Raw genomic sequence first — 144,179 nt, 5'->3', positions numbered from 1 at the left:
CGGCAGAAAGATCAGCAAGAGCCGTCATTGTGGGTTGCCTCCGTATGAAGTACCCCACACCAGTGTCTGCAGACAACGCCCGCAAGTAAACGAAGGTATGATCTTATCCCATTACGTCTGAGAGCCAAGCTACAAGTGATGAATGACACTTGAATGGCAAGTGAACAGACTCAGGTGTATTCCTCCCAGTTCACTTGCGCTCCACACAATTGCATGGAGCGCAAGTGGAGAGCAAGTGGAGAGCAAGAGAACAGGGAGGAATACATGTGAGAGCCAAGCTACAAGTGACGAATGACACTTGAATGGCCAAAGTGAACAGACTCAGGTGTATTCCTCCCTGTTCACTTGCCATTCACTTGTGCTCCACTTGATCATTATGTGGTCAAGTGGAGCACAAGTGAATGGCAAGTGAACAGGGAGGAATACACGTGAGTCTGTTCACTGGCCAGGCAAGTGTCATTCGTCACTTGTAGCTTGGCTCTCAGTGTGCTGGTAAATACTGCTTTAAGTAGCATGGCCTTTTGCCTGTCAAGACAGGATCTTCTGGGGTCCCATGGCAAGAGCTGCTCCAGATGCGAGTCAGACGATTCAACCTGCAGATTGCTCTTCTATCACAAAAGCAGTATGAAATGACATCCTGTCTTCCAGAAGCTCTGATGTGGAACAACCTTACTTGGAAAAAATATTGAATTACACAAACTGAAAGGGACCTAAAGAAGCCTTATAGAGATTCATCTCCAGCATAATCTGTTGTCTGACAATTCAAGCAGTAACATTTTCCAGCTTTTCTACTAGAAATCCTGGAAATGTCTGGGATTGAACCCGGGACTTTTGTATGTAATAATGATTGCTGTATCACTGAGCTATTGTGCATTCTAGCACCCTAAAAGCATGGAGCGGGGGTATGGAGTGGGGGTCTCTAGGAGAGTGGGGAGGTAACTGTGAATTTCTTGCATTGTGCGGGGGGATGGAGTGGGGGTCACTAGGGGAGTGGGGAGGTAACTGTGAATTTCTTGCATTGTGCGGGGGGATGGAGTGGGGTCACTAGGAGAGTGGGGAGGTAACTGTGAATTTCTTGCATTGTGCGGGGGGATGGAGTGGGGTCACTAGGAGAGTGGGGAGGTAACTGTGAATTTCTTGCATTGTGCGGGGGGATGGAGTGGGGTCACTAGGAGAGTGGGGAGGTAACTGTGAATTTCTTGCATTGTGCGGGGGGATGGAGTGGGGGTCACTAGGAGAGTGGGGAGGTAACTGTGAATTTCTTGCATTGTGCGGGGGGATGGAGTGGGGTCACTAGGAGAGTGGGGAGGTAACTGTGAATTCCTTGCACTGTGTGGGGGTATGGAGTGGGGGTCACTAGGAGAGTGGGGAGGTAATTGTGAATTTCCTGCATTGTACAGGGGGTTGGACTAGATGATCCTGGCGGCCCCTTCCAACTCTATGATTCTATGAACAGCCTTGAGCTTTTTCAAGCCCCTCAGGACCCGTGATCAGGGACTATGCCCCTTCCTAATCTGTCAGAAGTTGCACGAGATAATCAGTGGCTCAATTAAACAAATTCTCATGCATGCCGGTTGTCGACATTCAAAGCTGGAAAAGGTCAGGTTGGCACGAGAGGCTCCTTCTCGTCTCGTCTCTCTCGGCATGCTGCTTTCTTCCAGGGGATGCGTAAAAGGCTTGCAGTCCTATTATGGGTGGCAGCCGAACCTGTGATGCGTACATCTTCTGGGATCTCTGAACACGCCCTTGCTCAAGGAAAGGAAACTTTGAGGTAAGCATTCTCTTTTCATTCCATCCTGACTTACAATTTTATTTTGTTGATTGAAGAATTTCAACATTACAGCTTAGAAACAATAAATGTGCTATGGATCTTTAATTTAAAAAAAAGATCCCAGAAAACGTTTTAGAAATTGTTAATTATGGCCAATATTAGCAAAAGAGACATCAAATTCTTGGTTGTTTGAGCCACATATCCTTGTTCAGAAGTCCGAGTAACTCTACGATTGCCATTTATGCTGATTTCAGAACTTTCCCCACCTCTGCATGGCCAGAATATGCCGCGGAACATCTTAAGAGAATATATAGGTCTAAAGCCCTGGATTTTCCAGGATGGATTTTCTTTGCTTTCTAATTAATTGTGCCTCTGATTAGCCTCTAGATCATCTGAACAGCCTAAGAATTGCTTTCCTGGGTCAGATCCAAAACAACAAAAACAACAAAAATCTGTGTAAAACCTTTTTATTAGGACCAACCAAAATGACACAAAACTTTGTGCAAGCTTTAGAGTCCACCAGAACTATTTATCGGGTTATTAGGAAAATCTTCTTCAGGCTAAGAGTAACCCAGCAAAGGAATTGGCTGCCTAGGGATATAGTGGGTTCCCCCTCATTGGCAGGCGTCAAAGTGCAGCTGGATGAATACTTGTTGTGGATACATTAGGCTGTTCCTGCACTGGGCAGGGGGCTGGACTAGATGGTCTTTAAGGACACTTCCAACGCTATGATTCTATGATTCTAGGTCAGATATTATAACCTGTTCAAAAATATGGGGGGTGGGGGAACAGATTTTTCAGGTCATCTTCTTAAGTCCTCCGTGCTAGCTGTGGAGAAATGGCCTCCACTTAGGAATTCACTCCCTTCTTTCACTCATTGGGACTATACTATACCCATGTTCCAGAATCCAGCTACAAACTAGTAACTAAGAATCAAGTGACAAGAGACAAATTACATGAGGAGGAGCAAGCGAAGCGAGTCGCAATGTTAGCCGGGAAACTGAGTTTTAAAAGAGATCAGAAGGCTTTGTCCATTTCCCCTCTCTACAGAGCCAGCAAAGATGGCTGCTCAGAGGGTTTGTTAATTTCCTCTTTTCCTCTGGAAGGCTCTCAGTTTCACCTCCCCTTCTAGGAGGCGAAGAGGAAATAAACTTTCTGAGCAGCGATCTCCCTGGCTCTATAGAGAGGGGGAATCAACAAAGCCTTCCGATCTCTTTTAAAACTCAGCTTCCCGGCTAACACTGCGACTCCCTTCACGTGCTCCTCCTTGTGTAATTTGTCTCTTGTCTCTTAGCTCTTAGAGAAAGGAGGGAGGGGTGAAGGGAGGAGCCATCAAGGTCCAAGCACAGTGCTTAGTTATGGTAATAACTCTGGGCAAAGCAGGACAATGGCTTATTACCTCTCACCCAGCTAGGATGTAAGACCCAGGGACATAGAGTGAAACAGCCAAAGAAATAGTCTGAATTACCTGGGAGAGAAGCGAAGGTCTGGGGGAGGAGGTATAAATGACCTGGGGGAAGGAGGGATGGACCCTCTCCCTGATAAATTCTCAAGACACAAGGGAAAAAGTTCTTCCATTTTGTGCAGCACTTTGAATAGGCCCAAGCCGTGAACGACTAAGCTTTTACCTGGCGCTCCATCTTGCCAAGGGACAACAAAGAGAAGATCCAACCAAGAGAGCGAAGGTAATGCTGGACTTTAATCTACTGCAGCTTCAAGTAATGCTAACCTGTCCTGTTTTAAATACTGCTGATGACAAGTGTAGGGAAAGAGGATGGCGTGTTTTAGCCTTTTCTTTGTTCCCTTGCTGAGCCCCGAAGCTTGAACAGAACAGGTGTATTCTTTTATTCCTGTATTAAACTTTCTTATCTTTTGAATGCTTTAAGACTGACCTCTGGAAACTCACTACACCTGTTTGAAGTGTGGTAAAAGGGAGAGGTAGCAGGTTGGCTCACTGTCTCCGGATAGGGAGGTAGACTGCCTTTGGGCTTGCTTGTAGGACTATAGCAGGAGGTACGGCATCTAAGCAGAACCTCTGCATGGCAATGCAGTGACGGAGCACTAGATCTTCAACTCCGTTCAGCAGAAGATACTCTCAGAGTCGTTGGTGGCAGCATGGATTACTCAGTTTGTTTCGGGGGAGCGAGGGGAAGGGACAGCGTTGATGAGTGGTGATTTGGGACAACGGCAGAGGTTTTGTGACCTGCCAGGAGCCAACCAGAAGAAATTAGATGGGCTTGTGAGTCCGTTTCTTCACTCCAGCACTCGGTGTAGATGTTGATTTGAATTGTTGTCAGTGTTAGATGGCTGCCTTTGCAGTGTGAATGTATACATTTTTAATCCACTTTTCTTTCTTTTAACTTTCTTTTTTAGGTGGAGCTGTGAAGCCTTCCCCCTTCTTCACGGCTCCACCTAAAAAAAGAAAGAAAAGTGGATTACCAATTTATGCATTCACATTGAAGAATTACCTGCAACAGAAAGTGTCTCGTTGGTGAATCCATCCTCTATTCACTGACCAGAAAGAAAGAGAGACGTCACTGACTCCATTGGATCTTGCTTAGATTATATCTTTGGACTGAGTCCTAATATTTATAAGCAGCCGTTATTTATTTATACATATTTATTACTGAATGCACTTCTTGATAGAGTCTTGTCTTTCATGATTGGAATGTGGATAGATTTTTGTAATTATTTTTAAGTATTTATAAGTATTTAATCGAGCACTTAGTCACTTTGCACTTTCCATTGATGTTTATAAAAAATAAAATATACATTAAAACCATAATTGTGTTTGCTGTATAGAATTGATTGATCCTTATGGTGTGGCTAGCGCCCTGATTCTGTGAACCAGGGCAGATCATGAGAGGGAGGGCAAGAAGGGTTACATCAGTGCTTAGTTCTTGTGGGCCCTTCTTACATGCTCAGGGTAATGTCAATTGTCACTTCGGGGTCAGGAAGCAATTTTCTCCAGGCCAGTTTGGCTAGGGACCCTGACAGTGTTCTGCCATCTTCTGGGCACGGAGCAGGGGTCACCGCGAGTGTAGGGAGGTAGTTGTGAATTTCCTGCATTGTGCAGAGGGTTGGACTAGATGACCCTGGATGTACCTTCCAACCCTATGATTCTATACAGCAACAGCCGTATGAGCGATACACGGTCATATAGGCTGCAGTCCCTAAAAATTTACCTAAGTAACTTTCTAAACCGTTCTGTACAGCACAATTGTGTTACCTGTGTACAAAAGTCCATTTAAATAATTCAGTTTTGTGTAGTTTGCAAAAAACCAGAAGAGCCAGAGGGAGCCTTCCTGATCTTATCAGGGAAGCCGTTCCGTTCTCAGTCATGGAAACGGGATTTCCTTTCCTAATACCGTTGCACTTTCTCCTTCTTCTTTTATCAAGAATTCTTATCAAGAAGACCAAGGAGAAAATACTGATGAATTTGGGATGTTATTCTGGTCAGAATAACCTTGGCACAATGGCAGATTGTTAGATAGAAAAGGAGATCCGTTTCCAAGATTGCACAAAGGCGATTATTGAAATAGCAGGCATGTTCAAGAGTAACCCTCAGACAAGATCTTTTATTTCTGACCCAGAGGAGGACAAATTAATCCAGATTGACTGGCGCTTAAGGATACACACACCTGTTCTCATGATTACCTGCTTGAGCAATTTCCTTGAATTTATTCACTATACTATTGGCAAAAATCCTGATTAGTTACCAGAATAGTGAAATATTTTGTATTTCAGGGCACCAGTCGTACATTTGGGAACCTGAATCGCTAGGTTTTTCCAGACCTGAAAAATCCTCTCTCTCCTTGGTAAATCTGTGTTTGTGTAAAATGCCATCAAGTTGCAGCTGAATTATGGCAAACCGGTACGCTTTTCAAGACAAGAGGAGTTTCAGTGGTGGTTTGCTATTGCTTGCTTTTGCATAGCAACCCTGGTCTTCCTTGATAGTCTCCCATTGACATATTAACCGGGGCTGACCCTGCTTAACTTCCAAAATCTAATAAGATTGAGCTAGCCTGGGGCGATCTGACGTTAAAATTCTCCAAACCAATCAGCAAGTTCTACAGTTTACCATGGGATGTACAAATTACAGAAACTGGAGAATGGCACACATATTCTTTAGAGCTAAGCTACAAGAGACGAATTACATGAGGATGCTCACGGGAAGGGAGTTGCAATGTTATCCAGGAAGCTGAGTTTTAAAAGAGATCGGAAGGGTTTGTCAATTTCCCCTCTCTGCAGAGCCAGCAAAGATGGCTCCTCAGAGGGTTTACTAATTTCTTCTTCGCCTCCCGAAGGCTGTCAGTTTCATTGCCCCTTCTAGGAGGCAAAGAGGAAATAAACTAACCCTCTGAGAAGTGATCTTTGCCGGCTCTGTAGAGAGGGGAAATTGACCGAGCCTTCCGATCCATCTTTTAAAACTCAGCTTCCCGGCTAACACTGCGATTCCCTTCACGTGCACGTCCTCGTGTAATTCGTCTCTTGTAGCTTAGCTCTTAGTGTCGTACTCCAATCCATCCATCCAAGTGGATGGACTAGACCTGATATGACATTAATGGCAACCGTTTATCTGAGAAAGTTAAGCTGAGTGTTTTCATTGCAAAATAAGAAGGATGCAGCTTTAGAGATCCTGCCCAGAACCACTCAGCTCAACCTAATGTGATGCTTTCCTCTGGTCTAAGGAAGCTTAGTATGATGGAAAGCTCCTTGGACTGGAGGAAGACTGCAAACTTGGCTGAGTGGAGTGAGAGGACAGAAGCTAGTAGGCGAAACAAAGAACATCCACAGCCTTAAAGCGCATCTTCCGGCAGCTGAAACATTGGGGCACACGCTTTCATAACCAGAGCCCATTTTAGCAAATGCATGACGTCAGTTAAGCTGATCTTTGTAAGCAGGGTAGAGAGCGGAGAATGAAAGCTTTCAAAGGAAGCTTTAAAGCTCTTGTTCTTCTTAAAGGAATAGGGTAGTGGTAGGGTTGCCAACTCCCAGTCGGGAAATTCCAGGAGATTTGGGGGAGGAGCCTGGGAAGGGCTGGGTTTGGGAAGGAGCGGAAACCACCCTCCAAAACAGCCATCTTCGCCAGGGAGCTTGGTTGCTGTAGTCTGGAGGTCAGCTGTAATTCTGGGAGATGTCCAGGAAGCTCTAGGTGGTGTTTAGCTTGTTGGCGAGGGCATTGGAGGCCAGGTTCGAATTGCTACACAGCCATGAAGCTGACCTTGAGCCAGTCTCTTCCTTTTAGACTAACCTGCCTTCCAGATGCAAAGGGGAAGAGGGAAGTTCCCTGCACACCAGCTTGAATTCCTTGGGGGAAAGGCAGGATAAATGTGATGACTCTCTTTTCTCGTGAGGGATACAAAAAATGTACGGAGGAAAGAATTTACCCGAGAAATGAACTTTAATTAATTTAACCCAAGCTTGGACCGAGAAGCCAGGGGCTCAAGTTCCTATCAAGCTTCAGTTCTGGAACAGGTAAAGTAGTAGTGGAAAAGACCAAGAGTCCAGTAGCACCTATAAGACTAACATGTGGTAGGGTATGAGCTTTCGTGAACCACAGCTCACTTCTTCAGATACCTCTTTTTCCATTCTGTACAGCTAGATGTGGTGCCTTCCATGGAGATAGATCAAGATGGGTAGCCATGTTTGTCTGTCTGCAATGGTAGAAAAGAGCAAGAGTCCAGCAGAACCTATAAGGCTATCAAAATTTGTGGTAGGGTATGAGCTTTCATGAGCCACAGCTCACTTCTTCAGATACCACGAAAGTTCATACCATACCACAAATTTTGTTAGTCTTATAGGTGTTGCTGGACTCTTGCTTTTTTCCACTGCTACAGATAGACTAACATGACTACCAGCAGCGGCACCAGGGTTTTTGGCGCTTGTGGCCAGGCGGCAGGCTGGGCGCCCGCGCACACGTGCACGCACACATGCACCAGCCTGTGTGGTGATGTCATCATGGGGGCGTGCATGCCACCAGCCTGATTGCTGTGGCGGGCCGCTGGGACGGCGCGCGAGTGGCATCCGAGCTCTCCCGCTCAGTTTCCCTGCGCCGCCGCAGACACCTACCCACAGCTGCTGAGCCTGGCCAGGGAAGTGTTCTGGTGGCAGCGGCGGCTCAGGACGGGATGGCTCGGAGGCTGCAGGTCCGTGGCACATGCTCCTGCCCCCTGCGCCTCCTCCGGCCCCCCTTCCAGCACCCCGCACCCTGAGGCCACCGCCTACCTGGCCTCAATGGGCGCCCTGGCCCTGACGGCTACCCATCTTGATGTAAAGTAGTAATATAACGCAAGTCCGCCCTGAGCCTGTAAAAGCGGGGAAGGCGGAATACAAATACAATAAATTAAATTAAATTAAAGTGCCTCTGAGTGCACAGAACTGTCTAATCTCTTTTTAAAGGTCTCGCTGTTCATGGCCGTCACTGCCTCCTCAGCAGAGAATTCCACAATTTAATAACTGACCGAGTAAACAAGTATTTCCTTTTGTCTGTCCTGTATACCTTTTCCCCATCAGCTTTATTGGGTGTCCCCTCGAGTTCCGGTATTATGGGAGCGGGAGGAAAAAGTCCTCCATAAATAACCCTTCCACCCCATGTTTAATTTTATAATGCTCTATCATGCTCCTCCTTAGTCACCTTTTCTGTAAACTGAAAAGCTCTTACGCTACAGCTTTTCCTCGTAGGAAAGGTGCTCTCAATCTCTTGCGCTCTCTTTCATGACAGAACATTGAATACAGTCAGAAAACATGCCTCTAATGGACCCTGTATATCATCATCATTTGAATATAGATTCTATTTTGACAAGTTTTGATAATATGGTGCCTTGGATGCTTGCAGGCCTTCCACAAAGATTATTTTTGTGAAAGGCCTGCAATTATTTTGACAATCTCAGTTTTCCAAAGGGCTGTGACAAATATATTCACTATGCCTTATATTTCCACAAGTTTATATATCCTTATTAGATTTTTTTTTAAAAAAAGATGTATTTCTTGCTGCCCAAGACCCATTTCTTTTCTCAAAGACATCTTTCTGAACCTCTCGAAGCAAACCTGCTTGAAAATGCCCAATAACGCTGTCCTACTGTGAAAAGAATGATGAGCAAAACGTGTCAGTCCTAAATGTATGTTTTATTATGGACGAACGATCCATTTTTTAAAATGACCAGGTTAAAGATTTCTTTCCTTAGGGTTGCCGGGCAACCTTTTGAGAGAGTTACATTGCAATTGACTTCCATGGACTTAGAAGGATGCAACTCTCCTTAAGAAAACAGAAAAGAGTCCAGTAGCACCTTTAAGACTAACCAACTTTACTGAAGCATAAGCTTTCGAGAACCACAGCTCTCTTCATCAGATGCATGGAGGGTAAGAAGAAATTGGCCAGGTGGAGAGGGGAGGGGTAGTAGATGCAAATCAGTAGCTTCTGATAATGGGATCAGTTTGCTTCTCTTAATGAAATCAGTTACTTCTGATAATGAGATAACCATTCATAGTCTCTATTCAATCCAAGTCTGACTGAGGCAAATTTACATATGAATTCCAATTCAGCTGTAGCTTGTGCTACAGTAAAGTTGGTTAGTCTTAAAGGTGCTACTGGACTCTTTTCTTTGCTACTAACACAGCTAACTCCTCTGGAATTCTCCTTAGGATGTCTCTGTGACTGTCGGACTGAGCATCTAGGTCTAGTTTACATTGTTTCAGATAGGGTTGCCAATCTCCAGGCAGGGCCTAGAGGTCTCTCAAAATTACAAATTATCTCAATACTACAGAGATGAGTTCCCCTGGAGAAAACGGCTACCTTGGAGAGTTGGACTCTATGGCATTATACCCCTCTGAGGTTCTCCCCAAACTCTGACCTCCTCAGGCCCCACCCCTTAATCTCCAGGAATTTCACAACCTGGAGTTGGCAACCCTAGTGTCAAGACTGTACCGACTCCAGGTAAAAGATGACCGGACTGAATGTTCCTCCTTCCCAAAAAATGTCATATGCATAGAAAATTAGATGCCAAGGGGAAGCTTGGTAGTCTAGCTTTCTCCCTGACATGGTTGTTCAGTTTGTGGCGGGACTATTTTTTCTGATGTGGTACAACCGAGACTCAGGTTTACTGGGTTAGTGAGAATTAGGCCTCTAAGGAAGAAATAATCAGCTGGAGCCCAACAGAGAGAAAGATACTGGGCTAAAGTCTCCATGTTCTCTGTTTACAAAAATGCACATTGGTTAAGTGGTTGGGCTGTGAATCAGCGCTCTTCTGGTTCAAATCCCACTACTGCCACAAGCTCAGCAAGTGGTCTTGGGTGAGCCATTCCTCTCAGCCCCAGCTCCCCAGCCGTATTGTGGGGATAATAATAACACTAACTTGTTCACCGCTCTGGGTGGGACAGTAATCTGTCTAGAAGAGTGGTATGAACCTCATTTCACGTGTCCCCCTCCTATATTTTCATTCATGAAAGATGCAGAACAAAATGCACCACACAGTGCAATAAAAGTGGTTTATTATTTGCTGGATATTTACACGTTGCTCTCAAAGCATTATTTCTTTACATCATTTCAGGTTTCCTGCATCTCCTTCTTGGAGATCTTCTGAAAGCTAAGCCACACAGCTGACGTTTCCAAGCTGCCTGCCTCCTCGCTTCAGTAAAACTGGGGCTTGCCTGGCTGCTGCCTGTTGGCATTTGCTAAGTGCATCAGTTTGAGAAGGAGATCCCCTGTTGAGCCTTCCAACAACGTCAGGTTCCTTTCGGAGGGCGCTCGACTTTGGTCGCCACTGTCGTTCACACACCCGGCATCAGCAACGCAGCTCTCTTGAAAGGGAAGAAAGAAAAGTTTGAGCACATTCATTGCCAGAGCCAGTTTGGTGTAGTGGTTAAGAGCGGCAGGACTGCAATCTGGAGAGCCAGGTTTGATTCCCCACTCCTCCGCTTGAAGCCAGCTGGGTGACCTTGGGTCAGTCACTTAAGAGCGGCAGGACTCTAATCTGGAGAGCCAGGTTTGATTCCCCACTCCTCCGCTTGAAGCCAGCTGGGTGACCTTGGGCCAGTCACTTAAGAGCGGCAGGACTCTAATCTGGAGAGCCAGGTTTGATTCCCTACTCCTCCGCTTGAAGCCAGCTGGGTGACCTTGGGTCAGTCACTTAAGAGCGGCAGGACTCTAATCTGGAGAGCCAGGTTTGATTCCCTACTCCTCCACTTGAAGCCAGCTGGGTGACCTTGGGTCAGTCACTTAAGAGCGGCAGGACTCTAATCTGGAGAGCCAGGTTTGATTCCCCACTCCTCCACTTGAAGCCAGCTGGGTGACCTTGGGTCAGTCACTTAAGAGCGGCAGGACTCTAATCTGGAGAGCCAGGTTTGATTCCCCACTCCTCCACTTGAAGCCAGCTGGGTGACCTTGGGTCAGTCACTTAAGAGCAGCAGGACTCTAATCTGGAGAGCTGGGTTTGATTCCCCACTCCTCCACTTGAAGCCAGCTGGGTGACCTTGGGTCAGTCACTTAAGAGCAGCAGGACTCTAATCTGGAGAGCTGGGTTTGATTCCCCACTCCTCCACTTGAAGCCAGCTGGGTGACCTTGGGTCAGTCACTTAAGAGCGGCAGGACTCTAATCTGGTGAGCTGGGTTTGATTCCCCACTCCTCCACTTGAAGCCAGCTGGGTGACCTTGGGTCAGTTACTTAAGAGCAGCAGGAGTCTAATCTGGAGAGGCAGTTTGATTCCCCACTCCTCCACTTGAAGCCAGCTGGGTGACCTTGGCTCAGTCACTTAAGAGCGGCAGGACTCTATTCTGGTGAGCTGGGTTTGATTCCCCACTCCTCCACTTGAAGCCAGCTGGGCGGCCTTGGGTCAGTCACTTAAGGGCGGCAGGACTCTAATCTGGAGAGCCAGGTTTGATTCCCCACTCCTCCACTTCAAGCCAGCTGGGTGACCTTGCATCAGTCACAGCTTCTTGGAGCTCTCTCAGCCCCATGCACCTCGCAGAGGATAATAACAACACACTTTGTAAACTGCTCTGAGTGGGCATTAAGTTGTTCGGAAGGGCGGTATATAAATCAAATGTTATTATTATGTTATTATTATTATTATTGGCTGGTAAGAAGGCAGGGTGACTTAGTCCGATGGAAACCCCTTTGTTAAGTCGATGGGTAATCAATATTCCAACAACATCATCTTAGAATTGTAGAGTATCTCAAGCTAACCATCGCTGTATTCCTCAATAAAAAATGTGGTTAGGTTGCCAGCTTTCTTATTAGCCCTCGCTCTTGTGTCTTTAACAGCTGTAAGCAGCAAACTTTGGCAGACAATACAATGCTTTTCTCTGTGCTGCCAAAATGTTTCCCTTGTGGATTCCTGCAATTCAGAGACTTAGAAATGGACCAGCTGGCTTTCCCCCCCAATCAGTGAGCAACTTTAAGTTTCAGGCACTCGCTCAGAGAGACATTTTGGATACTTTGAGTGGGAACTTGGATGGCTTTTAATACAGAGATGCAAACAGACACATTCTGGCAGAATATGGTGGCCACAGCCTCTCATGTGGTTGCCCCCCCCCCCGGCCTACTGCTTAGGTAGGTTCTCTGTTGCTATACAAATGAGTTGCATTGCTTGTGTGGTATAGTAAACCTGGGCCGTTTCCACGTGTCTTTAAAAGAGCACCACACTCCCAGAACATTGGCACCTTCTTTGTGTTATGATTCTGTTCTCGTGGCACCACGAAAATGGAATCATAAATGTCTGCATCCATTTTGGAAACGGTGACGTCAGAAATCATGCAAAAAAGCTGCCAGCTTTCGGTGAGTGTGACAGTATTTTTAAGACGTGTGGAAATGGCCGTGGGGTCAGGGGGATTAAAAATGCCATCACATGTAACTGGACTGGACTGACAGCAACCAAGTAGGAGGTGGGCATTCAGCGCCTAAAGTATGCGCAAAGTGGGGGGAGGGTTGTGCCTCTTACTCCGGAGATCAATCACTCTACAGTTTATAGTCCCACCTGATGAATTCTTCCCAATACAGCTGTGAACATGAACGAAAGATGGATTCACACAAATCATAAAACAGCGGCTGAGTTCAGACATTACACAAAACCATGCTCACAGATGAGCAGTCACTAACCATACTTAGTGCAATTAAACCACAGTTTTGTGTGATGTCTGAGGGCCAAGCTACAAGTGAGGAATGACACTTGAACGGCAAGTGAACAGACTCACATGTATTCCTCCCTGTTCACTTGCCATCCACTCGATCACGTAGTAGAGGGCAAGTGAACAGGGAGGAATACATGTGAGTCTGTTCACTTGCCGTTCAAGTGTCATTCCTCACTTGTAGCTTGGCCCAATGTTGGAAATTGGATGGGTGTTGATACGGGGCTGCAGACACGATCCTGCAGTCATAGTATCCCGACACACCTGAATCTATGCGTTTGCAATGGGCCCAGTGCAAAGACACCACACTCAAGGAACCATTTCCTGATGGTGTGATACACACTGGATCCCCTTGCTTGAGCCACGGGGAGGGAAATAATACACAGCAATGCAGGATGGTGGGAATTGCACGCTAGGAATGAAAGCCAGGGTGATGCAGGGGTTAGAATTTTAGATGAGGGACTGGAAGTCCCAGGTGCGAATCTCTCCACTGTTATGGAAGCTTGCTGGGTGACCTTGGGCCCAGTCTCAGCCTAACCTACCTTACAGGGGTGTTGTGAAGAGAAGAGAGATGAAATGTAAGCTGCATTGGGTCCACATTGGGGAAGAAGGCAGGGTATAAGTGGAGTAAATAAGTAAACAAATAAACCAACCAGAAAGGGCTAAAAGGGCAAAACTTAGTGGGGTGAAAGGCACCGTGAAGGTCTATGTCTCAGGTGGGGCAGGGAGGAAAGAAGGGTCTCCTGGCTACATGAGAGGGCCTGCAGCGGTGCACCAGGTTGCAAGACCACTCTTCTCCCAGGGATCCATAAGCATCTTGCACCTACGCATTTATTACAGATGGGGAATAGAAACACAAGAGAAATTCTTCTGGCGTCTTTCTAAGAACCTTCCTAGTCAAAAGCACCATTCGTGAAAGCCAGAAGGGGATCGAAAGCAGATGGAAAGCAAAGGGAGAAACTGCAGAATTCAGTTGTGCATCAAAAGAATCATCCGTGAGCTGCGTTGTGGCTTTCCTAATTTGACATTTCTGATCATCACATGCCTCTTTTTCTCATCCCCCCTCCCCCTCCTTCTTGTGGTCTTTTCTTTCTCCATGATAGTTATACCGTCAGTGCAGCAAATGCCAGGCGCTGCGCATCTCCCGCCGGCACTGCAGGATTTCCCTCCAGCCTCGCATGGGGAAGGCAGGTAATTTTCTTCCAAGCAACGCAGGGTTTCAGAGGTGCCAAAGTAACAACCGAGCTCCTCTCCACAGCAGATGTTGGGGCCGAAGCAATTCCCTTTGTTCCCAGGACCGCAGGGGATACACTAGATGGACGAACAAACACCAAATAGCATGTTGTTTGGCAGAGGTAATGGGATACTCTGCATAGAAATTATTGATGGTCAGTCTGGTATAGCAGTTAGAATGTCAGGCTAGGATCTGCAGGATTTGAATCCATTGCCACCTTAGAGCCAACAAGATTTTCAGGGTGTAACCTTTCAAAAGTCAGAGCTCCCTTCGTCAGATACAAATTGTATCTGAAGAAGGGAGCTCTGACTCTCGAAAGCTTACACCCTGGAAATCTTGTTGGCTCTAAGGTGGCAATGGATTTAAATCCTGCTGTTCTACTGTAGACCAACACGGCTACCCACCTAAGACTAGGATCCAGGAGAGACAGGTTCGAATCCCTGCTCTGCTAAAAAAGCCTGCTGGGTGATCTTGTGCCAGTAGCACATTCGGTGCACAGGGTTCTTGCAAGGATAAAATGGAGGCCAAGAGAATTAAGGGAACTGCTTTGGGTCCCCATTAGGAAGAACGGTGGGGTATACAAGTAGTAGGAAGGGAAGGAAGGAAGGAAGGAAGGAAGGAAGGTGGGGTATAAAAAGAGTAGGTAGGTCAGAAGGAAGGAAGGAAGGAAGGAAGGAAGGAAGGAAGGAAGGAAGGTGGGGTATAAAAAGAGTAGACAGGTTGACAGGAAGAAAAGGGAAGGAAGGAAGGAAGGAAGGAAGGAAGGAAGGAAGGAAGGAAGGAAGGAAAGAAAGAAAGAAAGAAAGAAAGAAAGAAAGAAAGAAAGAAAGAAAGAAAGAAAGAAAGAAAGAAAGAAAGAAAGAAAGAAAGAAAGAAGTGGCCTACATGGTTCTGCGAAGTTGCAGCTCATACTTCTTTTGCTGTTTTCATGAAAGATGACAAGTCCAGTCCAGTAGATTCCAGTAATCAATAAAATACACATGAGCAGAAGGACAGAAGCGGTTCTGAACCGCATCACCCCTCAGCTTTCTAAATCCCAGTTCATGAACCCGAGCAAGACCCACCCACCCCAGGGCTGTATTAACTCATGGCTGAGCCCCAAGGCTTTCAGGTATTTCGGGCCCCCTCTGGCACTTCAATCTTTCCCCCCACTACAGATGACAGCCTGACCCTGGTACAATAGGTACTAGACCGCAGTACATAGCCCTGTATCCATTTTGAGGCTCTCTTGAAGAATTCTATTCACAATTTTAAAAATATTTTTATTGCACAAGTAGAACTCTTCAGGAAACCACATTTTGGGGGTATAATTGTTCGATACTGTAATATTTTGAAGTGAATACAATTTTCATTGTTTATTAAAATATATAATTTATGGACAATTGTTTTAATATAAGAGACAATTTGTTTCACTTCAATAAGGAGGCAGTTAATTATCTTATTAATAGAGGTTATATAAGAGAATCAATTAATTGTAATTTATGTGGGGTTGTGCTTCAGCAAAAAAAAAATTGATGGGCCCCTCGTTCCCTGCGGGGGCCCCTAGGCTTCCACCTAAGCCTTATGAATAATATGGCTCTGACCCACCCCTAATAATTTAGGAGATAATGCCTGCACATGCCCTTACTCTCTCTCCAACAGAGAGTTGTATTCACTCACTGTAATATACTAACCTCAGGGCTTTTTTTCAGCAGGAACGCGGTGGAACGGAGTTCCGGCACCTCTTGAAAATGGTCACATGGCCAGTGGCCCCGCCCCCTGATCTCCAGACAGAGGGGAGTTTAGATTGCCCTGTCTGGAGATCAGGGGGCGGGGCCACCAGCCATGTGACCATTTTCTCCGAGGGCAACCCACTGAGTTCCACCACCTCTTTTCCCAGGAAAAAAGCCCTGGTTAACCTAATAACCCTGCCACTTCTACTGAGCGGAGTAGTAAGGCTCTTTCTGAATTGCCATTTAAGCAAAAGGAATCCTACAATGCAATCCTAAACAGAGCTTACCCTTTTAATCCATTGAAGTCAAAGGGCTTTAAAGGGTCTAACCCTGTTGTATTGCACGGCTAATCTGTTACTGGTTTGGTCTAACAAGCTGACTCTCCAAGATGAGAGAATCATGCTGTTCTTGTTTACACTGGTGTAATTCCATGGAAGCTAGTAGGATTGCAGTGCTTTCAATTATTCCTTTCTTTCTTGCAGGTGCATGCATTGTCAGGAGTTAAGTAGCCACTGTTTCAACTGGCCACTGTTGCTCTGCCTTTAATGGCAGGTTAAAGTGCAGCTGTCTGAAAGGGAAGTGTTTCTCTTCATGTCGAGCAGTTTAACCTGCTGACCTCGGTAGATCAAACTGCTTTTAAAGGCACGAGAACAGTCAGACCATTTTCCCCCGGTCAGTTGGCAGCCTTATGGCAGATAAGCAGATGGTAAAGAAAAGCAGGAATGCAAGTTTTAATTGAGACAATGAATTAATCTGCTCATCAATGGCAGACTTTCTTTGCCTGGCACTTCATCACCTTTCTTTTCTACTAACACAAGAAGGAAATGCAACAGCTGAGGAATTCTCACATGGATCAAACAGCTCGAGGCAATGAACTCTTCCCGCCCCATCCAGCAAGGAGGTTTTTAAAGGGGGGAAATCTGCAGTCCCAAATTAGTTTCAAAATTTCCTTAACCTGCTCCTCCTTGCTACAACCCTGGAAGTAGGACTCCACCGGTCTCAGAGCCAAGCTGCAAGTGATGAATGACACTTACCGGGCAAGTGAACAGACTCACGTGTATTCCTCCCTGTTCACTTGCCATTCACTTGCGCTCCTCAAGTGGCGCTGGCAACCGGCAGCTGCTAGATTCACAGCCAACCACCACGTGGTAATGGAAAGAGAGCAAGGAACGTCACTGCGCACTCTTTCTGGGGGCCAACTTAGCTGTCATGGAATCCACAGGTCAGACCCATGGAGGCTGCCACATTTTAAAGGGATGAAAAATGCCATGAGAGTAGGGTTACCAGCTCCAGGTTAGGAAATTCCTGGAGATTTAGGAGGGGGGCTTGGAGAGGGCGGGGCGTGGGAAGGAGAAAGACCTCAGAAGGATATGCCATAGAGTTCACCATCCAAAGCTGTAAAGTTGGTTAGTCTTAAAGGTGCTACTGGACTCTTTTTGATTTTGCTACTACAGACTAACACGGCTAACTCCTCTGCATCTATTTTCTTCAGGGGAACTGATCTCTGTGGCCTGGAGACAAGATGTAATTCCAGGAGATCTCCAGCCACCACCTGGAGGCTGGCAACCCTACTCTCTGATCCAAACTGAGTCCAGCATTTGAAAAGGCACTGGGGTGGAGGGGGACGGCAAGAGCGCCCCAGCTCTTTGCATCAGGATCAGGCCCTTGTGGCATTTTTAAATCCCTTTAAAATGGCAGCTGTGTCCATGGGTCAGACCGGTGGATGCTAGCTCATCTACTTCGGCTCTGAAGCCGTGCAACACAGAAATATAGAAACACAGTGCTGGAAAGGAGGAACCCCCAAGGGTCATCTAGTCCAGCCCTCTGCACAAAGCAGGAAATGCATAGCCATCCCCCCTCTCACCTCCACGAGAGACCACTGCTCTATACCCAGCAGAAGACAAAAAATCTCCAGAATCCCTGGTCAATCCAGCCTGGAGGAAAATACCTTCCTGACCCCCAAGTGGCATTACCCTGGGCATATAAGAAAGGGCTATAGAAGCCTAACTTTGGCTCACCTGCAATCTCCCTCTGCTGATCTGTACACATTCATATTGAGTCATATCCTATCCTAGGCTGCGATAAGTTGACTTCTATACTTGCAACTGGTTGATGAATCAAGCCGGGAAAGTATAGCTGCTTACGTTCCTTTTAAAAGAAAAGACCCTTCCTGTACCAGTTTTGTCTCATCTTTTCTGGGACCAGGAACGGCTGAACCGAATCAATGCTTTCCTCCGCCAGCCACCCTCCGCTTTATACTCTGGCTGTAACTGGTCAACTCTCCCCACCTTGGAGTCTCTCCTAGGGAGAATCTAACAGGACTGAACAGCAGATGGGACTCGATAAAAGCAGTGAAAGAGAACTGAACAGGCCAAGTGTGGTGGAGCCTTAAAAGACACAGGTGCAGAAAAGTATCTCGTTCGCTCTCGCATTCCCACATCTACATACACATCCTCCAGTCAGTCTCCCCAGTACCTGTCTGATCTCCGAGTCCGAGAATGCCCTCTTTCCTCCTCGGGGACAATTCTGGATGTAGCAAGCTGAGGAGAAGGTGAGAAGGCAGAGGAAGTAAACTGGAAGAGATGCTTGGAGCATCTTGGAGGCCTTGTGCGTTCACTGTCTCCCCGGCTGTTCTCCTCTTCCTGCCTCCGGCGCTTTGCATCTGGCTCCTTTCTGGACCACCTGTCTTTTTATACCCTGAGCTGCTCCACCAGACATCTGAGGGCGACGTAATGCCTTGATCATCACATTCCTTCCCCTCCCACCCCGAGCTAGACTTCAATTGCATGCAATCATTAAGCCAATTCAGTGGAGAGACAAGTTCAGGTCCCCAGAGCCGCCTCTCCCTGTCGTAGGACTCGGTCTCAATACATTAATCATCATCCATTTGAATCGGATGGATTTTAACGAGGAGGGATAGGGTACGGAGTACTGAAAAGGACGAGGCTCTCTCTGTGCTCTGTCCGTGTGTGCAAAGACAGCTTCGCCAGCAACATTTCGGGCCGCAACTTCCATACAGCTCTGCTCCTTGTTTCCCCTGTTACGGATGTCACAACCTGCCTGCATCCGTTGTCCAGATTCCACAACCACCCTGGGTTTATTTTGCAGTCTTACGGGTAACATCTGCCACAATGCGCCCTTTACTTCTTTCTCACCTATGGATGTAGTGCGGGCTGCAACAGAAATTTGTCTGCTTTGATGTGGCTCAAAAACAATCATTCCCCACCTTGAGACATGCAGTTGCTTGGAAAAGGCAATACAATAAAGGGGGGGGGGAATCCCGCGAGGGGTTGAAACGAGCGATGCTCCAAGACAAGAAAGCTTATGAAATTAACTCACATGGAATGAACCTCAAGCTCTTGAACCAATATCAATAAAGTCTACAACTTTCAAAGCTCCAAAAATTTTTAAAGTAAGCAAAATAAACTTACAATAGGCAACGCCTTACTTTTCAATGCTCCAAAATTTTTTAAATAAGCATAAACTGGAAAAGGAGCTGGTCTGATACCCATACTTAACTGATTTGGTTCCTACCAATGACGGACAGGGTTAAGTAGAGTAGCCACCTTCCGGATGTGACACTGACAAAACCAAAGGGCACCGTGGAATGGTAGAACTAGGTAAAAAAGAGTGTGCCATCCCTTTGAATATATTGCATATTGTTTACATGAGTGATATGAAGAGCAGCTGTGAGGGAGTTAGATAGGATCCTTAAAGATAAAGATGTCTCCCTGGGAACCAAGATCAAGATAATCCAAACTGTGGTATTCCCCATTGCCATGTATGGATGTGAAAGTTGGATGGTAAAGAAAGCTGAAAGGAAGAAAATGGATTCATTTGAAATGTAGTGCTGGAGGAGAGTTTTGTGGATACCGTGGACGGCCCAAAAGACAAATAAGTGGGTACTAGATCAAATCAAGCCTGAATTCTCCTTAGAAGCCAAAATGACAAGACTAAAGCTATCGTACTCTGGTCACATCATGTGAAGACAAGACTCTCTGGAAAAGACAATAATGCTAGGAAAAGTGGAAGGCAGTAGGAAAAGAGAAAGAAGACCTAAAAGGAGATGGCTGGCCTCAATCAAAGAAGCCACCTCCTCCAGTATGAAGGATCTGAGCAAGTTGGTTAAAGACAGGACGTTTTGAAGGTCTTTCATTTATAGGGTCACCATAGGTTGGAGGCGACTTGATGGCATATAACAACAACAAATGAAATGATCTAGTAAAATACTGATTTGGATGTGAACTCTGTATAATGAATCATTGAATTGTAAAAGGTTGTTTATATTGTATGTATGTATATATATATATATATATATATATATATATATATATATATATATACTCTAGTACTGTATTTATCAATTAGATAGCACCTTGCAATTTGTGGATTAATGAATGAATATTGTGGTTAAAAATTTAATTGGCATGGTGCACTTTAATTTACATTAATTGTACTTTCTCCATGGAAGGTCTTTTGATCTTTTCTGGTTCTACCTTCCAGGTGTGGCTTAGTAGGCTTGCCAGCCTCCAGGTGGTGGCTGGAGACCTCCTGGAATTGCAATCGCTCTCCAGGCTGTAGAGATCAGTTCCCCTGGAGAAAGTGGCAACTTCAGAAGGCAGAGTCTATGACATTGTACCCTCCACCCCGAAATCTCCAGAAATTTCACAGCCTGGAGTTGGCAACCCTACCTGGAGATCTCCTGGAATTACAAGTTATCGCCAGACTACAGAGAAAATGGCTGCTTTGGAGGGTGGAGTCTATGGTACATACCTGATGAGGTTCCTCCCCTCCCCTCCCTAAACAATACTCTTCCTAGGCACACACACACACACCCAAACCACCAGGAATTTCTCCAACCAGAGTTGGCGACTCTGAGAGCCAGAGCTACAAGTGACACCTGACACAGGTTGGACACCGGGTTTTACAGCTTGGCTCTCCATTACAGCTGCAAGACCAGGATGCCTACATTTCCCATCAAAACTTGAGGGAAGCTGACAAGGGTCCAACCTGTGTCAGTCGTCCTTTGTAGCTTGGCTCTCTAACTAAGTGGCTGGAGATCCCCCCAAATTACAACTGGTCTCCAGGCCACAGAGATCAGTTCACCTGGGGAAAATGGCTACTTTTGAGGGTGGACTCTATGGAATTATGCCATGCCAAGGTCCTTTCCCTCCCCAAACCCCATTTTCTCCAGGTTTCACCCCACAGATCTCCAGGAATTTCCCAACTTGGAGCTGGCAACCCTCAAAGCCATTCATAAGGCTGGGCTGGGAAGAGCCTTTAGCCTCTGGACTTTGTGTTATGTTGGTTTTATCTAATGGTCACTGTATCTTCTTCGTGGGTCAGCACGAGGGCTGAAAACTTTAAGCATTTAATTGACAGACTAATCAAAGAAAGATTTCATGAATTTAGAGTGAGGCAATTTTAATGGGTGAGAATTAAGGACCCGTGGATTTAAACTGTAGGGCTATCTTTCAGTATTGGTGTGTTAATATAACAGGAAATAAAGAAAAATGTGAGAAATATTATGGTTTTCTTTGTGGCTGTGTTTTGAGGGTGGTATCTTCTGTTTATTGTGAGGTATGTTTAAAAAGTATCTAAAGATGTTGGTAATATGCATATTTATTTAAAAGCAAAAAGTTAGTGAATCAGTTAAAAGACAGATGATTAATCTACTAAACATTGTTTGATAGTCCTAGCAAGAAGACTCCATACTTCTTTTTCATATTTTACAAGTCACCTTTCCTTGGACAGTATTTGGGTCCCGTCCAGCTCCTTACATAAGATACAAGATAATGATATTTTTAAAAAATAGCTGCAAAGCTACCAAGAATGTGTCGAACGCCCTTCAGTGAAATGTCGCCTATACCACAGTTGCCAACAAATGATTCATGACAGAAACAGTTTGAACTGGGCGATCATCTGTGTTGCAAAATCTGAATATTGCTTTTTTGGTTCAAATGTCACCTTAATTTTATCTGGGAAAGTCTCTCAGGCATCTGTCCTGAGTCAGGGCTTGGCTACTGTGGTGAAATGGCTAAAAGCGAACAAGTTGAAACTAAATTTTGACAGTACTGTAGAGTTAAGATTTTTAATATTCCTTTTATTATAAGGGTTTATAATCTTTCATACTTTCATATACATATTCTTAGAATGAATGAATAGTGCTTGCAACCCCCCCCCCTTCTTGCTTTCATTGTTCCATCTTTGCAGAAAGTTGCTTCAGAACAAGATAATTAATAATAACATTCGATTTATATACCGCCCTTCAGGACAACTTAATGCCCACTCAAAGTGGTTTGCAAAGTATGTTATTATTATCCCCACAACAAACACCCTGTGAGGTGGGTGAGGCTGAGAGAGCTCCAGAGAGCCATGACTAGCCCAAGGTAACCCAGCTGGCTTCAAGCGGAGGAGTGGGGAATCAAACCTGGCTCTCCAGATTAGAGTCCTGCCGCTCTTAAGTGACTGACCCAAGGGCACCCAGCTGGCTTCAAGCGGAGGAGTGGGGAATCAAACCTGGCTCTCCAGAATAGAGTCCTGCTGCTCTTAAGTGACTGACCCAAGGGCACCCAGCTGGCTTTCAAGTGGAGCAGTGGGGAATCAAACCCAGCTCTCCAGATTAGAGTCCTGCGCTCTTAACCACTACACCAAACCACTACGCCAAATTGGCCAGAAATGTTTCTCTTTTCTCAGTTGCCTAGGGAACTTAGATAAGGCTACACATTCTTTAGGCTATTGTCTCATGAGAAGGGAGAAATAGATAAAAGAAGAGCACATTCACTCTCTATAACTTTGGATTCTAAAGTTTGGAAGTCAGCAAGAAGTGAGCAATTCAGAGTCAGCAATAGGTAGTGACCAAATAAGGGGGATGAAAAGGTTACATTGATCGCGAGACTAGTTAGAGAACTGAGAAGTAGCCAATTGAAAGAACTGTAGAGATCAGATATATGTAATGACCAATTGCAAATTAATCTGCAGGGAGTTCCTTTTGTACTGAAAAAAATGTCTTTAAAACTGCTTGTAAGCTTTATGTTCTTTGGTACTCATAGCTCCTTTGCAGGGCTTTTTTTCAGCTGGAACGCGATGGAACGGAGTTCCGGCACCTCTTGAAAAAAGTCACATGGCTGGTGGCCATTTTCGCCGAGCACGATTTAAACTTTAAAAAACTCCCCCCTTGTTCCAGCTGACCCAAAGTGACGTCATTGTGTGGTCCTGGGAGCGTGCGCGCACTTTGTGCACACGCATGCGGTACCAGGGGCACTACCTCCGCCAAGAGTTTCCCCCTGTGCTGGCAACCTGCTAAGTTCTACCACCTCTTTCCCCAGAAAAAAAAGCCCTACTCCTTTGAAAGTTGGGTACCCATATTGTAATATTCAATACAATCATTGAAAGAAACACTTGTCTGTCTCCTCGTTTTGCTCTGAAGAATCTGGGTAAGGGCAGAAGGGCACTTTTTGTGTAACAATATGAAAGTGGTGCAGGCTGGCAAGGCCGAAGTCTTGGAGAAAATTGTGCTGCCCATGGTCAGGCCAGAGACTTGGGGTTATAGCGGACCCAGCACTATTGCTGAAGAATAGTTGCCAACTTTCAGGTGATAGCTGGAGATCTCCTGGAATTATATCTGGTCTCCAGGCCATAGAGATGAGTTCCTCTGGAGTAAATGGCTGCTTCAGATGGTGGACTTGATAAATAAATCATTAAGTAGGCCCCAGAAACCTAATTAAAGGATTCAATGTTTAGGCCGTTAGCAGAGCCTATCGTGTGGCATAGGAAGTGTGATTGTAGGTGGTTATGAGCTCGTTCTGCTGGCTGGTGTGTGTGCAGGAATGAAAATAACAAAAGCATACACTTGGCTTATATTTAGAAAAGAAATAAGAGTTCTTTATTGCAGGAACTCCATACTCTGATAGGAAAGGAGGAGAGACAGATCCTAACTACCTATCTAGTCTAAGGATGGACAGGGATGCTCGGACAAGGCCTGCATCCATGTTGCCAAGATGGAGGGAGGAGAAGGAGAGAGGTGTTGCCTGGAACAAAACCAGGAAGAGAAGGACCCTCACAAGAAGGGCCCTCATTGTCTGTCCTTCACAACCTGGAGCTGGCAACCCTATGAAGAATCAAGTGGATTCGGCTACAACAAAATGCTTCCTAGCATCTTCACTGGGCCTAAAGAACACCTCCCTACCTTGACCCAGCCAATCTGGCCACATGGATCCATGCCATAGTAACTTCCATGACAGATTATTGTGATATGAGTCTGCCCTTGAAGTAAGGTTACCAGCCTCCAGGCGGTGGAATTCTCCTGGAATTAAAACTGATGTCCAGGCAACACAGATGAGTTCTCCTAGAGAAAATTATGGCTTTGGAGGGTGGAGTCTATGGAATCACAGCCCTGTTGATCTTCCTCCCCCGATTCCACTTTCCTCAGGACCCACCTCCGTATCTCTAGGAATTTCCCAACTTGGAGTTGGTAACCCTAAAGGCAACTAGGAACACAACAGCTCGTTTACTCTCTGGAGCAAAGCAGAGTATGCTTATTCGGCAGTCACTCCATTGATTACCAAATATTTTCCAGGTTTGGAGAGCAAGAGAAAAAGATGGGGGAATGGGGGGTGGGTGGGATCGATGGTGACACTCTAGGAATTTGTCTCGGTCTGTATGTTCTTTACTATAGAGATCATGGGGAATTCCTAGAACATCTCCCAGAAGTACTCCTGAACCTCCATCCTCCCCAGGTACCACCTCCAAAATCCCCCAGCATTAGCTAGCTCAGGGCTGGGAACCCTAACCTTTAGAGACACAAGTGGAAGGAAACCAGTCAAGACCAGATGCCCACCCCCATTGCTTCCTTTTATCCCAACCACAAACATTGTTTTCATATTTCCGTAGAGCTAAGTGGGACGAGGGCTAAATTAGCACTTCCTGGACGGATGTGAAGCGATCTTCCTCGTGGGCCTTGCCCGCACCATGCTGCAAACAATTCCTGGCAGGGCTCCTCTGCCAGAGTGCAGATGGCATCTCACACTGACTCAGTAGTACCATGACGGCGGTGTGACCAGTCAGCTCCAGTCCGACCAGCCAAAAAGTAATCCTCCACACAAATTCCCATCTGTGCAGGACTCACTGCTTCCACGGCAGCCTTGTCAAGAAGGCATTTCCACAGGATTACCAAGGAAATTGTTAGTGTCGTCCCAATTCCTATCCCAGTTGATGAAGAGGGAGACCTTTTCCTGTAGTCCTTCCCTTCCTTAGACAGCTGCTGATTCCTTCTTGCTCTGTTGTCCCCCTATTTCTTGAGGGAAGATCATATGGGCCCTCATTGCCATGTCCTTTCCCCTGCCCCCATCCATTACTCATAGGAAAGGTCCCTGGTTCTGACGATGCATCTGACAAAAAGAGTTGTGGTTCTCAAAAGCTTATGCTACAGATGCATCTGACGAAGAGAGCTGTGGTTCTCGAAAGCTTATGCCACAATGAAGTTGGTTAGTCTTAAAGGTGCTACTGGACTCTTTACTATTTTGTGACTACAGACTAACACGGCTAATTCCTCTGGATCTATGTATGTGTGTGTTTCCAAATCGTAGTATACACATTACCGGTCAATGAGAGGTAGGCTTTAGTTTGGTGTTTTTTAAAATTGGAAGGAATAAGCTATGCTTTTTTGTTTTTTTTAAAAAAGGTGCTGATATTCATATATAAGTTTGTTCCAATTTCCACCAATTTCTCTCCAGGTCCTGGAAGAAACTTCCCAAAAGATGCTGGTACTGAGTACCAGTAAGTACCACCACAAAAAAAGGATGAGTACAGCACAGCTGGAAAAATAATAACATAATAACAACATTTGATCTATTTACCGTCCTTCAGGACGACTTAACACCAACTCAGAACGTTTTAGAAAGTATGCTATTATTCTCCTTACAACGATCACCCTGTGAGGTGGGTGGGTCTGAGAGAGCTCCGAGAGAGCTGTGACTGACCCAAGGTCACCCAGCTGGCTTCAAATGGAGAAGTGGGGAAGCAAACCCGGCTCTCCAGATTAGAGTCCTGTCGCTCTTAAGTGACTGACCCAAGGTCACCCAGCTGGCTTGAAGTGGAGCAGTGGGGAATCAAACCTGGCTCTCCAGATTAGAGTCCTGCCGCTCTTAAGTGACTGAGCCAAGGTCACCCAGCTGGCTTCAAGTGGAGGAGTGGGGAATCAAACCCGGTTCTCCAGATTAGAGTCCTGCCGCTCTTAAGTGACTGACCCAAGGTCACCCAGCTGGCTTCTAGTGGAGCAGTGGGGAATCAAACCCGGCTCTCCAGATTAGAGTCCTGCCGCTCTTAAGTGACTGACCCAAGGTCACCCAGCTGATTTCAAGTGGAGGAGTGGGGAATCAAACCCGGCTCTCCAGAATAGAGTCCTGCCGCTCTTAAGCACTACACCAAACTGGCCGGTGGTATCTGTTGCATTTACTAAAACCCAAGTCCTACTTTTTTTGGTTCTGCCTCTTTTGCAGTGGAAGCATTACCAACGAAAAACAGGAAGGCAAGTGGCAGAGCGATGAGTTGAGTTGTTCCCTCCCCAAATGACTTTCTTCTGTTCTGGTTTTCTGCCTCACTTCCATTCCTTCCCCTCCCCGGCCCCTTTTGCGCAGCCGCCACAAACCATTCCCGCAGTGATTCCCAAAGGCAGAAGCATCCCAGGCCCGCTCCCAGCAGGAGTGACCCTCCAAACGTGAAATTAATATGCAGAATGGAATCTGGCTAATAACGAATACGTCACAATCCCCCCTCGGAGGGCTCACGGCTGCCTGGGTGGCAAACATTTTTCCTACTTTAGAAGCAATTATTAAAGGTTGTTTTCGTGGTTTAATTAGAGAGAAATTAGGAGAGGGGAAATACTAATGGATTTAGCAAAGAAAACAAGCAGAACAGCACATCCAAAATGCCTGTTGTATCCAGTTTGTCACAGGCGGAGCAAAGCAGTTACACACCGTCAGTTAAGAAAAAGAAGTTAATTTTGGTGCCGCTGCCCTCTGAAAAACACATTAGGTTGGATCCAGCCAGATTTTCCACTGGAGAAAAAGGAAAGAGGGGTCTTCTTTGACCCCCCCCCCCCAAAGAGGCCTTGCTGGGGTCTTGCATGTACAAAAGCCATGTGATATGCAGTCAGTAATAAGAACGGTAATTGAGTGAGACCGAGTGAAACAGAGCAAGATCCGGTAGCACCTTAAAGACCAACTAGATTTCCACTGTACAAACTTTTGAGAGTTAGCGCTCCCTTTGTCACATGATAGCTGGATCCACTCCATCAGAAGAGGAAATGTAACACATTAGTTTTTAATTTTTTTAAAAAAATCAAGCACAAAAATACATTAAAAGTATATGGCAAATCAAAATAGTAGGGCTTGCCAAGTCTTCATTCTAGTGGAAGACCTCCAGCCAGGCAGTGCATAGCAAACAGCAGGAGGGTTGGGGGCTGGAGACATGGGGGTGAGTGAGATCACCAATATAGCTCTAGGAATCTCTGGAAATTGTACGCTACAACTTGATGTTTTTACCATAGATTCTCCAGCGATTCCTACAGCTACCTATTGTTGCTTCTGGGTTGTACCCAGAAGTGATGTATCAGTGCAGAGGATTACATCATTTTTATTTTCCTTCCCCTATGGCCACGAGTGGTGGTAGGCAACAGAGACAATTGCCAGGAGGCCTTCTGCCATAGTCATAGATCCAGAGGAATTAGCCATGTTAGTCAGTAGTAGCAAAATAGAAGATTCCAGTAGCACCTTTAAGACTAACCAACTTTACTGTCACATAAGCTTTTGAGAACCACAACCCTCTTCGTCAGATGCATCTGACGAAGAGAATGGTGGTTCTCGAAAGCTTATGCGACAGTAAAGTTGGTTAGTCTTAAAGGAGCTACTGGACTGTTTTCTATTCTGCTATAGTGTAAGACATGGCAAGCATACCTGTCAGGTCTGACCTATGTTCCGTATGAAATCTAACCAGAGAGACTCCATTTTAATCCTGTCAGTGTCTTAAGCTCTTCTCTTGCAGGTGCCCAGCAGTCCAGCAACAGTTATCTCAGAGAAGAGGAATGTTTTGACTACAGCCCTTCCAGCCTTGGGAAAGTTTCATTCTCTCAGCTTCAAGCCGCGTGCTTTGAGAACTGTGGGGGGACGATGGGATTTGCTAGTCTATGCTATTCTGTACCTTAACCTTTACCTTCATTCGTAACAACGTCCGTGTACCAGCCAAGATATTGAATCTTGGCCAGTGGACTATAATGGTTGTTTATATTCAGTAAAGTCTTTTGAAACCAATGGACTCATGTCTAATTGCAAGAGATAGCCTGGATTGTAACTTTCAATAAGCCACAGTCTGACAATACCTTGGTCCCCCCCCCCACCTCTTAGTAGGGCAGTGGGGGAGAAATGGGGGGGGGGGCGGAATTGCCAATGGAGCAACATCACTTCTGAGTTCAGTTTACATGTCTTTGCCCTCTGCTGTCTCCAGTGCTGGGCTGGCAATCCTACAGGACAGAGACTTTCCAGTTGAAACGCTAATGAACCTTGATCAATCACAAACGTCCCTTCCCTGCTATTTGGATGGGGGGGGGGACGGCTAAAGGCGGGAGGGAGGAGCCCCTCCTCCCTCTGAAGAGGCATTCTGAGACCATTTAGCGTCTCCTTTATTTTTAACAGCTACTCCCCAAAGCTGCTGCATAGCTGCAGGGAACTCGTTGGGTCTGAGGAACTCTTTAAAAACTTGCACGTCTAGCTCGGTCCTTAGTTGAGAGGGGTTTTTGGCCACCTTTTAACTCAAAAGTCCCCAAGGCACTTAACACAATAAAAATCAACCTGAAAGCCAGTAAAATACAACCAATTTAAACAAGATACAGTCAGATTAATAAAAGTCAGTCTGTCTTGTGCCTAAAACACCACTAAAAAGGATCACACTCTCACTCCGAGAGCTGCAATTCCTCAACAATTCTGGACAGCTGGCCAATTCCATAGGCCATTGGTGAAGAAACTAAACCAGGATATGTGGCTAAAAGAAAGCTGTTGAGTTGAGACCATTTTGCTTCCCAGCGATGACCAATACAATAAAAAACAAGTGTATATTGGGCAGTTACAACAGATGGTTTGCTGTCAGATCCATTTATAGGGAGACAGGGAAATTAACAGAATTACTCCTTGAACCCCATTTTAAGCATACTTTATGCAATTTAAAGAATGGGGAATTTGTCCACAACATGCACACATCGCTGTAATATACACTGCATGCTTGTAGGAACTTAGCATCAGGAGGGAGGTTTCATTAAGTTTTACAGGAAATGAATCCAAGTCACAGTGACCCAGGATTCATTCAGCTCCATCTCCTACTTAACATCAGTCTCCTACTTAATTTCCTTCAAAATGATGCCATACTGAACTTTAAAAAGCAGAGTCTCTCAGTCAGCCAATGCAACATAGCATGCCACAAGAGAACTGCTGGAAAATACTGTGAAAATTATATAAAATAAACCATTCCATGCAGAGCCCAAAGTACCCACTCACAGAAGAACCAGCCTGTTGCCTCTCTGCATGACCTACTGTTCTGAGCATCTTGTATTCCAGTCAGGAGGCATGCTGTTCCAAAGATACAATGCTCCCAGGAGAAAGATGCAGGGATTGTTTTCAAAAGGGACACAAAAATTGGAAGGGCAGGAGGGAAAGGGAGTTTGGATAAAGGGAAACAGGGAGGGAATCCCATTCCCTAGCCGAGAACCAAGGGGCTGTAAAGCCTGCTGGCAGATCAGGGAGTAGATGTGCTAACAGGTAGGAAGGCCAGGAGGGATATGGATTTTGTTCTCTTGTTCATCTATTCTCACAACAACCCTGTGAGGTAGGTTAGTCTGAGCATGCGTGTGACTGGGCCAGAGCTTCCATATCAGGGTGGGGATTGGAAACCATGCCTTTAAGACTCTAGTCTGACCCTCTAACCACAACACAACGCTGATCCTCCTTCCGCTTGCCTTCTAGAAGGAGCGCTGGTCAGTAAGGTCTCATATCCTTTATGGGGCACCTGCAAAATGAAGCTACTGGCTAGCATCCTTGGCATCACAACCTTGCGGGGTTGTTGTGATGGAAGATCTGGATTTTCCTCTGCTTGACTTGTAGGCAGGTATTTGGCATTTGTCCTTACCATTTAGCTGCTATGGCACTGCTGTCAGGTCTGTTGCCCACTGTCCCTCCATACTGTTACCCAACCTAAGTTATGTTGCAATAGCCTCGTGCACCTGTTCCCTTGTTGCTTCCCAGACTCCAGGACAGTCGAGCCCTTATCTCGGATGGCTCGCCGCAGCGGCCTTGGGACAGCTCCTTCCGTCCCGCTACTGATTATGTTATGCTGGAAGAGCCGGGGGGTGGGGGACATGTGAACGGGTTGATATAATGTATCCTGTACTCAATGCATCAGTCTTAACAAGAGACCTGCGTACAGCCAGACGCCTTTAATTGCTTCCGTGTAACCTATGGACATATGTACCGAGAAGCCGTGATATCTCAATAAAGACCCATTTACTCAAGAGAGCTTGGAATTCTTGCTGCAAGGGTTGGGAGTCATCTTCAACATATCCTGTCTTCCATAGACTTGACAACCGCACTGCTTTTTGTTCAGCGAATCTACTGGTTCTAACTCTGGCCAGGCACACATCTGTCCGGAGTATCTTGCGGGGCATCAAGCTTTCAGCTTGCAACAAGAGCCCTGAACCTGGGAGCAACAGCCATTTGGCAGCGTATCTAAAGCCAATTGCCAGGAGCCGAGGCCTTAGGCTGCAGATAGTAGCTGCAAAGCGAGCAATTTGCATTCTCGCCGCTGCCCTTTCGGGCGTTCATTAGCCACATTAATATGCGGTGGGACAAAGTAAATGATGCTGCGTCTGGAATCTTCCCTGCTCTCTTGTGTCCGGCTGCTCTCTCATTATTATCCTATTAGTGCTCTTTGGTAACTCATTTGTTCTGAACTGTGAAAGGTTGAGAAGACAGACTCAGGCAGTCCTTTTGTAATGTATTCCTTGTAGCCCTATAATAATTTCAGGAAGTGCTTCACTTCATGATTGACAGCCCCTTGAGGGTTAATTCCCAGAGATTCTAATGGCCTGTTCACACATGCAGACACGCTGCGCTTTATTTCAAAGGTTGGTGGCTCGACAAGCGAATGTGTGAACTGACTTCACTGAAGAGCAGAGTGCTTGAGGGCTAAATTCCACAGCTATCATTCGTGAAATCTATAAGGAGGAGTTATTTATGGCTAAAAGCAGCCAGAGAAGGGACCGATTTGGATCAGCGCTGCATCACCCCTGATCCATTTTGCCAATTGGCCCTGTGGTACTGTTATTGTATGGGTTGTAACCTTTTAAATTTTTGAAGGGCATTCTAATCTTATCTAGTTTGGGCCTGGGGCAGTGAGAAGTAACTGGAAAGTTCTGTGTATTTCATTGGATGCTCGTGGACAGTTAGGGTTGCTAACCCCGGATTTGGAAATTTCTGGATATATAAGGATAGAACCTGAGGACAGTTTGGGGAGGAAGCTCAACAAGGATTGTAGCACCACCCTCCAATGCTACCATTTCCTCCAGGGAAACTGATATCGGCAGTCTAGGTAAAGAGTTGCAGTTCTAGAAGATCTCCAGGCCTTGCCTCGAAGTTGGCAACCCTACAATGGTTCAAATGCTGCCGTTGTCCAGTGATTCATGCTTCTGGGAAATAGCCCCCTTTATGATAATTGCAAATCCCATCTGGGAGAGATGTAGGGTGTCACACGAGGCCCGGGGAGTTCTGAGTTCAAATGCTCGTTCAGCTTTGAAACTCACTGGGTAACCTTGGGCCAATCACTTAGCCTAACCAGCCACACAGGGTTGTTGGGATAAAATGGAACGGAACCATGTATGCGACGGTCTTTGGAAGAAGAGAGGAAAATACAGTAAATAACTTTTGTGTGATCTTTAAGCTGTTAAATTTTTTTAACTGGAGGCAAAACTCAGAGCCAAGCTACAAGACATGAATTACACAAGGAGGAGCACTGAAGGGAGTCGCAATGCTAGCTGGGGAGGTGAAACTGACAGAGCCTTCTGGAGGCAAAATGGAAATTAACAAACCCTCTGAGGAGTGATCTTTGGGGGCTCTGTAGACAGGGGAAATTGACAAAGCCTTCTGTTTTAAAACTCAGCTTCCCGGCTAACATTGCGACTCTCTTCACGTGCTCCTCCTCCTGTAATTCGTCTCTTGTAGTTTGGCTCTCAGCTTCCAACTACATGGGGTTCAAATCTGACTGTAAAATGAATACCCTTGGGATGCCCAAAGTTGCTTCTTCTGCATTCGTTGTAACTAGATAAGACAATGGAGTAATTAAGGACAAGACTGGAGACTGCTGGTTCAAATCTCACCTTATTGTGCATGTGGCAAATCTTCATGACGGACCAGCTTACAGGAATGGTGTGCAGGTTACTGAGATAATGAATGTGAGGCTCTTCGAACCCTTGGGGGGAAATAATCTATGAATCTTAGTGGGGCATAACAAGACATATTACCACTGCCAGCTGACACGCTCCCATCCACTGGTGCTTGCACAGCAATCAGATCTGTCCAAGTAGCCAAGTAGTAATAGCTGGACTCTTGGGCCGTCCTGGGCCGTATCAACCTGTGTTACATTTTAGCCTCCTGCTTCCTCACCCCAAATGGTTGATGGGTAGGGCTACAGCCCTGCAACCTGGCTGCTGAACTGAGTTTGGGAAGCATGTGCGCATGGCACACGCGATCCCCCACCCGGTTGAGCATGCACACACAGACATCTGTGATTCCCAAGCAGTGTGCAAAGAGCGCACGAGAGTGTGTTGCTGAAGTTTACCGTAATAAAATAAAATAAACAGGACTATTGTAGTATCTTAACGTTTCAGGTGATACTTTAAGGTACTACAGCAGTGCCAGCCTGCACGAGAAGAGCAAGATTTGAGCACTTTGAAGACCAACAAGATTTCCAGGGTGTAAGCTTTTGAGAGCCAAAGCTCCTTATAAACTGGTTTAATTCTAGTGGAAACGAGGGCCTGGCTTATTATTTATTTATTTATATTTCAATTTATATACCGCCCATCCCCAGGGGCTCTGGGCGGTGAACAGTTAAAATCGATAAAAACAAGAACTAAAATCAATATACAAACAATATGACTTTAAATACTGGCTACGTTTACATTATAATTGTTACCCTAGGAGCTTTATGTATCAAATGCTTTCAGAGCCCAATGTGTCAAATTGGTCAGTGTATATCATGGAAAAAATGAAAGGCATGTGTATATCTGTGGCCTCACTGTCTATGTTAACATCAAATGCCGCATTTCAACAAATTAAGAACAGGATGCTAGACACTGAGCACCAGAAGTTATATAGCCTGGCTACTAAAACCTGCTCTCCTCTGAGCTTTGAAACTCCCCTCACTGTAGGGAGGATGGCTCGATATTTATCTTCTCTGCAGGTGCCACAACTTCATAGAACGTTCTCTCTGGCCAGGTGCAATGCTATGCCTTTGGCCATTCTGTATGGCAGATTTTTTTTTTCATCGTTAAGACTAACCAACTTTATTGTAGCATAAGCTTTCTTTTTTATAATTTTTTTAAAATTCAATTTTAGAATGTTAATATTTGTAAATGCAATGTATTATATTGGTTTGTTGTTGGATTATTGTTACAGTTATATGCAGGCCTTTTTTTCTGGGGAAAGAGGTGGTGGAACTCAGTGGGTTGCCCTCGGAGAAAATGGTCACGTGGCTGGTGGCCCCGCCCCTTGATCTCCAGACAGAGGGGAGTTGAGATGGCCCTCCGTCTAAACTCCCCTCTGTCTGGAGTTCAGGGGGCAGGGCCACCAGCCATGTGACCATTTTCAAGAGGTTCCGGAACTCCGTTCCCCTGCGTTCCCCCTGAAAAAAAGCCCTGGTTATATGGCAGATTTAACAGGATAGCCTATTCAGCTAGATGCTGTTTATGTGAACAAAAATGTGTCGAGTCAATTACACATGTTCTTTTGCATTGTCATTTGTACGCTGGTATACGTCAAACTTATTTAAAATCTGTTCTAGTTACTATGATGGATTGCTCTGACTCGGTCAAGGTCTATAGACTGTTGAACGATTCCGTTTCTGATGTCACCGAGAAGGTGGCCAAGTTTCTCCATTCCGCTTTGAAGTTGCGTCAAAGGATATCACAGAAATAAGTTACGATGGTCTTTATGTATTTGTAATGTTGTGTATTATGTAATTGTTGATATATGCCAATAAAGGCTAACTTGAACTTGAGAGCCAAAGCTCCCGTCATCAGATTATTTAAAAACGCTCTTATTTTAGTATAATCTTTCGCGGATCAGAATATAATTTCACCGGAAGCATGGTGAGGGTCCTTACTTAGCAGACACGAACGTCTATGGATTACGTCATCCTGTTGGGTGCCCTCAACATGAAGTCTTTTGGTTGTCGGTCATAGCCAATTATTTCCTGCCCCTTTCATTGCCAATATATGGGCAGTGACTTCATTGGAAGGGAAGAAGTAAAGGAGTGCTGAAATTCCTCGCCACGTGCCTCCTGGATTCTTACCATTTGCAGGAGAACCTAAGAAGCACCGCCGGCTGCACCCAGCGTTCACTCCCAAGCCCCGACTGGCTTTGGCCAAAAGAGACAGTGGGATTCCAGGAGACATTATGGATGAGGCTTCCAGCACCTCCGATAGGATGCTAGGCCTTTGTTTCAGGGAGTTGCAAGTTTGCATTTGGGAGCCGCGGCTCCCATTTTAGTTCTCAGACATATCCTATGCCTCAGTTACCCCAAATCTGGAAAATACTACTACTTTATCTGGTTCGGACCAACACTCGGAGAAGCTGGAAACCTACAATTGTGGGGGGTTTCCTCAGCAGACTCCATGGGCAATAAGTAGTGGTCAAGCCATCACTGGGGAATCTTCCTCCTAGCCGCCTTTTCGCCATCTTCTCAGCTGCGTTCTGCCCCTTCGGCTCCCGAGCCTTTCCGTTGGCTGATTTCATTAAGCGATTCCATGCTGGCTGTAAGAATCGTCCCCGGCTCGGAAAACATGTTATTAACCTCCATTGCCTTTAAAGAGCATAATTGCCTTTTAATCTGATATGCCCTCATTATCATTCCAGACACAGAGTCATTTGAGGGTGGCTAATTCCTACTAATGTAATTTTAAGATACAGTAATCTGGAGACAGGCCTGGCTTCGTAACGGTGCCATTCAATTTGGAGATGACACTTGGGTTAGCAGCAGGCTGTTTTTTTTAGAAAAATAAAAGTTCTCAGTTTTCCCATCATGATTTGAATGATTCCAGCAATGACCTTAGAAGGATGTAGCTTTGCTTAGCACGAAGCGGTGAGTGGGCAAAGCGCCAAGAGTTTAAACTCTTTTAGGCCTTTTAGGTCCAAGCAGGCAACGTGAATGGAAGTTGGTCAATGAAATGGCAGCTCGCAGAATCTGCCCAGCCAAAGCAGGAGCAAGATAACCAGTAAAGTGCAATGGAACCAAGGACTAGGACCGTGGGTGGATTTCTCCATTGCTGGAAGTCTCCAAGCAGAGGCTGCACAACTATCTATTTGGAATTCTTGAATTTGGTGAATAAAGGGAACCTCCATGTCTAGAGGCAGTCAATCTCTGAATCCCAGTGCCAGGAGGCATCATCAGGAGAAGGCCTCAGTCTGTACGCCCTGTAGTTGGGCCTCCAGACTAACCATTTAGCCACTGATCCAGAGGAATTAGCTGTGTTAGTCTGTAGTTGCAAAATAGTAGCGAGTCCAGTAGCACCTTTAGGACGAACCAACTTTATTGTAGCAGAAGCTTTCGAGAACCACAGCTCTCTTCGTCAGATGTACTGTCAGCTTTCGAGAGCCGCACCTCTCTTCGTCAGATGCATGATGCTACAATAAGGTTGGTTAGTCTTAAAGGTGCTACTGGACTCTTTACTGTTTGACCATTGTGTGACACCAAATGTTGAACTAGATGGACTCCTGGTCTGACCTAGAAGGGCTCTTCTCATGTTCGAAGCAATGTCTGCTAGGTTCCTGGTATATGACCTCTTACCCACGTTCTCCTCCTCTACCTCCGATCCAGGTCTCGTGTGAATTAACCCAGATGCCTGAAACAAAAATATCACAGTAGCCACAACCGACTTTGCCCTGCGCCAGAAGCAGAAATGAAAGAAATCCACTCCTTGGAAAGCCCACCAAGATCAGCAGCTTCTGAGCATAAATTTATTAAGGCTTAAATTTTTCATCAATTAGATGGGAGGCAAGCTAATCTACGCCCACCTCACACTCCCGAGTTGCACAACAGGAATCAAGAGTGACGACGTGTGTGTGCGTGTGCATACTTAATACATGGACTCCCCCACCACACACACACACATGTGCGCACATACACAGAGATTGCACAAGGAAGGAGAATCACCGTCAAGCGTCACCCCATTGCTCCCCAATCCCAGATAGTCCCTTGGTCTTCAGAAGTGATAATCTGTGTTCTTGACTCTGACAAATTTTCGCTCCGCTGGGGGGAAAAAACCTGCAGTAGACGAATAACCACTTCAGCTATATTCATCCTCGTACTTTCTTCCCTACAACTGACAACGATCTCTTTATCGTTTGACCATACGGAAGCCATCTGTGCCTGGACCCTTTCACAGACGGCTAAAGAATAGCGTGTAATTATATAGATGTCAGTTTTGTATACAAATGCTTTTTTTTTTAATTAAGGAAGCATATGGCTTTATTACCCTTGGCTCGCTTTAGCTCCAGCAAAACGCTACAGCCCCGTTGATGCATTTCAGTGCAACGTCCTCTTCGGAGCCGTTCCTTTTTGCAAGCCTTGACGCGGGAGCTCTTGCTTGCCCGATTCAGGGAGGGCAGCAGGGAGGGGAGAAAAGGCTGCTTCGTGGCTCTACTTTGGCAGCTTGCCCGGTTCCAAACTCCCGTCCCAAAGAGAGCAGTGCCAAAACGAGTTAGAAGTGGACCCTCACAACGTCGTGCGTGGCAACTGACCTTTTGCAGTTTGCACATAGTATTGAGAGAGATTTCTGCTTCTCAGCCAAGCAAGAGCGACAGACAAGGTGGCCACATGGGAGCTGGTAAATTGGCTCTGTTTTGAAGTACGAGGAAAAGGTCTTGGAGCAGGAAGAGCAGCCCTGGTGAGCCCCGCTTCTGTTGTGCTCTTGAGCTGGAGGAGAAAGAAAGAAACACACGTGAGAATCTACGGCAAGAAACAACCTGTGATAACGTTCTCAGAGGCGACTTGCTTAATTACGCAGCAACTCCCCCCCCCCCCCCCACACACACACTGCAGATTCGCCAAGGACTAAACTTGAAAACTTTTGGAAGGAACTGAAAATGTCTGGCTTGAGCTTTGTGGAATAACAGCTAAATATCAAGTTTGGCTTAAGATTTCACAAGGGAATAACCTGGTTTTACGGCCAGCTGAAGACGTTCTCGGCGTACGCAGCCTCTCCTGCGCCTACACTGTCACTGGCTGGCTTTGATGAGGACAGCAGTGGCCCAAGCCCTGGAAGGGAAACCAGTAATTTGGACCAAGCATCAGCCCTGCCTGTTTTCCCAGCTTCCATTACCTGTCTGGCAGATGGAGTGGGCTTTAAGTGTAACATAATCCAGAGTTCTGTGCCAAACACACATTAATTCCACATGAAGGAAATTCTAAGGTGAGCAACTGGGTTAAAATATCCAAACGCATCGGTGGGGTTTTGCTTTAGAGAAGTGAAAAACCCTTCGAAGAGCACCGTTTCTTCTTCCCCGATCTATAAAGACTTTCAAAAACACACCTTACTTAAGCCTACGCTTCTCAAATGAGCTGTACTTTCGGGGTGAGACAGTGCTGACCCATAGGTTCAGAACTACTGAATCGGAGTATAGCAAATGTACCAATTTCATTACAAAGGTTTGACAAATCTTCAGGAACTAGAAAGTTGAATGCTCGCCTTTGCAAACACTCAGTGATGCCCTTCTTTGGCGTAATCTTGGGCCTTCTCCGTAGGGGCACTGGTGACGTAGAATGCATGCGGGCACCCTCTTTGATCACCTATCATGGGTTAGGGTTACAGACTAACTGCTTTTGCTTTTTAACTGGTGAACAGAGGAACCTTTTTACTGCTGGGATAATTGCTTCTATTAGGTAAGCTTCCTTTAGAGGGCAGGGCAAGCCAGGTCAGAATTTCTTCAATCCTAGAATTCACGTATCTAGTCTGCAAATCACATTCCTACAGCCCAGCGTATTCCACAACATTGTCATCAGACCAGACAAACCTGAAAATTGTCTTACTTTGGGACGTGCCAACATTCTGTGGGATAACCATCCAACGAGCTATTTGTGACACATCTAGATTCAGTCCTATTGATCCATTTCACTAACTGGGGCACTTTAACTCTTAATAACATTATAACATAACACTTGATTTATATATAAATCGAATGTTATTATTATTTAAGTCTTATACCTGTTGCTGCTATAGATCTTAAGCTGTGACTAATTCAGCAAAAAATTATGTTTAGGGTACACTGGAAACCATAACGGCTCTTAAGTAAAGGATTAAGTAGTGTCCAATTGTTGGTGGTGTAATAACTTACATGATGCGTCTTTTCAACATTTGCTTTGGACATGTCCAGTTATTTGGGAGGAAGTTATTATTTTAAACTATTTGCCTGTCTCTTGGAAATTAACTGAGGGTAAACAGAAACAGACCCCCCATGCCCGTACAGTCGCTAAAAGACTTACACTACAACACTAGAAAGACAAAATCCAACTTCCCGTAACTTACTGGATCGAAGAATCTTATAAACTTATCAACATTTGATCATATCACATATAGACGGTGATTGCATTTGAACTTATTTTTAGATATTTGGAAATCTTTTATAGAAGCGTGGGTTTTTTGTTCCTTTTTTTCCCGTTCTGCACCAATAAATATTTTTTTTTTAAAAAACCCAAGTGGCACTTTCCTCCGTTACAAGGTGTCATCATCAGGTGCCTTGTCACAGAGGAAAATGCCACTTTTAGAAGAATGGATCTGTAGAACCCAATTCTCAGTCTTTGGGTAATGCCAAATGATGGGGAGGGAGGGAGGGAGGGAGGGAGGGGGAGAGAGAGAGAGAGAGAGAGAGAGAGAGAGAGAGAGAGAGAGAGAGAGAGAGAGAGAGAGCCAAGCGGCATGGAGGTCAATCTCAACTCCCCTCTGTCTGGAGATCAGGAGGCAGGGCCACCAGCCATGTGACCATTTTCAACGAGGGCAACCCACTGAGTTCCACCACCTCTTTTCCCAGAAAAAAAAGCCCTTGCCTTAACAAATGTGCAGCTTAAATACTCATGTGTGAAGACAGTGACATCACGTTGCCCTTATTCTGCGTGCAAAAGCCATGCTTTCCGATAGTCAAATGGATGAGGGGCTTCTCACTATCCACATGGCAAGAGGTCCATAATTCAGGGCTCCCAGACACTTTTGGAAGAAAGAAGCAACCACTGACACACAGAACAACCAGTCCCAAGCCCTAGTCAGGTGCTTGGCCTTACCATGGCCACTAGTCGGGTTCAATGGGCCAGTGTAGCTGCCCCCGCTCCATGGAGCCAGTTGGCTTTTTGTCAAGCTCGCTGTGAACAAGGGCATGGAACTCAAGGCGCTGTCCAAGCTGGCAGAAAGCCTCTGCTCGTGTGAAAGTGGATCTGCAAAGAAAAGCACACAGCCTAAAAAGGAGACAGTTCGGCTAAATCCAAGCAAGCAAATACCCTACAGGGCAGCCTCTCACATACTGCTGCAATGGACTGACATATTAATGAATTAATATTAATTCAGAAACACCCATCTTCTTTCCTTCCTGATTACGAATTTTCATAGCTTAGCTCTGATTGCAGATCTAAAATTCTGTGCAGTAACTGTTCCACTGTTTCAGACCAGGGGTCCTTCTAATATCACTGCCTGTTTCTAACAGGTAGCCACAGCCCCCTGATCAGCTCCCAAGGCAGGCAAGACGACAATGTCATCTCTTTAGTTTCTCCCCAGTACTCCATGATCAGAGGAAGTCTATCTAGTTTCTGATAGATCCTACCCTTCATTCACCAATCCTGCAAAATCAGCTGTGACAAGACACCCATATGGAGCCGTATCTTGGAGAATCAGCAAAGAAAACACATCTCGATCCAAGTACATAAGCATACAGCAAACATCTCGGGAAGCTGTACAACTATCATCTTTCAAAACAATCCTAAAAGCAAACCCAAGTAAAGAATTGATTTGAAATGCTTTTTTTCACTCAGAATTCTTACAATTTTGGCAAAGACTGGGGTGGAAAAAGAACAGACAAAAGGGTTGCCGGCATCAAAGGGCTGGCGCAGGGAGAGACAAGAGGTCAGGGAACAGGGGCTGCTGTAACAAAAGGTCAAACAGCTCAACAAATCAGGGCCACAGACTCCCTCTTCAATAAGGGCTTGTTTCAGAAGAGGCTTTTGGAAATCTGAGCCGAAATCCAGATTCTGCGCTGTTTGGTACAGAGCTGCCGTTGAATTAGCAATCAATTATTAAAAGCCCCCAATCAATGAAACAGATACCAAGAAAATAAAAGCCCTGATGAGCGAAACAGAGGCCAAATAAATAAAATAACACAAACGTAGCAGAATGAGGACAAGGGCAGAAGCAAATGGCAGCGAGTCCCATCAAACGACAACCTGACACACTGTCACTGCAGGACGGTTTCAATGCCAAGTCAAACCCATTCCCCGCTTCCGAACATGGACAGGCTCTACAAAGTGCCACACAGCTCTGGAGAGCCAAAAATCGAGACAAAATTTAAAGCGAGGGAAGGTGCACGCAAAGCAAACAGCATCAGCACGGGTTGGGGCTGTGGCTCCTGCTGTGGATTACGAGAACGGAGCAGCGAGGGTACCTGCTGAGCAGTCCATCTGGGAAGTGTTCGCCTCACACTCCATTTTCATTTTTTTAGCACGGGACTCCGAGGTAGAGGTGGCAACGAAGCTTGTTGCCGAGAAACGGGAAGGGTCCGCGTTGCAGTGGCGACCTGCATTCTGCTCCAGAAGGTCCATTTTCCTTTTGAGAGAAGACATGGCTATGGAAGAGGCAACGACTGTCCCCGACGCCTGAGCCCTCCCGAGCAAGTTGGTGCCCGGAATGTTGTGCTGGAGGAGGAAGTGGTCTATCCTGGCTTTCAGAGAGGGGTGGGGGAGGGGCTGAGAGTGCTGGCTGAAAGCCACTCCCGTGAACGGGTCGCTGGGCACTCGCCCCCAGGACGCCTCGCTCCTGTTGCACTTCTCCAGGGTCTCGTGGTCGATGACTTTGCCCGAGGGGAGGAGCATAGGGAGGGTCATTATATCCAGAGTGATTGGATCCAAGAACTCTTCAGGGACGTTCTGCATGGCTTCCATCAGCCTCTGCTCCTGGCCGTCTGGGTTGCCAAAGGGCACCACGTCGCTTTCCATGGGGGACGGAAGACTGGAGGCCTGCCCACCGAAACCCGGCGCCAGGGATTCCGAGGCAACCCGGAGTACATTGTATGCCACTTCGTGAGGACAAGATTTGGCCGGCTGGCCCCAAACCTCCAGTTTCTTAATGCAAGGCAGACCGCCCCCCGCCACATGGGTAATGCAGACTCTTAAGTGCGACACGCTACTCAGGGAGGTCGGGCCTTTGTTCCACAGTTCCAGAGACGCAGAGCCAGAGAAGGAGGGGAGCCCATCCATCTGATGATGGAATGGAGGCCTTGGCTTGAAGCCACGGTGGCTGAAAGTCACTTTGCTTTGATTCTTAAGCACAGCTTTGCCCACCAGGGTAAAAACCTCTTTGTCCAACACAGGCTGACCGGCCAGACCTGAGAATGAGGATTCGGGGCTGTTCCAAGAGGCTTTACCGGATGAGGTAGACGTGCAAATATCCAGCCCTGTGATGTTCTGACAGCCCCCTGAGGAAATGTCTACGTTAATCCGGCAAATTTCTACATGGAAGGGGAAAGAAAGTGTCACTTGGACAGGGGGCTTGATAAAATATTCACAGCGGAACCCACGATTTCTCTTGGCAAGGTCTTCCGAGATAAGATTTTCTACTTCATAACCATCGGCTGAGATCTATAAGAAAAAAGGGGTTGAAAAATCAATTCTGTTGCCAGTGTACAAAAACAGAGAGGCCCACACCTTCTATAACATGCAAACCTGGCACAGGGCCTGGACGCCATTAAGCATTTTAGGCAGCCACAGAAGAGCTGAGCACTGAAATAAACTGGACTTCATTACTCAGCTTTAGATGGCTCACACCCCAAATGTGTCTGACCAGAAATGAATGCTGGTTAAGAAGTCCCTCCCATGATACCAATGGGGGAGGGGGGTTGCCATGTGGGTTGGGCTTCTGGGGCACTTTGGGAAACAACAAGAGAAGAGTTTAAACTGAGGCCCATAAACACGACATACCATTGCTCCAAAATTAGCAGAAAGCATTACAAAGTCCTTTGGAGCCATACGCTCCAACATCAATACAGTTTTGGACATCCAGGGGATTGCACTTATTTAAGAATAAGGTTTGGGAGGACAGCACACACTGTGGCTGCAGTACACAGCTGTGCAATTCAGCCCCAGCAACAGAACAGAGGGGCGCACTGGCGCATCGCTGAACTTAACCTATTACCCTCCTGAATGATGAGAAAGCCCTCTCAAATTCTGCGGTTTCCGAGCCTCAGAAGAGACCAATGTCCGAACCTCAGAAGACGCCAATGTCCTTCACATTCCCCCTCTCTCTTTCGGTAAGAAAAAGGATCAGTATAGTTGACCACAATTCTGTAAGGTGCCACTGGAATTAATAGTCAAGCTCATAATCACAGCTCAGGATGCTTCTGCAGTATGACTGCAAAATACAGAAAGCTCCTAGTAAGTGCACATTTCAGTCCCTCCAAAACCCGAGATTTAAATTTTTAAAGAGGAAAAAATAAAGCAAGTTGCTAGTCCTTAAGGACACATGGGGCTGGTTTAGTCTCAAAAAAAGAGAAAAAGGGTTCAGTAAGATTTCAAATTACTAAGAGACGGGATTCTAATTCCCTACATCATTCGGTGCTCTGTTGTACAAAATATTTAAATTTAGTTTTCATAAATGTTACAGATTTTAATTGCCCTTTACACCAGATTCGGGTTAGCCTGGTAAGTAGACCTTACAGGCCACCACTAATAGGTAATTTCCTGTAGAATGCCAAAACTACGAGGGGAGTCCTTTTCCATTCTGCCCTCTGAAGAGACAATCAAGTTTGCAAAAGTGCTAGCAGAGTGAAAAGCTGAGGAATATAAGATGGTAATCTCTGGCTGAGCTCTTAACTCAGCTATGAACACACTGGGGGTAGCCTCGGGCAAGCTACTCTTTCAGCTTCAGCCTCTTGAGAAAAATAATACCACTGAATGAATGGGACAGTTATCCCTCTAACTGAATCATAACCTGCAAAGCAGAAGCTCCAACTTAGATAGTCTTAGTAGATACATCAGCCTGGCTTTCTCCAAAAGACTTGTCAGAAAAGACATTTCACAAGGGTAACCAGACGACCTGGTGGATAACCAAGGTGGTCTTGCTAATTAAGTTACAAAACTTACTAGTTCCCCTCCCAAATTTTCAACCGCAGTAGTACACATATTTACTTTAGCCATTTCTGGCTTGTTGACTGCTCAAAAGTTAAAGAGAGGGGAGGAAGACAGAGGGAATGAACCAGTTCTTTCGCGATTTGTAAAAGCTTCCCATCCAAAATTAGTAGCTGGCAATGCTTATTTGCCAAAGATGATCATTTAAGTGGTTAATTGATAGAGCAGAAATGCTTTATCACTTGACCCTCTTCCCCCCACCACCGCCCGATACACAATTTGAGGCTTTGACAAAGAAGCAGAACTTTTAAGGCCTGAAATAAAGCACACGTACAGCTAACCATCGCACCCCACAAGCCAGTCTTTGTGCTGGAAATCAATGCCCCCTCTTGAGGGTTACTCGAGTAGTTAAGTTCTGGAATTACTCAAGAAAAATATTGCATAATATTCCACCACATAAAAACGGTGGTGGGAGGAGGGGGGAAGAGAAAACCAAACAGTTATTCATTCAGCACTTCTCCTCGTCAAGACTTTTGAGCCATCAGGGCTTCTGGGCTTCATTATGACATCAGACCCCTGGCTGCTGACTGGCAACAGAAAGTGGGCGGCTGAACCAGCTCTTTTGGCCTCCCCAAGGACAATGGCCAACACGAGAGCCCCTTGACGTGGGCCTAATCCCCTTTAGCAGGTTGCTCATCTGCGAACGACTCAAAATAGCAAAACTGGTCAGACTTAGAGGCCACACATTGGACAAAGGCGGAGAATAGATTAAGGTCTAAACTGACCTGCTAGCGATTCCACCCCTCCCCAGTTATCTTACATGTCAGCAATGCAACAGAAGCAGGGGACCCCACACAAAGGATCTGCGAAGAAACCAGCAGGTGAAATTTGTCGAGTCGTATTTCTCATGGGGTTGGTTTTTACGCCTGACAAAATACCTTGTTGCAGTGAATTCTGGGCTTGAATTGTGGTAGGCAGACATTGATCACCATCTTGACCACTTGATTTGAAGAGCTGGATCTATCACCAAACGAAAATGCACACACAGAAAGATATTTTTTAGTAATTCTGTAGAAACAGATGGCAAGAAAATGACAAAGCATCCTCCTCATTTTAACCTCTTGAGGAGACCGCAGGGCTGTTATAGCGGTGGCAAAGCAATCTCTTCGGTTATGTTCAGTGTGGACTGCTCTAGAGAGAGAATGCTTTCTGTTCTGCGGGGGCAGGGGGGGGAAAGAGGAAAGCAATTCTGCCCAACCTCTTTTTAAAAGAAGAGTTCATACCCCCAACTCCTTTTTTTGGGTTGTGTGTTTAACTGAATATGACCAGAGAAGGCAGGGCGAGCTGCAGGTTTTTATGGCTTCTTGGGCATGGGCTGCCACGACCTTCCCACTGACAGGAGACGAACAAAACTCTATCACATTCCTTCAAGGTCCACCATCAGGGTCTAAAAAGGAGTTCAAGAGTTAGGGCTCCTGCAATGTCAGAAAGGGCCTGGAGGAGGCAGCAGAGTATGCGATTTTATTGCGCTGGGCTTCTTCCACCGCTGCCGGGCACTGGACTAGGCCCAGCCTCAGCTAGTACCTGAACACACTGGCCTACACTAGCCCTGAGGCAGGGTATATACTCCATGCTTTCCTTAAGAGTAATCTGCACACCACAGAAAGCAAGATTACAGCTTCACATGGCTTCCCTGAACTTGATCCTCCTTGCGGGACTGCACAAGGAACGCGCCCGTTGCAGAGGGTCATAAACGCAGCTGCCAGTGCATATAACTCTGGCAACCAGTTGCCCTTGGGTGTGCAGGACAAAGCCAGAGATTCCTCCCCAGCATTCTCCCTGAACGTCAGGAAGGAGAGAGACCAACTTACCCCTTCCCCAGAGCTTCCCACAAAACTTGACTGGCATTGGCAGTCCATAATTATTTCCAGCGGCCAGCGATACTACCCATACAGAGGATTCGGAAAGTGGCCAGTCTCTCTGGCAAGACCCAACTGCCCCTTCATGCAGTAGCAGAACATACCAGGCGATACAGGGGAGAGGGGGGTTCAGTGAAGACTGCAAATAATGGAAAGACCAGACAAATTCGTAAAGGTTTTGCACTCCTGCAGGTGGAAAGTATGTGCACAAAGCCGTCAAGTAACGTGCATCTTCCGTGCCAGCACCTGTATTACATGAATGGGCTAGAAACCTTTAACTGTGTTTGTTCATATGAATGCTGGTGGGAGACCAGATGCATCCACCAAAGAGATGTGAACCCACAGCTGGCAAGGACGAGACCGACAGCAGTAGCACGTTATTTCTTGGCCTCAGCACTGAACTTCAAGCATTCAAGATGAAATTTAGTAAAGGGAAAAGGGCCCATAGCTAAGTGTGTCATGTCTGCCCCCACCATGCCATTATTTCATGCTGCCCTGTATTTCTGAACCAGTGTTTCATGCTGTAACTTGATGTCATATTGCCATGCCATAACTGCTTTGCTTTCACAGACTTACGGAAGATGCAGGTGCCTTATCAAACGGCTGTGGAACTCTCAGAGCGTCTGACCTTGTACACTGCGCACTCCCATGAGTTGCTGTGTCTCAACTTTGATCTCCTACTTTCTCGTTGTCTAGACTTGATAATTGAAGTATGTGAGAAGTTCTCAGGAACGGTTCGCGCCAAAAGTATATTTACTGATGGGAGGGGGAGCGGAGTAATTGTCTTGAAGAGGAATGGTTTTCTCTCGTATTGTTATTCCTGTCAACCTGTTTCTTACTGCTTAAGTTGCTAACCTTGCTTCTGAGTAATCCTATGGACATATCTGTGGAAATGATCTGATTTCTGAATAAAACCATTTAACCAAGAGCCTGGATTCTTGCTGCAATAGTACAGGGATCTATCTGCCATAGCCTGTCATCCATAGCCTGACAAAATGCTTTACATGGAGTTCTCAGGTTCCATTCTTGGCTTTTTATGCTGGAAGGATCTGAAGATCCAGAACTGGGCAAGCTTCCTGCCCAAGACTTTGGACCAGAACACTGAACCCAGTGAAAGGCAGTTTCATCTCTCTGGTACCCCTGCCATTTGAGAAACTAAAGACGAGGGCTTATTCTTTAGGGGTCTGTGGTATGCCCTCCCCCACAAATATTTACCTGACATTTATGATCATTTTTTTTCAGACTTTAGCTTACTTTTATTTACCACTATTTGCTACTTAAGAGTGTCCCAATCATTTAGCAAAATAGCAAAGATGATGCATCTGACGAAGAGAGCAGTGGCTCTCGAAAGCTTACGCTACAATCAAGTTGGTTAGTCTTAAAAGTGCTGCTTTGCTACTGCAGACTAACACAGCTAACTCCTCTGGATCTAATCATTTAGAAGGCTTAATGTTTGTTCTACTAATTGCTGCTGCTCGTAAGGATGATTTAATCAATGCAATCTCATTTCCCTCTCCCAGGCACTAGATAGGAGACGCTTCCCAAAGGAAGACTGGCTCTGAGACTGACCCCAGAAGAATCTTGCAGGTTATTTTCCTCCTCAGACGGGAAGCGATTCTTCTCTGCAAATGAGTGTCTTGCCCACTGTGAAAGGGAAGGGCGACGGGGATCCAGAAGGGTGAGGGACGTTACAGCAGAAGTTGCAAGCTGTGCTCAGAAGGCCAACACTACTGGCTGCGAGTTCTCATCACGTTACATGGTTTGAGTGAGAGCTCAGGAACCTTATGAGACTGGACAGGAGGGGAAGCCTGTGGGCTTCGGAAGCCGTGATGGGTAGGGAAAGGGGTGAAAAGGTAAGGGGTTCGCAGCGTATGATCAGGCGTGCCACACAGAAGGAATCCCTCTGCCCCCCCATAATGCTTTCAGGGGAACGGGGTGCTGCACTGGTGCCCTCCTTATTTTGAGACTATGGGACAGAGCAACAGGCACAAAGGCCCAACAGGAGCTATGCCGGTATCTATTTCCATTTAGAGCAATAATTAAATGGGCAGCGGTTCATTCAATGCTTTACCAACACCACTTTCCTAAAGCAAGTTATCTTCTCCAGTCAGAGTTAATATTAAACCAGCATGACTTACAATCCCCATGGTAGTTTTCATGGGTGCAGGGAGAAGAGGAAGAGATATTACTCTGCAGTTATTCCACCAGCTACCTATCAGAGCCAAAACACACGTTAAGAAATACCCAGGTTCAGCACGTGTTCTCTTACCTCAAGGTTTGCCGGGATCTGTAGGCGTCCTGGAAGCTTAAAGTTTAGCATTTACAGAGCAGCAAAAAGGGGAAGGGAAATACAGGCGCCTGTATTTTAAGCTTTAAGCTTCCAGGACGCCTTTAAGCTTCCAGGACGCCTACAGATCTTTAAGCTTCCAGGACGCCTACAGATCCCGGCAAACCTTGAGGTAAGAGAACACGTGCTGAACCTAAGTATTTCTTAACGTGTGTTTTGGCTCTTAGTTACAAGGTTTTGGCCCTTAACGGCCACGGCCCCTCATATCTGCAAGACTGCCTCTCCTCATGTGCTCTGCCTCTCCTCATGTGCTCATCTGAACAGGGCGTTCTGCAGGTACCACTCTGCAAATGGGCAAAACTAACGACTGCCCACACACACGCATTCTCTGTGGCAGCTCATACCTTAGAGAATGGGCTGCCTGGGGAGATCTGGAAAAATTCCCCTTCTCCTGGCTTTCCACAAATTATGCAAAACTGAATTATTCAGCAGGGCTTTTTCACTCCAGCAACAGGACTGTTCTGTAAGGAAATGGTTGAGAAAGATGCTCTGGTAAAGGGACTATAAACTATACTACTTGGTACTGTCTGTTGATGTAGATATGCTCCTATGGGACTGTTTCCACGTCATATTACTTTGTTTTGTTTCAGCAATGTTTCACCAGTGTTCCTACATTTAAATGTATGCTTCTTTTCAAATTTCTGCAGTGCATACCCTATTGTATTGGTTATTGATTGTCTCAGATGTCGACTGTGTGAACTTAAACTGTGAAATCCGCTTTGAGTCTCAGTGAGAAAGGCAGACTTCAAGCTCCCACTCCCTCTCCAAGACAATTACTACTGTTATAACGTGGAAACTAACATCCCAATCCTGTACCAGTCCTACAAAGCTGATCCGGTAGTTCTAACGTTTTTACCATAGTTGAGTGATATGATGCTGTAAACCCGGGGAAGAAAACTCTTGATCAAACTTCAAAGAGCCATCTATCCAGTCCAGACCCTACATTCCAAGAAAAGGGTGAAAGGTGTGCATGTAGGATGGTGCTCAGCACCCAAAATTCAGCACCTTCAGTCTTCGCTGATGAAGAAACAGCCCTGCGTAAGTAGCAGTGGATCACTTCAGCCTTGCAAGGAAGCAAGCTTACAAAAGATTCTAGGCTTACGAGAAGTGCTCTGTTAACTTGCCTGGCCATATTGTCTCCAGAACAGATGCACACCCTTTCCAAATAAATAAATACTCTTGTGGCAGCAGTAGTGATCTTGAAGAAGTCTTCTTTTGGTTTAGAAACCCAAGTTTTGGAAAGTAACACTTGCCGAAGGAAAATACCTATTTACAAACATAATCCACGCTAGCAATGCAGCGGGGTGGATGCAGCCGCCTGGGAACTTTGTGAAGGACATTCCACCTTCCCGCTGCAATCAACTCAGCCCCCTGAAATTAGGTTCCTGGAAGACAGCAATGGCTGGGTGGGGGGAGGGGGGACAGAGGTCTGTAGTTGGAGGAGTGAATTGACAAAGGGAACCTGTTCCAAAGACTTGAGGGCCATTACGTCTTCAGAGCTGGACACATGCCTGAGGTATCCTTCTCAGTTATGAACACTCATTATCATTGGTAGTGATAGCTTTGGAACAGCATCTAGTCCAAAAAAGGGATTATTCCATAAAGACGTTTGGAAACTGGTTAGCTAGCCCCGTGGCGCAGAGTGGTAAGCTGCGCCTCAGGGCTCCTGACCTGCTTCCAACTTGAGTTCGATCCTGGCGGAAGCTGGGTTCAGGTAGCCGGCTCAAGGCTGACTCAGCCTTCCATCCTTCCGAGGTTGGTAAAATGAGTTCCCAGTTTCCTGGGGGTAAAGTGTAGATGACTGGGGAAGGCAATGGCAAACCACCCCGTAAAAAGTCTGCCAAGAAAACGTCGTGATGCGACGTCCCCCCATGGGCCAGTCATGACTCGGTGCTTGCACAGGGGACTACCTTTACCGTTACCTAGCTAGCTTAATACAGTGGTGTAAGGCTGTAGATTACATTTCATGAGGATCACATTGTTAAAGCAGAATGAGCTGAATTCTGTGCATTGTACACGGCGCTGGAAGAAACATGTTTTTTTGGCCTCTGCTGGTGCCCTGTGACTACCGAAAAAGGTGATGGTGTCGGGCTCTGTGTGAAGGAGGCTATTCACGTCCCCTTTCTCCATGTAACTGCCTGCATTGCTTTTTGTGTACATGGGTCCCCCACCTCCCACAAACACTTTCTTCTTGATTATTACTTTTAAAAACTAATCTACATGTTCAAAATCAATCCATTCTAATTTGGCATCCCATAATACATTTCAGTGTACCATATAGTACACTGTACGTTAACCTTTCTGAACAAAATGGAAAGCAGTCTGTAATAAGGGCCTGTAAAGCCTTCTTGGGGTCTGGTGAACAAACAGTATCACTCCAACAGCATTTTCCATGCAGAAATGGTTGAGTGGTATTATACTAATACAAATAATAGGATATTGTTTAAATTGCAATTTGCTTCATACGCTGTTGCTCGTTTCCTCAACTGTGCTGTTTACGTAGCTAAATTCTTTCCCCATTTCAAAGAATCATAGAGTTGGAAGGGACCTCTAGGGTCATCTAGTCCAACCCCCTGCACAATGCAGGAAATTCACAACTACCTCTCCCTCCCACACACACCCAGTGACCCCTGCTCCATGCCCAGAAGATGGCAAAACACCTTCAGGATCCCTAGCCAAACTGGCCTGGGGGAAATTGCTTTCTGCCCCCAAAGTGGTGATATGCATTTCCTAAATAGAGAATGCAATCCCAGAGATAAAGACCGTTACCCATATATTACAATTACACCAGCATCAGTGATACTTAAAATTGAATTTACAGCCTTTTCAGTGTTTTATTGGTTTTTTCAAATTGTGATATTAATAACTATTTAGCCTATTCATGTTAACTCTACTTATCATTTTGTTAAACATTAACAGCAGAATAGTCTTTTAATTGTTCTGGGTAATCTGGTTTGTCATTAAAGTTTCAGCTGTAATCTTTTGGGATTCCTTAATGGGGTTCTCTCTCTTCTCCTCTGACTTACTGGGATACCTCTGCTTTCTATAACCTTTTCTTAATCATCTAAAACTTTTGCAATAAAGAGTAAACAAACACTTGAAGTACATTACTGTACTGTTGGTTTTTTAAAAAAATATCAAATCAAGTGTTTCTTCTAATATAACTTTATTTACAAGATACCACAATAAGGTCCATTTAAATGCTCTGGGTGCATATAAATTCCAAAAATATTGGACAATGGGTTTGGTAAAGTGACGTTTAAGTTAATAAACTAGATGTTCAGAAACAGTCATTTATATTCCCCACCAAACTTGGATTAAGTCCCAAGAATTAGCTTTCAGAATTTGGGCTCTAAAACCACGACTCCTTACAGCACAGAGTTAAATACTTTATGGTGCAAATAGCTCAGTTTTTCTGAACGGCTACGCCGGAGCAAGGGAAACCATTCCCAGAAGGGCATTTCTACCACTGTGTATCCAATTTGACGGAGCTGCCTCCTTTTCAAATTGTGAAGTCCCAACAGGTGTTTTGAGTCGTAGCCATAGTGGTTCCTATTGGACACCTGAACAGCTAATTTCGTGCCTGCAAGATGTTGCCCGCTCGCTGGAGGGTCTGGAACTTCACAAGAGGTTTTTGGTTTGGTCAATGCCTTCAAGATGGCACCAGTAAGAGGAACTCCATCGGAAAATGCGAAATGGTCCCAAGTAGACAAAGACCGTCCTTGCTGTATTGGTCTTTTCTGAATACACGTTTCTTCCTTGCTTCCAGCGTCATCCACTGGGGACTGGTTACCAGAGCTCCCCTTCAACAGCCGATTCATTAAGTCATCTGTGAGAGATACTCCACTCTCTTTTAATTCGGATGTTACTGCTGCAGCTTCTGAATGAAAAGGCAATGGCTTTTGGTTTGGGTCTAAACGAATCTCCAAATCAATTGATCTAGTGTGAGGTAAGATCATGTGGCTTTTGACGTACTGGGGTCCGCCCAACATGTCTTCAAGAAGAGAGAGTGCTTCTGTGACTTCTGGCCTCAGGTAGGTCTCCTTCTTGGCAACGTTCCACAACATCTCAGTCACCTCTTGCTTCAGCTGCAGTGCAAGACGATTGCCTTTGTAATCCGGGCATTCAATCTCCACTGTGCCATCGAGGGTGAACAAGTCTTTGTGGAGGTCGAACTTACAACCACTGATTAGTTTGATAAACTTGGGACCTAGAGCACGATCTATCAAGTCTTTCGGGAAGCGCTTTGCAAATGCCAGTGCTAACAAGGAGGTGAGGAAATGCTCAGGGAATTTCTGAAATTCGTGCATCTTTGTGCGCAGCTGCTCCTCAAGGCACGCATAAAATTCCTCTGCGTTAGGCGGCTCGTAGTTCAGGCATCCAAACGACCACAAGAACTTGGCAACGTCTTTGCTCCGGCAATAAGTTGCCCGGGAAGGCATAGAATAGGCAACAGCATTCATAATCCTTTCATCGAGGTAATGCAAAGCTGAACAAGCAAGGGTGATGTGCATGACACCCTGAGCGCCTATAGTAGGTAACCGAGGAGGAACTACCGTCCCAAGCTGCTTCAGAAAGGCAGGGTGATCAACATGAGTGTAGCGGAACATCTTGAGTACGTTCACTAAGGCATAATTGCTCATCTCTGCCATATGGACAGAGACTTTATCGCCGATTTTTCGCATAGTGTGCTCTGAAAGACCATGACTGGACTTAAAGAATCCTAAGCAAATGGCACCCACTTCCTCGAGGCTCAAAGAGTTCAAGTACTTCAAGACCAAGTTGTCGAGGTTCTTCATTAAATCCTCAGGGGCTTTGCGGCCTTCGCCTATAATGTAGACTAACTGTACTAGCTGGGGTATACTGAGATCTTGCCAATGCAGACTAACGTAGCTTAACATGATCTCCAGATACTGAGGGACACCACGCCCCAAGCAACGCCAAAGGTCAGCCACCAGCAGAAGTTGATCCAGGCCCACGTCCCAGGCCCGACGGCAACATTCGGATTCATACACCTTCAGCATGGAGTGTGTGGGTAAAATGGCTAACCGAACAAATGCGTTTAAAACCGTAAGCAGCTCGGAAATATCAAAGAGCCGAATGTTTTCGACCGCGTAGCGACACAACATAGTGAACCTGTTGTTGGATTTCAGGCTTGCGTGTTGTTCCGCTGGCAAGCTGCTCAGCCTAAAGAAATTCCCTGCAATGGTTTGTGGTTTCAGGCTGCTTTTGAAGACAGCAACATCCTGAAGAATCTGACTGCTTTCCTCTATAGAAAGGGGCTGAAGGAGTTTGGCTCTATTGTAACTCAGAGATTCATATTCAGGCCTTTCCTTCTGAAATGCCCTCGGATCTTCCTTCGTATCGTAAGCTTCCACATCAGCAGCTCGGCCACCATCTTCTGCAAGATCCTGCCTTATTGACGGTGTCAAGCTGGCCTGGGTAGAGAGAGACTTGATGCTTTCCAAATCCAACAGGGTGTTCTTTGTGCTTGAAAGCCTCCGCGAGCAGGTAATGCTGTACGTGTTCTGGACCTGTTTGGCACCAATTCTTCTGTAATCATCTTCAATCAACCCATCATCTGAGCTACAAGATACTTCCTTATCAGATACGTATTTGGCCCCTGCGTAGGCTGATGGATGAAAAGATACCCTGTATTCTGAAGGTGTCCATAGTCTGAGTGTGACAACGGGCTTGGAACTCTTCTCTGCCTTTTGGAAACTCTGGTCCTCTTCTGCTTTTCCAAAGAACATCCTCTTGCCCGGCACTTTGGTTGTCGTAGAAAACGCAGCTGCGCTGCATGATCGTCCTGCAAATCTTCGGCATATTATCCTTGTAGGCATGCTCTCAACTACCGGGTCAGAATGGGTTCCAGATACTGAAAAAAGGGCAGACGAAGAATGAGTGGCTTTCACCTGTCATGAGGAGTTGTCTTTCTCTTAAAAATCATTTAACGTTATGGCAAGATATATTCTGAAATGCAACACTTCCTCAAAGCTTTAAGCAATCGCAGAATATGGGAAGTTCAAGGAGGGGCTGTGGCTCAGTGGTAGAGCACACACACTGAGTGCACGAGGTCTCAGGTTCAGTCCCCGGCACCTCCAGCTTTTTAAAAAAAGGACCATGAAGTAGGTGATGGGAAAGACTCTGCCTGAGATTCTGGAGTGCTGCTGCCAGTCAGGGTAGACGATACTGACCTTAAGAGACCAATGGTCTGACTCAGTTTAAAGCAGCTCCATCTGTGCATGTGTTAGGAAGCAGAAAGCTAAGTCCTTTCAATCTTTTGTACAAACCAGCCCTCACTCAGCCAAGCTGTACAGGAAAGCAAGGAGTACTACAACATGAGATTAGGTATGGGTAGCTCTTACAGGGCTAGAAACTCACTGAACAGATATCACACGTGCACAAAGCAGAGTCCATGACTCAATCATTCTTGGTCAAGGCTTGTGTAAATCTGTCACGTGACCTGGGAAAGGGGGGAGAGTGCAATTTCTCCTAATTGTACAAGGCCTACACAATTTTTTTTTTTTAAAAAAAATGCAATTTTATCAAGTGTTAATGTCTGCTGGAGGCAACCTTAGCCACAACGTGGAAGTCGCTGGCATGATCAGATCCACCATTTTCATTTTCAGACCCACTCATGCTATGATCAATTAAGCTGCAAATGGAATCCATTTCAAGCTGACATGCAATCCCAAGAGGTGCCAAAGGCTTTTTATCACTCTGAATCCCCCAAATCCCCCACCTCTGTCAAGTTCAATAGGTACATTTCAAATGTCCCAGTTTTTCCAAAAAACATCAACTGCACTCGAGCCTTCTCAGTCCCAGAGAACAGCAACAATAGAAATATATTAAATGGCCAGCTACTTAAACGCTGCAAGCTTTCAAATTCAACTGGGCCGCGCTTCAGATGCAGAAGGGCAAAGAAAAAATTACAACCATATAAGAAACTAACAAGTTGGGGGGTTTCCAGTGAACCACAGGAAAGGGAACAGCCTGGCAATACAACTCCCCCCCGCCACTTCCCCTTCAATATCCTCTAAACTTCAGGGGCATGAGCAAGCAGATTTCTCCCGCCCATACAACCCTTTCCCCACTTTTAACTAATCAGTTGCTCTCTATATCCATGTTCATGAATATGTTTGGTCCTCATTGGGGCATTTTTGTATCCCCCCCTCCACCCCGGTTTGGTTAATTTATGAAGTCCTATTTTCCTGCATACCTGGGGAACCCAGAGTATGAAGGGACACCTATCTTACCCAGAGATGGGCTGGTTTTGATGTGTTCGCAACAGGCACGGGAGCCAGCCCTTTTCCTACTCAATGTAAGCTCAGGCAGACTAAAAATACTATGGATGTTGGGCAGGCTGTCCTGTTGATTCAGCTATAGCCCATCTGGCCCTGGCAAAGGAATACTGCTTTGGACTCATAGTGCCTGAAGAACCACTTCATAGGGTTCAGAAATATACAACTTTAAAGCAATTAAGTCATTCCAGCAAATCTATTAATCTAGTCTATTTGCTATGCCTGTAGAAACAGCAGAGATGAGAACCTTTCGGCCCAACCGTGTTTGCGCTGTGACGTCTCTGGAGATCAGGCTTGCGAGCTTCTCTTCCCCCATTTCTCCTTCCTCTCCTGCGCAGATTCCTCCCTTCCATCCACACCTTTCGTGTTGTCCAAATCAGAGGCAACAATGGTTAGCACGAGCAAGGGCTGCCTGCAAACCGTGGACCTAAGAGTGTTTGCAAGCCACAGTTTGGAGCCATCCTTCCTAGGGCCAGCTCCGATCCGGACATAAAGCAAACATATTGCAAGCCATGGAAGGGAGGGGGAAGCGTGCAAGCTTGAGGTACGATCGCCACCTCCAAAGTATGTTTTAGGTGACAGGAAATGAAGGCATCTAAAAAGCCACTCTGGTAGAAGCAGCAGTCAAGCGCTTTCCAAATAGCCCCTTGGGAACAGCCTACAGTTCCCAGAAGGGAGTCTGCAAAGCTGTAACGTAAGAGAAAGCTGGAGAGCTCTCTCTTACACAGGCATCAGTACAATGGGAGAGCTGGGCAACTGGAGGTTTATTTAGAAGAACTAGCACCCTAAAGAACGAACAGAAGACAAAGGGCCAGAGATCCTAGTCGGCAAGGTTGGAATGCAAAGAGCAGAAACAAGCTGAGAGCCTTGCTACAAGTGACATTTTACACGTGAAGGATAATGGATCATTTTCTCAAGTCTTTCTGGGAACTGAAGTTCCTCTCCCCCACCCCTTTTCCTTTTGTTCCTTCCCCTCGCTGCCTGAAGAGACAGAGAGAGCCTACGGCAACATCAGCTTTTGCAAATCGTCTTGCTGGGTGGGGGGGAATGCTCCGGAGAAAGCTGCGAAAGTTGCAGCTGCCTGCCCCAAAGATCACTGAGAGCAGGCTTGTGACTGGAGAAACGATTTGCAAAAGTCGCTGTTGCCGCAGGCTTTCTCTGTCTCTTCAGGCAGCGAGGGGAAGGAACAAAAGGAAAAGGGGTGGGGGAGAGGAACTTCAGTTCCCAGAAAGACTTGCGAAAATGATCCTTTATCCTGGTGGAACTCTCTCTGTCTGAGGAAACTAGGGCCCGGCAGGATTTGTTATCTTTCCACCAGGCCTGCAAGACGGAGATGTTCCGCCAGGCATTTGGTGGGGGCTAGGCTGTCCTCTTGCCGGCCATACCACTGAAGACCTTCCACCACCCATGCAGGAAAATGCTGTATTTTAATATTTTATACCCGGCAATTTTAATTCTTTTGATATAATGTTTTCATGTTTTTACTGTTTTAAACTGTTGTTAAACCGCCCTGAGCCCGTCTGATGGGGAGAGTGGTCTAGAAATGTGATAAAATAATAAATAAACAGGGAAGAGATTTCTTTAAAGTAAGTTTCCCTGCAGTGTTCTATGCTCATGATAAAAGCTTTGCTTTCTGAAAGGGTCGAAGTTAGAAAGCCGCCCACCTTCACCGTCTTCTTGTCCCTAACGGCATCTTTATGAAACAATCTCCTTTGCCTCTGCAATGACAGACACCACGCGGCACAATCCTGTACTTCTTCCAGGCTCCCTTTTCAGAGCACCGTTTCCGACTGTTCCATTTTCGCTCGGCAAGGAGCCCAACGGATTCTAAAGACTGGCTGCTTCACACTTTCTTCAGCTGGCCTGTGATTCTCAGCTCGTTAGCAGCTATTATGGCCTCTAATTAGTATAATTACAAAATGACCACCAAAAATAGCTCAGGTCTTTAGAAACCGTAGCAGGTTTCCTGTCACTTTGCAGGCAATCACACTTCTTGAGCCTTGCCCAAATCGGCACTCAGTCTGCTGCTGCCACAGACACTCAGTGCGACAGTGATGGGGAGAAAAGGAGTAAAAAGTAAGCTTTGCCTGATGTCTAGGCATCATTCCCTCAACCACAAGAGTGGGCTCGGTAATAAGGATTTGAATTTTAAATATGTATTTATTTAGAAAATATATGTCACCTATCCAAAGACCTGCTTAATATGCATTTATTTGTAAAGTATATTTATCTGTCACATTTTACTTAATGCTTTATTTTATTAATTCGACTTAAACTCTGCCTTCTACCCCCGTCAGAAAGTCAAGGCACTTTTTGAGCCAATTTGGTGTAGCGGTTAAGAGTGCAGGACTGGGTTTGATTCCCCGCTCCTCCGCTTGAAGCCAGCTGGGTGACCTTGGGTCAGTCATAGCTCTCTCGGAGCTCTCTCAGCCCCACCCACCTCACAGGGTGATAACAACAGGATAACAACAACATATTTTGTATCTTATGTCTGAGTGAGCGTTAAGTTGTCCTGAAGGGCAGTATATAAATCGAATGTTGTTGTTGTTATTATGGGGTTCACAGGAAAATCACTAGCTGGGAACCAACCTGCTTTGCTTCATGTGCCTTCCAACCACCATACTCTGGGATTTTTGAATCCCACCGTTCCTCCAAGAAATCCAAGGTGATACTAAGCAGGGCTTTCCCATTTTTATGCTCCCAATAGCCGTGTGAGGTATGCTAGGCTGTGACACGGTGACTAGGGCAAGGTTACCCACAGGTCACATGGCTGAGTGGGGATAGAAACCTGACTTTCCCCGGTTCTAGTCCAACGCTCTGACCAGAATGTGAGACTAGATGGACCTTTGGTCTGGTCCTTTTTTTATTTTCTCCACAGGAAGATCCCTTCCTTGCCTGGAAAAAGCCAAGTGTAGGGAGGGACACAGCTGAGTGGTAGAGCATTTCCTTGGCAGGCAGAAGGCCCCAGGTTCAATCCCCCTGGTCTCCAGTTAAAAGGATCAGTTAGTACTTGGGATGAAAGATCTCTTCCTGAAACCGTGGACAGCTGCTGCCAGTCAGAGTAGATGATACCGACCTTGACAGACCAACGGGCTGACTCAGTATCACAAAGCTTCATATATGTGAACATTTCCACGCAAGGTTCAATGCTGGCATTTCCAGTGAGAGTCCTGTGGGCTGCATGGGCTGGGAAAGACCTTTCTTTGCCTGAGGCGCCGACATGTGGTGACTCTAGTCTACAGAATCAGCAACAGTGAGTGGAACTGACCAATGCAACTTTGTATGCGGCGCTGGTGAACCAAATAATGTAGATAACTGAATGGGCTCACCTACCCACGGTTCAGCTCAAGGAGCTCAAAGTGGTATAGAGAGTTCCCCCACAATTCCAACCTTAAGAAATCTCCTAAAAGATGGTAAGTGGTCTAGTGAGCTTTAATTCTATTTACTACAGTTACTGGCAACATATGAAGCAATGCACTTATATAGCGGTCCCGAAAGCCCAGTCTGTCCTGATTTTGCCAGAGCTTGGGAGCTAAACACTCAGTACTTGGATGGAAGACTGACAAGGAAGACTGGGGTCACTGTGAGGAGGAAGGCAATGGCAAACCACCTCTGCTCATCTCTTGCTCTGAACACCCTACGAATGGGATCGCCATGAGCCAGTGGGCACCATGATGCTGCAATATTTAACTAAATGGTCAGAAGACTCCATAATGTCAGCAAACAGCAGATCTGGGGAAGGAAGGAATATAGTTTTTTGGGGGGAAAAATTAAGACGGTGTTCTGCCTCGGGCGGGAAGCTTGCTTTATTACGGAGTTGTATAATCAGCTAATGGCAGCACTTTCCTCTGAAGCAAGTTGAAGGGGAAGGAGGGAAATAGCCACCTCTACCAGTGCCTTTCACAAACGGATCCAACCATTTGGATCTAAGCAAAAAAGGCAATACATTATTACTCCTAGCTTCTGATATATAAAAACAGCAAAACCCCCCAACAACAGCTGTAGCTTCTCTAACGTTTTATCTCATTTTAAGACATTTATTTCTTACAACCAGACAATCCATTCTTGTAAGTCACATCTTAAGGACGTGTAAGGTGGTCACAAAAGGATTCAAGATGGTGCGTGAGAGCATATATAATTGTCAATTCAGCTTGGGATAAGGTAGGTTAAGGATCCAAATGAATATCGCAAAACTCATCTTTGATCTGAGAGAGTCTGTTGCTGCCATCTAGTGTTAAGGGGAACCACCAAAGAGCTCCATGAATTAGGAAAACAGCTGTTTTCTAATTAAACACGAAGCAGGCAGTAGAAAAACGTATCAAGATTACAAGCATGTGCAGGCTTAAGTGCCAAGCTCCTTTCTTCTAGGTTTCTACATGTAATTGTTGAAATAAACTCTGTGAATATGGAGGCCCTTACTTTTAAGGCTGTCAGGCATAAGCAAAGGGGGAAACATACAGGAAAGCAGCACAGAAGAGAAAAACAGCAGAGATATTCTGGCTACAATTTTGTAGCAATTCAATGCATGTAGTATAGAGCTACGGTCAGCAGAGAGAAATGGCCCAGGTTCCGTCCTTTTCCTTGAAGTCCTGTTGTTACTCTCCAAATGGACAAAATATACATTTGGTCTGGCAATTTGCAGGACAGGAAAGGAATGGGCAGTTGGTGATATTTCCCCAATGGCCCTGGATTTGGTTTAGAGACCACAGTTTCTAGTGTAAGGAAAATGATTGCTTTATAGACACTGAGTATTGCAGAGTAAATTCACAGAACACTGATCTTCCTTCACTGTGGAAAATTCAAAGGGAATGCAGCAACTGCATCACATGTACACAGCTTGTGCATGACTATTATGAAGCCTGTATTCCTCTCCTCCTCTGAAAACTGAAACCGGAGCACCTCAGCTATGGCTCTCTGATGGGCAGATATCCAGAAAACAAGAGGACTCTAGACTTGCTACACTTCAGAAGCAGGACTGCGTGATGACCCCTCAAGCTACTATCAAGCTGAGGGTGCCCTGCTGCTACAAGCCACTACTGAAGGGCAGAAGCGGGTGCCCTGCACCAACTTCCACGGTGACTCAACTTACATCATCATGCAAGCATGGACAGGGCTGGTTCTGGAAGCAGAAGGGGGCTTACAGGTCTGGCCCAGGTTGCGCGACATGCTGATGTGATTGTACAATGCAGGCAAGACTCTTTAACCAAACAGGGAGAAGCTACGCCAGCCAGAATGGCCTGCAGTAGCAAGACTTGCCCACATTGCAGTAATGCAGCCTTTTCCATAGTCACACTGCAAAATCGCTCAGATGGATAAATCCTGATGTGTGGTACTGTGCGTGCTTGTGCACAGCCACCCTTTAATACAGCAGCACCATTCTAAAGTATTCCACTGTGTTTTGAAGCTCCAGCTCTGCTATTGGAAACGTCCCAGCACTTCCCTTTCACAAAACATTCCGAGGAAAACTCCAGAATGAGCTCTATTCTTCACAGGCAGCTGCGTGCTTTCTTCAATACAATCCTGCCACTTGCTTACAACAGGTCTCATGCCAGCGCCAGGGGAATGTGCAACACATATCTATCCTGAGCGTATGACAAGCACATCTAATTTATACACGGTATTAGGAAGGAGGGGATACGTCCTGGAGCAATGCATATAGTGAAAACAGCTGCACTTTACCATTTGTGAAACAGCTCTCGTGGCAGCCATCCTACTGTCTTAAACCTGGGGGAAGGGTTTGTATTTTTTCTCTTGTTTTATGTACAGTTTATATAGGATTTATTTAAACCTAAGGCTCCCCACCCATTAGGGGCATTAACTGGCTTTGCAACACTAGTAAACAGCCTGTATATCTTTCTGGATTAGATGTGAATTTCACATGAAATAAACTGCAACCTGTTTTCTCTGCATTTCACAGTCCCTTGACTCTGTTTTTCTTTTTATGCTTCCTATGTAAGAAGTCTGAGTAGAAAGGAGTCCCTGCATTGGATCTGAAGGAATGGCCTGTAGGGCGTGAAAGCCTATGCTGGAACAAAATTTTAACATGTGATAGAGCACTCAGAGTGTTCAACTAGGCCCTGGAAACCCAGGTTCGAATCGCCACCTTGCTGTGGAAGCTTGCTGGGTGATCTTGGGCCAGCCTCACACATTTAGCTTAGCCTACCTCACAGAGATGTTGTGAGGATAAAATGGAGGCAGTGACTATGCTGTTCAGCAGTAGTGTTACTAGTGTGCCTCTGAATTCACTGTGAGCCAGCATGATGTAGCGGTTCGAGCATCAGGCTGGGATCTGGGAGATGCAAGTTTAGAACCCCACTCTGCTACAGAGGCTTGCTGGGTGAGACCTTGGGCCAGTCTCACACATTCTGCCTAACTTACCTCACAAGGTCGTTGTGAAGATAAAATGGAGTAAGGGAGAACAATGTAAGCTGCTCTGGGTTCCCACTGGGCGGAAAGGTAAGGTATAAATGAACGTGAAGTAAATACTCCAAGATTCCTTTTATTATGTAAGGCACAGAGAACAACCAAGTGCCAAGAAAATTCCTGTGGGCACTTGCAGAGAGCAGATGCTTGAATTTGCTCTGCAAAGACCAGTGTTTTGACAGGAAGCCAGCTGTCCCAGCGACGCAGCGAGAAGAGCAGCCGGCTCCTGGTTTGAGCACTGAAACTCTTGGAACACATAGTCAGCATGGGTGGAGGGCCGTGGGGACCCACACCAGGCTGTAGTGGGAAAAGGCTCAGGGCAGGGTGGCCATGCAGGCACATGGCTGGCAAGCCTCCAAACCAGAAGCGCTTGTGCTAGGCTAGGGTGGCCTCGAGGCAAGCACGTTTGCACCGCAGCCGGAGCTGCCACCTTTGGGTTGGGAAATTCCAGGAGATCTGAGGGGGTGCAACCTTAGCAAGGGTGGGGTTCAGGGAGGAAAAGGAGCTCAGCAAGGATATGGTGCCATAGAGTCCACCCTCCAAAGCAGCCATTTTCTCCAGGGGAACTGCTTCCTGTAGCCTAGTGATCAGTGGTAAATTCCGGGAGATCTCCAGTCCGCTGCTGGAGGCCGACATCCCTGCCGCAGCTCACTTTCGCCTAGAGCTGCGCAGCCCACACTCTGCGCATGCGCAACTCACCTGTCGTCGCCCCCGGGCACGGCCTATGACGCAGGCGCCCAGGAGGCGTGGTGACACTCGCGAGGGCGGGGCTACCATCTGTCTCCGGAGAAGACTGGAGCGCGAGGCCCCTATGACGTAAACCTGGGGCGGGGCCAAAGGGAGCCGACTGCGCCGCTGCGGAGGGACGGCAGCTGGAGACCCCCCCACTCAAGCCGCTGAGCGACTTGCTGTGCTCCACCGCCCTCTTTATCCATTCTCTCCCAGTGAAAGTCCCCGCCACCCTCGCCCACTCACCAGAAGCCGCTCGCCTCGCCGCCGCCCTTCTCCCGCGCCGGCAGGTCTTGCCGTTCCCCAATGAGCCTTCTCTCGTTTTCGCCTCACAGAGCTGCTTCCGGTCCCGTAGCACCGCCCACTTCCGGGAGGGAGAAGGCGAGGGCGGGGTTATGGGAAGCGACGTGGCTCAAAACTTCTGAAAGCGCGAAAGGAAGCGGTTCGTGATCTGCGCAGCCGCAGGGGAGCCGGAACGATACAAGCCGGGAGCGCCAGGTGGCGCGCGCCTCGCTGGGCTTAGCGTTTCCTGTGCGCATGCGCTCCTGCTTGGCAGGTATTGCTTGTGCGGTTGCTAGAATAAGCACGCCGGTTCAGACGATACGTTGCAAGCTGGGCTGGGCTGGGCTGGGCTGCAGTGCGTGGGAAGTGCTTTTAATATAAAATTTATATGTACATTTTATATGAATGTTTTTATGCGAATATATATATAAATAACCCCTACACGTGGAAAGCTAGCATCTCATGGATGGGAAATTCTTGGCTATTTGGGGCCAAAGCCTGGGGAGGGCAGAATTTGGGGAGGAGGGGAGAGGGACCTCAGCAGGATGTAGTGCCACAGAGAACAGGCTCCAAAGCAGTCATTTTCTTTAGGGTAAATGACCTCTGTTGCCTAGAGATCAGTTGTAATTCCAGGAGCTCTCCAGGAGGTTGGTTAGCCTAATATGAATGGGGCAAGCACATGACCCAAGGGTAAAAATAGCACCCATGCATTGGCCCGATCTGGGAGACCTGGGTGCAAATCCTTATTCTGCCATGGAAGTTCACTGGGTGAGCTTGGACCACCCTCTGTCTCTCTTGGCCTCTCCAACCTCACAGAGTTGTTGTGCAGCTAAAATGAGCAAGAAGAACCATAGAGCTACCCTGAGCTCCTTAGAAGAAAGACAGGATAGAAATGTACCAGAGAGATGGTTAAGATAATGCTGCTGTAAGCTACGCCAACCCCTGATCATTGTGCAAATTTAATAGCAGGCGAGTGGCTAACATTTATTCTCCAAGCCTTCCTCTGTGCGGGTGTTCAGAAAGGACCGTGACTAAAGGCCATGGAAATGCCTTGGCAGCGCCGTTAATTAAACCAGTTGTTCAGCACCGGCCCTAATTGGGCTGTAATCATAACCAGAGCAATTCCTCTTGTGACATTAACTTCCATGTCCTCTTCGGAGGCAGGTCCCTGACATTGCAAACTGCATTTCTGTGCAAGGCGCACCACTTCATAAGAACCACCTTGCAGTATCAGGCCAAAGGGCCATCCAGTCCAGTGTCCTGTTTCTGGCCAGATGCTTCTGGGAAGCCGTCTCATACTTTCTTGTAGCACTGGAAAAAGTGCAGAAAAGGGCGACTAGAATGATTAAAGGGATGGAACTTCAGACGTGTGTGAGATGCACTCACCTGTTCATCCCAACAAGAAAGAAATGATTGAGCATTGGTGTAAGACACACTAGATAACATGCTCATAACATGAATTCTTCCAATTAATGAGAAACACCTGGGCTGTTTTTTCCCCAGGAGGTCTGCACCAAAACAGAGTTCCAGCACTACTTTACAAATTTCCAGTACCTTTGAGTGGCATTCCAACCACCTCCTAGGCATTTGGACTGTCAGAGATTGCCGTGGGCACCGCTGGGCGGGGCACCGGCATGCCAGGCTCTGACTTCAAAGGGGTGCCAGGGATACTGCAGGACCCTGCTCTGTGGAAGGAGGGGCAGTATACCTCACCCAGACTCCCTCTCAGTCCACTCGCTGGCCTGTTCAGCCTGTTCCCATCATCCCCCTTGATCTCCTCCTCCTCCTCCTCCACCGCCGCCGCCACTTGGAATTGATTTGAACTTACAATTCTTCTTTATAAGTGGATTCCAGGGAAGAACGAAGAGCCCCTTGGTCCTACAAGCTGCCGGCTAGATCGTTCAGCTTGTTTCATCCTACGCACACTTCCTCAGGGGCCAGCTTTACTTCCACTAATGCAGGATAAACTTCACAATCAAACAGGAAAAGATTCTCGCGTGCAATACGTTCAGCGCACACCAGGACGGTCGTAGTGATGGTTATAAATTTATATTAATTGCACGATTAATTTTCTTTCCCAAGTGGTGGGGGTGTTGAAGTCCAAGGCAGGGGCATCTGGGAAGTGCAAATGGTCCTGTGACGCCACAGTCCTCCATTGCAAGGGCCATTCAGCTCCACAACCGCAACAAGGGACGTTGCTTGGCCTATTAGTAGCTCCTGAAAACTGGCGGCAGTGTGGAAGGAGGTGTCTGGTGAACTGGCCTGGAAAGGTATAGAATTGCTGGATCTTGGGACTGCTTGCTCCTAACTACCAGTGGCTCTCTAAAGAAACGGCCAAGCGGGAAATTTCCCTGCAAGGTAAATGGCCAGTCAGCCCCTGATCCATCCAGGTCTTAGTAGCTCACAAATTGAATGGACCAAACAGATGTTTTCAAGCAGTCATCATAAAAGAATGTATTGTACAGTACAGTACAGCTGTTTTTCTAAGTTCCCACTTCTAAAAGCCCTCCTTCCTGCCTGTTGTTTTAATGCTTTTGTATGCATGTTTTTTATGTTTTGGTATGCATTTTAGCACTGGTTTTCATTGTTTTAATTGTGTGTGGTTTTTGGATGATTCTAATAATTTTGTACAGTTTTTATTCTGTATGTTTTAATGTTTCATATATATGTTTTTATTTATTTTAAACAAATACAAACAACACGCACACCAGAAAAGTACATATATACACCATAAATAATAACACAACTAATAATCCAGCCAGAATCAGAGAATCAAAATATATGTATATCTCTCATTTCAAATGAAGTAGAAATCTATAGATTTCTTTGAACGTGGGGAATTACATGAACCCATAATGCTTCCAATTCTAAACACTGATATTCCCCAACTTGACATGTGTCTCATGTAACATCAGGGAAGTAATGTTATAGGGCCAGATTTGGTTTGTAAGCATGGTATCAGATTGCCAGTCTGGTGTTTTAGTTAGAATGTCGGCCTAAATGCTGGGAGACCCAGGTTCGAATCCCCACTCTTGTCATGGGGCCAGTCACATTGTCTCAGCCTAACACACCTCACAGGGTTGTTTTGAGGATAAGTTGAAGAGGAGAATGTTGCAAACTGCTTTGTAGAGAACGGCATAGTATAAATGAAGTAAATAAATAAAAAATAAGATTGTGCTCTGGGGCTTCTGGGAAAAAGGAGAAAAGAATGGATGCCATTCAACTGAAAACACAAAGCCCAGCATTTAATCAAACGTCTCTCTGATGCCAAACAGAACACTTGAGTCCCTTAATGGGCGGAGAACAAAAGGAAAATGCAATAGCCATATTAACAATGCCGGTGGTTGATTTTAATAGTTGTTCTCAGTAAAGAGTCAATGCAAGCTAAACTGGGATCGTATTCACTAATTATGTGTCCTCAGGTTCAACTTTCTCCAGTTGAAAGCCCCCTTTGTCAGCTAAATTCAGGTGAGCTCAAAATAGACAAAAGACATAGGTTGGCCAAGAGTAAAATCCAAAAACAGACGCCGGTGGCCATGTTAGCACATCTCTACAAACCCACCAAGGGGTCTCCTAGATCCAGAGGAGTTAGCTATGTTAGTCTGTCGTAGCAAAATAGTAAAGAGTCCAGTAGCACCTTTAAGACTAACCAACCTCCGATGAAGAGAGCTGTGGCTCTCGAAAGCTTATGCTACAATAAAGTTGGTTAGTCTTAAAGGTGCTACTGGACTCTTTACTATTTTGCTGATTATCTTGAAGCTTAACAGAGTAAGTGGAAGGTAAGCTTCCATGGGCCACAGCCCTTTTCTGTCGGGCGCATCATGCAGGAACCTGCTACCCTCGAAGATGGTTACTTCGAGGACAAAACCTGCCCTCTGTCCCTGCCAATAGTGTAACAGAGATTTCACAGGGCACTTGTTTGTCACGGGTCTGCATGGAAAACACACAAAGATATGTTACGGATTTGGCAATACAGATGCTCAGGGTGTGTTGCAAAGTCATGATATCTTATTGCTACGTTTATTTTTATGGTTTCGCAGTTATAGTGTTTTAAATTTGACTTTCTCTTTTATTCAAAGAGTAATTAACTTGTGGAACTCACCACCACAAGTTTTAGTGTCGGTCGCTAACTTATTAGACTCCTCGAGCGGATTCGAGGAATTCTAAATGGCTGATAGCTAAATTGAACCTCCATGTTCAGAGGCAATAAACCTCTGGATACCTGTGCTGGGGGAGGCTTTGGTCTCCGTGCTGTGCTTTTGAGTATTCTGCAGGCATCAGGTTGGCTGCGATGTGAGACATGAAGATGGACTAAATATACCATTAATTTGATCCTGCATTCGTGCACATGTTCTTTCAGTGGACACTGTTTTTCAGCAGAAAGGTGGGATAAAAATACAACAATCAGATGTGTTCCAATTTGCATCAATACAAAGACCACTGACATACTAGGTTTTCAAAGGAATTCTTCCTCTATTTTTATTTTTTTGTTAATTGTTTGAATAAAACCCCATCACAGTCAGATGGAGATATAGACTGATAAACATATTATACTTCTATTTATATGTGTGTGTACATACACATACCTCTCTATACATGTACACTATTCAAAAAACACCCCAAAGCCTTGTTTTTTTTATAAACCAATTGAGATTTACAAGAGAGCTGTAGAATGCGTGCGCGGGTGTGAAAAATGTGCTATAGATTTAAACAGTTTTTAAAAAAATGTTTACATCTGTCCTGTGCATTTTTTAAAAAAAACCTCTTCAAAATGCAACTTCCAGTGAGGCAGAGCGGGTAGAACAATGGTGCTGAAATGGTGCATGCCCCAAAGGAATTATTTTGAAAAGCTATTTTTCTTTTTAATATTGTTGTATGATTTTATTTAGGACCACCACCACCACCACCACCCCAACAAATCCCAGACATAGTTAAAAGAACCTCTGACAGTTAATGCTGAACAGAAGATTTAAAAGTTTAGATTCAGTACACTTCCGGCTTGAATTCACAGTAAGAGCAGATTAATCAAGAGATTGGGGCTTTCAAAAAATGTTTTAAAAAATCAAGACAATCAAGGCAGTTTTATTACCAAAGGACGGACTCAAGGCCAGCATAGCTTTTTTTCTTTAAAGATTTAGCTTTCTTTCAATTTGAACAAGTAGACTGGCACAGTTATAGGAAACTAAACCATACACTGGATTACTCTACCAACAGATTCAAAAGCAATTCTAAAAAGAGTTACTCCCAGGGCTTTTTTTCAGCAGGAACGTGGTGGAACGGAGTTCCGGCACCTCTTGAAAATGGTCACATGGGCGGTGGCTCCACCCCCTGATCTCCAGACAGAGGGGAGTTGAGATTGCCCTCCGCGCCACTCCAGCACGGAGGGCAATCTAAACTCCCCTCTGTCTGGAGATCAGGGGGCGGGGCCACCAGCCATGTGACCATTTTCTCCAAGGGCAATTTAAACTTTAAAAAACTCTCGCCTTGCTCCAGCTGACCCAAAGTGACATCATTGTGCGTCCTGAGTTCCACCACCTCTTTACCCAGAAAGAAAGCCCTGGTTACTCCAATCTAAAGTCAGTGGGTTTAGACTGGAATTACTCTGCTCAGGATTGCACTTTAAAATGTTGCAAATTCATGTGTGTGCCCTCTTGTGTTTTCCTAGATTAATCCTGTCTCCGAGATGGATTTAAATAAGAGGCTGGTAAAATAAATGGTTCCCTCTGCAGCTTTGCATGGACTCAACATTTCTTTCCATCTGTGCTCCAACTTTTGTGGACGAGTTACCAGTGCTTAGTACAACATCCACAAGGGCTCCTACGGATGGCAGGCATGCAAACGAAGTCCACGTAAATACTTTGCACAGGTGGCAGCGTGCTTTCACTGAGTCCGTACAAAGTCACGGGGACTCTTTCCCCCATGCCAAGCCAGTGGCATCTTAAAGACTAGCCAAATTTATTCCTATATTATTTGTGAATCAGAACTCACTTTGTCAGGTGCATGGAGTGTGCATTCATTTGGCAGACAGAATTATACCCCACAAATACCAGAAGGGTAGGAGAAGGGGTGTTATTCCAAAGAGAGGCAAAAGTTCATCTTTCCACTCTTGTAGAACCTCTGATGGTCACAATCACCTGCATTTCCCATTGCTGTATCAGATTCCCCTTCCCTTTGGAAAGATTCTCCATTGTTTCTTGTAGCTGGCATCCACACCACCGTAAAGATGGAAGACTGAAGCTGTTCACTAATTACGGTGAACACACATACAATCTGTGTACAGTTAGAATTGATTTTCCTTTATATCTACATAGAGTAATTCTCACATTCAACATATGTACATATACCCCACATTTATCCAGTTACCAGTCCCAGGTTTCACTTATAAAGTGTGCGAGTGTTGCTTGTTTTTAAAAAGAGGTGTACGCATGTACATGCAAGATGTTACATGTACTTAATGTAATCTGTGAACAGGATGTGATGGAAGCCTTAAAAGAGGAGAAATGGCCAGGTCATTAACTATTTAGTCTCATGTTTTATTCTTTTATTTTTACTCACTAGCAATGCTTGCCACTTTGTGCCTCAGGTGCCAAAATGTTTGGGTCTGGCCAGGGCTTTTTTCAGCCGGAACACTGTGGAATGGCGTTCCGGCACCTGTCCGGTGGCCCTGCCCCTTTCCTCCTCAATCAGCCCAAATGTTGCTGCTTTCCAGGGCTTTTTTCTGGGAAAAGAGGTGGTGGAACTCAGTGGTGGAACTCAGGACTGCACAATGATGTCACTTTGGGTCAGCTGGAACAAGGGAGGAGTTTAAGTTTAAATCGCCCTTGGCGAAAATGGTCACATGGCTGGTGGCCCTGCCCCCTGATCACCAGAGAGAGGGGAGTTTAGATTGCCCTCTGCACCACTCCAGCGGCGCAGAAGGCAATCTAAACTCCTCTCTGTCAGGAGATCAGGGGGTGTGGCCACTGGCCATGTGCCCATTTTCAAGAGGTGCCGGAACTCCGTTCCACTGTGTTCCAGCTGAAAAAAAGCCCTGCTGCTGTCAAAGCTGGCAGTTCCCCCCCTTCCCATCAGCTGAAAAAAGCTGTTTTAAAATGCTGACTGCTTCTTTAGCTGAGGGGAAAGGGAGGAGGTGGTCCCTCCTCCTCCCCTCAGCTGAAAAAAGTAGGGGCATTAGAAAGCGGCAGTACTTTCCTTGCCTATTTTCAAAGCCTGCAGTTTTTTTCAGATGACAGGAGGGGGATTCCCCTCCCATCAGCTGAAAAGTGGCTGGCTTTTGAAAGCAACACTTTTGTTGCTGTTTGCAAATGGCAAGAAAAGTGCTGCTTTGAGCTTTGGTGTGCTCCGTAAAGATTCCTGAATCATTAAGGAGCATTCCTAAGTATTTAAATACCCGAATCGGCTTGCCACTTGCCACTTAAGAGTTCCACCACCTCTTTTCCCAGAAAAAAGCCCTGGGTCTGGCTCTGTTTGCAGAGAGGAAACTATTTTGAATGGGGAAGTTATAGGGATGGTGGTTATTGTTTTGATTTTCAGTCTCCATCACTGAAAGGTCTTCTTCTAGCCCCAAGTTCCCCAAGACCCCCCAACCCCATTTGTAGAGGAAGAGTCCAGTAGCACCTATAAGGCTAATGAAATTTGTGGTAGGGTATGTGCTGTCATGAGCCACATTTCACTTCTTCAGATACAGCTAGAATGTGAGTCTGTCCTATATCTGCCCTTCCACCCTCTACGTTGGACAAACTGGCCAGTCCGTTCAACAAAGAATTAATGGAAATAAGTCTAACATCAGAAACCACAAGATTCAAAAACCAATGGAGGAACACTTTAATCTTCCAGGACACGCAGTTGAGAACTTAGAAGTAGCAGTTATCCAGCAGAGAAATTTCCAAGGGAGATTAGAAAGAGAGACTGCTGAATTGCAACTGATAACGATGCTCAAGACAATGCTTCCCCCTGGATTGAATCAAGACCTAGGCTTCCTGTCTCACTACCAATGCGATTTCTCCACACCCGCCACGCCTCTGCATACCCCACCCTATCCAATCATGCCTGCTATTGTTATCCACCGGCTTTTGCCATTCAGCATCTGAAATCCACTCTCCAAGATATAAGGATGGATGGACTCACATGCTTGCTATTTCTTAAGAAGTGAGCTGTGGCTCATGAAACCTTATGCCCTATGACAAATGTGGTTAGTCTTACAGGTGCTACTGGACTCTTGCTCTTTTCTACTGCTACAGACAGACTAACACGGCTACCCATCTTGATCCATCTCTGTTTGCATAGGACAGACCCTATTTTTTGGTCCCTCTCTGGCCAGGCCAACCAAGCAGCTGCTATGGGCCGGCACAGTGAAGAAGCCATCAGCATTCTGCAGGGGCTCAGCTCACTCAGTCGCAGCCTCTTGCAGCACGGGAAGGGGGATGGCATCCCCTCCTGAGCCTGGGCCACCTCCAGACAGGAGCTGCAGGTCCAAGAAAGGATGAGTGTATCTTGCTTGGGGTATCAAACCCTCCCTGGCCTTTGTCCCTGGAAAATGATTCTCCTGTGTTTTGTTAGATGGCGGGTTGATCTTGAAATATTGCTAGTGTGAGTGATGGCAAAAGTAATTCTTGAAGTGCTTGTTGCCTCTTGAGCTGCTATAGCACAGTGGTTAAGTGGCTGGACTGCGAATCAGCACTCTACTGGTTTGAATCCCACTGCTGCCATGAGCTCAGTAGTTGGCCTTGGGTCAGCCACTCCTCTCGGCCCGGCTTCCCAGCTGTATTGTGGGGATAATAACAACACTGACTTTGTTTGCTCTGAGTGGGTACTAAGTGGTTGGGCTGCGAATCAGCACTCTGCTAGTTCGACTCCCAATCCTGCCATGAACTCAGCAGGTGGCTGTGGGTCAGCCACTCCTCTCAGTGCCAGCTCCCCAGCTGTATTGTGAGGATAATAACAACACTGACTTGTTCACTGCTCTGGAAGGGACACTAATCTGTCCAGAAGAGTGGTATATAAGCGCAGTTGTTATTATTCTCTAGAATTTAAATGTCTTGATATGCTGCATGGGCACATTTTGGGATCAATCCTGCCTGGATTTCTGTGGGTGATTTTGGCCAATTCTTTCCTCCTGCGGAGATCTCAACATAGCTATTCCTGGGAGTCCCTCACTCCTCAGGAGAAGCTTTTTGGCAGGTGTTTTGGGCTTTCACTCAGTGGAAGAATCAACAGAAAAACGCCTCCCTCCTTACACCTGTGGAAATCTAGCTGGGGTCCAAGGCGTTACCTCTGGCACACATCCGTGTACGCGAGTCGCTTGGACATCCTGAAAATCCCAAGGTATATTTTGAATGATCAATTGGGATCTAGGATAATTACATTTTTCTACTTCATCTTTACCAAAAGAACAGTTACTTTCTTGGCTTTTAAATTGGTGAGGGGGGCAGCAGGGCAGTTGTGGAGGAAATGGGCACAGCGTAGAGCCAAGCAGTGCAGAGAGGAAGGGGATCAGAACTGAAAAACAATCCATAGTGTCTGAACAGTTGTTCGGCGAGCATCTATTTTCGCCAAGGAAATGTTGAAAGATGTGCAGCACCCCTGCTTGGAACAGACGCAAGACATGTGTCAGAAATCAGCATGGTGCGGGCATTTATTGATTTCATTAAGGAAGTCTGAGCCCAGCTCAAACGAAAGAATCTTGTGGCAGGCCAACCTTTAGCGGCTGACAGCCTTGTTTCCACTGTTCCAACCACATAGGCATCAGCCAATCATTGCAAAGTTATTCCATATATCTCAGACTCCCCTGCGAATGACCGGACAGAAGAGATCTTGCAAGGCTTTGGTGATAACTTACTATGTAACTAGGGATGGAATGCCAGCATGCACTGTCTTATTTTCCTGGTAGTTGGCAACAGTATACAGGTCAGACATGGTTGTGTACAGACTGCCATGCAAAACTTAAAGGGACAGCCACACAAATGTTGCCACGTTACAGGAAATGGCAATGCTCCCCCCCCCCTTTTTAAAAACAAGGAAGCAGCAGTTGACATATTTATCTCAGAGACTTGTCTGGTTTCCCCAACTTCTGGAAAGGACCCAAGGTTTTATATTCGGAAGAAACCGTCTCTTTCTCCAAGATGAGTTTTGTTAGGGTTGCCCATACTGGGTTGGAAACTTTTTGGAGTTTTGGAGAGTTTTGGAGATGGAGAGGAGGATCTTAGTCGGGTATAATGCTGTAGAGTCCACCTTCCAAAGCAGCCGTTTTCTCCAGGAGAGCACCTTCAGGTCCAGTAGCACTTTCAAGACCAACTAGATTTCCAGGATATGAGCTTTCAAGAGGGAAGCTTTGACTCTTGGAAGCTCCTACCCTGGAAATCTAGTCGGTCTTGAAAGCGCTACTGGACCCAAATCTTGCTCTTCTACTCCAGACCAACACAGCTACTCACCTGAAACTGTTTTCTCCAAGGCAACTCATCTCTGTCGTCTGGAGATTGGTTGTAATTAGTTGTAATCTCCAGGCCCCACCAGGTCCATGTTGGGAAATTAATTCCTGGAGATTTGGAGGGTGGAGCATGGGGAGGGACTGCACCGTATAATCCACCCTCCAAAGGAGTCATCTTCTCCAGAAGAAGTGATTTTTGACACTAGGAGACGAGTTGTAATTCCGGGAGATCTCCAGCCACCACTTGGAGACCGGCAACCCTACTAAGGTCATTGGGACCTAAGCCAGTATTTTACAGATGGTCCCCTCGCCACGGGGCTTGTGAACCATACCCAGAAGAGCTGCTGCCGATCATAGCAGACAATGGTGTAGCTAGGTGGACCTATGGTCTAACTTGGCCAGCACGGTGCAGTGGTTACGAGTTGGACTAGGATTTCAGAGAACTAGGTTTGAATCCACACTCTGCCATGGAAGCTTGCCAAGTAGGTTGCCAGTCCCCCATGGGGGGATCCCGTTCCCACCCTCCACCCCCTGCTTACCTGGCTGGCGGGGGAGGCACGGCCTGCTGCTGCAGAGTGCAGGAGTGCTCCCAAGCTCCACAGCAGTCCATTCCAGGCTGATTTGGGCCCAATCCGGGCAGATTCAAGCCTGAATCAGCCTGGATCAGGCTGCTGTGGAGTGCAGGACCAAATCAGGTCCAATTCGAGCCTTGTGCAGAGCACGGGAGTGCTCCCAGGGCAGACATGGCCACGAGATGACGTCACTTCCTAGAAATGACATCATCGTGTGGGCCTAGGAGTGCTCACGGACAGAAGGTAGGTGCCGGGTCCCCTACCTCCCGTTGGGAAAACTGGAGGATTGGTAACCCTATTGCCAGGTGACCTTCGGCAAATCATACACTCAGCCTAACCTACCTCACAGGGTTGTACGTGGCTTTGGGTTCCCAATGAAGAACAAAGTGGGATATAAATATCTGAATACAAGGCATTATTATATGTTCCCTTTCACAAATGTATTAAGGAGAGCCAATTTGGTGTAGTGGCCACGGTATTCATATTCTGCTAGGAACACCCGATATATGATGGCGGAGAGTGATGTCAAATCATAGCTATGGCGACCCCTGGCAGGATTTTCTGGCAAGAGACTAGCAGAGGTGGTTTGCCATTGCCTGCCTCTGCAACCCTGGTCTTTGTTGGAGGTCTCCCATCCAATTATGTATCAAGGCCAACCCTGCTTAGCTTCTAAGATCGAACGAGATCAGACTCACCTGGGCTATCCAGGTAAGGGCAATGTAATATATAGGTGCTTTGCAATTAAAGGAATCTTGCAGTACCGCTGGCACCATTGGTTCCCTTGGCATTTTTCATACACTCTTGCACAAGCAAAATTGCCTGCTCCCCTCCTTCCTTTCAGCACTGAATGCTGAGGTATGACCCTATGTTTCTCACACCCCGAGGGCTGGACCGTGGTAAGGATTCTAACCACCAGCTCAGGTATAATCTAGTCCTGGATGTCTGGCCAGGGAGAGAAAACAAACTAGTGCCCATACTCGATGGAAATTTTGGAAGGTACTCCACGTCCAAGTAATAGAGTTTCCTTGCATATTTGCAAAGCCGAGAGCACAAAAAGGAAGCTGCCCTCTGGGATGGATTGACTGCCGAGACAGATCTTCCGACACAAATTTAGAACTAGCTCTGTGCAGATGATTTATTGGCATGTCGACTCCCCATGAGAGAAGGGGGCGGTGCTCTCTCTTCCTCTGCATTGAGTAAACATGAATACACGTTGCCTGCACATGGCTTCTGTCTTGGTTTTAAGAACGGGAAGGTGACATTCTTCCAGTGAGTCCCACATCTCACAGACAGCAACATTTGCAGTTACCTGTACTCAGGGCTTTTTTCCAGCGGGAACGCGGTAGAATGGCGTTCCGGAACCTCTTGAAAATGGTCACATGGCTGGTGGCCCCGCCCCCTGATCTCCAGACAGAGTTTAGATGGAGGGCAATCTAAACTCCCCTCTGTCTGGAGATCAGGGGGCGGGGCCACCAGCCATGTGACCATTTTCTCCAAGGGCAACCCACTGAGTTCCACCACCTCTTTTCCCAGAAAAAAAGCCCTGCCTGTACTGAACTCTTAGGTTATTAAAAGCTTTAACTCATGCATCTTTGGACTTGTGCGGGGAAGTTATTTGAGATCTACACTGGCAGTCTCTGACATTACCAAAAGAGCCACGTTTACTTCCATTCCAGACAAGAGGCCTGCATCTTACGGAGGCTCACAGCTTACCTGTTCCTCTGGCAGCAGCTGTTTCAAGGGGGTAACCACCTGCCAACCCGAAGCTCAGCTGGGCAAGGTTTTGCCCACTTTTCTGAAACACGACAGATGCCACATTGGAGAATGGTGCTCAGAAAAATCACAGATGGCAAGTAATACCTTTCTATATCTAAGGCCCTGATGATTTGTGGCCAGCTGGATCAGCCATTGGTTCGATTCCATACAAAGCAGATTCATTTGAATGATACATATGTATTTCTCATATTTTATTTAATCGTATGTATATTCTGCCCTCCCTGCAAGCAGGCTCAGGGCAGTTATCATCTCAATTTATCTAATTTTTAGTATGGCCCCATCAATGGATACTTAAATCTGGAGAGCAGAGCCATGAACTAGCAAGACAGATCTTTCAACAAACCTGAGATAAGACCCAGGTTTGCAGAAAAATTCTGAAATCTCAAAAAAAAAACCCCAAAAATACAAATGGAAGAGAACCTTGATCCATATGACAGAAGCAGTGCCTGTAGCTTTAAGAAATGCTTTCAGTGGCCATTGCTAGGCAACCAAAACACTATTGCCAGGTTCAAGCCTTGGATTCTGACAGTACAAGGCAGGTGGAAGGGGAACTGCCCTTTCCAAGGCTCTTTTGGCCTTTGAGGGAGGACTCATTGGGACCAGGCTTGCCAACAACCATCAGGCAACTTGATATCACACAAGTTGCATAACTCACCCAGACCTTTCTAGACGTTTTTGGCCTCACAGTCCACCCCTCTTCCCTTCCCTCATGCCATGCAGGGAGGACTCTTTGGGTACCTTACCCAGGTGCCAAGGTGGCTACCAGGTGATTTGATGCCACACAACTCCCATGGGCCCAGCAGTGGCCTCCAGACAACTCATCCAAGCAAGCAACTTCAGCAACCAGGCCAGATTTTTCCAAGGAAGAGGTTGCCAGGGAGAGGGAAGGGCAGAAAGTGGATAGCCAGTGTGATGTAGTGGTTAGAATTTCAAATTAAGATCTGAGAGATCCAGGTTTGAATCCCCACGCTGATGTAGAAGCTCGCTTGGTGACTTTGGGCCAGTCACACTCTCAACCTAACCTACCTCATAGGGTTGTTGCGAGGATAAAATGAAGGAGAGGAGAATGATGGAGACTGATTTGGGTTCACACTGAGGAGAAAGGTGGGGTTAAAAGGAAGTAAATAAATAATAAAGCTAAAGATGGGGGCGGGGGCGGGAAAAAAAAGGTTGGTTGCTGAGGGGGAAGGATAGAAGGGAGGGAAATTGGAGAGGTTTTGGGGGCTGCAGGTGGAGACAAAGAGGAAACTGTGTGGGAGCGGAGATACAGGTGGAAATGAAGGGTTCCTTGTAAGTCCTTGTGGGTTCTCCACTTATCTAATGTAATAGACATTTGGTAGCTCCTACATGTAGATTTTAAAAAAATCCATGGGGAGGCACCCAGGGATAAGATACAGGTTTCTACAAACCTGGAACTAGCCCTAGAGTGGAAGAAAAATATGAGAAGTAAAAAAAATAAATAAAAGAAGTGGGATTAAATAAAACCAGAAAAATTTAAAACTCTGGAAGATCTCTGCTGCTGTCTTGAGTTTGCCTTAGCTACCTCAAACATCTTTGCTGGAACCTAGCACATGCAAGAAGGAAGCAGGGGGAAGCCCTCTCCGTTCTTGAGGGATTCCCTCTTGCATGTTCATATTTCTTATTCACTTCTGAAGAAAGTGAAAACAATTCGTTAAGACAACTCTCTGAACAGAAAAACATCAAGGAAGGAAGGACTTTCTCTGACTTTGAGGTCTAGACCAAGATCAGCAATTTGCAACAAAAAATCAGTGAAAAAGGCATTTATTCCAACCCACCTCCAGGGCTCATTTCGAGGGGGAATGCGCAGGAACACAGTTCCATTAGTTCCCCAAAGAGGTCACATGACAGGTCGCCCCGCCCACCTGACTCTCAGCCATTTTTGGCCTGTTTCAGCCTGATTGGGGCCGAAACGGCCCTCTAACGGGTGGTGGATCACTCTCCCGCTCAGCAGCGGCCCGATCCTGACCATTTTGGGCCCCTTTTCAGCCATTTTCAGCCCCCTTTTGGCCCAATTTCGGCCCTGAATGGCCAGGATTGAGTCCAAAACAGCCAGGATCGGTGATGTCAGGGGATGTGGCATATGCAAATAGCTATGCTAATGACACATTTCTGGTGATGTCAAGGGGTGTGGCATATGCTGAGTTCCTCCAGCTCTTTTTCTACAAAATGACCCCTGCCCACCTCCAACTCTCCCATATCCTCCCATCAATTTCTAGGATGATGTAAAAAAGAACTTTACTCTGCACATTGTCCCAATCACAGTGGTTATTTTATTACCTGGAAACCGGCATTTTAAAAGAGGGTCATACCTGTAGCACCCCGGTCAAGCAGTTTCCCCCGTCTATAAAGTATCTATTACACTCTGGACTGATTCACATGGCATCTGTGCAGGCTAGTTGGGGGCTCTCCCGTCTGGATATGCTGCGCAGGTGGCAAAGCAGGTCTTCTGCAGGAATCATTTATCATAAACCCAAATCACCCCACGGTGTAACACCACGAACCTTGAACAGTGGCCTGTCAGATGGTGATGTTTTCTGGTTGTGACAAATGATGTTGGTGAACCCAATCTGGTGCGGCATCTGGCTACCTGAGAATCTTGGCTTTCCCTTTTCAAGAAGGCCAATGGGTCTAGCCCTCATGGTTGCAAAGAAAATCAAAAGTGTGCGGGCAGCATTTGCCAAAATCTCCGAAAACAAGGAAGGCCAATTAACCAGATTGAAGCAGAGAGGTTGCCCTCACATGTTAGCCGATAATGTGCATAAACCATCCCATTTGCCAATAAGAAGTCACCGCCCAGAAATCTTAAAATCCAACATGCTGTGGTAGAGTATAACCTATTCCCTGCACCAGGGTGGCCCCTTATTTTTTTTTAACATTAGACCTGCCCACTTTACAGCAACATCATAAAAACAGAGATATGGTTCTAAACACACCCTCCTAAAAGTCCTCCACATTGGGTCTTTGGTCGCATCGTCCAGGAATCGAAGTCAAGGTCATAAAGTGCCATTTCGACAGAGGGAACTTGTGGATCCTCTTGGGTCATTTTCTTCTTGGCCACTTCAGTCAACAACACGCCTTGGGAAGCGGTCATCCCTCCACAGCAATTTCCTCCAGGCCCAGATTCCCCTGGCATAGGGATGAGGGATCTCCGTGGCCTCGTTCAAGTGAACTTCATTTTTAAATCACAAATCAAAGCAACAAGACAATGACATTTCCAAATAGCTTCGGTCCCCCACAAGACTCGGCAACAGGTAGACAAAACAGACATCAAAACAAGACCGCCATCTTGAAACCCTGGGAATGTACAAAGTGACGTCAATAACATATGAAGCCAATGGGGCTTTTGAAAACCTCCAACCCACCCCAAGATGTCAGAAGCTCAGTTCCAGACACTAAATGGCCGTTTTCACATGGCTTCGTGCCTGGAAGATCGTGCGAAACTCACGGCATAAAAGTGTCTTCCTAGACACTTCCCGTTTAATGGCCTTTTTTCCGACGTCATCGGGCCATTAAAGGGGATCGTGCTGGGAGATCATGCCAGGAAGACGCTTCATGCTGTGAGTATGCACGATCTCCCGGGGAGCGTGTGAAAACGGCCAGTGTCTGCTCTTACTGTAAAACCCAGTTACTAACAGAGTTTTCGAGTGTTTCGCTTTAATAATCATATGTACATATACAGAACAGTTATTTACATCCAAGTACACTTGTCTCTGTATAACTTAGCAGCATATAAGTAAATGATTTGCTTCCTATGTCAGTTAATAAGCACTTCCACATACAGAAAACCCGGCAGTGATTTTCCTAGTCGGATGGCAGCAACAGCTCCGTCGGCTTGCCAGGCGCTGCCATTAGAGGGAGGGGATTGGCTCAGGTGGTAGATTTCTGGGCACTCTTGAAGCATAGCAAATTGCTGGTTTCTTAAATCTGTGGTTGTATTTCTGACGGTGTGTGTGAATGGGTGTGTATGAGGGAGTAGCATTTCTAACTTCCACTTCAGGCACCAAAACGTCTCGGGGGGGCCGGGGGGGGGGCTGTGTCCCACTGCCGTGGCTACAGAAGGAAATTTGTGGCAATGAAATGGTTATTCTGTATTGCCTGTCTAGGCACCGAGGAGTATCGCCCTCTTTAAAAATCTTTACCAAGATCACAGCCAATCACGTACTCATACATTTCAAAATATCTCCAAGGGAAGGCCCTTTCTGGGGTGCTGAGCACCAACAATTTACAGTTGTTACTGATTTGTGGCAGGGCACATCTATACGAATACAAACTGACTTGCAACTGGTTTGTCATGGCTCCCCCTGGGAGGGACAGGTTTCTGAAAATACAGAGAACTGTGTTAGAAATCACTGGCCCTTTCTTGGCACAAAGCTCAGGGAGAAATGTTTCTCCCTCTCGTAATTCGAGAGTAGTGGGCCACTCAAGGAAACTTAATGGGCAGTACTTCAAGGAGAGGCAAAAGGAACCATTGCTTCACTCAACATGTAATTAACTCGTGGACTTCAATGCCACAAGATGGGCTCCGAGTTAGATGACATGAAAATGGAATTAGCTCCAGGGAAGACAGGTTTTATCAAAAGATAGGAGCACGGAACCTCCACCTTCCAAAGCAGTCTCTCTGAATATCGGTAGCTGAGGGACAAAGAAGGGCTCTTGCTTTCAAACCTTGGCCGTTTCCATACGGCTTACCTGCCTCTGGAACGTCGTGCCATGTTGCGGGGAAAACGCGAAATATCGCATTTTCACGTGCGAGTTTTGCGCGACGATATTTCGCGTTTTCCCCGCAACATGGCATGACGTTCCAGAGGCAGGTAAGCTGTCTGGAAACAGCCCTTGTTGGCAGGGTTTCCAGAAACATGGGCCCTTTTCACACTATTTACCTATTCCTGGAACGTTGCGAAATATCGCACAAAAAACGTAGAAGATAGCATCTTTTCGTGAGAGTTTTGCGCGATGTCATGCAAAACTCTAGCGAGAAGACATTATCTTCCGTGATTTTTGCACGATATTTTGCAATGTTCCGGGAGCCGGTAAGTAGTGTGAAAAGGGCCGTGTTTCTGATAGACCCTTGATCTAATCCACTAAGGCTCTAGTGTTTTTATTAGTTCCTTGGTTCACAACTATTAAACAGGGATTATTTCTATAGTACATATAGGAGCAGAACATTTGCACTCTCTCAGCTGGAAATCAATAAGACTTTGCCACTTTCTTTTGCCCGTAGCTAGCACGCCAAAGCTAAATCTTCCTCCCAATCATGCCAAACAATATCAACGTAAGGCTTAAGCAACTGCTGTGGGAGGGGGGTGCTCCTTGTAAATAATTGGAGACCGCTCTCACTTCTCTTGGCACTTAGAATTGGTTTTTATCGGAGCTGGGTGAGGTCCATTCCTTTTGTAACCTGGGACAGATAAAGCGTGGGAAATTGAAAACACTCTGGCTGCTCTTGCTGGCATTCCCTTGAGAAATGGAAAACTCGACTGAAGCAAAGCCCAGCTAAACTCACGACATCGAACCAAAGACTGAACATTCCAAATCTACCGAGACTGAGCTGCACTCAAAATCCATTTCGGTGTCACAGCGGTCTAAGAGTTAATGGTGAAGAAATACCAGAGAACAAGAAAGAGGAAGGTACGGGAAGTAACTGGAAAAAGACGATTTTCTCTTTGCCTGGAAAGTTCATTCGATTGGGCACTCAAATGGGCACTCAGATTTTCACCATCCCATGGCAGCAATTTTGTCAGGTGTTGTGCGAAGAGAGAGCTGATGGAGGGGCTGCCTTTGCCGAGAACTGAAACCCAAGATTTTCAACTACTGCCGAGTCACGGAGTAGCCTGAATGTTTGGGGGGGAGGGGCTATGCTGGGAATCATGCTCTCCCATGCGCACATCACACATGATGTGCTTGTTATATGCTAGCCTCGTGCCCAAAGAAACAAAATTCTGCAGATATTTTCAGTTTCTCCCAAGTTTCGACAGCCTCAGCTGCATATACCGAAAGCTCACGCTGCCTAAAGAATCACTTTTAATGCGGATCTGTTCATTTTTATACAGAAAAGGTGTTTGTGTAGCAGTTTTTCAAAGTGGGTTTGTTAAAAAAAATTGAGGTCGAACTATCCCCCAATGCTTCTCCGTCTCAGCATACTCTCTCTGGGAAGAAATGGAGCCACATAGCATTTTTACTGACTATTTTTACACCCCTTCCCTTACTCTATTCTCTGCCATTAACGTAGCTAGGATCTCCTTATTCTGTAGAAGGGCAAAAAAGGAAAGCCCGAATAACTGATTCCACACACGTTGCATAATGCACTTCCAATCCTCTTAAGAGATCATTTGGAACTGAATTTTTCGAGCGTGAAACAAAAAATCCGCTTCCAAACGATACCTAAAGTGCATTGAAAGTGCATCATCCGATGTGTGTGGAATCAGCCAATGACTAGGAAAGGGTTAAAACTTAAGAATACCGCTGCAAGAGAAGGTGGGAACTGATCCTGATTGACAGGTGAAGGGAACAGAACTATATAAGGGAGGGGGGTAAGAGAGCGCAAAAATGTCTCAACAGCCACATCTGAGAGATGCGCAGAGAACTGATGCATGTGGGATTCTAACCACAACGTAAGAGGAACCCGCAAAGTGCTTCTAAGACCCTTCCTAGTGTGAGCCTCTTATTGCAGATGTACATCCGAATCCAGTCTGCACGAGTGGTTCCTAAAGCAGAAAGGGATGTGTTAGGACAGAAGGTGCTTCCGAGAAGATATTTCTTTTGCTGGAACACAGCTGTTTTCTTTATGTGCATATCTGGGTTGGGAACAAAAGAATTATGCCCATGTCTATAAAACGCCTATCTATTTTGTGCTTTCAATTCTATTAGCCTCAGCCACTATCTCAGAAAATCAAGAAAGAGAAAAAAATTGCCGTAGCTTTGTACCAAGGAAAACCGAAGAACGGCATAAATGATCACTTCCATGGTTCTGCTATTTAATGTAAGCTGGAAGCCACAGAGAGATGTCAAGTGAAGGGCTTGGAGTTGGACAACAGGCCAAGAAATCACTTCTTGCCCTAGAGCCTCCTCTCCAGTGTATCTGACATTTTGGTTCCTGCTCTTGGCTACATCCAAAGGATAAGGAAAATGGGAGATGTACAGACAGTCTCAAATAATAATAAATAACAATATGAACGATATGAACATTTCTGGTTCATGGGGTTCGGGACAAAAATTCATACTACCTGAGTTTCAGGTCCCTCTCTTTCTGGAAAGGGGCAGAGCTGCAATTAAGGGCTATTTAAGCAATGGTATCACCCCTAACGATACTTGGGTCCCACCACACAGGGTGTACATGTGAAGAAGCGAGCAACCCATGGTCACGCATGCCTTTCCACGGCACACACAAGTGCCTCTAACAGAACTGGGCCCACGTGTACACAAGATCTCAACATGTACGCCACGCTTGCACACACAAGCTGCGTGAGGCTTTCTCCAACTCCTGCGGTGTGTACAACATACATGCTGTGAGTGCGGTGTGGGCCAGAATTTCTTTGGAAGAAAGTTCCATTAAAACAAAAAGGCTCGCTTCCCGATAAATGGGGTCAGGGTTGGGTTGAACGTGGCACAAAGGGAGGTCATCGCTGTGAGATGAGAATTGGCTTTTATACACAGATTCCAACAACAAACAACAGAGCGTTATCTACACTGAAATCTTATTTCACTTTCATACCAGTTTAACTGCCATGGCTTCCCATAAAGAATTCTGGGAGTTGTCGTTTGGTGAGGGAGCTAAGACTTCTGTTCGATATTCCGGGCCTCACTCAATTGCAATTCCCACGGTTCCTTGGGGAACGGGGGAAGAGAACGGCTAAGAAACCTGTTTCTGATATCTCTCCCAGAGCATGACAAAGAGGAGGCCATCTTGCTGGTGACTGTGACAGAATCTTTGACTACCCACATCAGAAATATACAAGATTGAGGAGATGGCAGGATGAACAATATTTAGCAGACCACAGTGCCCCATCAGCGGAGTTAGCAAAAAAAAAACCCTCCCCCAAAAATCTCCCCCTCTGACACCCAATCATCTCTCAAACTCAAAAGTGCAACTGTGGCTATTTCTTTTCAATAACCTGTAGAGCACCAAATCTCGTTGGGTTGACCCAGTGCAAACCATCTTATGCTGCTGGTCAGATAGCATATTCTTTTTAGGAAGATCACCGGTTGAAGTACATGCACAGTAATAAGGGGGGTGGGGGGAAACGTACTGTTAAATCCCTCCGATCTTTCCTTAGATCTCTGTGGACTCTATCCTCTCTAGTCTGGATGGAGTCCACATTTTTTTATCTTCGGTGTGTGGCGGGCTGGGGACCTTGCTGTTCATCTCGTTCACCTTGTGCTCCAGAATTTGGTTCTTCTGGTACATCTCCACGTAGTTCAGTTGCAATTGTTTCTGGTACTTGATCACTTTCTCCTTCTCCTCCTGCCACGTGCGGCGCTCCTCCTCAAAGTCCATGACCTGCTGCTCCCGCTGCTGGCGTTCCGCCTTGAGCTGCGCCTGCAGCCTTTCCACTTCCTTCTTCAGGGCACTGAGGTTTTCCTCGCTCTGCCGTTTCATCTTGGCCTCGTCGCTCTCGCAGGCCAAAGAGTCCCTGGTGAGCTTCTCGGAGAGCTCTGCGTTGAGGGGACTGTGCTGCCCCCCTAAGTTGGTCAAGGTCTGCTTCAGGTTGGAGACCTCCAGTTCACACTGGCTGAGTTTCTCCCTCAGCATCTGGACCTCGCTCATCTTCCTCTGCAGCTCGCTCTCGCAGATCTCTAGACTGACGCTCTTGGTGCTGTAGGAGTCTTTCAAGTTCAGGATCTGCTCCTCCTTCTCTCTGAGGAAGCTCTTGCCTTCCTTCAGCTGGGTCCGCAGCCCGACGATCTCGTTCAGCTTCTGGGAGACGTCCGCTTGGGAGTCCTTCAGCTGCTGCTTCAACAAGGAGATCTCGCCTGCCTTCTGGCACACCTGGAAGACAGACAGTACTGTGAAAGAATCAGGTTTGAAGTTCGGCTCCTCTAGGGCAGTTTTTTTAATGCCTCTCCAAAGAATGGGTTTTAGGGATACCGCGGACGGCTAAAAAGACAAATAAGTGGGTTCCAGATCAAACAAAGCCTGAATTCATGGAAGCTAAAATGACAAAACTGAGGCTATTGTACTTTGGTCGCATCATGAAAAGACAAGACTCACTAGAAAAAGTCAAAAAGAGTCCAGTAGCACCTTTAAGACTAACCAATTTTATTGCAGCATACTGTATTTGACCAGTTTGTATCATGCATCTGACGAAGAGAACTTGATTCTCGAAAGCTTATGCTGCAATAAAATTGGTTAGTCTTAAAGGTGCTACTGGACTCTTTTTGATTTTGCTACTACAGACTAACACGGCTAACTCCTCTAGAAAAAGTCAGTAATGCTAGGGAAAGTTAAAGGCAGTAGGAAAAGAGGAAGACCTCAATAAAAGAAGCCACGGCCTCCAATTTACAAGATCTGAGCAAGTCTGTTAATGATAGGACGTTTTGGAGGCTTTTCATTCACAGGGTCGCCATAAATTGGAAGCGACTTGATGGCACATTGCACCCCCCCCCCAAAGAATGAAAAGCACAAAGACATCACAGGGCTCCTGTCCCAGCCTGCTACACTCAGTGCGGTAATCAGCAATCATTGCCCGTGTTCAGATGTCACAATAAGCCGTGGCTTAAATAAACTGAGAGCCGCTATAGCACAGGATAGGTGCTGTAGCATAGTGGATAAGTGTTTGAACTGCAAATCTGCACTCTGTTGGTTTGAATCCTACTGCTGCCATGAGCTCAGGAAGTAGCCTGGATAAGCCACTCCTCTTAGACCCAATTTTGATCTGCTGCAGCATAGTGGTTAAGTGGTTGGGCTGTGAATCAACACTCTGCTGGTTCGAATCCTACTGCTGCCATGAGCTCAGCAAGTACCCTGGGATACGCCATTCCTCTCAGCCCCAGTTTCCAGCTGCTGTAGCATACTGGTTAAGGGCTGTGAATCAACACTCTGCTGGTTCGAATTCTATTCCTGCCATGAGCTCTGCAGGTGACCTTGGGTCAGCCACTCCTCTCCGCCCCAGCTCCCCAGCTGTATTGGGGAGATAATAATAATACTGATTTTGTTCACCGCTCTGAGTGGGGCACTAATCGGTCTAGAATACAAGCACACTCTTGTTGTTGTTAGTATTATTATTTAGCTAGGCTTTGGTCAGCAAGCTGTAGCACAGCCTATCAGATGTGCACAATAGTTGGTTCATAGCTTGCCTTCTTTCCCACCGCCAAGCAGAAACCCTGGATGCTGTCCTAAGCTCGCTTCTATTACCAGGCTACTGGAAAAGCTTTAATATGTATACAGGCCACCCCTTTACTATCAGTTGTTTGCAATAAATGTGTGTATGTGTATGCGGGGGGTGGGGTGGGGAGCCTAAAGCAAATTTCTTCTTCCCAGCCTGCTTTTCACAAAAGATAGTCAGACTTCCTCCTTGCCCTGCTGTTTCACAGAACTTTTCGTAACTGAAGAGAAACGGATCTCTTACCGTTCTCCCCTACTTTAGCTCTCTTTTGTGTTATGCTGCCTTTGAAATTTCTCAGAAGCATTTTCCTACTCGGTGAGTCACTGGGAGGGGGCAGAGAAAAGGAATGAGGGGGAGTCTTCACAAAGCACCTTTGACAGATAACCGAAAGCAGCTGCACTGACCAGGTTTTTCTGTTTCGTTCGTGCTTCCCTCTGTCTACAGCAGGAGCCTAAGTGGGTGGGTTTACTGAACCAACTGGGATTTCTATTTTTAGATGTCACAATGAACCTCAGTAAGTGTCAACAACAGTTAAGAAGCCAGGTACAAATAATGGTTTAGACTCCGGGTTTAGCACCAGCCTTCAAAATGCACACACAAAAAATTGCATTCCAGCGTTACGCTAAACTGAAGTTTAATCCAACCATGGTGGATAAATTTGGGTTAAGTGGGTTAATGTCTGAATACACCCTTTGCCTCTCAGGCCTTGTTCATGTTTTGCCCTTTTGAAAAAGGGAATACGTATTTGAATCCCTCTGTGTTGGAATGCTGAAGAAAGAAGGAAACTCTTTTTTACTAAAATCAAAACGAGTCCAGTAGCACCTTTAAGACTAACCAACTTTATTGTAGCATAAGCTTTCGAGAATCACAGTTCTTGCCCTCTGTGCATCTGATGAAGAGAACTGTGATTCTCGAAAGCTTATGCTACAATAAAGTTGGTTAGTCTTAAAGGTGCTACTGGACTCTTTTTGACTTTGCTACTACAGACTAACACGGCGAACTCATCTGCATCTTTTTTACTATTAACTACTACAGGCAGTTGAGGCTGTGAGTGCTATGTGCCCTCGAGTTCCTTCTGACTTGGAGGGCCAAGCTACAAGTGACGCCTGACACAGGCTGGACACTTGTCAGCTTCCCTCAAGTTTTGATGGGAAATGTAGGCATCCTGGTCTTGCAGCTTGGCTCTCCGATGGCTGTCCAACGGACTTTTCAACTGTCACTTGTCCAACATTCCGCCAAGTTGCCTACATTTCCCATCAAAACTTGAGGGAAGTTGACAAGTGTCCAACCTGTGTCAGGCACCACTTGTAGTTTGGCGTCTCCCTGCACGAGACATCTTACATGGGGATTCTCAAGTGTAGGGAGATGCTACGTTAGTTGGAAAGCGTAGTTTAAAGAGGCAGAGCCAAAAGGTCTGTCAATTTCACCTCTCCACACAAGCCTAAAAAGATCTCCTCAGAGAGTTTGTTAATTTCATCTTTGCCTCTTAGAAGGCTCTGTCAATTTCACCTCCAGGGGAGGTGAAGATGAAATTAACAAACCCTCTGAGGAGATCTCCCCAGCTCTGTCTTTTAAAACTACGCTTCCCAGCTAACATTGCGTCTCCCTACTCTTGAGTGTTCTTGTGTATGATGTCTCGTGCAGAGAGGTTCTTAGGGCGACTCCATGAATGAAAGACCTCCAAAACACCCTATCATTAAAAGACTTGCTCAGATTCTACAAACTGGAGGATGTGACCTCCTTTCTTGAGTCTTTGGGTCTCCCACTTTTCCTGCTGCCTTTCACTTTTCCTAGCATTATTGTCTTTCCCAGTGAGTCTTGTCTTCTCGTGAAGTGACGAAAGCCAAGGCTGGAGAGGCTTATATGACTGGCTTATTGTGAGATCTCACAAAGGAATAAAGACAAAGGAAGAAGGAGAAAAAGGAGGGGCCCTTATTGTGCCAGACTAGCAGTGCAGTTCTAAGAAGAGTTTCTCCAGTATAAGCTCACTGAAGTCAATGGGCTTAGACTGGAGTAACTCTGTTTAGGATTGCACTGTAAATGATATCTGCAGTTTTAAAGAATGCTAAGGGCTGCTCTTGCTCTTGCCAGGTTTCTTTTCCCTCCTCTCCAGCTACGCAGGGCAAGGCAAGCCAGTTCGGCAAGCTCTCCACCGCCGCCTTTTTGTATGGCTTGCTTACAGAAAGGAACCCTCCTTTCTCTTGCATTTCAACAGAGACGAAGAGTCTCTCTACACGAGACATCTGACATGTGAAGAACACGTATCAGGAGATGCAATATTAGCCGGGAAGGGTAGTTTAAAAAGACAGAGCCGGTGGCAGGGCAAAGGCTTTGCTATTCACTGGAGCTGTGTGTAGGGTCTGTGCAATGCCAGAAGGGAAACTTCAGCCCGTTATAACCTCTCCAGGTCCAAGCTTGGCTCTGGAAGGCAGCTCCAGCCCATTTCCATTCCTGGCTGCCCTCTGGTTGCCATCCCACACAGTTTTAGACTGGAAAGGTGAAATTGACTGAGCCTTTGGGGAAGCAAAGATGACATTAACCAACCCTCTGAGGAGCGATCTCCACTGGCTCTGTCTTTTAAAACTATGGTTCCCGGCTAATATTGCCTCTCGCTACACTTGATGAACATGCGTCGAGGCATCTTGTGTAGAGAGACTCAAAGCGATGTCTGCAGTTTTAAAGAATGCGAAGGGCTGCTGTCACTCTTGCCAGGGTTCTATCCCTCCTTTCCAGCTGCACAGGGCAAGGCAAGCCAGTTCTGCTAGCTCTCCTCTGCTGCCTTTTTGTAGTGGTTGCTTACCAAAGGGAGTCCTTTCTCTTGCATTTCAACAGAAACTAAACTGCATACAAATACGAGTATTCTCTCATTAGCACGGTGATATATGAAGCAAGAGGCAAGCATATGGGTTGGAGCTTCCGCACATGGATTTTAAAGGCATTGGGGAGCTTTCACACACAAATGCATGCGTTTACTCATTAGGAGGAGTCGACATCTCCCTTTGCGAGAGTCAACACCCTCCGTTTACCGACATCACCCCTTCCACCAAGAGTGTCTCTACACAAGACATCTTACACGGGGATGCTCAAGTGTAAGGAGATGCTTTGTTAACCTGGAAGCATAACGGTGGAGGTCGCTCCTCAGAGGGTTTGTTAATTTCATCTTCGCCTCCCTGAGGGCTCTGTCAATTTCACCTCCCCTTTTGGGAGGCAAAGATGAAATTAACAAACCCTCTGAGGAGTGATCTCCCCCTGGCTCTGTCTTTAAACTACGCTCCTGTAGAGAGGTGAAACTGACAGAACCTTCGGCTCTGTCTTTTTAAACTACGCTTCCCCGCTAACATTGCATCTCCCTACACTTGAGCAGTCCCACGTAAGATGTCTCGTGTAGAGAGACTCCAAAAATAAGGGCATGTTCCCACCTTCAAGGCCAAAGACCCAAGGCAGCCTGGCCTACCCCCTCTCAGCTGAACCACCTACGGCATTGCCTACATAATACCAGCACCAACATCAAGCGAGCAAGGTGATACCTCTTATCAGAACCGTGCTGGAAGAATAAACGAAGGTTCGGTTAGGTAGATTATAAACAGCCTTACTTCGCTGGAGGAATCAGGGGCAGGTCTTAACAGCCTGGCCTCCTCTCTCCTTCTGCTTTTTGTTAAAAGAAGTCTAGAAATTACCAAGTTAACTTCAACCTACTTGTAACATTTAAAAAACACACACTGAAGTCTGATAAAGAACACTTCCAGTGTTTTATAGACTAGTTGACTGGCGTGTTTGAACCAATTGAAGGTAAGTCTTCCTTTCTCTCCTTCTTGACAAAAGGCTTTTCTGGGGAGTCAGCCATGTGCGTCCGAGAGCATCCATCACACAGGGACTTGCTCTGGGGAATGCATCGCAAGGCCACCCCCTGCTAGCCTGGCACAACTGCTATTTGCTCCAGACAATCCAACTGTTTTTCAGACTTGAAGTCCAGCAATTGGAACAGCAATTGGAAGAAACAAAGCAATTATGCCCCAGCTCTGTAAAAAAGGTGCACAGATGCACTTCCATAAAGAGTAAAAGTCCCACGTCCAATCAACGGCATTGCTGGACAGGACAGACCCAGTCCTGCTACACCTGCAGTTCCTGGTTGTTTAAGATTAAGCTTGCCAGCCTTCAGGTGGGGGCTGAACATCTCCCAAAATTACAAATGATTTCCAGGCCGCAGAGAACAGTTGCCCTGGAAAAAATGGCTGTTTTGGATTATGCATTATACCCTGCTTTGGATCTGCATTATACTCTGCAGAGGCCCCTCCCTTCTCCAAACCCTGCCCTCTTCAGCCCCCCCCCCTCTCCATCTTCAGGAATTTCCCAACCTGGAGTTGGCAACCCTACTAGGGATCCACAAAGTCTGTTTCCTGTGCCTGCACCCTCTGCTGCTATTGTGGCAGTAATTAAAGGACCAAGATTCGGGTCCAGCAGCACCTTAAAGACCAATTAGATTTCCAGGGTATGAGCTTTTGAGACTCAGAGCTCCCTTACAGATGCTAATTTTCTGTACATCACACCCATGTTCTATCAAGCTGATTTCAACATGTATTATAACTAGCTTCCTGACACTCTAAATGACAATGCCTCTCTCACTCTCTACCTGGATTATAAGGACTCCTTCTTTTTCCCACCTCATATCTGACTCTTGGGACCTCATACCCTGAAAATCTAATTGGTTTTTAAGGCACTGCTGGACCCAAAACTTGCTCTTATACTACAGACAAACGCAGCTACCCACATGAAACTAAACTGAAGGACCAGTGTGCATTAGGCGGCATGTATGGTAAAAACACATATCACGAGCCTACAGTAAAGGGTCCTGTCATTGCTATCACAAAATCAGCGCTACCTCTTCAAAAACATTGGCTGCTCACATCCTGCCGTGGTACAAACTGCATTTCGTTCTCACCTCCCACTTGGTCTCCTCGATCTTAGGGAGGAACTCGGCCTGCTCTTTTTTGAAAGCCACGAACTTCTTCTCGAGATCTTCCCGCTGCTGAAGGAGCTGCCCCACGTCATCTTGAAGCTTCTTCTTCTCTTGCTGGAGCTTGAAGATCTGCAGCTGCAAAGCCTGCTGAGCTCTCTGGGCCTTCTTGGAGACCTGCTGCAGTTTATTGGCATAGTTTTGCCGGAGATCCTCCATCTCGCGCTCCCAGATTTTTTGCTTCTCTTCGAAGACCTGGTAGATGGCCGCCTCGCTCTTGTCCAGGTTTCTCCTCATCTGGAGGACCTCCTGCTCCTTCTCCCAGAGCCGGTCTTCCAGGTCTTGAATGATGTCATCTGTGGAAGGAGAGTGGAAAGGCATCGTTTCGTTGAGATGGTTGAGTCTGTTGAACGAGGAAGTGCTCTTGCTGGACGACCGCCCGCTGTCTGAGGTAGATATCCCGTTGTATCCCACAATGTTCTTCTCTGCGTAAGTTGTGCCGATGCGGTTTATGTGACTGGTCGAAGCGCTCATCGGGCCGATGTGCTGGCTGTAGCCCGTTCCGTAGGTGGGCAAGCTCGTCAAAGAGTTGCGGCCAGAATCGGAGAGGCCGCCTGCTTGGGTGGTAGTCCTGTTAAGGCCCGGCTTTTCCAGGCCACTTTTGACAGTAGAAGGGCTATTGCTGTGGGTTTGATTCAAGGTCTTTCGGTTCTCCGTTATTCCATTGCTCTGCGGAGGGCACAGGTTCTGCATGGAATGGAAGTTTTTAGGAACTACCGGTTTAAAGGCTGAAGGTCTAACTAAGGGCTCATTGCTCTGCAAAAGAAGAAGGGGAAAAAAAACAGGGCAGCCAATTAAACAATGTAAACGTGTTCCCTCCTGCGTGCATGCGTGCGGACGTAACGGGGCACATACAGGTTCGTAACCCAACGGCACAGCACCTGCTTTGCTAGCAGACAAAGTTATCATAAAGTCTTGGTATCTATCCCAGGATTTCCACTTTAAAAGGATAGCAAGTGGCAGGGCTGGGTATATTTTCTGTAGACATCCAAGAGTCTCCACCAGTCAGAAGAGACCAAGCTAGATGAATGGTCTGACTCAACAGAAAACATTGCTCCTATAAAGGGCAACAGGTTTTGAGTCCAGTGGCACCTTCGAGACCAACAAGGTTTTCAGAGAGTAAGCTTTCAAGAGTCAGAGCTCCCTTCTTCAGATACAAGAGCTTCGGACACACGCTCCTTTCTTCAGACTCATATCTTGACTCTGAAAATCTTGTTGGTCTTTAGGCTGCCACTGGACTCAAATCCTGCCGTTCTACTGTGGATCAACACGGCTACCCACTTAAACTGAAACAGCTGGCACAACAGCTGGCAGAGATACACATCAGGGAGTCCGCTACCAAACCACTCACTCGCTCTGGCTGCTCTTTTATCAGGCCTCCAAGAAGTCACCCCAAAGAATGGAGACAAACCATCGTTACTAGCCACGGTGGAATAACCATGAAGCTTGGTTTTGAACTGGTTAACCGATCTGTTCATTGAGGCAACAAACCCAAAGAAGCACAGCACAGAAAGTTTGTTATTCCAGTTCCCAGTATCCTCGGCAATTTCCCCTAAAGTGCGTATGGAGTATAAATGCACGGGGTCATCCACATTTGGTCTGGCACATTTGGCTCCAACTCTCCCCCTTCTCAATCTGCCTGCTCCCTTACCCGCCCACTCACCCTCTTCTCTGCTGTTTCCATAAATCTTTATTTCGTAGAAAAAGAGCTGGAGGAACTCATTAGCATAGCTCATTAGCATATGCCACACCCCTTGACATCACCAGAAGTGTGTCATTAGCATAACTGATTTGCATATGCCACACCCCCTGGGCTCACCTATCCTGGCTGTTTTGGACCCAATCCTGGCCATTCAGGGCCGAAATTGGGCCCAAAATGGCAAAAAGGGGCTGAAAATGGCTGAAAAGGGGCCCAAAATGGCCAGGATCGGGCTGCTGCTGAGTGGGAGAGGGATCCACCACCCATCAGAGGCCCGATCCGGGCCATTTCGGCCCCAATCCAGGCTGAAACGGGCCCAAAATGGCCAAGAGTCAGGTGGGCGGGGCTACCTGACATGTGACCTCTTTGGGGAACTGCCAGAACTGCTTTCCTGCGCGTTCCCCCTCGAAATGAGCCCTGCCCCTGTGATATACAACCATTGTCAGCTATAGATACTGCTGTAGTCATCCAAGGTCTTTGGGAAAGCAGATACGAGACAATAGTGTTTTCTGCTTGGGAACTATAGCAATTGTCACAGTGACCCAAAGTCTCTGACTAAGCAGTTGAGAGACTACAAACCACTTGGGAGTTTTCCGGAGAAGATCAGTTTAGAAACAGATTCCAGCTGGCTGTGTTTATTGGCTGAACGTTATATTTTTGTGTGGTTTGTCATTTCAATGTGTATTTTTATCATTGCACAATTCGCTGAATTCTTGTTTTTGTCCATTTTTGTAATATGTGAGCGCTGATAGTATTGAACCATTGTATTTTTCACTAAATCCATTGTATTTTTCACTAAATCCATGCCTTTTGCTGTGTTTTTGCATCATGCCTCTAGTACGCGAGTACCTGCTTTCTCGTTCCCAGTCTGCCAGCATCCTTACTTGCCTAATTCAACCTCTTGTCCGCTGTTTCTATAAATCTTTTATTCCAGCTCTGCGATTCTTTCTCTGCTACCTTGATGGTCCCTAGCGTTTGTCTTGGCCTTTAGGTGTCATGTTCCATCTTCATCCTGGTCCAAAACCTACAAAACTCACTTTGCCATAAGGGAGATTTATCTATCTCCCTCTGTCATAGCCTTTCACCAGCGGATGAAGACTTTTTGTTTAGTTGGTATATCCCCAGTAAACTCATATTGACCTTCCTTGCTGGTTGTGTGTGTTTATATGTTTTTATTGTACTTACATATATACATTTTAAGTGTTATTTTAATGTTTTGGTATCTTTTTTTCACTGCCTTGAGGATCCTCTTTAGGTAGAAAGGCAGTGTATAAATGTTTCTATACAGGGGTCATTTCGTAGAAAAAGAGCTGGAGGAACTCATTAGCATAACTCATTAGCACAACTCATTAGCACAACTCATTAGCATATGCCACGCCCCTTGGCAAGCTCCAGAAGTGTGTCATTAGCATAACTGGTTTGCATATGCCACATCCCCTGACATCACCTATCCTGGCTGTTTTGGACCCAATCCTGACCATTCAGGGCCAAAATTGGGCCCAAAATGACAAAAAAGGGTCTGAAAATGGTCGAAAAGGGGCCCAAAATGGTCAGGATCGGGCCGCTGCTAAGCGGGAGAGGGATCCAGCACCTGTCAGAGGCCCTATCCGGGTCGTTTCAGCCCCAATCCAGGCCGAAACGGGCCCAAAATGGCCAAGAGTCAGGTGGGCGGGGCCACCTGACATGTGACCTCTTTGGGGAACTGTCGGAACTGCGTTCCTGTGCGTTCCCCCTTGAAATGAGCCCTGTTTTTATTAATAAATAAAAATAAACAGCCTGTCACCTCGAACTGATGCCCACTTCCTCTTTGGCACTAGGAAAAGAGGAAGACCTAAAGCAAGACGGCTTGACTCAATCAAAGAAGTCACGTCCTCTTATTTTGCAGGATCTGAGCAAGTCTGTTAATGATAGGACATGTTGGAGGTCTTTCATTCATAGGGTCGCCACGGGTTGGAGGCGACTGGACGGCACATACCCCACACGCTCAAGATTCACACTGAATCCTGCCACATCCCTTCACGGAGGCAAGAAACAATCTGCCTCTTGTCTCAGGCAGAAGTCTGGAAACACCTCTCAAACTCATCAGAGAAACCTTATCTCATCTCCGCCTGCCGGTCTCCTCTCCATAATAATGAGTTCTCCTTTCTTCATTATATAGTGAGTTCCACACTTAAGAAAAGGTGCCAGCGCCACAAGAGAATTGTCATAATTCGCAGAAACAAGTGGAATATAAGAACAGCTCTAATGGAGGAGGCCGAAGATCCATTTAGTCAATATCCTGTTTCTGTTGGAGGCCAGTCCCATGGACACATGACACTGCCTTAATTTAGAAATCAGACCAGTGATCTAGCATAGTATTGTCTGCTCAGAATGTCAGCAGCTCTCTAGGGTCTTAGACAGAGATCTTTCACACCATCCGCTATCCTCTCTTTTAAACTGGAGATCCCAGGGACTGAATCGGAAACTTTCTGTGTGCCTCAAGTCAAATGTAAATGTTTGTATTTGTTTGTTTTTACTTCATTTTACCCCCCTTTTCTCCCAAATGGGGATCCAAAGTGGCCGATTTCATTCTCCCTGTCTCCATTCCATCCTGCTAACAGCCCTGTGAGGTAGGTTAGGCCGAGAGTGTGTGACAGGTCCAAGGTCACCCAGCAAGGTGCAAAATGCCGCGGCGTGACTGCTATCAGGAGCGAGCAGAAGTATGAGTATCAGCCCCATTCTGCAGTCCCTCCATTGGCTACCTATGAGCTACTGTGCTCACTTCAAGATATTGGCTACCACATACAAAGTTCTTCACAGCCTTGGCCCGGCATACCTACGGGACCACCTCCCTCCCTATGTTCCTCCACGGCAGCTTCGCTCATCTGAACAGGGTCTCCTGCAGGTGCCAGGCTGCACACGGGTGAAGTCAGCAGCAGCCCGTACAAGGGCTTTCTCTGTGGTGGCCCCAACCCTGTGGAATGGCCTGCCTGAGGAAACCAGGAGTGCCCCACTCTCCTGGCTTTCCACAAAAGATGCAAAACTGAATTATTCAAAAAGGCTTTTGCATTGTGGGGATTGGCTCTCAGATGCTTCGCTAATGTGCTAAGGACCATAGACTTCACCACTATGTTGCCTTACATACTCCCTGTTGTCTTAAATATGTGCTCCTATGAGCTACTTGTGCTTCATGAGGTCTGTCAGCTCTAGAATTGCTTATGTTCTGTTTCAGCATTTATTCAGCTCTGTATTAGATTCTTACTAATGCTATGTCTTTGTAAACTTGTGTTTATTTACCCTATGGCATTGTTTATGGAAATATCAAGTCAGTCTCAAGGCAGATTATACCTTGAGAAAGGTGGACTATAAGTAAGTCCGTAAGTCCGTAAGTCAGGTTCCTTGGCAGAGTGAGGATTCGAACCTCGGTTGCCCGGGTTCTAGTCCAACACTCCAACTGGCTCTTCAGCTACACCATGCAGACTCCTACTCACTGCGTTGTGACAGAGAGCACCTCACCTGGTCCAGTTTACCAGAGACTGGCAATATCTTTGGTGGGTTACTGGGTTCTCTGTACTGGGGAAGAGGCGGCATATTTTTCTCGTTGTTGGCCGTGATGTTCCCGCAAAGGTCTGTCTTCACTTTCTCACTCTTGCGCAGGTCTCCGTTGATGTATATGGAGTTGGAGATCTTTTCTGTCCTGTAGGTCTTCTCCTCGCCAGAGTAGCGGTTAGAGATCTCCCGGGTCGAATAGCTGTTCCGGGAGCCCTCGATCTGCCGGCCGCTGCTCTGTGTCCTCGTTCCCACGCTCTTCATGGCAAACTCCTGTTCGTTGGAGACCCCGCTGCCGACACTTCCCATAGTGTCTTGGGAGGCGGACTCAGGGACCCTGGAGTCGAACGAGTGGAACGATTCCTGGCTGTGGTAGCCGGGCTCACTAAGGACGGAGAGGGTCTCTAGTTTGGCCATGGCAAGGTATAGGAGTAGAGGCACAAGTCTGTGGCACTGGAAGAGAAGCACGAGTCATTAACAAGAGGAGAGAAAAAAAGGACACCCTTTGGTTTCCTAACCGTGCTACAGAAAGCAACAGCGAGCAGAAGCACAGAGCACGGCCCAGGGAGGAAAGAATGGCAAGAATACGCCTTGTCAGGCCAGGAAAAGGGGAAATGCCTGCCTCGACACAGCCTTGCCTTAAGAAGAGGCTTGGGTTTTTTGTTAAAGAAATGCAAAACCAAATTCCTAATCTATTTATTTATTTAATTTCTTCACCCATACCCTGCCTTTCCCCCTCTGCAGCTTAAATTGTCCTCTCCTCCAACATTTTATCCTCACAACAACCTTGTGAGGTATGTTAGGCTGAGAGTGTGCGACTGGCCCAAAGACAACCAGCGAGCTTGCATGGCAGGCTGAGGATCTGAAACTGGGCTTCCCGGATGTTAATAGGACACTCTAACCACTATGCTATGCTGTTGTGCCTGCTCTTCTCCTGGCCTGCCAGCTTCCCTAACTTCTGGCTTCCCCTTCTGCTGCAGCCTCATTCAATGTCCAATGGGGACAGACCTCCGTGTTCGGGGCCTTGCCTGCAATCATCATACCTGGGCATCTACCTCAAGGCTCAATCCCTCTCCAGTCCCAATTCTGGCAGGATTTTGTTTTAGTATCTTATGTGCTCAGCTCCCTGAGATCTGGCACTGCAACGATATGCCTTTTTGTGGCTTTGAAAAGACATTGAGACGGGAGTGATTCCTAGAACATCACCCAGAAGTGACTGTTCATCCTCTGTGCTGCTCTGGGAATTTCCCCAATCTCTATGGTAAAGACCCAGAAGTGATGTCACATTCTCCTGAAACTCTACCCTTCCCAAGAACCGGCCCCCAGATCTCCCGGCATTTGCTAGCACAGAGCAAAGAGTTCTTTGGAGGGTAGCAGCTGCTCAGGCCCTATTGAATATTTAGACCCTTAAGCAAAGTGAATGTCAAACTTCTGCTTGTGTATAAATGTACAATTTCCTAACAGCTGACACATTAAGTTCTACCTCTTCCCTTCTTGTTCCTTTCTCTGGTGCTCTCGCTGGTGAATGCACAACAATCTATGTATTGTCGAAGGCTTTCACGGCCGGAGAACGATGGTTGTTGTGGGTTTTCCGGGCTGTATTGCCGTGGTCTTGGCATTGTAGTTTCTGACGTTTTGCCAGCAGCTGTGGCTGGCATCTTCAGAGGTGTAGCACCAAAAGACAGAGATCTCTCAGTGTCACAGTGTGGAAAAGATGTTGGCAGGTCATTTATATCTAAGGAAGGTGGGGTTGGGCTGAGTCATCCTTTTCCACACTGTGACACTGAGAGATCTCTGTCTTTTGGTGCTACACCTCTGAAGATGCCAGCCACAGCTGCTGGCGGAACGTCAGGAACTACAATGCCAAGACCACGGCCATGCAGCCCGGAAAACCCACAACAACCATAGCACAACAATCTGTTTCTGTCTTCATTGCAACGTCACATATTCTAGGTCCGAATGCTAGAATTCAGAGGCAAATTAGCAGAGTTTGATAAAAGCAACAGCTTCAAGCGAGCACAAGGCAACAGCCCTCACGCAGGAAGCTGCGTCTGCATGAAGCAAGAGCAAAGTGGAGCAAAAACCCCACCGCAGCAACAGGATACAGGAAAATCACAGTCAAACACAGCAATTCTGTATTCTCATGCTTTCCCACCAACATACAGACACATCCTAGTTACTATCACACCATAGCACAGGTGTGAGATCAGCAGAAGTACACACACACACGTACAGCCACCCACCGTTAGCAGCGAGCACTCTCTTTCTCCCCAGAACAGTTCAGCAATAAACCGACATACGTGGTTTGCAACATCAAGGCAACGGTAATTGCGCATGGCACGTAAAATCGGGACAGGCTAGTCCGGCTGTCATCTTATTTTAAAGAGTGAGATATTAAGCAGAAATTCAACAGGTGCAAGCTTTATTCCTTGAATATCTGTTGGTCAGGCTTGTTTAAGGCACAGAGTAGGGTTGCCAGCCTCCAGGTAGTGGCTGGAGATCTCCCGGAATTACAACTGGTCTCCAGGCCACAGAGATCAGTTCACCTGGAGAAAATGGCTACTTTGCAGGGTGGACTCTATGGACTTATGCCATGCCGAGGTCCTTTCCTTCCCCAAACCCCACTTTCTCCAAGTTTCTCCAGGTTTCACCCTCAAGATCTCCAGGAATTTCCCAACTTGGAGCTGGCAACCCTAGCACAGAGGCCCTGCCAGATGGCAACCCCAGACGGTGGCATTTTATGAATGTGTGTGTTTGGGGTAAAATCAAAAAGAGTCCAGTAGCACCTTTAAGACTAACCAATTTTATTGTAGCATATGGGAATAATGCTACAATACAATAAAATTGGTTAGTCTTAAAGGTGCTACTGGACTCTTTTTGATTTTGCTACTACAGACTAACACGGCTAACTCCTCTGCATCTGTGTTTGGGGTGTAGGGGAATCTTAGTATTTAGCAAACAAATACTATAAAAGGATACAGCATTTTTTAAAAAATTGGATACTGTTTTGCATACCTTTGATGCGTTACTACCCATGGGTAACTGAGTCATTCGGGAATCAGTAGTAGAACAGAAATTAAAACAGCTAGGCAGCACAGGGGATGGGCCACAGATCAGTGTAGAGTGTTTGCTTGGCATGCAGAAAGTCCTAGGTTCAATCCCCGATATCTCCAGTTTAACGATCGGGTAGGAGGTGATGTGAAAGACCTCCATTTGAGACCCTGGAGGGCTGCTACCAGTCTGAGCAGACAATACTGACCTTGACCGACCGACAGTCTAATCCAGTGTAAAGCAGCTTCCCGTGCTCTTCATGTGTTCACCAGCAGTAATAATATCACAAGCCTGCCAGCGTTTAACACCAAATGCTGTCAAGGCCTGGTCCTAAGATCTTTACCTGAAAAATTTTGTAATATACAGCTTGATGAAGAGTTCTGGTGAGCTCGAAAACTCGCACCGTATTTTTGGCCCTAATAAAAGGCAATACGCGGATGGCCATCAGTTAAGGATGGTCTAGAATTGGATTTCTTGCAATGAATGGTGAATTCAACAGCCTCTAAGGAATTCTTAGTAAAGAGTCCAATAGCACTTTTAAGACTAAATCAATTTTATTGTAGCATAAGCTTTCGAGAACCGCAACTCTCTTCGTCAGATGCATGGCAGAGCTTTCGAGAACCACAGCTCTTTGTCAGATGCATGGCAGTGCTTTCGAGAACTACAGCTCTCTTCGTCAGATGCATGGCAGAGCTTTCGAGAACCACAGCTCTCTTCGTCAGATGCATGGCAGAGCTTTCGAGAACTACAGCTCTCTTCATCAGATGCATGGCAGTGCTTTCGAGAACCACAGCTCTCTTCGTCAGATGCATGGCAGAGCTTTCGAGAACTACAGCTCTCTTCGTCAGATGCATGGCAGAGCTTTCGAGAACTACAGCTCTCTTCGTCAGATGCATGGCAGAGCTTTCGAGAACTACAGCTCTCTTCGTCAGATGCATGGCAGAGCTTTCGAGAACTACAACTCTCTTCATCAGATGCATGGCAGTGCTTTCAAGAACCACAGCTCTCTTCGTCAGATGCATGGCAGAGCTTATGCTACAAAGCTTATGCTACAATCAAGTTGGTTAATCTTAAAGGTGCTACTGGACTCTTTACTATTTTGCAACTACAGACCAACACGGCTAACTCCTCTGGATCTAAGGAATTCTTGCCTTTAAAAGCCAGAGGAGAACAGGTAACTCTCTTGCTCCAGTTCAAACTGAGGGTTGCCTGCTGCTCTTTTTGCAAGTTAAAAATACCATCCACAGGGGATCCGATTACAAATCCCCAACATAATGTGCAGGCTGCCCCTCAGGCGAGAGGGATCTTTTGCAAACAGGACTGTTGTGTTCCAGCTGGGATCCTTTTATGCACAGCGTGGCTAGCAGGCGTCCCATCAGTCCCACCTCCTCCAGGACACCATTAAAAATGGAAGGAGAAAACTGCATCTTCCATATGTTATCCTGCTTTGCAGCTTTTCAAAGGAAGAGGATCCTACTCCAGGTGGGCTGTGGCTCCAAGTTGGGAAATCCCTGGAGATTTGGGGGGTGGAGCCTGGAGTGGGCAGGGTATAATATCATGGAGTACATTTTCTAAAGCAGCCATTTTCTCCAAGGGAACTGATCTCTATGGCCTGGATAACAGCTGTAATTCCAGCAGATTTCCAGCCACCACTTGGAGGCTGGCAAGCCTAAAGTGTATGTAGCCTGGTCCAGTGGCCAGACTGCTAGGCCAAGGTTTGGCTTCAGGTTCCACCCTACCTCTAAAAACTCAGAGGCTTTGGGCAAGACACTTGTGTCCCTATCTCTGTTTCCTCCATCTGCAAAACGAGAATAAAGGTAACTTGTTTTACCAAGTTGCTATTAGGGACATACCAATGGTAGGACATACCAAAAAGTACTATAGAAACGATGTATTATTTACGTATGATACATACATAAAGGGTGAAACGGTAGGACGGATTCAGTGGCAGACACCACTTTGTCCTCCCAACACTCCAGTCCAGTTTCTTACTCCTTACATTGGAAAACCAGAAGCTCCATACGTCATGGTGGAAGAGCAGAGATTGCCCAGCCTACATTACACACATGAATGCTGAACCAGAAAACTGGTCCATCAAGATTAGTATTGTCCAGTCAAACTGATAGCAACTCTCCGGGGTCTCACGTAGAGGTCCTTTCCACAGGAGGTGCCGGGGATTGAACATGGGACCTTTTGCATGCAAAGCAGAGGCTCTTCCGCTGAGCCACAGTCCATCCCCTCCTGCTTCAATAGGAAGAGGAGGACTTACTTGGACTATCCCTGATTGCTAAGTTTTTAGGTTAAATTTACAATCTTTTTAAAAAACAGGGAACTCTCACCACAAGGTGAGAAATTCCTTGGTGGCCAATTCCTTGCTTGGTTTTATAAGCAGGCCTCCGTGAGATGAAACAGGGATGTATTTTTATTTTATTTTACTTCATTGATACCCCACCTTTCTCCCTAAAGGCATGCATGTGTGTGGAAATGACTACCTAGAACACACAACGAAGTAAGAGGTGCAACTACACACGAGCAACAGTATTACACGGATTTCTTTAAAATCATGCAGATGCGTAGAAAATGCATCAAGCAGCAAGAAACACAGAACGCGTTCATAATAACCTTTGTAAGTTCACGAGTCTGCAAAGTGCAGCATTGGCGTTCAGGGTGCGGCGCCCATCCGTCAATTCAATAATCTGCGAGAAAAACACCTAAAGCGTTTTATTCCAGACCTGCTTTTTTGAAGAAATACGACCATGGAATTCAGTTTACAGAAGACGCCGTCTCCACGAACGGAGATTCCAACGACTGGGAGCCAATGGGTAGCCAAGGGATTCCCAAACAGGAAGAGACGAAGGTCTTGAAAAATTAAACCCCCTTACGGGATGCATGTATCAACAGCTCTGCACCTTTCAGAATGCGATAAACCCCATGCACAGCATTGATCTCTACTCCAGTCGATGCACGGACGACGACATCAGGATGAGGAAGGGCGTAATGCGCTGAGTTCCTGCAATAGAACCTGATGTGGCCCTGTGCTACTAGGCGAGACAGCAGACAACCTATGTTCAAATTTTAAAAAGTGCTCGTTGCAGCTTTAGGGTGACACAGAGGGTACAGACCAGAGCCGCTGGGCTGGCAGAAGGGAAACATTACGCTTCCCTGCTTTTCCCAATCTCAGTCATTCTGCCAGGGCTGCTATTTGTCCCATGCATGGGAAACATACAAGCACCATGTAGGGGTATATTAATGTTTTCCCTTGTGAGGAACAGAGTAACTTGGATGAAAAATGGTGCACGGGGAAAGGGTTAAATGCCCCCTTCCCTATGCCCTGGAGCTGATTCACGCCCACCACTCCGGGCACAGCAGAATTCCAGAAAGATCACCAATGCCCAGAAAGTACAGACCAGTCCTTGAGTTCTGGACTGACTGGGCCATGGGACAGTTTGGGATCCAGCCCGTAACGATAGCACTTGTTATCCCGCCACGGCAAGAAAGATGCTTGTTTGTTAATCTGGGGCAGACCAAGAAAACAAAGATACATTCTGTAGGGTTGCCAGCCTCCAAGTGGTGGTTGGAGATCTCCTGGAATTACAGCCGATCTCTAGACAACAGATATCCGTTCCCCTGGAGAAAATAGCTGCTTGGAGGGTGGATTCTATGGCATTAAACCCCGCCAAGGTCTTTCCCCTCCCCAAACCCCGCCCTTTCCAGGCTCCACTCCCCAAATCACCAGGAATTTCCTAACCTGGAACTGGCAACCCTGATTGTAAGAATGAAGTGCATTCAGTTTTAATCTCGGAAAAAAAATACCCTTCGTCCCAGACAACAAACATCTGAGAAATACCGTTAACAGACTGACACCTTCCCCAAGCCCTTTAGACGGGGCAGGACGCAAATTAAAGTTTGTTGTATGAATCCTGAAGTTGCAGACAAGCAATGGTGCAGGTTATAGAGCGATTCCGCACACGTTGGATAACGCACTTCCAATCCTCTTTATAGATCACTTGGAACGGATTTTTTTGTGTGCGGAACAAAAAATCCACCTTAAACTATTGATAAAGTGCATTGAAAGTGCATTATCCAACGTGTGCGGAATCAGCAATAGTCTCCCAGTGTCCAGTTCATATCAACGTTATTCTCTATGGCCATTGGGAAGTTCATTCAGAACAGGAGGGCTTAATTGTGAGTCTCTCTACCGTGTTCGTCAAGTGTAGGGAGACGCAATGTTAGCCAGGAAGCATAGTTTAAAAAGACAGAGCTGACGGATATAGCTCCTTAGAGGGTTTGTTAATTACATCTTCGCCTCCCCAAAGGCTCTGTCAATTTCACCTCTCCAGTCTAAAACTGTGTGGGATGGCAACCAGAGGGCAGCGAGGAACGAAATGGTCTGGAGCTGCCTTCCAGAGCCGGGCTTGGACCTGGAGGGGTTCTAATGGGCTGAAGTTTCCCTTCTGGCATTTCCCAGCCCTTTGACACAGCTCCAGTGTACAGCAAAGCCTTTGCCCTGCCACCAGCTCTGTTACTTTAAACTACCCTTCCTGGCTACCATTGTATTTCCCGACACGTGTTCTTCACGTGTCAGATGTCTCGTATAGAGACACTGAGCAGTCGAAGGCTACTGACTGCTGCCTCCCTGTGTGCTCATGGACTCTATGCGGTACCCTGACGCGGCTGCCTGGTGACTCTTGTCCCCTGAGACCTCTCCATTTCTTCACATGGCACATTCATAAGAACAAGTCAGCCCGCAAGAATAAGACCTTGAGGCAAGATTTGCTTGTTAAAAAATGCCACACAAACGCATGTAGCCCCTTCTATTTACCAACCCAGAATGGGGCCTTTGGCTAGAGGGAGGTCAGTCCCAGAAAGGACAAACTGGAAAGGGGTTGGAGAAGAACCAGAATAAATATGGTGCTGTCGAGGGACTGTGCAATATGTTATGAGGTGGAATTGTTTTATCTATTTTGCTACCTTGTTTTTATACTCTGATGTGATTCGCTCTGAGCCTGCTTTGCAGGGAGGGCGGAATATAAATGCAATGCAATGCAATACGATAAACTACAATAAAATAAATGTTCTCCTGGGCTGATGAGGTCATTTGGAGCTTCTCCCTCCCTCACACAAGACAGGACAATGGTTTTATTTACTTGAGCGAGCCGGTTTCAGGTATAAAACGCCGGCTCCGACACAGCGCCTCCTAGGCTCCGGAGCGTTGCCCGTTCATTCACGGGTCTTGTTATTGGTGCTAAAAATGGAACGGAGAAAATAAATAGGTTAAAACCTCATTCCCAAGGACGCCTCCCCCCCATTATGAAATCGCATCATGCTCTCTTATGCCAACAGGGATCCCTTTCCAAATTTTCTTGAACCACGGACAGAAGTATCCTTCCAAGTACTTCCCTCTTAAGTACCATAGCCACAAATGTATGGAATAATCCAGGATAAGGAAGAAGAGAAACGGCTTCAGCCACGGACAAATGTGCATCCCAAAGGTTCCAATTACCGGGGACAATTCTGGCACACGTCTATGGTAGGTCATGATTTCATTTTGACTTTTGCCTTTGGATGATGCAACGTTAAAATTGTAAGTGTGAGCTGCTCGTACTGACATCCTTCAAGGTTCTCTTTCCTCCTCATGGTGTCCAGACATTAAATTGTTGGGTCTGAATAAAGCTCTGCACAGGAAGAGAAACGTGTCCAATGTACAGATGAGAGCCACTGTGGTATAGCTGGGAAAGTGTCGGAAAAGAACCTGGAAAACCCAGGTTCAAATTCTGACTCTGCCAGCGAGGCTGGTTGGGTGACAAGGTTGTTTGCTCCAAGTTGGGAAATTCCTGGAGATTCAAGGGGGGAGCTTGAAGAGAGGAGGGACGATCAAGTATAATGTCATGGAGTCCATCCTCCAAAGCAGCCATTTGCTCCAGGGGAAATGATCCCTGTAGCTTGGAGATCAGGTGTAATCCTGGGATATCCCTAGGCCCACCCAAAGGTTGGCTACCCTGCCTCCGGTAGCCAATCTCTTATGAAGCAGGAGAAAAAGTGTTTGTGAGCGCACGCACACAAATGCATCTTACATACAGCAAGCAAATTTATTTGGCAGTGATACAGTTTGAGTGGGACCGATACTTTTTTCACATTTTCCCTACTTCGCAAGCCTGATACTTCAGAGCATGAGTTATAGAGCCAAGCTACAAGTGACGGATGACACTTGGAACGGCAAGTGAACAGACTCACGTGTATCCCTCCCTGTTCACTTGCGCTCCACCTGATCACCAAGTGGAGCGCAAGTGAACAGGGAGGAATACACATGAGTAGACATGGGCACGAACCAGAAAAATTTAATGAACCAGCGGTTTGTGGTTCGGTGACAACGACTAACCCGAACCAGTGAACAGCAATGAACTTTTCCCGTTGCCGAACCGGTTCGAGGTTTGTGGGCATCAGAACGGCCCCCGTTGGAATTAGAGAGCCCATATTCCCAGGGAGTGTTTAACAAGCTCTCCTCCAGCCATTACCCAAGTTTGGTCAAGAGTGCAATAGGGATCCAAGCTCCAATTAACCTCTCTCTGTCTCTCTCCCCAAAGGCTAGCAAGTAGCAAGCAACAGCTCTGTCCCACTCCACTGCTCGCTCAAAGTGAAACCCAGCCTGGGAGCCCACTGCTTTTTATAAGCTGAGGTCCTATTGAGCAACACAGGAGGTCTGTGGTTGGCCGTCAGAGCTGCCTATCAGGGTTTGCAGGGATGAGATTGGAGTGCCCGTGGCTACAGAACACCCCCTCCTCCCTCCCTCCCCCAGGGGGCTTCTCCCAGGTTGTAACCACTTTGCAGCTCCATGGTTGGAAGGAAGACCTGCCGATCAAGGTAAGCTGGGCTTCGATTCGGGTTTCCAGGGCGACAGAAGGAGTGCAGACAGAGTTCAGGCATTCCCTCGGCTCCGTTTCCAAGGGAATTGATTGCTGGCGCCTGACTGTCTGGCTTCACAAACCGCGGAACAACGCACTGAACCACACCTCTAACGAATGCTGGTTCGTTGGCCATGGACGCTCACGAACCGCCGGATCGCGAATGGAAGATTGGGCAGTTCGTGGGGTTTTTTGGTTCGTAATGCGGTTCATGCCCATGTCTACACGTGAGTCTGTTCACTTGCCGTTCCAAGTGTCATTCGTCACTTGTAGCTTGGCCCTGAGTTGCATTACCTTCTATGGAGGCACTGAAATTCTCTCACCCGGTTGTGCGAAGGAGGGAGAAGTGTTCTCGCTGGGAACCTGTAAAGGAAAGGGCGGGACGGAAATGCCTGCCAGCCATGCAGAGAGAACTGGCAGTAGCTAAACCTCCGCCTGCTCTCTAGCTAACAATAGCCTGGCACCTTCCCCAGACGCTACGAGGGTTGGATCACCAGCTGTTACTTCTGATAAAGGCACCTTCTGACCTGGGAAGACTTGCTAAGGAGATGCAGGTGCTTTTTAAGTAGAGAATATGCATGGAAAACTGAGACTGGGAAGGAGGGGTGGCTTCACGGACAGGAGTGCATCGCAGAAAGCCAAATGTTAAATGTTGCAAACCAGAGAATTCCAGTTTTGCTATTAGAACAAGCAAGAGGAAAGTGACAGGTGCGTGTTGGCAGAAGAGGTTATGCTTCCTGTTTGGGACACGATCCAGCAGAACGCTCAACTGATCTCACATGGACGAGCTTGGTATCCCCAAAGCTCCACCAAGTTTAGCTAGACTTTGGAGCCGGCCATTATTGGTGGCTGCCACGAACCCCACCCCCCACCCCCAAATCTGGCAGCAACATGTGAAGAACTTGAAGGAGGGGGCTTTCGTGTCTTATTTCGTGCATGGCTTTGGAGACAAGCGGAGGGAGAAAGAATTTGAGAAATTCTGGCTGCTTCTGTCCTGCTCTGTCTTGACCTGAATGGCCAAGCAAGCCCAATCTTGTCCGATCGTGGGAGCTAAGCAGGGTCGGCCTTGGTCAGTTATTGGGTGGGAGACTTCCAACGAAGACCAGGATTGCAGAGACAGGCAATGGCCAACCACGTCTGAATGTCTCTTGCCCTGAAAACCCCACCAGGGGTCACCAGAAGTCAGCTATGACTGGACAGCACTTTGTTCTTCCTCTTCCATTCTGTTCCAAAAAATGGGGCTGAGAGCAGAACCACAAGTGACAAAAGGCACAGATTGGACACTTGTCTGCTTCCCTCAAGTTTTGATGGGAAATGCAGGCATCCTGATCTTGCAGCTTGGCTCTCCGACTGCTGTCCAACGAACTTCTCAACTGTCACTCGTCCAACATTCCGCCAAGCTGCCTACATTTCCCATCACAACTTGAGGGAAGCTGACAAGTGTCCAACCTGTGCCTTTTGTCACTTGTGGTTCTGCTCCGAGTGAAACAGAGGTGATTCTGGTTCTCCTCTCTGTGCGCATCAAAGTTGTTGGAGAGATGACTATCGGGAGCTGCCTTGTGCTACTCAACCAGGCCATTGGCCCATCAAGTTTAGCACTGTCTATTCTGGCTGGCAGCTGTTCTCCAAGGGGCCAGGTAAAGGTCTTTTGGACACCTACTACCTGATCCTTCTAACTGGCAATGCTGGGAATTGAATTTGAGGCATTCATGCATGCCAAGCAGATGTTCAACTATTGGGGTGGCCGGGACTCCCGCCAGCGCTTCCTGCTGCTGGTCAGCTGTGCAGGGGGGGGAATGGGGTGGGCGTTCACCATCATGCCGATACCATTATGGCACCTGGATGTGACATCATCACATTGGGAGATGCTCTAGAGTCTGGAGCAGTACTCTAGAGTTTGGGGCAAATGCTAGAGGAGGACTGGCCCTCCGTGATGACATCACTTCTGGCAATGTTATGATGTCATCAGCGACGACCTCCTCCTCAAGGTGAGTTTCCTGCTGGTTGCTAGCCTCAGGTTGGTGGCTGGTGGTAACTGAGCCATGGCTTAGTTACCAGGGCTCCTAGATAGTTTCTTACTCTTGGAATGAATCTAGGGTTGCCATCCTCCAGGTGGTGGCTGGAGATTACAAGTGGAATTACATTCCGGAATTACAACTGATCTCCAGGCCACAGAGATCAGTTCCCCTGGAGAAAATGGCTGCTTTGCAGGGAGGACTCTATGGTACTATACCCCACTGAGGTCCCTCCCCTCCCCAAATCCTGCTCTTCCCAGGCTCCACCCCCCAAATCTTCAGGAATGTCCCACCCTGGAGCTCTTGCTCCTTTCAGGATGTGTGTGCGTGCAAATAAAGACAAGAGGCATCTCTATGTATGAGCACTAGCAGTGCTCACACGTAGCAAGCCCCCCCCCCCCCGCCAAAGCAGATATGCAGAATTGTGACCCAGTAAACGGGGTTTCACGATTCACGGGCTGAAGACCACTTGTCTAAGGAACAGTTGAACTTTTTTTAAAGGAGGGGGGATCATTTAAACGTTAGATTATCCAGTTAAAGTGACAACACAAAACTTTGGAAATTTAACAGTTTTATCTTACTATAATGAGTTGTATCTTTTACCATTATTACTGAATATGTATGCTATCACAGGGTAAGGAAAGCGGTGGTAAAATATTGGAGTCCTTTAAAAACAGTGAAATAATTGAGAATTGCACCAACATTTCCTAACTATTGGAAACCACATTCTAATTCTTAAGCATGCATCGAAGACAACAGAATTTACCTGCAAGTTTTAAGATTCCTCCATTGCCGTAACAACCACCACCACCACCACGCTTATATACCACTCTTCTAGACCAATTAATGCCCATTCAGAGCAATGAACGAAGTCAGTGTTATTATTATCCCTACAATACAGTTGGGAGTGGCTTACTCAACTGTAAGGGCTAGAATCTTGCTTGGTTTTTTAAAAAGCAACAAACAATTTGATTCTTCGTTCTGCGGCACAATTATTAAATTCTGAGCTAGAGACCACATTTTCACCACCATGAACGTAATCTCTAGCTCAGAATTTAATAATCAAACTGCAGAAAGAATCAAATTCTTCATTGGTTAAAAAAAAAAATTGCAAGCCCAGAAGGCTGTCGTCTCCTCGTTTTTGTCAAGAGACAGAGTCCTCAGTCTTTATTACGAACCCCATCCGGTATGCGTTTGTTATGTTTGGCAGAGCCCAAGCTGGATTTAGCCTACAAAACTTAAACTAATCCAACAGTCAATATTTAACCAGCTCCTCCCATGCTGCTCCAAAAAGCATTTGGCTTCCTCAGCTAAAAAACACGTATTAAGCGATTTTGTGCAACTACGAAAGGAAGACAGAGAGAACTTTTCCATCATCGATTGGTTTCAGTTTCCGGGGAGCTGAGTCCGAGTTGTTTGTTTTTCTAATTCTCTCCCCCCCCCCATGCATTCAAAAAAGACTGAAAAGAATCCTTTTGTTTCGGTAGGATTAGAAGTAACGCTGGCCTCCTTTGCAAATCCTCATTTTGAAAAGGTCTACATATTCTATTTCAGCTAGCTAATTCTATAATGAGAAAGATGTCCGTAACCCCAATGTTCCCAAACCAGAAAGAGCTCTGGTTAGCATACATGGTCCACTGCTACATTTTGGCCTCACAACTAGAGTGGCCAGATGGTATCAGAAAAAATACTGGATGCAATCCCTCCCCCCGCCCCATTCACTGGAGTAAAGACATTTATATGTCTGATATTTTAATTCCATTTCCCCTGGACCATTCAAGAAAATACTGGACTATTTGAGTGAAAACGAGACACCTAGTAACTCTACTCACAACAGCTTTGCAAGGGAGGTTAGGCTAAGAAAAAAGGGCTGGGGCAAAGTCACCCAGTTATCTTCTTAAGTGGGGATTTAAATCTGGACCCTGTTCTGAAACTATAACCACTACACAACATTGTCTTGAACTACCACTTGCGCTACTCTCTAAGCTCCTAGTTGGGTGGAAATGTACCTCTCTTTTATGACATTATCAATCATCTGCAGCTATAGAGAATCCATCTTGACCAGATTTTAAAAACATGCCTGCACACGTGACCCTCACCCTAATCTCTAGAGTTGCCAACCTCCGGGTTATGGCTGGACACCTCCCAGAATTACATCTGATCTCCAGGCCCCAGAGAACCTGAAGAAAATGGTTGCTTTGAAGGGTGAACTCTATGACATTATATCCCACTGAGGTCCCGACCCTCCCCAAACCCCACCCTCCTCAAGCCCCACTCCCAAATCTCCAGGAATTTCCCAACCTGGAGTTGGCAATCCTATACTTTATAATCAGACAAACAGAAACAGAGATCCTGAACGACAATCAGGCTGCATTCAGATGTCACGTAAGGGGAACGGTGCACAACCCCCACCTTGCCTGACTTCCCGATAATTCGCTGTGAGGTTTGAGAGAGATCTGTAACCCACTAGCAACCTCCTTCCCCTTGAACTTTGGAGGATAACTCTTAACATTTGCAGCGCAAGTTGCTAAAAGACACACCCAAGAGGGAAAAACAGAGAGAGTGATTTAGCAGGGACAATAAAACAGGGCCTGTCCCTGGCATATGGGGACAATTGGGGCAGATGTTTCTAAAGAGTTTCACATATAGAAAACCTTGCAACATCCAGGTAAGAAAAGTCGGTAATATTATTATTCTCATATTGCTATAGAGGGGGGGCTGTTTAATCTAAGACAGATCTGCTTGCCTAAAGCGCTCCGAGTTCCAGCGATTTGGTTTTGCTAGGCTTATTGTTAGGTCTGCACGCTTTAAATGGATACATCAATCACACTTTTAATTGATGAATTGTAAAGGGTTAGGTTTTTTTTTTATTAGCACCTTGCCAGAGCACTTTTTTCCCGGTCATTTGAGAGGAACGACAACAAAAAAGAGCGGGGGGGGGGGGAAGAGAAAAATACAAAAGGGGAACCAACAGTGCAATCCTAAACAGAGTTACACCAGTCTGAGCCCATTAATTTCAATGTGCTTAGACCGGTGTAACTCTTCTTAGGATTGCTCTGCAAAGAGGCTGGAACCAAAAAAAAAAAAGGGAATTAAATATAACTCCAAACGTGATACAAATGAATAAAACACTGGTATATAATTTAGTTCAACAAACGAAAGTGCAAAAATATGATTGAGATCGTTTGAGAATCTGGAATGAACAAACGGGTCTTTCCTTCAACAACAAACAATTGCTATGGTTGACATAATTGTTGGTTATTTGATAAGGTTCCTTCAATTTTTTTTTGGAAAAAGTATGTGTTTAATATCTGTTTAAATTCCATGTCATCAATGAATGATAAATCATCTAAAGAGATTCGTAAATTTTCAAATAAAAGTTAAAATAAAATAAAATAAAGAGATTCATAACATTCCACTTGGGCGAGACAAAGTTCTTGGTGAACGAAAGGAGAGCCGAGGCAAAAACTGAATGCGAAGAAAGAACAGAAAATGGTGCAAAAGGAAGAATTCTTTAATAGTAAGTAACCCCTACGCGTTTCACATCAGCTTCATCAGGGGAATTCTGAAGGTCAGTAAAGTTTTACAATTTTAACTTTCAAGGAGTCTAAATAAAACATCTTCTGTGAATGTAAGATATGGAATGTATGTTAATGTTGGTGTAGGTTTGTAGACACTAAAAATGTATTGAATCGCACTTTGCACATGCTCTGTGTAATTGTCCTGCTATTTTATAGTATGTTTCATCATTTTTAACATGTTGTATTAATTGTTTTATTGAAAGATCCCCTGACAAAGCTGATGTGAAACGCATAGGGGTTACTTACGACTAAAGAGTTCTTCTTTTTGCACCATCTGCAGTTCCTTCTTCGTTTTACCTTGGTGTGGCCCCCTACTTTTTCAAAAATGGAATATGGCCAAGGCGATCCGTAGCCATCAAGGCACAAGGCTCGACATCAGCAAGGGTGCTTTCGTAGGAGTCATGAGATGCCTACCTGATTGGCTCTGGCGTATTGTTGCAAAGAGGCATCCCGGTTGGAGTCCACACAGTTCCTTCCTTGGGGCCGGAGGCACACATGTACCGCCGCCCAGGGATCATTTCGTAGAAAAAGAGCTGGAGGAACTCATTAGCACATGCCACACCCCTTGACATCACCAAAAGTGTGTCTAGCATAACTGATTTGCATATGCTACACCCCCTGACATCACCTATCCTAGGTGTTTCGGACTCAATCCTGGCCATTCAGGGCTGAAATTGGGCCCAAAATGGCAAAAAGGGGCTGAAAATGGCCAAAAAGGGGCCCAAAATGGTCAGGATCAGGCCGCTGCTGAGTGGGAGAGTGATCCGCCACCCGTCAGAGGCCCGATCCTAGGCCGTTTCGGCCCCAATCCAGGCTGAAACGGGCCCAAAATGGCCGAGAGTCAGGTGGGCGGGGCCACCTGACGTGACCTCTTGGGGGAACTGCCGGAACTGCATTCTGGCGTGTTCCCCCTCAAAATGAGCCCTGCCGCCGCCACCAAGAAATCAGAGGCAAACCCAAGCCACCATTTTGGGTTTGACGGTACTGAGCAACAACAAAGGACCTGTCACTGTATGGCAGCTGTGATCACAGCCTGTGCTCTAGGGTTGCCACGTCCCCTTACCTTCCTGGCAAGGAAGGGGAGATCCTGGCACTTACCGTGTGCCTTGTCCATGATCCACGTGTCATGATTTCACTTATGGGAAGTGACGTTATCACACCAGCTACAGGTATGCTCGCGCGCTTTGTGAGGGCCTGTTTGGGGCCAAAATTGGATCCAGCAAAGTGCGGGAGCACGCCTGTGACCGGTGTGATGATGTCATATCACTTCAGGAAGTGATACTGTCGTGCCGCATGAGTTCCTGGGATGCCTGCTGGTAGCGGGCAACCTCCAAGGGGCTTTGCACTTCCTACTAATCGCTGGTGGATTGGCGGTCAATGGGCAAACTCCCGGTGCCCGCCACTGGCAGGCACCTGGGAACCCTACTGCCCTCTCTTCAGGGCTCCCTAGGAAATCTCCGTGGAAGGATTTGGTCTGAACTTCTTTCCTGCCTCTCCTGCCATACAAACGACCATGGGTCAAGATAGTGGCTCCTCTCCCCTCCCCTCCCCTCCCCCTCTGCCTAACAGGCTCATAGCAGTCTGAAGCAAACATTGGCCACTGGTTCCCTCTTTCCCACTGGACAGTCTCTTACTGAGAGCCAAGCTACAAGTGCCGAATGACACTTGAACAGCAAGTGTATTTCTCCCTGTTCACTTGCCCTCCACTCAATCCACTTGCCGTTCAAGTGTAATTCGTCATGTGTAGCTTGGCCCTTACGTGTATTCCTCCCTGTTCACTTGCCGTTCACTTGCTCTCGAGTGCAAGTGAATGGCAAGTGAACAGGGAGGAATACACGTGAGTCTGTTCACTTGCCAGGCAAGTGTCATTTGTCACTTGTAGCTTAGCTCTCAGATTCTTCAAAACCAGGACCTATTTTTAGATGGGTAGCCATGCTGGTCTGCAGTAGAACAGCAGGATTAGAGTCCACTGGCACCTTAGAGACCAACACGATTTTCAGGGTAGGAGCTTTCGAGAGTCAAAGCTCCCTTCTTCAGACACCTAAAGGAGACATCTGAAGAAGGGAGCTCTGACTCTTGAAAGCTCCTATCCTGAAAATCTTGTTGGTCTCTAAGGTGCCACTGGACTCTAATCCTATAAAACTAGGGCCTGTGTCCCAGCACACATTCTGGAGGCTTAAGGATAGGGTTGCCACCTCCGAGTTGGGAAATTCCTGGAGCTCTGGGGGTTGAAACCTGGAGAAAGTGCAGTTTGGGGAGGGGAAAGGACCTTGGCATGGCATAATTCCGTACAGTCCACCCCCCAAAGTAGCCATTTTCTCCGGGTGAACTGATCTCTGTGGCCTGGATCTCCAGCCACTACCTGGAAGCTGGCAACCCTACTTAAGGATGTAAGTTTTGGGTAGAAGGGGCAATGATTTCTGCTCAATTCCCCCTCCCATGGCAGATCCTGCTTTATGCCCTGTGCTGTTCCTAAGGGTCTGCTGACCCCCAGGAAGAGAAATTTGGGGGGGGGGGCTCAGTGGGTCACAGCAGGTAGAGTTGCCAGGTGTCTGGTTTTCTCCCAGGCAGTCCAGTTTTTTGTCAGACTGTCCGGGGGAAACAGAATTAAAAAACTGGACATCTGCATGCTGGAGGAGTGGCCAACTGGCCCGTTCGACCACCTGGCCTGCGGAGCACCAGGGAAGTGGTCGAAGTGACATTATCACATTGGGGCCGAGAGCACATGTGCAAAGGGATAAAGACAGGGCTTTTTTTCTGGGAAAAGAGGTGGTGGAACTCAGTGGGTTGCCAGCACAGGAGGCAACTCTTGGTGGGAGGTGGTGCCCCTGGTACCACATGTGCACGCGCAAAGTGCACGTGTACTCCCAGGGCCAATGACGTCACTTTGGGTCAGATGGAACAAGGGGGAGTTTTTAAAAGTTTAAATCACCTCGGTGAAAATGGTCACGGAGGGCAATCTCAACTCCCCTCTGTCTGGAGATCAGGGGGCGGGGCCACTGGCCATGTGACCATTTTCAAGAGGTTCCGGAACTCCGTTCAGCGTTTCAGCTGAAAAAAAGCCCTGGATAAAGATAAGGTAGATGGCATTCTGGTTTTTTGGGGGGTGGGGGGGTGGGGGAGGCAATCTGTCTACTGTAACAGCAGGAGAGGGGGTAACCCCCTTCCAAAAATATAAGTGCTGCTATTTTTAAAAAAAATATTTTTGTACAATGCTTTTAAATGTTTTCTATGAAATGTTTTAAATGTTTTAATGCTGTTATCTGCCCTGAGCCTGCTTGCGGGGAGGGCGGAATATAAATACGATAAAATAAAATAAAATAAAATAAATAATGTTCTAAAATCTTTGCATCTGCATGGTTTCAGGTGGGTAGCTGTGTTGGTCTGCAGTAGAAGAGCAAGATTCGGGTCCAGTAGCACCAACAAGATTTCCAGGGAATAAGAATTCGAGAGTCAAAGCTCCACTCCGTCAGATACGGATCTGTATGGCTGGCTATAAGCTGTGGAACTGGCACTGTGAGCGTCTCCAAATACCTTTTTAAAAATTCTTTGGCTTGGATTCGAAGCCTTATTTCCGCTTGCACCCTCTCCCTGTGCCGTGGAGGCTGTCCTCTGCTAAGCAGCCCCTTCCTCTTGTGCTAGGCAACTTTCAAGCCCTTTGAAAGTCATTGGTCTTGCTTGAGCAGAAGGCCTAGCACTGGACGAACGCACTTAGAAATGAAGAATTGCCTTCGCAATAGAAAAGAGCATTGCCCAAATGGAAACAAGGCTCACAATTCCAGCCACTGCGGGCAGCAAAGCAATGTTTCTTGCTTCTGTCCTCACCAATGTAATAATAATAATAATAACATTCGATTTATATACCACCCTTCAGGACAACTTAACACCCACCCAGAGCGGTTTACAAAGTATGCCATTATTATCCCTACAACAAAACACCCTGTGAGGTGGGTGGGGCTGAGAGCCGTGACTAGCCCAAGGTCACGCAGCTGGCTTAAAGCAGAGGAGTGGGGAATCAAACCCGGCTGTCCAGACTAGAGTCCTGCCATTCTTAAGTGACTGACCCAAGGTCACCCAGCTGGCTTTCAAGTGGACCAGTGGGGAATCAAACCTGGCTCTCCAGATTAGAGTCCCTCGCTCTTAACCACTACACCAAACTGGCTCTCAGAACTGTAATCTGATGCCAAAGGGTTGTGGGCATTTTTTGGGAGGGGGCACATTATAATTCTTTGCTCTTTTTTTGTATACGGTGATCTGCCTTTCGCTCTTCAAGTCAGATTCCACGTACCTGCAGTGGGAAAGCTTCCAAGGAGGACCATGTGAACCAGCTTGCGCTTTGCCAAACCAGCAAACTATTTGGAAATAAAATTCCATCCAGATAAGAACATGAAGGGAACTCATTTTGGACCTGGCAGGTTAATCATTAATGCCGGCTGAGCAAGAAGCTGTGGGAAACGTTACCCGGGCAATCCCGACACACGGGGACAAGCCTCAATCAGAGCAATTCTTGTGTCAAAGTGGTAACAACCATCAAGGCTGGCATTAGCATACCTTAAGGTGGGCAGTTGTGACGTGCCAGAACCCAGGGCTTCTGGTCAGGCCGACTGGCACAGACAACCCGCCCCCCCCCCACGCCAGTTTTGGTTGCCAGCCTCCAGGTGGTACAAAACAGAGGGAGCCTCCCCGAATCAGAAGCCAAGATATAGAGTGGGAAACCACAAGTCAGAGGGAAAATACAACATACAATACTGAATAAATATAAACATTCATAAATAGATGTAAATTGCAAAGTGAAAAAGTGCTATTCTGTATAATAAACACGAGTACCATAAATATTCAATAAATACAATCGTAACAATTCAGAAAATATCCACATCACGCAAAATATTTCAGAAAGCAGCAAGTCCCGTGTGCCAACCCAAAGCGAAGATGCTTTGGGTTGAATACCTGCTGAATTCTGCATCTTTACTTTGGAAGCATCTTGTTCAACATACCTAGAATGGATTGAGATAGTACTTTGAGAACTGTGTTTGCATATTTACCGATATGGATTTGTAAGCTGTCGCTTTAACCATCGGCACATGAGACTTGTGGGTTTTCCACTCCATATCTTAGTCTCCAGGTGGTGGCTGGAGATCTCCCAGAATTACAATTCATCTCCAAACGACAGAGATCAGTTCCCTGGGAGAAAATGGCTGCTTTGGAGGGTGGACTCTATTGGCATTATACCATTCTGAGGCCCCTCCTCTCCTCAAACTCCACCCTCTCCAGGCTCCACCCCCCCAAATCTCCAGGAATTTCCCAACTTGGCACTGGCAATTCTACTGCCAGTGCACCAGGCAATGGAAGGGCTAGCAAGAAGAACGATGCACAGGGAGGTGGGGGGCATGGGATGAGATTGGGGAGAGACTCGTGGGGAGCGATGGTGGGTAAATCCCAGAACTGGCCCAGATCAGCAAAATATTTCTTCACTTGCAAATGGAGACGTTGGAAACATGTCGAAATTGCAGGAACTTCTCTTCTCATGCACTGGAGATATGCAATGGCTGCTCTCTTGCGCCTTGAATGAAAAGATCTTGAGTAGCAGAACTGCAAACAAGCCACTGGGGTCAGAGTAGACAATATGCAGCTCAGTGAACCACCGGAACAAGGCAGCCTTGTCTTCTGAAAGCCATTGTGGTGGTGGCTAGACTTTGGGCACGAAGACCAGGGCATCAATTCCTACTCTACCATGAAGCTTGCCGGGTGACTTTGGGCCAGCTGTCCTCTCTCAGCCTAACCCACGTCACAGGGTTGCTTGGAGGCTAAAATGGGGAGGATGAAGCCTTTTGTATGCCATCCTGAACACCTTGGAAGGGCAAGATAAAAATGTAAGTTCACTACAAAGAGATTTCCAGGGTGGCCGGCTCCCTTGGCTGTCCTCTATCTATTTCTAAGAAACTTACAGCATAAACTAAGGAGGTTTGCAGTAAAATGCAAATGATATTCACAGGGAGAGGTGAACGGTGCATCTAAAAATCAGAGGAAAAACCAGCGGCAACAACAACAAAATCAACAGCACTAACAATGTAGCAATGGGGGAAAAAATCATTTGGCAGGACAGGTTAAATACTGTTAAGTTTGGCAGAATAAACAGTTTTCACCTGGCACTGCAAAGACAAACCTATTGGTACCAAGTAAATGTGTCTGGGGAGAGCTTTTCATTGTCAGTGGGCCACCACTGAGAAAGCTCTGCTGCTGGACCGACTAGTTTACATGGCGAAAGCCAGCCCGTCAGTTTATCATTATCATTAAGAGCCAGTATGGTTCAGCGGTTAAGATCGGCAGGACTTTAATCTGGAGAGCCAGGTTTGATTCCCCCTCTTCCACTTGAAGCCAGCTGGGTGCCCTTGGGGCAGTCACTTAAGAGCGGCAGGACTCTAATCTGGAGAGCCGGGTTTGATTCCCCACTCCTCTGCTTGAAGCCAGCTGGGTGACCTTGGATCAGTAAGAACGGCAGGACTCTAATCTGGAGAGCCAGGTTTGATTCCCCACTCCTCCGCTTGAAGCCAGCTGGGTGACCTTGGGTCAGTCACTTAAGAGCAGCAGGACTCTAATCTGGAGAGCCAGGTTTGATTCTCCACTCCTCTGCTTGAAGCTTGGGTGATCTTGGGCCAGCGATAGCTCTTTCAGAGCTCTCTCAGCCCCACCCACCTCAAAGGGTGATTGTCATGAGGACAATAATAACACACTTTGTAAACCTCTCTGAGTGGGTGTTAAGTTGTCCTGAAGGGTAGTATATAAATTGAATGGTATTATTATGTGATTGTTTGTTTATAGTTCACCATTCTCACTCAGATCTAAGGCAGATTACATATGGCAAGTGAATACAATGTAATCAGCCAGGAGATTCACAGAGCAGAAATACAATATGCTCAGCAGTTAGGGCATTCAGTGAAAACAGATACAAGAGGATACAGTAGCCACAAATCTGACGACTAGCTTAAAGCCAAACACGTAGATGAAACCTTTCTGAATTAAAGTGTAAGTAGTCAACATAGCATCTTTAGCATGTCGAACTACCCAGTAGGAATGTATCTACATCAGCGGACAGTACCCAGTAGCCTAGTCGAAAAACCCTGTCCCTTACCAAGGTATAACCATGTGCCAGGCCTCACAATCTTATATACATACAAAAGAGTTTTTGAGAGACAATACACTGTATTCACGGAGGGATGCTGTTAGTCTCTGAAGCTTTTCGAGTCCCACCAATAATTCTGGAGCGTGCTACAGTTGATTTTGAATTTTTCATCCCTGCTGCTTCATCTTGAAAATATCCAGGGTTTTTTTTCAGCTGGAACACAGTGGAATGGAGTTCCGGCACCTCTTGAAAATGGTCACATGGCCGGTGGCCCCGCCCCCTGATCTCCAGACAGAGGGGAGTTTAGAAACTCCCCTCTGTCTGGAGATCAGGGGGCGGGGCCACCGGACATATGACCATTTTCACCTAGGGCGATTCAAACTTTTAAAAACTCCTCCCTTGTTCCAGCTGACCCAAAGCGATGTCATTGTGCGGTCCTGAGTTCCACCACCTCTTTTCCCAGGAAAAAAGCCCTGAAAATATCCATTTCAATTTCACTTCTCACTTGTGTGTCTTGTGTGACTGTAAATCTATATTTTCATGCTATTTTCTTTCCCGGGATCGATCCCCCCTGCAATCTATATGTTTTCCAACATTATTTGTGTGTCAACAAATCCACATTAGACACACCAACGAGGCATTGTGAAGAAGCCCGGCATCACACGGTCGCAAAGCAAACAGATTTTTTAAAAAAACTGCCGAAAGCAGAAAACCAAAAAGATCGAGAAAAGTAAACACGAATGTAAAAAAAAAAATGAAACGGGAAACATTCCCACATCCCTACTGAATAACGTTGGAAGGGACCACTCTATTCAGAATTTCTGAAAGACAGAAGTAGGGTCCTGTCTGTACTTTCTATTCATGAGTGAAATTTTGACTCCAAGGAAAAAGGGATAGCCCTGGAATAGAAACACTCCCAATGAACTCCAAATTCTGGGTGTGGAACCGTATCGAAGCAATCCTAAACAGGTCTACTCAGATGCAAGTCCCATGCTATTCAATAGTGCTTGGTGGTGGAGAGTGCCCTCAAGTCATAGCTGACTTGTGGTGACACCTGGTGGGGTTTTCATGACAAGAGATGAACGGAGGTGGCTTGCCATTTCCTGCCTTTCCAACCCTGGTCTTCCTTGGAGGTCTCCCATCCAATTACTAACCAAGGTCAACCCTGCTTAGCTTCTGAGATCTGATGAGATCAGGCTCACCTGGGCTATCCAAGGCAGGGCATTCAATAATGGATATCAGGCTCACCTGGGCTATCCAGGTCAGGGCATTCAATAACGGAGGTCTTCCTTGGAGGTCTCCCATCCAATTACTAACCAAGACCAGCCCTGGTTAGCTTCTGAGATCTGACGAGATCGGGCTCACCTGGGCTATCCAGGCCAGGGCATTCAATAGTGCTTACTCCCAGGGAAATGTCTTTAGGATTGCCGCCTAAATCAGAAAGGCAAGAGGTAGGACGAGCGGCCCTCAAGCCATTCTGACTTCTACAGGGAAACGAAGGAATCTGCAACATTCCGGCTTCTTCTTCTCGCTTCCCTCCCAATAATGGAGTAATTGTAGGGTTTTCTGTTCTGGAAGACAACATCCCTATTATGGGGGCCGGATCATCCATTTACATTAGTAATCGTGAAACAAAAGAAGACCAACGATGAAAAGACTGACGCCGCTCGGCATGAGCAGCTGGACGACAAAATGCAAAACACACAAACAAACAAGGGGGACAATAACGGCTCAAGTCGTTCCAGCAATGCTCACTGAACACCAAAGAAAGAGGGCAGAATTTGCCAATGGAAATATCAGTTCAAGCTTCTAACATAGCAATCCTAAGCCAATTTGCATGGATCTAGGTCAGCTGAAACCAATGGGTTTTCGAAGGGTACGATTCATCTTTGGATTGCACTGTGATATTATTAATTTGTTTATATTAGTTAGCTACCTATAGCCTGCTTTTCTCTCCAACGGGCACACAAAGCAGTTTACAACACTGGTCTCCCCTCCTCCATTTTATTCGCACAACAACCCTATGAGGTAGGGTTTTTTTTTATAGTCAACCTTTCTCACTGGGACTCAAACTGGATTACACAGAGTAAGTCAATGCAAACTGACAGCCAGTTTGGTGCAGTGGTTAAGAGCAGCAGGACTCTAATATGGAGAGCCAGGTTTGATTCCCACTCTTCCACTTGAAGCCAGTTGGGTGACCTTGGGTCAGTCACTTAAGAGCGGCAGGACTCTAATCTGGAGAGGCAGTTTGATTCCCCACTCCTCCACTTGTAGCCAGCTGGGTGACCTTGGGTCAGTCACAGTTCTCTCAGAGCTCTCTCAGCTCCACCCACCTCACAGGGTGATTCTTATAAATCAAATGTTGTTATTATTAATTAACAGAGGGGGCATCCAATAGACAATGTAATAAGGTTTAGATTGTAGGAATCTGAAATCCTCCAGAAAGATAATCAGAACTGAAGCAAAATGTATAAATAGGACATGTTGAACGATGCAAAAATTACATGATAAGATTGTACTTAAAACAACAGACATAGAACTGTAGACTGGCCCAAGGTCATCCAGTGCCCTTCCCTGGTGGAGCAGGGATTTGAACCCGGGTCTACCAGATTCTCAGCAAACTCTGTTATGCTGTGCTCACAACTGTATTCAGCTTTTCCTCAAAAGGAGACACCCAGGCAATGCTTTTCTGGGAACTTCCATCAAAAAGAAGGGATTGTCCCCAGTTAATCGGAACCAAATGCAAATATTCACAGGTGCCTCCGCAATAAATGAAGCTTGAACGGTTTACAAAACAGCCCGCGTCCCCCAGAGCCATTATGTAATAAACACCACGCAAAATGGTTAGCACACAGGTGCGCTTTAAAACAAGCACAAAAACCATGGGAAGGGAATTTAAAGAGAGAGAGAAAGCATGCACGCTGATGTTTTTAAAAACAAATCAGCATTTTCAACCTGTTAGGACTGACAGGTTGAATGGCCTGGAAATCTCCCGGAATATGGCCTGGAAATCTCCCGGAATTACAACTGATTTCCAGACAACGTGGATAGTTCCCCATGTGGAAATCGCTGCTTTAGAAGGTGGACTCTACGGCATTATGCCCTGATGAGGCCCCTCTCTACCCTGAACCCTGCCCTCCCCAGGATCCACCCCCAAATCTCCAGGAATTTCCTAACCCAGAGTCTGCAACCCTCATCTTAGAGCCCCCTTACTTGGTGCAGTAGCCCCTGCATATACAGTATAAGCATGCAGCAAGATCAAATAAATAAAGGTCCTGGATGCTAGCATTTCAAACATGAAGCTTACCACCAATGGCATGAAAACTCTGCAGGGAGAAAACTAGCCTGTCCAGGAGAAGTATACCAGGCTTGTGCTAGTTTTCTATATGCAGGGAGCTTTCGTGGTGGAAGCTGAGCAGGAATAGTCCAACAAGTGATTCCTCCCTGTGCAGCCTGAAGTGGTTTAGTCCACTTGGTGGAGGGAGAAAGAATTTTTTAAAAAAATCAGCAACAGAGTGCTGTCAGAAGTGACTTCTCACCACTCTAGGAATCACCAAAATCTCTATGGTAAAACCACAGTTTTTGGCAATCCCTAAGAGGACTGATCTCACTTCCATAGTTTTATCATAGAGTTTTCCTCTGGATTTTCCTGGAAGTGACATCACACTGTGTCCAAACACCCCTCTCTCCCACTAGTTGTCAACCCTACACAGGAGGCAGAGCCAGCCACAAAATGTCAGGAAATGAGATTATGATAACTCCAATGGCATCTCCAGTATTTCAGGCAGAAGCTCTGTTTTACAGGGTGCCTTTTAAAATGAACATGTTTAAAAACATTTTCTTGAGCACATACAGCAATGAAGATCCTTGTACTGTGGTGGTAGCTGCTGCTGAAATATTTTTTTTTCTGCACAGCCTATCAGATCTCCAATGCCAATCAAACCCCCTGCTGGGTAAAAGCCCCCCCTGGCCCTGCCCATTTTCTAAAAATATTTGGTTGGTCTAGGAAAGGTATCAGCTGGTGCCATGGCACTCATGGGTGCCACCTTGGGAACCCTTAAACACTCCTACTGGTGGTGGAGAGTGCCCCCAAGTCACAGCTGATTTATGGCGACCCCTAGTGAGGTTTTCATGGCAAAAGGCTAACACAGGTGCTTTGCCATTGCCTGCACTCCTATTGGGTAGACTCTGGGCCAAGCTACAAGTGACAAATGACACAGGTTGGACACTTGTCAGCTTCCCTCAAGTTTTGATGGGAAATGTAGGCATCCTGGTCTTGCAGCTTGGCTTTCCAACTGCTGTCCAATGGACTTTTCAACTGTCACTTGTCCAGCATTCCAAGCTGCCTACATTTCCCATCAAAACTTGAGGGAAGCTGACAAGTGTCCAACCTGTGTCATTCGTCACTTGTAGTTTGGCCCTAAGTCTTGCCTTTCTGCTATGCAGTCCTGGATCTACAAGTCAGGCAGCAATTTGTGGCTCCCTCTTGGTTGGGTTACTCACACAGCATGGATCCAGAGGAGTTAGCCGTGTTAGCCTGTAGTAGCAAAATGGCAAAGAGTCCAGTAGCACTTTTAAGACTAACCAACTTTACTGTAGCATAAGCTTTCGAGAGCCACAGCTCTCTTCGTCAGGTGCCTCGCACAGCATGCAAAATCCAAAAAACGGAACCAGACTAGATCACTGGCCTCATCCAACAGGGCAGCTTTTATGTTCTGAGCTGCTAGGCTCCCTCTCTGCTAGGACATGTGCTCCAGGTGCTTACCCAAGCCCCCACCAGCACCTAACATCTTTACATTAATTATAACCTAGAGCCGCGACAAGGTAATGGCTTGCCTAAGGCCATCGTATCAAGGCCACGACAGACATGGGATTTGAACTGGAGACCATCTGGTTCACAGCTCGGTCCCAAACCTGGATCTTTGTTACTATGTGAGTCAGCAAACAACTTCTCACTCCCCAGTTGTCCTGGCTTGCAAAAAAGGGAAGGGGGGGAGTACTGAAGAATTCTGCCAGAGGCCTTGGAAAAAGAATGCAGGCATCAAACGTTTTCCCGGCACGCACTCGCCTGACCTTGCAGCACCAGAAGAGGTGTTCTGACTCCAGCGAGATTTTTCAGCTCTTCAGGTCACGACCCAGGACTAGATAACCAGAAGGCATAAGAAGTGCTGCCAAGTCAGATTGTATGGGGTTAGGTCCAGGAGTCTTTTTGCTGAGTACTAATTGCTGGAGTCAGGATTTAATGTATATTCCTTCGTTCTATATTCACATCTTACTCTGCATTTTAGAAGTTTTCGACTTTCTGGTGCAGTCCCCTGTAAAGCCAGCCATTTATAACCCTGCTTAGAGACAGCATTTCATAGTGGTTAGTGCATCTAACTAGGATCTAGAAGTCTCGGGTTCAAATCCCTAGGCAGCTCTGAAGTTCACTAGGTGACCTTGGGCCAGTTTCTCAACCTACCTTGCAGGTTTGTTGTGAAACGCAGAAGTGGAAGACCCACATTTGGCACCTCAAGCTGAATAGAAGGGGCAGTGGGGTAAGAAAAAAATGAAAATGTTGCTTACCAGAAGGCCAGCAAGAAACAGAAAATATCTGTCTCACATGTTAGATTTATGGTCCATTGGGATTTTTAAAAAAAATTACTCTCCTTTTCACCATTTTCTCTACAAATGGCTTACAGGGGATGTATATAAACATAGTTAGAAATGGACCAAGTTCTCTTCTTCTGGCTGCTGTTTAACTTTCCCCCCTTTCTGTCTCTAGATAAGGAATCTCTCTTAGTGCTGAACAAAGGCCTTTCTATCTAACCATTCGTGCAAAAAAAATTGAACTATCCCTCACTGAGGTTGCAAGCTGAAAAACGGGGATGTTTTCCTAGAAAATGGAAAACTAGTTACTCGTAAGCCAAGTCGAACTGTGTAAATTTCTTGCATTGTGATGTGCCGAAATCGAGTATATTTGCAAATAGTTGTTCTCCAAGTATGTTGCTAGAGTCCTGCAAGCTTCCATATGCAATCTTAATATGCAACCCAGTTCAAGTTGTCAACCTCCAGGTAGGGCCTGGAGATCTCCCGGGATCCACTTTATCTCCAGACCACAGAGATCAGCTCCCCTGGAGAAAATGGCTACTTCGGAAGATGGACTCTGGCATCTTCTCCCTGCTGTCTTCCCTCTCCCAAATCCACCCACCCCAAGCTCTCTCCCTAGATCTCCAAAAGTTTCCCAACCAAGAGTTGGTAACCTACTGCCAAACTTCCAGATTTCCTCTTCTGCAGGAAACCCAGTTTTGGTATGATGTTTTCTAAAAGAGCGTTCCGGATTTAGAGAAAGCATGGACAGGAAGGTATGAATTTCTGCAGTTTCCTGTCCACATCTGGCCCCGCAGATGCTTTTTAGTATTCTACTATGCCGCTGGTGGAGCTGGAATTGGAAAGGAAACCATGGGGGGGGCTTTTTAAAGTGCTCAGCAGATTAAAGACAGCTTTGTAGGGGAAACGCTCAAAAGTCCAAGGAGAAGAGGTTATGAACGCTCTATCTCTCCCTCTGCTTTCCCCCTTTAAATGGCAACCCTTGGTAGGCGCACTATATTAACTTAAAAGTCATCTGTGGAACTCTACACAATAGATACTTCTGGCCCAAAGTAGCAGTCTTCAGGTGGCCAATTTGGGTTTCAGTCCACCCAACAGAATAAGCATGGAAAACGAGAACAAGAAAGGTCACTACCCAAGAACCTTTTCCAACGTTCCTCCCTGTTCATTGCCTGCTGGAGGACTTCCAAGCCAGCTTGCGAGCCTGATCTCATCAGATCTGGGAAGCTAAGCAGGGTCAGCCTTGGTTAGTAATTGGATGGGAGACCTCCAAGGAAGACCAGGGTTGCAGAGGCAGGCAATGGGAAATCACCTCTGTCAATCTCTTGCCATGAAAACCCCTCCAGGGGTCAGCATAAGTCAGCCATGACTTGATGGCACTCTCCACCACTACCAAGCACACATCAGGAGGAGAGCATGCAGGGATTTGGTTGAGAAAGGCACACCCTTCTGTTCTACCAAAATGTGACCTGTGGAAGTGCTTTCCCATGGCACCACTAGTTTGAGAGGACAGATAAAGCATTCTTCATTCTACTTGTATCTGACTCTCAAAAGCTTATACCCTAGAAAATGTTGTTAGTCTTTAAGGCAGGGCTTTTTTTCAGCAGGAACGCGGTGGAACGGACTTCCAGCACCTCTTAAAAATGGTCACATGACCGGTGGCCCCGCCCCCTGATCTCCAGACAGAGGGGAGTTTAGATTGCCGTCCGCGCCACTCAGGGGGCGGGGCCACTGCCATGTGACCATTTCGCCAAGGGCAATTTAAACTTTAAAAACTCCCCCCTTGTTCCAGCTGACCCAAAGTGACGTCATTGTGCGGTCCTGAGTTCCATCACCTCTTTTCCCAGAAAAAAAGCCCTGCTTTGAGGTGATACTGGACTCAAATCTTGCTCATTCCTCATCCAGTCCATGTTTCAATGTCTGCAGCAGAAAGCCATTCAGTTTGCAAATGTCCTCTTTAAGGACGCCCCATTCCCCTCCGGCACCTCCAAGTTCTTCTGCACTGCAGAAGGGTTACAAATTTGTTATTAAGTTTGTACGAAGAATTTCCAGGGCAGTGCTGGGACTTCCACCTGCAGCCTCACCAAAAGTGGCTGGCGAAAGAAAAATGCTAGTTACTCATTGCTTCCTCCTTCCTCCAAAGAGGAGTGTAGGAGCTGGCGGAGGCCAAGCCAGATTCTAGAAGGTTCTTCAAAGTAGGACCCCCACCCTCCCAAAGAAGAGCATTGTGGCCCCTTAAAGACTAACAAACACATTGTAAGAAGCTTTCGAGGGATGGCCTTGAATCTCATTATGAAATCGTAAGTGTGAGAAGATTAGGTTCATCTCTTTTGTATTTTTCCTGCAAACTGCCCCTCAGAGAAACTCACAAGGTAGACTTGAGCCAATACCCTCCCACAGCCTAACCTACCTCACAGGGCTGTTGTTAGAATAAAGAATATACCTCGCCTTAAATAGTTTGTTGTTCTTTGCGTTGTTCTCTAATTCTGTACTCCTACTCCTATTGCATTGTTCACTGGTTGTCTCACGCTGTCTCACAGCAGTTTTATATTCTGTAATTTCCATTGTCCCAGCCAGTAATGCAGACTATCAATACAATACAATACAATACAATACAATACAATACAATACAATACAATACAATACAATACAATACAATACAATAATATTATATTATATTATATTATATTATATTATATTATATTATATTATATTATATTATATTATATTATATTATATTATATTATATTATATTATATTATATTATATTATATTATATTATGAAAGTGCACCACCCCAAGCCCTTCAGAGGAAATATGTGATAAAAAATGAAATAGATCAATACTGGGAACGAACTGAAACACGAAGCAAAGTTCGTCATGAACCGGGCCGTTTTTCAGTTCGCAAATCGGCAGTTCATTGGAGGGCATTTCTGACAAACTGCGACGAACAATGACCATTTTTAGGCTGGTTTGTTTGGTTCATTTTTCAGTTTGTTACTGGAGACAGCCTGGCGCCAATCAATCAGTCTCCTAGACAATGGGGGGGATGGGCTTTCTGCAGACCTTCTGCTGTCCCGGAAGTGACGTATTCATGAACCATTCGTGAACTGGTCAATTTCATGCCAGTTCGTGGTTCATGAAATGCGACAAACCACGAACCGCAATGAACCACCATTTTTCCAGTTCGTGCCCATCCCTAATCAATACCTAATATTGAAATGGAAAACTCCAATTTACTGAATTTAATTGGGTCCTTGACCCTATGCAAGGAATATGAAAAATGCACACTTCCATCTTCCTGAATATTCCACTGCAATGTAACGATTGGACTGTGGGACTGGGATGTGGAAGACGTGAGTTCAAATTCTCTACTCCTCCAGGAAGCTTGCTCGTTGACCTTCGACTGGCCACGGTCTCAGCTTCACAAACCATGCACGGTTGTTGGGAGGATAAAATGGAGGGGAGAACTTTGCGCACACTTTCCTGAGCTATTTGGAGACAAGGTAAAAATGTACTAAATAAAAAGGAAAAAATAGAAAGGCAGGCTACACAGAGAACGTATTATATATCTTTACTGGATAACAATAATTAATAAACTAATTGACTTTAAATAAGTACGTCGGAGATGTTTGCGTATAAAGAATACTGCCTCTACCTTGGGGAAGCGTTTCCTTGGAGACCAAAAGTCCATATAGGCCCTGCTAGTGGTGGCCATCCACCTCACTTGAGAACAGTGGAGCAGAATAAGGGTCGTCTCTCGGGATGATATCAGAGCATGTGGAGGTACGTATGGGAGTAGCCTTGTCCCCCTGGGCCACATAGAGCCAAGCGACAAGTGACGAATGACACTTGAACGGCAAGTGAACAGACTCCCGTATATTCCTCCCTGTTCACTTGTGCTCCACTTGCACTCCACTTGATCACGTAGCATCATTCGTCACGTGTAGCTTGGCCCATACTGTTGCCAGGAGTCAAACCCAGAAGGTGGGAAGCCATGCTCTTTGAGAATTGGTTCCTCAGCAAATTCTAGTTATCATCAATCCAGCTGCCACATTCTCTGGACCGGAGGAAATTTCTGAACATTTCTCAAACGCAACCCCAGAGAGAGACTATCACAATAATTTAAATAAGCTGGGCCTTCGGAACTCCTAGCAGGCCTTCTAAGCAGTAACGCTTTGCAAAGAAACTCAATTTGGTGCTCAACAAATGTTTTGCCCAATCCCATGTATGTTGTTTACAAAGAGCTAAATCCTGGGAGCAGGGCCGGCTGCAGCGTCGCTGGCACCTGGGGCAGCTTTGTGCGGCGCGTGCCAGACTGTGTGATGACGTCACTGTGTGTGACGTCATCAAGCAGGGCTGCGTGTGCACGCAGGGGGGCCTTCCAGCCCTCCCGTTCAGTTGCTCTGTGGGCCAGGCGCAGCCGGCCGCCCTGGCCGCTGGCTACGCCTGGCCCGCAGAGCAACTGATCGGGAGGCTGCCCACTCAGCTGCCACATGCTGCCACCACCAGCACGCACTCCTAGCTGGGTGGAGCAGGTGTGGGCCAGGCGCGTCAAGGGGCCAAGGTGGTGTGCGGCGGTGTGCATCCTCCCAGCCCTCCGGCTCAGATGCTTCGCACACCACCCCGGCCACCTGCTGTGCCTGGCCCGCAGCTGTGTGCTGGTGGCAGCAGTGGCCGCACAGAGCAACTGGGCGGGAGGGCTGGGAGGCTGCCCGCTCAGTGGCCCCGCGCTGCCGCCGCCAGCACGTGCTCCCGGCCAGGCGCAGCAGCACAGGGCCTTAGTGCCTGAGGCAGCTGCTGGGCTGGCCTCAGTGGGCGGGCTGGCCCCGCCTGAGAGTAATTGGCCACAGGACTGAACCAGTCTTATAAAAAATGAATTTTACAACTATCGGTTCAGGGTGAGTTAGAACTCCAGGTAATAACTCCAAGCTTCTAGGCTGGACCGAGTGTTCCAGCACGTGAAGTTCCCAGCAGAAAATGTTCAAGGTATTTTGTTGCCCTAAGCAAGGTACTCCCATCACTTCCTGGTAGGGTTACCAGCCTCCAGATGGTGGCTGGAGATCTCCCGAAATTACAGCTGATCTCCGGGCCACAGAGATCAGTTCCCCTGAAGAAAATGGCTGCCTTGGAGGATGGATTCTATGGAATTAAACCCAGCTGAGGTCCATCCCCTCCCCAAACCCTCCCTATGTTCCACTCTTCCAAATCTCCAGGAATTTCCCAGCCCAAAGATGGCAACGCCACTTCCTGAACCCATGCAACCACCAACCGGGTCTCAGCCATATGCCTGCAGCAGTGCCAGGCTGCGAGGTGGCATTGGCTCAGAATATGATACCAGTCACGGTGTCCCTCTTGTGCCACCCCAAGCAGGTACTTTAACCAGCCCTGCTCCCCAGTCCAGCTCCCAAAACTCTCCTTCCCTTTCCTTCTTCCATTTCTTTATTGGACGCCTTAGATTGTAATCTCCCGGGGGGCAGGGACCTGTGCAACTCCTCGGGGTGCCAGTACATTCTGACGGGCTGCAGAAAGAAGCCTACGCAGCGACGCCTCACAACGATCCCTGCCGAAAAGCTACGACAATAGCCAAAGTCGACAGAAAAACTTCCAGCCAAGTTACATCAACACTGAGTTGTGCAGCCCAACACAAATCGAAAATGCACCTTTCCCCTGCAGAAGCCCACCAGTCCAAAGTCTCCTTTCGGAACTTGCAAGATCTCGGCTGCCTTAACTTTGGCATCTTTATTCCCCGGGCTGGCTGCTCCCTCGCTGGCTTTATCCACCCTGGGAAGGTCCCACTCAGTTAAAAGGAGTTTCACATTACCTAGCAAGGCTCAGGAAACTTTTCAGCACAACCACACAAACGCATAAAACTCAGATATTTGGGGCATTTACCTCTTGGCACTAGGAGACCCTCCCTCACATGATCGCCAAGGATCTCGGCCCGCGCTTGGCGCTCCGCGCTTCCTTGCCCGCAGAGAATTCTTGAGAAATAATCACGATCCTGCCTGCAGTAAACAATTCCTCACCTGTTGCCTTAGTGCAAGCGCCGAGCTGAACCTTTGTTCTGTCTGATTGGCCGATACCAGGAAGAGCTTTGCTTCCAGGCAGTACAAGTTCCATTAACTCTTTCTTAGGTAGACAGTCGCTTTACCCAGTTGTTTGTTGGAACAGGATGGATAGGGACAGATCCACATTTCGGGAATCCTGGGCAAGATGCCATGCAAGAATCCCCCTCCTGTTAAGTGTGTCTTCATTACCCCTGACCCTCCCTCTTTGAGATGGGTGCTCTTAGGGCTAAAGAGAACGAGAAATCTGTAGCCCTCCAGTCTCTTCCACAGCAGAAACTTGGAGCAGGCAGGCTGGCTTCCCAACCTCCAGGTGACAGCTGAAGATCTCCCAGAATTGCAACTGATCTCCAGGCCACAGAGTCCGTTCCCCTGAAGGCAGTGGCTGCTTTGGAGGGTGGATTCCACGGCATTATACCCCACAGAGGTCTCTTCCCTTCCCAAACCTTGCCCTCTCCAGGTTCCACCCCCCCAAATCTCCAGGAATTTCCCAACCTAGAGCTAGCAACCCTAGGGCCAATCCTCTGTATCCTGAGGGAGGGGGCAAGGCCCCTTCCCCCCCTGCACATCTTTTAAGCCTGGCTGGCAGGGATGGAGCTTAAAGGAGTGTCACCGAGTCACGCTCCACTCCCGCTTCTTTGGAGCTTTGCTGCAGTCCCAGAGAACAAGCTTTCCCGTTGGGCTGCATTAGTGATTTACATATTTTATTTATAGTCTGCCTTTCTCGCTGAGGCTCAAGCTGTATTACAGGATTTAAAACAGTGCCATCATATAGCACAGGACAACCAGCGAGGGGAGGAGAGAAATGTCTCCCTGGCACCCTAAACACGGCTATGGCACTATTAAAGTCCCAAAGGTACTCCCTACGTGCCCAGTGCCTGGACCTTCCCCAGTGTTTCACATCACACCGTGGTGGGTTTTTACCCCATATGGGGAAGGATGGCATCAGCTCTCCTTCCCAGCTTTCCTCTCTCTTCAGTGCCCTCAAGTCATAGCTGACTTACGGTGACCCCTGGTGGCATTTTCAAGGCAAGAAGTGATTTGCCATCGCCTGTCTCTGTAAAGCAACCCTGGTCTTTGTTGGAGGTCTCCCATCCAGTTATTAACCACGGATGACCCTGCTTAGCTTCCAAGATCTGACAATATCGGGCTTGCCTGGGCTATCCAGGTCAGGGCCCGGAAGAGGAAAAGGGAAGAAATACAGAGAATGTCTCCTCCCCTTTTTTTCACCCAGTTAGGAGATTTCCAGAGCAATCCTAAACAGAACAGCTCCAGTTTAAGACCATGGGCTTAGACTGGAGTAACTCTGTCTAGGATTGCACCGTCGGAAGCTCAGAATTCACTCAGGGCCAAGCTACACATGACGAATGACACTTGAACAGCAAGTGTATTTCTCCCTGTTCACTTGCCTTCCACTCAATCCACTTGCCGTTCAAGTGTCATTCGTCATGTGTAGCTTGGCCCTCAGTTAAGAGTGAATTCCTTGGCAAGAACTTTTCAGCACGGCTTGTAATTGCTGGGCCTTTCCCAATGGGAACGTTAGAAGTTCACCTGACACTAGTTTTAACCAGCGAGCTCTTGCCTAAGAAAAACGATTAAAAGGAAGTCTCCTAAGCAGGGCTTTTTTTCTGGGAAAAGAGGTGGTGGAACTCAGTAGGTTGCCCTCCGAGAAAATGGTCACATGGCTGGTGGCCCCGCCCCCTGATCTCCAGACAGAAGGGAGTTGAGATTGCCCTTCGCGCCGCTCGGCAATCTCAACTCCGCTCTGTCTGGAGATCAGGGGCCGGGCCACCAGCCATGTGACCATTTTCAAGAGGTTCCGGAACTCCGTTCCCCCGCGTTCCCCCTGAAAAAAAGCCCTGCTCCTAAGCACACACACACCTCCAACAACTTTGGCTACTTTCTGCAAAGGCATTCCACTTCTAAAGAGGCCTTTGTATTCCACCCAAGCCCCATATTAACTACCAGCTCTCACCCATTCCCTCTTTGGCATTAGGTTATACACCTTCGTTCTGAAACCAGTCCCCTTTGGATGGGTCACAGACTGATTTTTTGCATGGAGATTTGCACTTGTTACAACAGGGAATTGGTTGTTGAACAGATACGCAAGTGACGCAACCATCAAAGCTCTTTTGCCGTTTTGTCCTGCACGGCATGGTTAAAGATCCAGAGGAGTTAGCCATATTAGAGCCAAGCTACAAGTGACGCCTGACACAGGTTGGACACTTGTCAGCTTCCCTCAAGTTTTGATGGGAAATGTAGGCGTCCTGGTTTTACAGCTTGGTTCTCCATTACAGCTGCAAGACCAGGATGCCTACATTTCCCAACAAAACTTGAGGGAAGCTGACAAGTGTCCAACCTGTGTCAGGCGTCACTTGTCGCTTGGCTCTTAGTCTGTAGTGGCAAAACAGCAAAGAGTCCAGTAGCACCTTTAAGACTAACCAACTGTACTGTAGCATAAGCTTTCGAGAGCCACAGCTCACAGTGCATCTGACGAAGAGAACTGTGGTTCTCGAAAGCTTATGCTACAGGCATGGTTAAAAGCACCAAAGAGGGCGAAGTGCAGGGAAGGTCAGGAAGAAGAGGGAGGAGGAGTTCCTGAACCCACAGTCCACACATGAAGGCAGGCTGGGATAAACATGATGCAGAACACTGATCGAATTCCTTATAAAGCTGCTTCCCACGGGAACATCCTAGGTCAAGCTGTACATTTTCTGCATAGGAGAAGGTTCATTTCATGGAGGATCTCGCTACCCTCAATTATTAGCCCTAACCACTAAATGGAACTTCCACATTCAGAGGCAGTATAGCTCCGATTACGAGTTGCTGGGGACAAAGAAGTGACAGCCATCACTTCCACGGCCCAGTTGTAAGCTTCCAATAGCACCCAGCTGGCTTCAGTTGCAAGCAGAATGCTAGTCCGGGGAGCCCTGGAAGCAGGGGTCATTTCGTAGAAAAAGAGCTGGAGGAACTCATTAGCATAACTCATTAGCATATGTCACGCCTCTTGCCATCACCGGAAGTGTGTCATTAGTATAACTGATTTGCATATGCCACACCCCCTGACATCACCTATTCCGGCTGTTTTGGACCCAACCCTGGCCATTCAGGGCCGAAATTGGGCCCAAAATGGCAAAAGGGGGCTGAAAATGGCTGAAAAGGGGCCCAAAATGGTCAGGATCGGGCCGCTGATGAGGTGATCCACCACCTGTCAGAGGCCCAATCCAGGCTGAAACGGGCCCAAAATGGCCGAGAGTCAGGTGGGCGGGGCCACCTGGCATGTGACCTCTTTGGGGAACTGCCAGAACTGCGTTCCTGCGCGTCCCCCCTCGAAATGAGCCCTGATCTGGCAAGGCAATTCCTAACACAAGAGAAGAACTCACACAACTAAGGACATATCCTTACAATGGCCACAGAGGAAGCCCTACAGCTAGCTCCGATTCATTGGTGATCTTTTGCACATCTGTTACCTTGCATTATTGATTAATTGCACCAATCAATGAATAAATGTGCCCAGCTCAAAGAACGAATTGGATTTAAAAGATGTAACATGAGGATGTGTGAGTGAGTACACACATGGGCGAGAGAAGATTTCTTGAAGGATTTTTCCTGCACACGTTTGTGTATCTTCATGTAGCGACACAGCACGCAGTTGCGTCCTGATTGTAGCTGCACTCCCGTGAGCGCATGGCCGCAATGCTCCATGCCCACTGTGCATTAATCGTTATGAAAGATGCTTCTAAAAACTGGAGAAAATCTTCTTGTCTGTGCACTGACTCATACTATGTAATCCGCCTTGAGTCTTGGTGAGAAAGGTGGACTATAAATGATGTAAACGAACAAACATACATTCCCAAGGGTAGACAGGATGGGGAGACGGTTGCTTCTCTGATCTGTGTGCCATTCAGAAAGGTAGAAAGCAGGTACCCTCAGAGGACACTGACAGCTATTAAAATTATATGATGTTCTCCCCTTTGCTTAGAATCATGAGGCATGTTTTCAAGATGCAATTCCAGCTTGGTTAGGAATCCAGTGGGGGTGACAAGCCTGGCAAAGCGGCATCTTGTTATTTTCTCAGGATGTTTCCCTCTGCAATCTAACACAATAAAGTGAGAGTCTCTCTGCATGAGACATCTGACACGTCACAATGTTAGCCAGGAAAGATAGTTTAAAAAGACAGAGCCGGCGGCAGGGCAAAGGCTTTGCTATACACTGGAGCTGGGTCAAGGGGCTGGGAAATGCCAGAAGGGAAACTTCAGCTCATGATAACCTCTCCAGGTCCAAGCCCGGCTCTGGAAGGCAGCTCCAGCCCATTTCCATTCCTGGCTGCCCTCTGGTTGCCATCCCGCACAGTTTTAGACTGGAGAGGTGAAATTGACCGAGCCTTCAGGGAGGAGAAGATGAAATTAACAGACTCTCTGAGGGGTGATCTCCGCTGGCTCTGTTTTTTTAAACTATGCTTCCTGGCTAACATTGTGTCTCCCTACACTTGACGAACACGCCCTGAGGTGTCTTGTGTAGAGAGACTCTGAGAAAGGAGAAAAATGGGGAACAGTCCAGGAATACCTCCCTCTAAGCGGGGGTGTGATGCAGAAATGCACAATATCCAGTGGCTTATTATTCCTTCATCAGTTTTGGAGGCTGCTTTGTCTCAGTACCCTTTGTGATTCAATGCACGTACTACACATAAGAAAGAGAGTTTTGGTTAAAACGGTTTATTAAATGTCGAATGGCAAGTTAGATTTGTTTCTTAGTAAGCATTCACAATTGTATTTCTCCAGGTACTAGTGCCAGGCAAAGTATTTCCTCCCAGCACAACAGATAGCTGACAAACATCTCAAAAGACTGATCCATGCAGCACCTGCAGAAGCATCAAGAAGAAATGCAAAATTACAAAAACCCATGGTGGTGGTGGAAAGTGCTGTCAAGTCGTAGCTGACTGACAGTGACCCCTGCTGGGGTTTTCAAGGCAAGACACTAACAGAGGTGGTTTGCCATTGCCTGCCTCTGCAACCCTGGTCTTCCTTGGACATCTCCCTTCCAGTTACTAACAAAGGTCAACAATCTCTGCAGACAATCTCAGCTCCTGGCGCGAGCCACGGCCTGAGCAAGCCCCTAAAAATATTGATCTCACTGTCTCTTCAATACAATACAATTTGTGGGGAACCACAAATGAAGGCGAAAACAATTAACTAATTAATGACAAATGTACCAAGCCTTACGTGGCTAATAACCAGTCTGAAGTGTAATGAACAACGTTCAAAATTCATAAGATACAAACAGGTGCAAGGAAGTCCAAATGCAGGAAGACTTCCAACAAGTGAATACGTAAGTAAATCAGTTCTCTAAAATGTACAATTCCGTTAACACTTTCTTTCTTCCTTTTTCTGTTTTTTCTTTGGCTGTTTCCACACTGCTTGCCTTCCCTCGGAACGACCCGGAACATCGTGCAAAAACCGCGGAAGATCGCGTTTTCTCACGCGCTGTCGCACAAATCTCGCACGAGAAAACATGATCTTCCGTGGTTTTTGCGCGATGTTTCAGGCCGTTCCGAAGGAAAGTAAGCAGTGTGGAAATGGCCTTTGTTTTTTCTTTTAGATGGTACAGTATAAATCAGGTGGGCTGCGTCCTTTGGGCATCCTGTTTAATAACAACAACATTTGATTTATATATCACCCTTCAGGATGACTTAACACCCACTCAGAGCAGTTTACAAAGTATGTTATCATTATCTCCACAACAAACACTTTGTGAGGTGGGTGGGGCTGAGAGAGCTAGAAGCTGTGACTGACCCAAGGTCACCCAGCTAGCTTCAAGTGGAGGAGTGGGGAATCAAACCCGGCTCTCCAGATTAGAGTCCTGCCATTCTTAAGTGACTGACTCAAGGTCACCCAGCTGGCTTCAAGTGGAGGAGTGGGGAATCAAACCTGGCTCTCCAGATTAGAGTACCGCACTCTTAACCGCTACACCAAACTGGCTCTGGTTTGTTAATTACTTCTTGATTGTGGTGTTTATAGTAATTGTTTATTGGCTTTACTTACATGGTGTAATACATTGTATACGTTGTTGTTAATTAGTAATACATTGTCGTTAATTAGTTAATTGTTTTCGCCTTCATTCATGGTTCACCACTCTTAGTATTGTATTATACTGTTTGAAGACGCCTGTATTTTTTGATTTGCTCACTGCCGTTTGGGCAACGGAGGGTGCCTATGACACATGTGGGACGTGCAGGAACTGACAACAGGAGTTTGGCAAGAGCCGTTCCCCACTCACAAGTGGGCAGATGGGAACAGCCTCCTGGCCCAGATGCTCCCACTTGCTTTCAACAGCAACCTTCACCTACGGTGAAAAGATGGGTGCGCAGTGTGTGGTGGCCTCCGTTACCCACAGCAGACTCGCTCCACAACTTCAGAGGAAGAGCTGCAAAGCTTCCTCCATCCTTGAGAAGTGGTATTTTCCATCCCTTCTTCAGAAATGTAGGTGCTTCGGAGTGCGCCACCCTACAAACGGGTAAAATTGGCAGCTGCCTGTGGACGTGCGTTCTCTGTGGTGGTTCCCACCTTGTGGAAAGGCCTGCCTGAGGAGGTCAAGAAGCTTCCACGGACACTCTACGTAAGCTGTAAACTAGAACTGCGACTTCTGTTCTTCGGGTTTTAATTTTCTCTAGTCTTTCTTCAAGAAGTGCCTGTCTCATTGTATGGGAAAATAGCTTTGACCACTAGACCAAAACTACATTGACTCTTCTTCTAAAAACCAAGAAGGTACTTGTTGGCGTACAGCGCAGACAGAAATGTACTGGAGTAATTAGTGATAAGCCAGACATTTCATATAATATAAATCATAGGAACTGAAGACCTGATTAGGTAATCAGGTGAGAGATAAATGAAGGCATTTTCTGTGATGTGTTGAACTCTGTGGTCCTTTGTGCTTTTTTTGTATTTCAAAGGAATATCACGGTCATTTTATATAAAATGTATGGAGATAAATGTTTTACATAGGAAATAAAAATTTAAAAAAGGAAGCTTCCTTGCTTCTTCAGAATGTGCAAAACAAAAATGTTCGGGAGGGCATTCTGATTAGATCTACAGTGCCATGGAACCCTCTTGAGAATAGGATTGTCGTCTATTGCAACATCCAGGGGTCATTTCATAGGAAAAGAGTCGGAGGGACTCATTAGCATAACTCATTAGCATATGCCACGCCCCTTGCCATCACCAGAAATGTGTCATTAGCATAACTGGTTTGCACATGCAGAAAAAAAGCTGGAGGGACTCATTAGCATACCTCATTAGCATATGCCACGCCCCTTGCCGTCGCCGGAATTGTGTCATTAGCATAACTGATTTGCATATGCCACACCCCCTGACATCACCTATCCTGGCTGCTTTGGACCCAATCTTGGCCATTCAGGGCCAAAATTGGGCCCAAAATGGCAAAAAGGGGCTGAAAATGGCCGAAAAGGGGCCCAAAATGGTCAGGATTGGGCCACTGCTGAACAGGAGTGATCCACAACCCGTCAGAGGTCCGATCTGGCCCATTTTGGCCCCAATCCAGGACGAAACGGGCCCGAAACGGCTGAGAGTCCGGTGGGTGGGGCCACCTGACATGTGACCTCTTTGGGGAACTGCTGGAACTGCGTTCCTGCGCATTCCCCCTCGAAATGTATTGTACACAGTATTCCAAATGAGGCTGTACCATTGATTTATGCAGGGGCATTATGATACTAGCTGATTTGTTTTCAATTCCCTTCCTAATAATCCCCAGCATAGCATTGGCCTTTTTTATTGCCGTCACACACTGTATCAATATCTTCAGTGAGTTATCCACCACGACTCCAAGATCTCTCTCTTGGTCAGTCTCCACCAGTTTGTACCCCATCATTGTGTATTTATATTTGGGATTTTTGGCCCCAATGTGCATTACTTTGCACTTGGCTACGTTCACCTCATTTGCCACGTTGATGCCCACTCGCCCAGCCCACTCGCCCAACCTCGACAGGAAAAAAGAAAGAAAAAAAATCTTAATTTGTTCCAAGTAGGTCCCAATTCCTCACTTAAAAGGTTATTCTTAATGTCTTTGGAAGTTAGGATCCAAATCCCATCTACGCCTGGGCCGACTGTGTTGTACAGTTAAACAGTACCCGCCCCCCCCCCCCAAGAAAAATGTCAATCAACATGATGGATTTACGAAGCGGAAGATGCTCTTTACGGTTGCCTAGAAACTGGAGGGCTTTGATCAATTGGAGGGAACGTTTATGGATTTTTGTCCAACTCTTCAACCAAGAAGTTTATGATGGCATACATGAACCCGTTTGCAGGGAGGGTGGTATATAAATCCAATAAACAAACAAACAAACAAAACGTGCCCTTCTGTTTTATCCTCACAATGTCAGGGTCACCCAATGAACTCTGTGACTAAGTGGAGATTTTAATCCGGCTCTAACCAGTCCAACCATGAAAACCCGCCGGCTCTTCTAACGATAGGACAGTCCCGTGTCTCAACATTAGGGTGGATGCTTGGCCGGGAACAGTCTGTACCTTTTGTCCAGTTTAGAATTTTATTTCTCACTCTTCGCCTCCTGACACTTAACAAAGTGCCTCCCGTTTGACATTTCCAGACCTTGCAAAAATAGAACATCTCGCTGGAGAATCTTCCCCTTGAAGCTCCGTGATAAAGCAGAAAACCCTGATGAGAATGCAAGATTTCCAGCGTCGTGAGCTTGGCAGAACCCCACATGCATAAATCAGCACTTATGAATTTTGCATGCAAAGTTTGCCAAGGAAGCCAACAGGAAGAAGCGAGGCAACGCCGGCCCGTTCTCTCTCGACCCAGCCGAGAATGATCCAAGGCATAGGGAAACGGAATCAGGAGTGTGAAAGCTGCGATATTATTAAACACAAGCGCTCCATTGCCATCTCCGAAAGCTGAAGAACGGGGGTAAGGGAAGCCAGAAATATATAGAACTGACTAGGGCTGCAACTTTTAATTGGACCCATTCAAACACAGGGTGTTTTGTTGTGAGGATAATAATGGCATACTTTGTAAACCACTCTGAGTGGGCATTAAGTTGTCCTGAAGGGTGGTATATAAATCTATTATTATTATTATCCACTTTCTCAACTTCCTTCTACTTTTCCTAGAACGGTGCATTCCCCCCAAAGCAGAATAGGAGAGCTGAGCTGGTGGACATCTCCAATGAACTAATTCCTGAAGGGGAACACTTTCTGCACCTCGGATGACCTTAAAGCAGGTGGTCCTTGAGACATTCTGCATATTTCTGAAAATATGCCGTACTAAAGATCTGGTGAAATACTCAGTTTGATGGAGAGATGTCAGAGACAGAAAGGTTGAATAGCTGGCCAGCATCTCTACTCTGAAAGGAGTTCTTGTTCCTGTTGTGTTACTTGTTATATTCTCCACCCAGGAGCTTAACAAAATATACTTTGCCGTGGGGTTGCAACAACTGAAAGAGAACCTCATCTCCACATAGGTACTGATGGATACAGCCTGCATCTCAACTGAATATGGGGACATCTCGTCTTAGGCCCTCCAAAAGTCACCCGACTTCCCAATCAGAAGATTTTGCAGTTCCTGATTGGAATTATTAACCCCTTTTCTTGGAGGGCCCTTACCCGGACAGCCCAGATCACAGAAGCTAAGCAGGGAGTTTCTCCACACGAGACCTCTTACACAAGGACGCTCAAGTGTGGAGAGATGCAATATTAACTAGAAAGCATAGTTTAAAAAGACAAGAGACAAAGGGTCTGTCAATTTCACCTCTCTACACTAGGGTAGTTTAAAAAGACAGAGCAGGTGGAGATGGCTCTTCAGAGGGTTTGTTAATTTCATCTTTGTCTCCTTCAATGGGAGGTGAAATTGACAGAGCCTTAAGAGAGGCGAAGATAATAACATTTGATTTATATACTGCCCTTCAGGACAACTTAATGCCCACTCAGAGCGGTTTGCAAAGTATGTTATCATTATCCTCACAACAATAATCACCCTGTGAGGTGGGTGGGGCTGAGAGAGCTCCAGAGAACTGTGACTAGCCCAAGGTCACCCAGCTGGCTTCGAGTGGAGTAGTGGGGAATCAAACCCGGCTCTCCAGATTAGAATCCCACGCTCTTAACCACTACACTAAACTGGAGATGAAATTAGCAAACCTTCTGAGGAGCTGTCTCCACCTGCTCTATCTTTTTAAACTACCCTCCTGTAGAGAGGTGAAATAGACAGAGCCTTTTTAAACTATGCTTCCTAGCTAACACTGCGTCTCCCTACACTTGAGCGTTGTCGTTAAAAGATCTTGTGTTGAGAGACTCAGGGTCACCTTTGATTAGGAAGGGGATGGGAGACCTCCAAAGAAGACCAGGGTTACAAAGGCAGGCCATGGCAAAACACCTCTGTTAGTCTCTTGCCTTGAAAATCCCAGCAGAGTTTGCCATGTCAGGTACAACTTGATGGCTCTTCCCTCCTCCTTCTTGGATGAGATCTTTTGGGACCTCACAGACTCCAATACCCAGAATTGTCCTTCAAAGCAGCAATAGCAGCAAGATCTCAAGATGACAAAGCAGATGTGAAGGATGCCGAGATGGAAATTTTTCATCTCAGGCATGTGATAGCAGCAGATTACATAACCCTGTGTAACACGTGCTCGGCTGTATTCTACGGCTGACATCTCTAGAGGGAAGATCAGAAACAAAAATGTCATTCCTCTTCAACGTCTGCGACCCAGTCTTCGTTATTCTTTTTTTTTTTAAATTGCTCTGGGGCAAAAAGAAAAAAGGAGTAATCCTTCAAATTCCAGAATGATTACTGAATCTTCAGCACATTCGTTTAGTGAGTTATCTGTATTGTGAAGCAGCAAGCCAAACTGCCCCACGTACTAAGAAGGTTGCCACAGATCATCAGAAGAGAGAACACGAAGTCAAGTTAGCAAAGTCCAGGATTGGCAACAGCTGTTGGAGAGAGGTTCAGTTTTCCAAAATCCAGAACTTCCAAAAACAGACAAAATCTGTTGCAGTGATGCCTAACCTAGCCAGATGCGCTCTAGTGTGTTGCACGTGTGTGCCGATAAGGCAACACGTAAGTTCCCCAAATGGACAAAACAGCGGCTCTCTGGGTCAGTTTCAGGTTGGGAAAATGGTACAGGGAAGAAGGTCACAACTGAAGGTGCCACGATCCCGATTCCACTCAAGGCCACGCATGCTTAGGAAGCACAAAGCTCCCAGGCAGTGTCTGTTGAGCAGATGTAGGAACAGACTTAGGAGAATAACCATTCACGTTGTGAGGAGCTCAGAGCCTATAAGTGGAGACGCTATTGAGGGGTTGAACCTGAGACCTTCCATGTGCAAAGCATGCATACCATCACTGAGCAATGCACATAAGCTGTCTTACACCAAGTCGTGTCTGTGGTCTATCTGGCCCAGACGAAGGCTATCCATGCATGGTCTCCAGCAAAAACAGGCCTTTCCAACCCCTGCTCCAAGATCCTTATACTGAAGATGCCATGGAAAGGGGACTTCTGCATGCCGTTCACGTGGTCTACCACTGTGTCACAGCCCCTTCCTCTTCTGACTGGCAGAGACAGAAAACTCCCATAGATAGGCTTTGGTGGGATCTAGAATGGTACTTAGAATTGCCAGCCTCCCAGTACTAGCTGGAGATCTTTCAGAATTACAACTGATCTCCAAGCAATAGAGACTAGATCCCCTGGGGAAAATGGCTGCTTTGGAGGGTGGGCTCTATGGCATTATACCCTGCTGAGGTCCCTCCCCTCCTCAAACCCAACCCTTTCCAGGATCTACATCCCAAATCTCCAGGAATTTCCCGACCAGGAGCCAGCAAGCCTACGTACTCCTGTGTCAACATTAAATAGTTTGCTTCCTTCTTAAGGGATCCCGCACCTGGCCTAGTTTCCTTCATTGTAATAAAAATGCATATCCTGGCAGGGGAGAAAAGACATGGGGGGAGGCAGAAAGACAGCAGAAATTATACCCTCCCCACAAGTCCATGCCGCTTGAAATTGCTGCGTAAATAATTTTTCCACAAAGCTGTCTCGGAGACACTGAGCTCATATCCCCAAAGCACCAGAACCACTTTGCAAGAGACCTTTCACCTCCAGCTCGCTGCCTTAGAAGCACGCGGGGCGGTGAAGCCGGAACGCCTGCCAAATGCTGACAGCCTCCACGAAGCGGTGAGCTCGCTTGAAAGAAGCAGGATCAAAAATGTACGTACACATGAAAGAGACGCGCCTCACGCGGGTGCGCTCTCTCTTCCACAAGGAATGTTTGAGTGCCTTCTTTACTCACACGCAAATTACTCTCCGCTCTGACTGCAGCAGGCTATTGACATGGACATATGGACCCCACGATGCTTTCCTGTTTCTTGAGCCTCAGACTTCCCTGAGCTTACAGCCTAGTTTTCTTCATTTTAATAATTTAATTCCCCAATATTTAATTCCTCAATTTAATTCCCCAATATTTTGTTTTATCAGGATAAAAAAGTCTGCCAAGAAAACGTCGTGATGCGACGTCCCCCCATGGCTCAGTAACGACTCGGTGCTTGCCCAGGGGACTGTCTCCTTTCCCTTGGATATTTCTATGTATACCCCTCTTTTCTCCCTAGCAGGTACCACCGCAACTTCCCTCATCTCTCCCGCCTCCATTTTTCCTCAGAATAACTCCGTTAAGTTCGCAAAATAGAAAAGAATCCAGTAGCACCTTTAAGACTAACCAACTTTAATGCAGCATAAGCTTTCGAGAACCACAGCTCTCTTCGTCAGATGCATGGACGGTAAGAAGAAACTGGTCAGATATATAGGAGAGGGGAGGGGGGAGTAGATGCAATCAGTAGCTTCTGATAATGGGATCAGTTTGCTTCTGATAATGATCCAGAGGAGTGAGCCGTGTTAGTCTGTGGTGGCAAAATCGAAAAGAGTCCAGTAGCACCTTTAAGACTAACCAACTTTACTGTAGCATAAGCTTTCGAGAAACATGGTTCTCTTTGATGTATTGTCGAAGGCTTTCACGGCCGGAGAACGATGGTTGTTGTGGGTTTTCCGGGCTGTATTGCCGTGGTCTTGGCATTGTAGTTCCTGACGTTTTGCCAGCAGCTGTGGCTGGCATCTTCAGAGGTGTAGCACCAAAAGACAGAGATCTTTTGACACTGAGAGATCTCTGTCTTTTGGTGCTACACCTCTGAAGATGCCAGCCACAGCTGCTGGCGAAACGTCAGGAACTACAATGCCAAGACCACGGCAATACAGCCCGGAAAACCCACAACAACCACGGTTCTCTTAGTCAGATGCGCATCTTCACGCATCTGACGAAGAGAGCTGTGGTTCTCAAAAGCTTATGCTACAGTAAAGCTGGTTAGTCTTAAAGGTGCTATTGGACTCTTTTCGATTCTGATAATGAGATAACCATTCATAGTCCCTATTCAATCCAAGCCTGACTGAGTCAAATTTACATATGAATTCCAATTCAGCAGCTTCCTGTTGGATTCTGGTTTTGGAAAGGTTTCTGTTGAACTACAGTGACCTTTAAGTCCTTGATGGAATGTCCTGATAGACTGAAGTGTTCTCTCACTGGTTTCTGGATGTTGCCATTTTAGGATGAGTCAGGATGAGTGCAACTGACCCAAGAACATTCTGAAACCTTCCATGGTGGAGGCGAGATTTGCACTTGGGTCTCCAAGATCATAATCTAATATTCTAACCATGATACAAAACCACATCTCCAGTGAATGGATGTCAGGAAGCAGGGCTTTGCAATATTCTAGCCCAAGAAACCTGACTGACAGCTGCCATCCAAATACATGATAACTGGGTCATTGGCGGGTAGAACGCAACCAAAAATACCACAGCATGACTCTGGTCAGGCCTGGTTCAGATATAGGAATAAGAAGCCCTAAGCATGTACAATCTCTCTACACGAGACATCTGACATGTGAAGAACACGTGTCAGGAGATGCAATGTGAACCAGGAAGGGTAGTTTAAAAAGACAGAGCCGGCGGCAT

General features: G+C 46.5%; 3 protein-coding genes across 6 annotated transcripts; all 3 read right to left on the bottom strand.

Annotated features, from left to right (window-relative positions):
* Positions 1-10,400: 10,400 nt before the first annotated feature.
* LOC129336992 (vasotocin-neurophysin VT-like) lies at positions 10,401-18,534 on the bottom strand. Its single transcript, XM_054990429.1, is given in 4 exon segments — positions 10,401-10,570; positions 14,006-14,207; positions 18,318-18,453; positions 18,455-18,534. Coding segments are annotated over 4 exon segments (558 nt in total). The 5' UTR covers positions 18,505-18,534.
* Positions 18,535-36,098: 17,564 nt separating this feature from the next.
* Positions 36,099-62,528, bottom strand: LOC129337094 (RING finger protein 37-like). 3 transcript variants are annotated; one of them, XM_054990585.1, is made up of 5 exons: positions 62,441-62,528; positions 44,411-44,492; positions 40,796-41,987; positions 39,429-39,578; positions 36,099-37,070 (listed from the first exon to the last, which is right to left on the bottom strand). In XM_054990585.1, exons 2-5 carry the CDS (start codon positions 44,462-44,464, stop codon positions 36,856-36,858), a joined length of 1,611 nt encoding a protein of 536 aa, XP_054846560.1. In that variant the 5' UTR covers positions 44,465-44,492; positions 62,441-62,528; the 3' UTR covers positions 36,099-36,855. The 3 variants fall into 3 exon arrangements, with proteins under 3 accessions (XP_054846560.1, XP_054846561.1, XP_054846559.1); XM_054990586.1 differs by lacking the exon at positions 39,429-39,578; XM_054990584.1 differs by lacking the exons at positions 36,099-37,070; positions 39,429-39,578; positions 40,796-41,987; positions 44,411-44,492 and adding an exon at positions 50,897-53,616.
* A 17,756-nt stretch (positions 62,529-80,284) lies between these two features.
* Positions 80,285-130,066, bottom strand: LZTS3 (leucine zipper tumor suppressor family member 3). 2 transcript variants are annotated; one of them, XM_054990716.1, is made up of 5 exons: positions 129,987-130,061; positions 104,033-104,130; positions 95,802-96,287; positions 90,533-91,363; positions 80,285-84,257 (listed from the first exon to the last, which is right to left on the bottom strand). In XM_054990716.1, exons 3-5 carry the CDS (start codon positions 96,249-96,251, stop codon positions 83,541-83,543), a joined length of 1,998 nt encoding a protein of 665 aa, XP_054846691.1. In that variant the 5' UTR covers positions 96,252-96,287; positions 104,033-104,130; positions 129,987-130,061; the 3' UTR covers positions 80,285-83,540. The 2 variants fall into 2 exon arrangements, with proteins under 2 accessions (XP_054846691.1, XP_054846692.1); XM_054990717.1 differs by lacking the exon at positions 104,033-104,130 and having other exon boundaries at positions 129,987-130,066.
* Between the last annotated feature and the right edge of the window lie 14,113 nt (positions 130,067-144,179).

This window comes from Eublepharis macularius, chromosome 10, assembly GCF_028583425.1.
Source record: "Eublepharis macularius isolate TG4126 chromosome 10, MPM_Emac_v1.0, whole genome shotgun sequence".
Classification (NCBI taxonomy): Eukaryota; Metazoa; Chordata; class Lepidosauria; order Squamata; family Eublepharidae; genus Eublepharis; species Eublepharis macularius.
Note: the sequence above shows the minus strand (reverse complement) of the source record. Positions and strands in the feature narration are given on the sequence as shown.

Coding starts and splice junctions, on each gene's coding strand:
- LOC129337094 (XM_054990584.1), bottom strand. CDS start 53,581: ATGCCTACAAGGATAATATGCCGAAGATTTGCAGGACGATCATGCAGC.
- LZTS3 (XM_054990717.1), bottom strand. CDS start 96,251: ATGGCCAAACTAGAGACCCTCTCCGTCCTTAGTGAGCCCGGCTACCAC. Junction 91,364..95,801: donor TCTCTGGTAAACTGGACCAG/GTGAGGTGCTCT, acceptor CTTCTTTTGCAG/AGCAATGAGCCCTTAGTTAG. Junction 84,258..90,532: donor TCGAGGAGACCAAGTGGGAG/GTGAGAACGAAA, acceptor TCTGTCTTCCAG/GTGTGCCAGAAGGCAGGCGA.